The sequence below is a fragment of the Pristiophorus japonicus genome, chromosome 27 (genome assembly GCF_044704955.1).
Source record: "Pristiophorus japonicus isolate sPriJap1 chromosome 27, sPriJap1.hap1, whole genome shotgun sequence".
Lineage (NCBI taxonomy): Eukaryota > Metazoa > Chordata > Chondrichthyes > Pristiophoridae > Pristiophorus > Pristiophorus japonicus.
In genome coordinates this window covers 9,721,578-9,865,756 of record NC_092003.1, presented here as the reverse complement: position 1 = coordinate 9,865,756, position 144,179 = coordinate 9,721,578, and the positions used below count along the sequence as shown (strand labels likewise).

The 144,179-nt window shown below is 47.8% G+C and overlaps 3 protein-coding genes across 4 annotated transcripts in view; 2 read left to right on the top strand and 1 right to left on the bottom strand.

Moving 5' to 3' along the window:
• tm7sf2 (transmembrane 7 superfamily member 2) overlaps positions 1-18,364 on the top strand; it is a 23,147-nt gene extending 4,783 nt beyond the window's left edge. Inside the window, exons 4-11 of one of the 2 annotated variants that reach the window (XM_070868258.1) lie at positions 1,009-1,063; positions 3,924-4,118; positions 6,524-6,627; positions 9,929-10,048; positions 11,617-11,785; positions 15,411-15,491; positions 16,548-16,670; positions 17,979-18,364. In XM_070868258.1, the coding sequence (XP_070724359.1) occupies positions 1,009-1,063; positions 3,924-4,118; positions 6,524-6,627; positions 9,929-10,048; positions 11,617-11,785; positions 15,411-15,491; positions 16,548-16,670; positions 17,979-18,139 (1,008 nt within the window). In that variant the 3' untranslated portion in view covers positions 18,140-18,364. The remainder of the gene's footprint in view (positions 1-1,008; positions 1,064-3,923; positions 4,119-6,523; positions 6,628-9,928; positions 10,049-11,616; positions 11,786-15,410; positions 15,492-16,547; positions 16,671-17,978) is intronic. The other variant, XM_070868260.1, reaches the window with a different exon arrangement.
• A 6,288-nt stretch (positions 18,365-24,652) lies between these two features.
• Positions 24,653-33,235, top strand: mrpl49 (mitochondrial ribosomal protein L49). The gene is made up of 4 exons (XM_070868256.1): positions 24,653-24,783; positions 25,830-25,989; positions 30,735-30,859; positions 32,926-33,235. Exons 1-4 carry the CDS (start codon positions 24,706-24,708, stop codon positions 33,070-33,072), a joined length of 510 nt encoding a protein of 169 aa, XP_070724357.1. The 5' UTR covers positions 24,653-24,705; the 3' UTR covers positions 33,073-33,235.
• A 22,910-nt stretch (positions 33,236-56,145) lies between these two features.
• On the bottom strand, positions 56,146-123,582 carry LOC139239476 (solute carrier family 22 member 6-A-like). The gene is made up of 10 exons (XM_070868254.1): positions 123,181-123,582; positions 117,581-117,684; positions 105,771-105,925; positions 83,889-84,057; positions 80,928-81,051; positions 70,236-70,351; positions 68,978-69,192; positions 67,583-67,691; positions 62,175-62,378; positions 56,146-56,239 (listed from the first exon to the last, which is right to left on the bottom strand). Exons 1-10 carry the CDS (start codon positions 123,580-123,582, stop codon positions 56,146-56,148), a joined length of 1,692 nt encoding a protein of 563 aa, XP_070724355.1.
• Positions 123,583-144,179: the final 20,597 nt, after the last annotated feature.

Here is a 144,179-nt window from a genome sequence, read left to right as displayed (position 1 = left end):
AACCAGTCCCACCCTCCCTTGCCCTCAGCGACTATCTGCCCCACCTGTGACAGGGACTGTGGTTCTCGTATTTGACTGTTCAGTCACCTAAGGACTCATTTTAAGAGTGGAAGCAAGTCTTCCTCGATTCTGAGGGACTGCCTATCATGATGCTGAAGTGTGGTGCGGGTCATGACCGGACCATCAAGGTCCCCGGTACAATCCTCGGTTTACGCAGCGACAACTAGGGTAATTATCCTCCGTGTCACCAGGGTGGGGGAAAGGGGTTTAAATCAGCCGGGGTTCCAGCTCCTGATCACTATCTTGCGCGCTTGAGGGTGTCGTGCAGACATTGTGATACCAGACCCAAATGTTCACTGCCGTGACCTTGGGGTACAGCAGGATGTCGGGGGATGAAGTGATTAACCGTTTTAGAAAGAGTGTAGCCGCTCCCAAAGGACTCTGCCTGACACCAATATCTGGAAATCGGAGCAGGAGTCGGCCATTCGGCCCCTCGAGCCTGCTCCGCCATTCAATACGATCATGGCTGATCTTCGATCTCAACTCCACTTTCCCGCCCGATCCCCATATCCCTTGATTTCCCCTCGTGCCCAAAGATCTATCGATCTCCGCCTTGAATATACTCAACGACTGAGCCTCCACAGCCCTCAGACAGAGAATTCCAAAGATTCACCACCCTCTGAGTGAAGAAATTCCTCCTCATCTCAGTCCTAAATAGCCGACCCCTTATCCTGAGACTGTGTTACCCCTGGTTCTAGACTCCCCAGCCCGGGGGAAACATCCCCCCTGCATCTACCCTGTCAATCCCCCTCAGAATCTAGTGTGTTTCAGCGTGTTATTAGTTCCCTTCCATTTGGCCGCTCCCTCACCCGTTGTTGAACACTTGGTCTCATTGGGGATGTGCACAGTATTTACAGCATGGAAACAGGCCATTCGGCCCAGCGGGTGCTCCACACGAGCCTCCTCCACCCCTCTTCATCCCACCTTCTTCCTGTTTTGTCTCTGCAGGTTACGCAAGGCATGCCCCTTCGGGACGGCACCAGACTGTCCTACCGCATCAACGGTGCGTTTCCCATTTTACACCTGTGCTCTGGACGTTGTATGATTGTCTCTTGTGCCCGTCTGTCACTTGCCAGGTAGCTTGCTTTGCCGTGCATCTGTAACAACCTCGAGATAGAAAGCCAGGCAGGGACCTGAAGCTTGCACGTAAATGAATGATCTCTTGATTGACTTGAGCAATTCGCAAGCAATTGTGTTTACCCTGATTTCCGCTGACATTAACCGCGCACTGATCTTAAAGGGATGAACCAGGTTAGCAAATGATGATCACAACTAAGGTCCAGACCCTGGGCTACCTGGTGTGCTCGTTGCAAATATATTCCAGTTTGATTATTTAATTCCTATCTAAATTACTTTTAATCTGATCTGCAACGAGAGTGTTGGCTAATCCAACTGTAGGACAATGAATGTTCTCTACTGCACAAAGCTTAAGATGAACATGAGACTGATCGTCGGGTTTAATCTCCTTTTTGAGGGGGGTAAAACCTACCCCTTGAAGGTGAGGGTGCGTATTTGGAACTTGGGAGGGAGAGCTGAGGGAAGTTTGTGCCGATGACACAGAGAGGCGGTAGTGTAGGTGGAAGCAGAAAATGACAAAGGGATATCGATGGTTTAAGCGAATGGGCAAAAGTGTGGCAAGGATTTCAATGTAGGCAAATGTGAGGTCATCCACTTTGGACCTAAAAAGGATAGAGCAGGATACATGGTGAAAAGCTGAAACAGCGGAGGTCCAAAGAGACTTGGAGTTCCAGGTACACAGATCATTGAACTGTCAGGAACAGGTACAGAACACAATTAAAAGCTAATGGAATGCTGGCCTTTGTATCTTGACGACTAGAATACAAGGGGGTAGAAGTTATGCTGCAGCTGTACAAAGCCCTGGTTAGACCACAGCTGGAGCATTGTGAGCAGTTCTGGGCAGCACACCTTAGGAAGGATATAGATATATTGGCCTTGGAGGGAGTGCAGCGTAGGTTCACCAGAATGATACACCATTCCAAGGGTTCAGTTATGAGGAGAGATTACACAAACTAGGGACTTATTTCCTATAATTTAGATGGTTATGGGGCGATCTGATAGAAGTTTTCAGGATATTGAGGGGGACAGAGAGGGTAGGTAGACAGAAACTATTGCCTCTGGTTGGGGAGTCTAGGACAAGGGGCACAGTCTAAAGATTAGAGCCAGACCTTTCAGGAGTGAAGTTGGGAAACATTTCTACACACAGAGGGTGGGAGAGGTTTGGAACTCTCTTCCACAAACGGCAATCGATGCTGGGTCAATTGTTAATTGTAAATCGGAGATTGATAGGAGATTAATTTAGGGACATGGGCCAAAGACAGGGAGATGGAGTTAGGTCGCAGATCAGCCACGATCTCGTCGAATGGCGGAACAGGCTTGAGGGGCTCAATGGCCTCTACCTGTTCCTCTGTTGGAAGCACTGATCTTAGTGGTAGTGAAAATGTAAAGAAGGACATTGAAGGTTGTGATGAAGAGAGTAGTTGGGGGCTGGAGATTAGAGAAAGTCCGTCTTATCAGATCATTGCCTTATGTGTCCTGTGCAGAAGTGTTTGAATCCCTCCAATCCGGTTTCCACCCCCGCCATGGTACCAAAACGTCTCTTCTGATAATCACAAACTACATCCTTTATGACTGTGACAAAGGTAAACTATCCCTCCTCGTCCTTCTGGACCTGTCTGCTGCCTTTGACTACAAAATTCTGTTACAACGCCTCTCCACCGTCATCCAGCTGGGTGGGACTGCACTCACCTGGTTCCATTCTTCTCTATCTAATCGTAGCCAGAAAATCGCCTGCAATGGCTTCTCTTCCCTCTCCCGTATTGCTTCCTCTGATGTCCCCCAAGGATCGATCCTTGGTCCCCCTATTTCTCATCTATATGCTGCCCCTTGGCGACATCATCTGAAAACACGACGTTAGTTTCCACATGTACGGTGATGACACCCAGCTCTACCTCACCCCCATTTCTCTCGACCCCCTCCATGGTCTCTAAATTGTCAGACTGCCTGTCTGACATCTGGTACTGAACGAGCAGAAATTAACTCCAACTTAAAACCTACCTCTCTGACCAAGGGTCATGTACCCTAATATCTCCTTATGTGGCTCGGTGTCGAATTTTGTTTGATAATCGCCTTGGGACTGTTGCGGAGTATTAGAGATACTTAACACAAGTCTGTTTCGGAGAAAATAATCGTTTATTATAAAGAACTTGATTAAGGGAGAATTGGCTCTACACGAGTTCAGTAACTCGGTGCCCCAACTAGTTGTTCTCGCCGAGCAGCTTCGGGCTGCTATTTTTATACATTCAAAATCATGAAGTGTACACATGGAAGTTTTCCATTGGTTGTTTCCCCTAACGTGCCACAAGTCCCCGCCTACTTACAATTTCATTGGTACATACAATTGCATTATGTCATTTCCGTGCGCCTTCATATCTGATTAGTTATGTGCTACATCATTATTTTTTTATGGTTAAGCAATTTCTGTGACCTCCTTCCCAGACATATTTGTCTTGTGTGACTATCTCATCCATGATTATATTTTGTTAATTGGCAGACAAGCTGGAGTGTCTCAATCCTCCTTTGTATTCCGTTATCTTGTACCATGCACGCACTGTCTTGGTTTTCTATGATTAATGGCTCTACTAGCCAGTTTGCCTAGTTCCTCTAAGATAAGCTTTTATGCTGTCACATTTGCCAAATACTGTCTCCTTGAGAATTACAAGTTCAGCTACAAACCTTTTTAGAAAATTTTAATGATTTTTAACCCTTTAGGACGTTTCACAACGTTAAAGACGTGGTGTAAATGTGAATTGTTGTATCACCCCGAGCCACCTTTTGCCTTCCAGGATTGCAGGCGTTGGCAATCACCGCCCTCCTGCTTGGTGTCGGCGTCCTCGGCGGCCTGCGGTTGAGTTGCGTCCACGACCGGTGCGTGCAGCTGGCCGTCTCGGCCACCGTCGCCTCCTTCGCGCTGAGCGCCTTCCTGTACGCCCGCTCGCGGCGCGTGCCGGAGTCGGCGCTGGCGCCCGGCGGGAACTCAGGTGGGTCGACTCGTGGGCTCGCGCGGGGTGCTCCCGCGGCCAGTGTGTTGCGGCGGGGTGTTTGTTTAGCACAATGCGCGGGAGACGTTCTCTGCGCTGATCATTCGTTCCGCGTTCAGTCTCATCAACAAGGTGACTCCGTACGCGGAAGGCCATTCAGCCCATCTTGCTGCAATCATCTAGAGAGACCCGACCCTCCCCCACCCCCCCATTGCAGTGACCATTCATAGAAACGTAGAAATTTACAGGGCAGAAGGAGGCCATTTCAGCCCATCGTGTCCGCGCCAACCGACAAAGAGCCGCACTGCCCTCGGTCAGCAGCCCTGAAGGTTACATATAAACCTTTGACCAATGGCGGAAAGATAAAGATTACCCAACATTCCCTCCACTACTCACTTTCCATGTCGGTCCCAAATTTGTCTTTCACTAGTTTAGACCCCTGCCCTACACTTGCAATTTAATTTACTGTAACATTCTGATTGCACACCAGACTGATTCCTGGGATGGTGGGGTTGTCCTATGAGAAGAGATTGAGCAGACTAGGCCGATATTCTCTGTAGTTTAGAAAAATGAGAGGTGATTTCATTGAAACCTACGCAATTCTTACAGGGCTTGACAGGGTAGATGCAGGGAGGATGTTTCTCCTGGGCTGGGGAGTCTAGAATCAGGGGTCACACAGTCTCAGGATAAGGGGTCGGCCATTTAGGACTGAGATGAGGAGGAATTTCTTCACTCAGAGGGTGGTGAATCTTTGGAATTCTTTGCCCCTGTGGGCTGTGGAGGGTCAGTCGTTGAGTATATTCAAGGCTGAGATCGGTAGATTTTTGTCCACTAAGGGAATCGAGGGATATGGGGATTGGGTGGGGAAAGTTGTGATCGATGATCAACCGTGAGATAATTGAATGTCGGAGCAGGCTCGAGGCCTCCTCTTGCTCCTCGTTCTTACTTGCCGAGGGGGTGCGGGGGAGTAAAGTGGGTGACCATCGAAGAGATTGTCCAAATTTTCTATCCCAGAAAGCTGTGGAGGCTCAGTCTTTGAGTATATTCAAGACACAGGTCAATAGATTTTTGGACATTAAGAGAATCAAGGGTTATGGAGATCAGGCGGGAAAGTGGAGTTGAGGTCAAAGATCAGCCGTGATCTTATTGAATGGCGGAGCAGGCTCCAGGGGACGAATGGCCGACTCCTGCTCCTAATTCTTATGTTCTTATTCTGAACTCAGCATCTCCATACTGTTCACTATCCCTTCTACCTCTGAGATCGCCTCTCAGACATCTCCTTTTGTAGGTTGAAATGCCCACGTTTCGCCACTATTACCCCATAACTGACACTGGCGATCATAACGTTGGAGAAACTGAGGGAAGATGATTTTCGGAACAGGCTTAGCTCGGTGTTGTGAAGCTTTGGAGTTTTACTTTACCCAGAGCTGCACTTCTTTTCACCTCCCATCAAACACTCATCCCCACCCACCCTACTCCCAGCGGCTGCCCCTGATCAAGTCTGAGGCTTGGCTTCTGCCCCTACCCTCGCCAAAGGTGATGTGTACGCGTAAATAACTAACAAACTGAGCCAGGAGAAATGTAACTTAACTGTGGTTTTATCCAACCCAAAAATGGTGTCCCAAGCCGGCATGAACCAGAATGAATATAGCAACTGTGAATAGCTCCCGCAGGGTCCTAATGCCCGTCCTGTGAGCTGTAACCAACAAATGGAATATGAACACAACAACAGGCACTAGCGTACCCAGACTGCTTGGCAACCTGTAACGAGAATCCGGTCCTCCATTGTGGCCAAGTGCCGAAAGGCTTCTGGTCCTCCACAGATCCATTTATATGACCCTCGTGTTTGACTCCCTCTGCAATCTCCCCACGCGCACTCCTCCGACGTCTGTCGTCGCTTTCAGTCAGCCTGTTTTTCTCTCTCCCTCTCCTGTTTGGACTCCACCTTTTCTGCGAAGTGCTCCGGACGAGCTTTCTACCTCTGGAGAACGTGTTACGAGTGAAACTCGCGCGTGAGCAGAAACGTTTGGCGGTGCCCCCCCCCCCGGTGGCCTTGGTGTGTAAACGCGCCACCAGGTTCTGGGGCTGGATGCCTAGTCTATGCCGGCATAGCTGATCTCAGCCACGGTGGCAGTAAGGGAGTGTCACGTTGGGACTCCTGTAAGGGCCTGGGTTCCTGCTGCTCCTGGTCGCTATCCAGTGCCCCGCTGAAAAGTGTGCGGGTATTGGGACCAGGCTCAGGAATGATGTCCCCTTTCATGGTTGAATAGCCGGCTGGCTCTGCAGTCTGGGGTCGCGCGCCTGCAGTTTGGGCACTTGGGTGTGAGGTGTTGGCAGGCTGGAAATGTACCCAGCACTGAGTGAGCAGGAAAATAAACCCCTTTTCATCATCTTTCTCATCTCAGGTAACTCGATTTACGACTTCTTTATCGGCCACGAGCTGAACCCTCGAATCGGGAGCTTTGACCTCAAGTATTTCTGTGAGTTGCGACCGGGACTGATTGGCTGGGTAAGCACGCACGTACAATCGAAGAGTATGAGATGGCGAGCCCGGAACTATTTGTTATGATTTTATTCCCCCCCCTTAGCAGAAGAGTAATTAACTAAAGGCTCCTTAACAGAAGAATAATTAAATAAAATAGCTCCTTATAAAATACTACTGTCATGTAGTCTTTATGTTACTGGACTAATAACATTAAAACATAGAAGATTCTTACAGGACTTGACAGAGTAGATGCAGGGAGGGCGTTTCCCCCTAGGCTGGGGAGTCTAGAACCAGGGGTCTTACAGTCTCAGGATAAGGGGTCGGCCATTTAGGACTGAGATGAGGAGGAATTTCTTCACTCAGAGGGTGGAGAATCTTTGAAATTCTCTGCCCCAGAGGGCCGTGCAGGCTCAGTCGTTGAGTATATTCAAGGCTGGGATCGATAGATTTTTGGACTCTTAAGGGAATTGAGGGATCGGGCGTGAAAGTGTGGTTGAGGTTGAAGATCAGCTGTGATCTGACCATGGCGGAGCAGGCTCGAGGGGCCGAATGGCCGACTCCAGCTCCTAATTCTTATGTTCTTGAACGTGAGTTGAAATCCCATCCCGACAGTTTGAGAATTTGAGTTCAGTTTTTTAAAAATTGGGAAATAAAAAGCTAGTACAGTTCCCAGCACTATCACCATCCCCGTTTATTAGTCGCCTAACTCAGGCTAAATGGCGCTAACTGTTTGCCATCACCATAGGTGCCAGTGACAAAGTCACAGCTTCAAACGTAATGAGCAGAACAGGTATTATGGGCACTTGAAGTCTGTGTTCATAGTGTGATTACCTGTCATTAAAGTCCTTCCTTCTCTGTCCTTTCTTGCCTTCTTTCTCTCTCTCTCTCTTGCTGTGATTTATGCAGTGCAGTTAGGATGACTGTATATTTGCTTCCAGATTGTCACAGTCGTTAGATGTAGATGACTGTCAGAAATACGTGGGCCTGAAATGAGAAGGTCTCTGAAACGTGTTTGGCATTGAGGTGATTCTCAGCATCAGTGCAGCTCATTCAGAGAGGCTCCGCGTGGCTCCTAAAAGAGCCGTTGATGATCACGCCCCATAGCAAAGATCCCTGCTGGCACCTCCGCCACCCCAAATTATTAACACTACAAAACCAGGTGATCAAAAGAAAGAAAAGACTTGGATTTCTGTAGCGTCCTTCACGACCACTGGATGTCTCAAAGCGCTTTTCAGCCATTTTTGGAGTGTGATCACTGTTGTAATGTGGGAAACGCGGCAGCCAATTTACGCACAGCAAGCTCCCACAAACAGCAATGTGATAATGACCCAGATCATGTTTTTTTTGTTATGCTGATTGAGGGATAAATATTGGCCTCAGGACACCAGGGATAACTCTTCTGCTCTTCAAAATACTGCCATGACATCTTTTACGCCCACCCGAGGGAGCAAAGGGGACCTTGGTTTAATGTCTCATTCGACAGTGCGGCGGTCCCCAGGCCCTGCCCCTCCGACAGTGCGGCGCTCCCTCGGTACCGCCCCTCCGACAGTGCGGCGCTCCCTCGGTACCGCCCCTCCGACAGTGCGGCGCTCCCTCGGTACCGCCCCTCCGACAGTGCGGCGCTCCCTTGGTACCGCCCCTCCGACAGTGCGGCGCTCCCCTGGCGCTGAACTAGAGTGTCAGCCTAGGTTTTTTTTTGCGCTCCAGTCCCTGGAGTGGGACTTGAACCCCTCAACCTTTTGGCTCAGAGGCGCGAGTGCTGCCCACTGACACTCGAAGAAGGGAATGCAGTAAATGGTAACTTCAATTTTCCAATAATTTGTCGTGAAAAGTTACTCAATTCAGATACAAACATGTGGTGCAATTTGTGCAGATATTAATCTGGCAGCTTTTTGAAATTCATTCAAACAGTTGCTTAAGTCCCAGTTGCTGTTTATTACTCTGCCTTTTTCATATCCAATCCGGTGTCTGCAGAAGGGAGTTAATTGAGGTGAATAACTACCATCTTGTGAAGCGCCTTGGGACGTTTTACTACGTTAAAGCGCTATATAAATTCTATTGAATTCAACGTGATTCCACTGTGTCATATTTCAAGGCAAGCGTCAGTGTTTCAATAATTCCCTTTCCCCTTGGAGGGGGATTTAGTATACAAAGTGATTGCAGTTAGTATAAGCTGTAACCTGACTCTAAGTACACCTTAGCTGAACACCTGTTTTGCCCCGGAATAGCTGCCGCGCTCAACACCCTGTGAGCGCCAACTTTTCAATAGACAACTGCGGTAATGGCAAATGGTTTACACTATTCGCTCGATTATTAAACGTGGGCTGTCTAAGTGGTGGGGACTGTGTATTGTTTCAGTTATTTTCATTTACTATTTAAAACCTTTTTTCTTAAATAAAAAAACCTTAATAATATGTACAAAAGTGTGGAAGTTATGATGAACCTGTATAAAACACTGGTTCGGCCTCAACTGGAGTATTGTGTCCAATTCTGGGCCCCGCACTTTAGGAAGGATGTGAAGGCCTCCGAGAGGGTGCAGAGGAGATTGACCAGAATAGTTCCGGGGATGAGGGACTGTAGTTACGTGGAGGGACTGGAAAAGCTGGGGTTGTTCTCCTTGGAGCAGAGAAGGTTGAGAGGAGATGTGATCGAGGTGTTCAAAATTATGAGGGGTCTGGACAGAGTAGAGAGAGAAACTGTTCCCATTGGTGGAAGGGTGGAGAACCAGAGGACACAGAGTTAAGGTGATTGGCAAAAGAACCAAAGGCGACGGAAGGATAAAACTTTTTTTACGCAGCGAGTGGTTAGGATCTGGAATACGCTGCCTGAAAGGGTGGTGGAGGCAGACTCAATCACATCTTTCAAAAGGGAGCTCGATAAGTACCCGAGAGAAAAAAAAAATTGCAGGGCAACGGGGAAAGGGCAGGTGAACTGGTTGGGAAGTCTAGAACGAGGGTACACAGTTTCAGGGATAAAGGGGTCGGCCATTTAGGACTGAGATGAGGAGGAATTTCTTCACTCAGAGGGGGGTGAATCTTTGGAATTCTCTGCCCCAGAGGGCTGTGGAGGCTCAGTCGTTGAGTATATTCAAGGCTTGGGGTCGATAGATTTTTGGATATCAAGGGATATGGGGATCGGGCGGGAAAGTGGAGTTGAGGTCGAAGATCAGCCATGATCTTGTTGAATGGCAGAGCGGACTCGAGGGGCCGAATGGCCGACTCCTAATTCTTATGTTCCTGTTCAGTGTTCTGAGGGGAAACGGAAGAGAAGCCTGCATCAGTACCTCGAGGCGCTAAACCTGCTGACCTTTAACCTTTCCCTCTAGCTGGTTATCAACCTGGCGATGCTGATGAAGGAATCGGAGTTGCGAGGAAGCCCGTCCCTTGCGATGATTCTTGTAAACTCCTTCCAGCTCCTGTACGTCCTTGATGCTCTTTGGCACGAGGTGAGAAAAATTTAATCCTCTCCTCTGCATTGCAGTTCGTGACTGGCCAGTTCATTTTTGAGTAACATTGCTATTAATTTAGCTTTGCTTTTATTCTTCCTTCTGTCGATCCACCTCATCTAATCTATCTATTTTAGCTATCCATCTAATCTATCTATCTAATTTTTCTATCTCTCTCTCTCAGAAAAAATTTAATTGAATCACTAATATGTACCTGCTTTTCTATCCTGCTTGGTTGTAAGGTAGCTTCATATTTTTTAAGTGGGAAAAAATTAGATTCAGAACAGGTTTCAAGGATTAGTTTTTTTTTTCAGCCGATTTGCTTCTCAAAAGTAGCAAGATTACCATTGTCACAATAACTTGCATTTATATAGTGCCTTTAACGTAGTAAAACATCTCTCAGTGCTTTGCAGGAGCCTAATCAGACCAAAAATTGACACAGGGCCACAGAAGGAGATATTATGACAGGTGACCAACCACTCAGTCAAAGAGGTAGATTTTTAAAGGAGGCGGAGAGGTTTAGGGAGGGAATTCCAGAGCTTAGGGCCCTGAGGCAGCTGAAGGGGCCGCCAATGGTGGGGTGGAGGGGGAGTGGGACTTGCACGAGAGGCCCACACAGATTTTGGATAAATAAATCCTCTAAAACAAAAATAAAGGGGGAAAAAAAAAAGCAAAATTGCTGTAGTGGAAATCTGGAACACTGTTGAGGCTGGGGGTCAGTTGATAATTTCAAACCTGAAGACTTTTGTTGGGTAAGGTAAATAAGGGATATGGAACACAGGCAGATAAATGGAGTTCGGTCGCAGATCAACCATGATCTAATTGAACGGTGGAACAGGCTCGAGAGGCTGATTGGCCTCTTCCTGTTCCTAAAAGATTTGTACAAAGACTAAAATGAAAATTTCACTCAAAGGAATTGCCTGAGATGAAGGGGTTGTCGTATGACAAAAGATTGAGCAGGTTGGACCTAAACTCATTGGAGTTTAGAAGAATGAGAGGTGATCTTATTGAAACATATAAGATTTCTGAGGTGGCTTGACAGGTTAGATGCAGAGAGGATGTTTCCCCTCGTGGGGGAATCTAGAACTAGGGGGGCATAGTTTCAGAATAAGGGGTCATCCATTTAAAATGGAAATGAGGAGGAATTTCTTCTCTGAGGGTTGTGAATCTGTGGAATTCTCTGCCTCAGAGAGCTGTGGAGGCTGGGTCATTGAATATATTTAAGGTGGAGATAAACAGACAGATTTTTGAACGCTTAGGGTGTCAAGGGTTATGGGGAGCGGGCGGGGAAGTGGAGTTGAGGCCAAGATCAGATCAGCCATGATCTTACTGAATGGCGGAGCAGGCTCGAGGTGCCAGATGGCCTACTCCTGCTCCTATTTCTTATGTTCTTATCGAGACGAGGCCTTAATTCGGGTTGAAACTCGAGGTCAAGAGACAAACCTGAAACCAAAATAAGTTGTGGGGTTGACGTGCCCCTGACCTGGAACTCGCGATGAGAGGGGTGGGCGTACCTTATTTTGATTTCCCCGATGACACCTTTTGGTTTTCTCGGTGGTTCCCTGCAGGAAGCGGTCCTTACCACGATGGACATTGTGAACGACGGCTTCGGTTTCATGTTGGCGTTTGGCGACCTGACATGGGTTCCTTTCACCTACAGTCTGCAGGCACACTTCTTGGTCAGCCACCCCCAGGAGCTCGCTGTATCCACGGCGATAGCCATCGTCCTTCTCAATGGTAAGTGTGGCCGCTGGTTATTGTCGTCTTCCCCCTGCCGCCCCCCACCCTAACTTTCTTCTCTCAACTCCTGCGGGCGCTGGTGTTGTGTAGGGCTACAGTTCTATGAGCTCATGAGTACCATGTTGACGAGCATTTTGACTGTGGGCATGACAGTTGAGCCCAAATAACAGTTTGGGATACATTATACGAGTAATTTGAGACATGAGGTGGTGAGTGTAGCATGCTTGGGAGGAACAAGGTGACTTTGAACCCAAGCTCTCCACCACTGGAGTTTTCCTTGTTTCATGTCTGGGTCTGTTGTACATTATTTGGTAGAGATTGCTTGGTATTATCAGTCAGCAGCTCCATTATCGTTGTATCACGAGTCTATCAGTGGCTCAATGGGTCGCACCTTCGCCTCAAAGTCAGAAGGTTGTGGGTTCGAGTCCCACTCCAGAGACTTGAGCACAAAAAATCTAGGCTGATGCTCACAGTGCATGAGGGAGTGCCACACTGTCGGAGGTGTTGCCTTTCGGATGAGATGTTAAACCTCTCGGACGGATGTAAAAGAGCCCATGGCGCTCTTTCGAAGAAGAGCAGGGGAGTTATCCCCGGTATGCTGGGCAATATTTATCCCTCAACCAACGTCACTGAAACAGATGATCTGGTCTTTATTACATTGCTGTTTGTGGGAGCTTGCTGTGCACAAATTGGCTGCCGCGTTTCCTACATTACAACAGTGACTGCACTTCAAAAGTACTTGATTGGTTGTGAAGTGCTTTGAGACGTCCTGAGGTGGTGAAAGGCTCTATATAAATGCAAGTCTTTATTTTCTTTTTTTTTGTCTTGTCTTAGGCAGTCCCTCGTATCGAGGATGACTTGCTTCCACAACAAAAAGGGATGAGTTCACAATGTTTCAAAGAAGGGCCTGATATTCCAGATCCCGAACGACATGTTGAAGGGTGGAAGATGCCTATGGGTGGATTTTTTTTAACGTGTGGTGGCTGTTACACACCAGCCACTACACGGGCTTGATAGAGCTAGGTCTTGGTCCAGTGGCAAGGGTTAACCAGGACGACTGGAGACCAGCTCTGCTGCACGGAACTAGTGCGTACACATATCGCACAGTGTGGGCTGGGCCCGTGCTGCCCCTGGGCCCTCGGCTCTTCTGGGTCCCGAACTCACGCCTCTCCTGGGCCCCGATCACGTCCCTCTACAATCTCTCGCCGCCCCTTCGCCCCGACCTCGCCGCTCCTGCTGTACCTGCCCACGCTCCAATCAGCGACCTGGACCTTGGTGACGTCCAATCCAGTCACCCTCTTCACTGCCGTCGCCCTCTTGCACCGACCGGCTCGCGCTGCTCCCTGAAGTGGTATGCCGCCACGCTGTCCAGGGGCGGCTTCGGCAGCACCTCCCAAACCCGCGACCTCTACCGCCTAGAAGGACAAGGGAAGCAGGTGCATGGGAACACCACCACCTCCACGTTCCCCTCCGAGTCACACATACATACACCATCCCGACTTGGAAATATATCGGCCGTTCCTTCATCGTCGCTGGGTCACAATCCTGGAACTCCCTCCCTAACAGCACTGTGAGAGCACCTTCACCACATGGGACTGCAGCGATTCAAGAAGGCGGCTCACCACCACCTTCTCAAGGGGCAATTAGGGATGGGCAATAAATGTTGGGCCTTGCCAGTGATGCCCACATCCCGTGAACGAATAAAAAATATACAGAAAGGAAAATAGGGTTGAGTCTTCTTGGCTTGGTAGGTTGGTCAAAGCTCGAGGACTGTCGTTTGGACCCCCCTGAGGCATAACACAGGTAGGGGCAGGATAGAGCTCCCTTTACTCTGCCCCAGTAAAGTGCCTTGACCACAAAAGGAGAGAATCCCTGGTGCACTGCTGCAACATTTCCATCTCGTGTCTTCCTGTACTGAATGATGGGGTGGTTTTAATTGCATCGCAGTAGAAGTTGGGTCACAACCCATCTCATATAGGACTCCTGATTGGTCAGCAGATAGAGTGGGCTTTCACCTCATCAGCCGGCACTGAATTCAAACTCCGGGATAAATGGACACAGTGCATCACTCCGCTTTGCCCCTCCCTCCCCTGGGAATGGGTCCCAAGGGACTAAGGGGTTATGGGGAGCGGGCAGGGAAATGGACCTGAGTCCATGATCAGATCAGCCATGATCGTATTAAATCGCGGAGCAGACTCGAGGGGCCGTACGGCCTACTCCTGCTCCTATTTCTTATGTTCTTAGTGTCAGTTTAGCTCTCACCTAATGGTTCTGTAAGGATCCTGCTCCAGATCAGTCTCGAGCATCCCCTGCTGGAAAATGCATATGTGGGGGGCAGAATCGGGCTTGGCTGTTGCAATGTATGCACCGGTGAGTATGCTCACAGGTTTGTGGAGATGTTGCATTGTGCCAGTCACGTGATGTTCACAAGACTCAATAAAACCCCAGCCAGTTGGATCTAGCTCATCCATGATGAGGCATGCAGTTGTGAGCCTAGTGGATAAACTGGTAATGTGTAGTGTGATTGTTAAACCTTTGCTATTAAGTTGGTTTTATCAACAATGAATTTATATGCAAAGAACCTTTGAAGCAAATACATTCTTCTTCTTAGGCGGTCCCGCGAAGCGAGGATGACTTGCTTCCACCAAAAAGGGATGAGTTCACAGGTGTTTCAATGAAGGACCTAATATTCCAGATCCCGAACTACATCCTGAAGGGTGGAAGAGGCCTGTGCGTAGCCGTTGCACACCAGCCACCATACGGGCTTGACAGAGCGAGGTCTTGGTCCAGTGGCAAGGGTTAACCAGGACGACTGGAGACCAGCTCTGCTGCACGGACCTAGTACACACACATATTTCATCGAAACAGATCAGTCATGATCTTCCTGAATGGCGGAACAGGCTCGGGGGACTGGATGGTGGTCTCCTGTTTCTGTGCTCCGGGAGCAGATCACTGTTCTCGTCCTGCGATGTTCATGCTACGGCAATCCCTGACTCACACAACGAATAACCAGGCCACCACAGCTAAACAACAAAAGCCTGCATTTAGATAGTGCCTTTAGTGTAGTAAAACAGCCCAAGGTGCTTCACAGGAGTGTAATCAGACAAAATGTGACAGCGAGCTGCATAAAAAGGGATATTAGGACAGGTGACCAAAAGCTTCGTCAAAGAGAGAGGCTTTAAGGAACGTCTTAACGGAGGTATTACAGCTGTGAACAACAACTTGCATTTATATAACACCATGTAATATAATAAAACTGTTCCAAGGTGCTTAAACATAAAGCCAAAAATTGACACCGAGCCAAAGGAGATATTGGGAATGGTGACTAAAAGCTTGGCCAAAGAAGTAGCTTTTAAGGAGTATCTTAACTGAGTAGAGAGAGGCAGAAAGGTTTAGGGAGGGGTTTCCAGACCCAAGGGTCTCTGGTTGAACAAACTGCCAGCACTGATTGTCTAGGATGCTTGGGTGAGATGCCGGAGACCTCCGATATTTGTAGGGTTGTGCCCCAGCAAGAACGGAGGGACAAAAATTGATGCCCTTGGAGTGATTTTTTTTTCTCTCTCTCATCGATCTGGTTTTCTCTTGGTGTTCTGTAATACTGTTTGTTTCGTTTCTGTTACAGCTCTCGGGTATTTCATATTCCGCAGCGCAAATTCACAGAAAAACACTTTCCGCAGGAACCCCAGTGATCCTAAAGTCGCGGGTAGGTAACGTGCAGTTTAACTGTGTACCTCAAAGACCACCTGCCCTTGGCCAACAGGGAGGCATATAGAGGGAGTGTGGATTGCGCCAAGTAATCTGGACCAACAGCTCCTCCGGGTAAGACTTGAATCTGCAGCCTCTCGCCAGAGGATAGATTGGCTCCAACATTTCAAATGCTGAATGGCAGAGATCTTGGAGCATGTTGGCAGGCTATTTGATTTAGGCTCCCCAAATCCTTTCACACACCCCCTCCCCCCTTCCTATAGTAGAGTAGATTCTTGAGTATAAACTGTAGATTCGCTTCTTCGAAGTAACAAGTTGAGAAGGGGCAAGGTCACCGATTTTGTGGTTTTCATGCAAAGGTGGACAGAATGGCAGAATATGATCCCTAAAGCACTGACAAAACTCCTGCACTCCAATGTTGTTCAAACCCCCCCCCCCACAGTTATAGGGACAGACTGAAAGATTACATGCAACACAGGACATGATGGGTAGCGCGTTGCTGGGTGGGGTTTGGGTTATATTTGGAAGGCAGCAGGTTGGGTCCAATAGGGAGATGGAAGAATATCCTGGTGGCTTGCTTGATAATTCATGGCAATCAAAGAATATTGCTGCAGACTTTTCCTGTGTCAGATTAAATGGATGAGGTAGAGTCTGCCATGGGCTGTGGAAGATCAAATGGGTGGGATAAAGTCTATGATGAGGTAGATAACATGGGGGTTTGGACGGAGATTAAATGGGTGGGTCGAATCCATGATTGGGTAGAGTGTACATGGACTGTGGGAGGAAATGAAATGGGTGGGTAAAGTCTATGATCGGGGAGAGTGTACATCAAGGAAATTAAATAGATAGGTAGAGTTTATGGGAGGATATATATGTGAGTTGTGGAAGGAACTGGCTTAATGGTCCACAGGGCCTGATCTCATTCAGTGCTTTACGATGGTCTAACCTTGGGGAGGGGAAACGGGGTGTGGGTGATGGGGTGAACAGCTCAACTGCGATGGTGTGTACTGGGCTTCTGTGTCATTTTAATGTTTCCCACTGCAATATGTTCCAGAGCTGGAGACGATCCCCACAGCGACCGGGAGGCAGCTGTTGGTTTCAGGCTGGTGGGGCTTGGTGCGACACCCAAACTATCTCGGAGATCTGATCATGGCTCTGGCGTGGTCCCTGCCCTGTGGTGAGTCCTGGGTGAAGGGGTGTGTTGGAGAGGATAAGTTGAGCTCTCGATTGATTAGAATTGATCTGCCAAACCTTGGACCGTCCAGAGAGTTGTGAAGAAATTGAGGAGGGGATACATATGAACAGGTGTAAAGAAAGGTCTTAACATGCCCATCCTTGTTGATGGTGCAAGCTGCCATGCCAGCCCTCCCCCCACCTCCAGCACTGCTACCTAATCAGGCAAAACTGTGGGGTATAAGGTATAGATGTTCACATATTGAGCACTGGGGCGGGGACTTTGCAAACTGGCAGTAAGTAGCCTCCACTCATACAGCTAGTTAAAGTCTGGAGGCGTCAGTAACCTTGGAGTCCGTCATCTTCCCTTTTCCATGGGAATTGTGTTTGACAGCAGAGGTGTACACAGAGAGATGTTTGGAGTTTTCCTGATGGCTTAGGACGGATGCGTGAGGAAGCTGTGTGTGGAGAAGAGGGGGAGGGAGCAGTTTTGAGAAGAGTGGGTTATGCCCCTCTCACTGTCCTCTTGGTCCAAACTTCCCTCATGTTACCCCTCCCTCCCTTCCCCCACAGCTCATTATGCATGGTTGCACCTTTGAGTAAATGGCGTGGTAAAGAGCGATACATAAGAACATAAGAAATAGGAGCAGGAGTAGGCCATACGGCCCCTCGAGCCTGCTCCGCCATTCAGTAAGATCGTGGCTGATCTGATCATGGACTCAGCTCCACTTCCCCGCCCGCTCCCCATAACCCCTTATCGTTTAAGAAACTGTCTATTTCTGTCTTCAATTTATTCAATGACCCAGCTTCCACAGCTCTCTGAGGCAGCGAATTCCACAGATCTGCAACCCTTTGAGAGAAGAAATTCCTCATCTCAGTTTTAAATGGGCGGCCCCTTATTCTAAGACCATGCCCCCTAGTTCTAGTCTCCCCCATCAGTGGAAACATCCTCTCTGCATCCACCTTGTCAAGCCCCCTCATAATCTTATACATTTCGATAAGATCATCTCTCATTCTTCTGAATTCCAATGAGTAGAGGCCCAACCTTTCCTCATAAGTCAACCCCCTCATCCTTGGATACAGACAAGGTCCAATCCCTGGCCTGTATTGTTGGCTAACCTCAGCTAGACTAGTAATTGAGGTGCTATAATTAGCTTCAGTATTCCCAGTCTAAGGAGGGTGAAAATCAGTGAAAGTTGCCTCTTTTAATTGATATTCGGATTCTTCCGTATCTTGGCATAATTCAGGAGATGCTCCCCAAACAGATGTCCAAATCCTGACCCGTGTTTTTCCTCCTCTTCTTCTCCCTCAGGTTTGGCGCACATCCTCCCTTATTTCTACGTCATTTATTTCACTGTCTTGCTGATCCACCGCGAGGCGAGAGACGAGCACCAGTGTCGGAGGAAGTATGGGTCGGCCTGGAATGAATACTGCAAGCGTGTCCCGTACCGCATCTTCCCGTATATGTACTGACGGAGCACGGAGGCCGTGTGCGCTGCGGTTCGAACTTAGTTTTCTCCCCGTGAACCCACCAACATCTCCCCCCCCCCCCCCCCGCCTCCTCTCCCCCGGAATGTGACAGATCCTCCAGCATCTTGCCCGTGGCCTTTCTCGATGTTCGAGCCCAAGCAGTGTGGACGTTCTTGACTATTGGCTTTGCGTGGCGAGTCCAATCCTTCCCTCAACTGGTGCCCACATGCATACTCCAACAGGAAGCACTGGATAGTGATCAAGAGCAGGAACCCCAGGGAAGATGCCCCCACCTCCACTCTCAACATGATGCTCAGGGCAGCTGCACAACCAGTTTCCCTGCCCTGCATGTGAGGTCAGCTTAACTCGACATGGACCAAGAATTGAATTTGGAACATTGTGGTTTGTTTGGCTTGGTTTCCACACTTGGTGACTGAGCCACAAAGGGTGCTCACCGGACCAGTTTTAAAAACCCCTTACTCAAGCAAGACGACAAGTGAACTTGTGACGGATTCACAGCTGGTGTACGGCTATAGTATTGACGGTGACAAGTCGCAGGTGATTTCAAACCATGTAGATGTCAGAACTTGGATCACCGTTTGTAGATGCTGAGCTTGAAGTTGGGCTTCGGAGCAATTTAGACAAAATTAGCCCATTCATTTCCTACAGAGCAAACCAGTGTAACCAAACTGATGTGAGTCGTGGAAAAGTGAGATCAAATTAGCCAACGGGCTTTCTTTATCTGAATCCTGCTTGTGATATCCTGATATACCACAGCTGCCAGGAGTGTATGGTTTTTAGACTTTTTTAATTATTAATTCACGGGGGAGTTACTGTCCATCCATAATTGCCCTTGAGAAGGTGGTGGTGGTGAGCCGCTGCCTTGAACCACTGCAGTTTTTCGTAGTGGACTGAGTGACTTGAGGCCTAAGATGGGTTTTTCCAGTAGTTTCACAATCCCCATTACTGATACTAGCTTTTTTAAAATGTATTTAAATTCCACAACTGCCATGGTGGGATTTGATCTTGTGTCTCTGGATCATTAGTGCAGGCCTCTGGATTACTAGTCCAGTAACATAAACCACTGTACCCATTACTGTGACCTCCCTGATGGTCTCGGTGGGTCAGACTACGATAACATGACTCTAATGACCAGAATCATGATCTAAATCAGGAACTTCCAAGCTTTTTGCCTTTGTAGGTGCGTTGCGCTCGGACTCATGCGCCAAGTTTAAATTCATGTCCCCATTAAACTCCAGTTGCTGGTACAGGTGAAGCGACCGAAATCCGGAAACCTCGGCCGTTCCGGATTTCGGAATGTCTTTCCGACGTCCCGAATCCGGAAACGCCTGGGCCGAGGTGGTAGGGGAGGGGGAGAATTGGGCAGCGGCCAAGCGGGGGAGAGGTCCAGAGGCGGCCGAGGTAGGTCCAGAGGAGGTCCCGCGGTCGGACGAGGGAGGTCCCGCGGTCGGGCGAGGTCCAGCGAGGATTCCGGCTGACCCCGCCACGGATCGGCCCAGCGTCCGGATTCCGGAACATTCTGAATTTCGGGCTCTCAACCTGTACTAACAGATCCTGGTGTTCTGATTTATACACCGTGCTAAGACCAAATCTCCAAGGTCCTGGAAATTTACACAGGACAAGCCAATGAGTAAGAAATAAAAGGGCAAATGGGGCTGAGTTGCCTGTGCTTTGTGAGACAGATTGCCAGGACTTTAGAGAAGAGGGGTTGCTTGTGACCCATAGGCTGCAGTTTGGACAATCCCAGATATAAGTCACATTATCTGGACATGGTTTTTGCTCCCCCTAGGTGATGCATAATTCATCCTTTAATGTAGGACTTTTTCCCCAAACCCCTTACTGCATCCTTTTCCTCTGAGTGATAAGTCCTTCAGCCTTTTTTAGTTTTGTACTAATTGTATAATTACCCAAGCACTGGGTCCCTATCAACCGGATCGATACCAAACCTGCTTCTATCGTTCCAACTCAAAGGGGGTTACTTATTGTGATGAATTTTAGCTTTGATTGTAAGGTGTTTTTATTCCTCCTCCTCCTCTTCCTCCCCACAAGGTTCTTGCTGGGGTACAATTCCATGGGTTCTGGTAGCCTTTCAAAGAGACATGCATGCAGTGGAAAAGGTGCTGAGAAGAGTAACAAGACTGATCCCAAGTGTAAAGGGGATGAGTCACATGAAAACATTGGAGATGCTTATGTTCTACTGTCTAGAGAGAAGGTGGTTAGAGGGGGAGATATCTGATTAATGTATTTAAAGCATTAATTCGTATACATAGAGGTTACAACACAGAAACTGGCCCAACTGGTCCATGTTGGCATTTTCGCTCTGCACGAGCAAATAGTCCTAATCACATTTAGGTCTGTTCCCATATCCTGTCATTCCCTTTTTCTTATTCCACTTATCCAATTGAATCTTGAATGTTGACATCGTATCTTCTTCAACCACTAACCATGTAAGGGAATTCCAACCCCCCCCCCCCCCCCTCAGAGTTAAACCCACCCAGGCCAACAAGTCCTGGCTACAGGGACAAGAATTTGTTAGTGAATTCAAAACTGATCTTGGGATGACAAATATTTAGCATAATCTACTAAGTAAGGGAATGGAGTCGAAGCCATTGGGAGTGACGATCAGATTGGGATTGGCTGTAATGGACCACAGAGTCAAACCACCTGATCCTGTTGAGGTTGAAGTTCACGTGAAGAATGGGCACCAGGGCAAGGGGTGGTTGGGGTCGCCCACCAGCAAGGAGTCTATGTTTTGAGAGACCAGTAATTGGCAGGGACATCCTTGTTAATATTTAACCAGAAATCCAAATCCCCAAAATAAAGGAAGCAAGCAGGTTGGTCGATGGTAAATCCATTTTTCTTGCTGCACTGTTGTGCATTTCTAGCCTTTTCTCAGCACTCCCATTACTTCTCTTTATTTTGCCCACATCTAGAAGTGTTTAAATGAAAGCAATGCATTTTCTGCCTTTTTGAAATCATCAGGAAGTTTCGCATTGGTTTGAGTGCAGGTCAACATTGTTTTGTTACTATTTATGTGAAATTGTAAAGTTGCTGCACTGTAACTAGTCACTGTGTTCTGTGCTTTATTTCATGTTCATTTGCAATCATCCAAAGCTTCTTTCCTGAATGTGTTGACGACTTGCTTGGGTGCAGTTCCATGGTGCCAGTGGAATATGATCCCATGGGTGTCAGTTACCCTCTGAACTATGGATCCACAAGTGCCATCGCCCTCTGGTTTACAATCCCATGGGTGCCACTTGCCCTCGGCGGTGTGGCCCCATGGGTGCCAATCACACTCTCGGGTATATTCCCATGGGTGCCACTTGCCCTCTAGACCCGCAGGTGCCAGTCAGTGTGTGGTACCTTGCTGAAATGACTATTCATGTGTTGAACATGATGGCAGTGTAGTTTTCTATGGGGTGGGGCACAGTGAAGGAGGCTACACTGAGCCAAGCTGGTACTTGGAGAGTAAATGAGTGTCCCTGAGAGGGTAAATTTTACATGACCTCTATGGAAGAAGTGTCTTCTGTTCCATTCTGAAATAGGTAATCTGGAATTTGATCTGCTTAAAGGAGAGACTTTTTAGAACCTTTCTTCAGGAAATGAAATCATTGGGTAGAATCCATGATAGAGGAAACCATCAGCCTCGGGACTGTGAAGCGAGTATTATTGCAATAGTGGATAATCAAGGGGCTATAGGGAGGGAGGAACTTAATACAATCACTATCACTAATGAAGTAGTACTCGGTAAAATAATGGGACTAAAGGCGGACAAGTCCCCTGGACCTGATGGTTTACATCCTCGGGTCTTAAAAGAAGTGGATGCATTGGTTGTAATCTACCAAAATTCCCTGGATTCTAGGGCGGCCCCAGCGGATTGGAAAACCTAAAATGTAACTTCCCTATTTAAAAAAAGGAGGCAGACAAAAAGCAGTTAACTATAGATCAGTTAGCCTAACATCTGTCCATCTGTGCTGTCACCATTCTATGATTCTATAAAGCGTTTTGGAACGTCCTGAGGTGGGGAAATGGAAAGTCTATCTAGTCTCTCAGGTGAGGAACATTTGTTCAGAGTACAAATACACAAGTCACTTAAAAGTTGCGACGCAGGTTAGCAAGGCTATAAAAAAAGCAAACCAAGCGCTAGGGTTTATTTCTTAAGGTATTGAATTGAAAAGTAGGGAGGTTAGGCTAAACCTGTACTGAATCTTAGTTAGACCACACAGAGTACTGCCTACAATTCTGACTGTCATATTATAAAAAGGATATCGACGCACAGGAGAGGGTGCAGAGAAGATTTACAAGAATAATACCTGAAATGTGAGGGTATATCTATCAGGAAAGAATGAACAGGCTCGGACTCTTTACTCTTGGAGGGGAAAAAAGGCTGAGGGGTGACCTAATAGAGGTCTTTAAAATTATGAAAGGTTTTGATAGAGGGGATACAGAGAGAATGTTTCCACTTGTTCATTCTCAGGTGGATGTAAAAAATCCCATGGCCACTATTGGAAGAGCCAATATTGTCCTGAGGCCAATATTTATCTCTCAATCGACATCACTAAAACAGATGATCTGGGTCATTATCACATTGCTGTTTGTGGGAGCTTGCTGTGCATAAAGCGAATGCTTCCCACATTACAACACTGACCACACTCCAAAAGTACTCCATTGGCTGTAAAGTGCTTTGAGACCTCCAGTGGTCGTGAGAGGCGCTATATAAATGCAAGTCTTTCTTTCTTTGTGGGGAAGAGCATAACTAGAGGCCATCAAAATAAGATAGCAAGAAATCCATTTGGGAATTCAGGAGAAACTTCTTTACCCAGAGAGTGACGAGAATGTGGAACTCGCTACCACAGCGAACAGTATAGATGCATTACTTCTTCGGCAGTCCCCTGGAGTTGAGGATGAGGTTATCCACTTTGGTGGCAAAAACATGAAGGCAGAATATTATCTGAATGGCGGCAGATTAGGAAAAGGTGAGGTGCAGCGAGACCTGGGTGTCATGGTTCATCAGTCATTGAAAGTTGGCATGCAGGTACAGCAGGCGGTGAAGAAGGCAAATGGCATGTTGGCTTTCAGAGCTCGGGGATTTGAGTATAGGAGCAGGGAGGTCTTACTGCAGTTGTACAGGGCCTTGGTGAGTCCTCACCTGGAATATTGTGTTCAGTTTTGGTCTCCTAATCTGAGGAAGGACATTCTTGCTATTGAGGGAGTGCAGCGAAGGTTCACCAGACTGATTCCCGGGATGGCAGGACTGACATATGAGGAGAGACTGGATCGACTGGGCTTGTATTCACTGGAGTTTAGAAGAATGAGAGGGGATCTCATAGAAACACACAAAATTCTGACGGAATTGGACAGGTTAGATGCAGGAAGAATGTTCCCGATGTTGGGGGAAAAGTCCAGAACCAGGGGTCACAGTCTAAGGATAAGGGGTAAGCCATTTAGGACCGAGAAATTTCTTCACTCAGAGAATTGTGAACCTGTGGAATTCTCTACCACAGAAAGTTGTTAAGGCCAGTTTGTTAGATGTATTCAAAAGGGAGTTAGATGTGGCCCTTACGGCTAAAGGGATCACGGGGTACGGAGAGAAAGCAGGAATGGGGGTACTGAAGTTGAATGATCAGCCATGATCTTATCGAATGGCGGTGCAGGCTCGAAGGGCCGAATGGCCTGCTCCTGCACCTATTTTCGATGTTTCTGCACTAAACGGAGTTCTCCGGGTGACCGTCGAGACCCAATGTGGGACCGACAGTCTCGGTCACGGGTGGGGCAGAGGGTGGCTGGAGGGACGGGGTGGGCGAGGTGCTTGGGTTTGTCCTTCCGCCGTTTGCGCTCTGGCTTCCGCGCGCTCGCCCCGGGGGGGGGGGCGAAGAGACCCGAGGTGTTCGCCGCCTTCCCGGGTGGGTGGGTGCGTCCTCCTCCACTTTGGGTGGCCTTGGGCCGGGGATTCCCAGCTGCCAGTGGGGAATGTGCCATTTCCCACCCCCAAGAGGGTGACCGTGTAGCGTTTCCTCTGCCCACCTGAGGCTCGCTTGCCGTGTCGGAGCTCGGAGTTGAGTGCTTATTGCGGGAGTCGAGTATCGGGCATGCGGACGATGTGGCCCGGGCGTTTAAGTGGAGACAGGGCAAGGCCCCGAGGGAGAAGGGTTATGCTGATGGATTTAGATGAAGAAGGGGAGGAGGCTCGAGTCGAGCATAAACGCCGCCATTGGACTGGGATGGGTCGAACGGCCTGTTTCTGTGTTCTAAATAATATCTATGTCACGCTGTCGCCCAGCGCTGCTTTTCCTACCTTGCGTGGACTGACCGACAATCGCGTTTCCCTGAGCCGCACTCACGCATTTGGCGGGAAGGGGCTTCGAGCTGGAGAAGCACACAACAAAAAAGGATGCGAACCGTTACTGCGCAGGCGTAGAACATTCGAGACTGCGTCCCCGGCGCCTGACTGCGCTGTGACGTAGCCCCCCCCCCCGCGGCTCCGCGCGTGCGCACTTGGTAGTGGGGTGTGTGTGTGTGTGTGGGGGTGGGGGAAGAGCGCTCGCGCCATGGCGGTTGCTTGGCGCCGTTTGCTGAGGCTGTGCGCGCCGAGCCGGCGCCTGCCGTCCGCTTCTCCCCGCCTTCAGGTAACCCGGCCCGCGGCGCGCCTCTCTCTCTCTCTTGGGATAAGGGAGGAGAGGAGAGGAGGAAGGAAAGAAAGAAAGAAAGAAAGAAAGAAAGAAGGCGGCCGTTGCCGCATTTTCCTGACTGAAATTTGGAGAAGGAGGAGGAGGAGGAGGTTGGGAAGGTTGTCCCCGGGTCGTCAGCGGATAACGAGAGAACCCGGGATGGTTGGCGGGTGGGGGTGGAGGAAAGTCCTGGGTGTCCGTCGTCTGTCCCGTCCCCCGGTGAGGTGACGGGCGCCATGTCGGTAACTGTTGGACGGTCCCGAGGCCGGTGAAGCTGTGAGTGGCCATGCCGGTGTGAGGGGATCCACTGATACCATGCAGTGCCAGTGAGGGGTGCGGTGATGATCCAGTGAGGGGGTCCAGTGACGATGTCGGTGCCAGTGAGGGGGTCCAGTGACGATGTCTGTGCCAGTGAGGAGGTCCAGTGACGATGTCTGTGCCAGTGAGGGGGTCCAGTGACGATGTCGGTCCCTGTGAGGGGATCCAGTGGGGATGGCGGTGCCAGTGAAGGGTTAAATGCCGATGCCGGTGAGGGTTCCAGTGGCCATGTTAGTGCCAATGTGAGGCCAATTCACTAAATATATTCAAAAAGGAGTTAGATGAAGTCCTTACTACTAGGGGAATCAAGGGGTATGGTGAGAAAGCAGGAATGGGGTACTGAAGTTGCATGTTCAGCCATGAACTCATTGAATGGCGGTGCAGGCTAGAAGGGCCAAATGGCCTACTCCTGCACCTATTTTCTATGTTTCTATGTAGTGACCATGCTGTTGCCACTGAAGGGTTCAGTGGCGGTGCCATGGCACTGATTTTAATAGACAGAAGCGTAGAGTGCCCACAATTTTCCAATATGAACTGGTGGTAGCTGAAGTTTTCAGCCGGCGGTGCACACTCGGAGACAATTGCTCTCTCTGCTTAATCATAATGGCAAGCTCTGCATTATTTGTCCATGGCCCAGGTGCCCAGACCCCTTGGGTTCTGATCATGATGTTTTCATTCTTTCCTAGAACTACTCCAACTCTACAAGTTCTGATTCCAAATATCCAGAGATTGTGGAGTCGACAGAAGAATTTAAGTTTGTGGAGAGATTGATTCCACCCGCCACAGTGCCTGTTCCTCCGAAACATGACTGCTACCCAACTCCATCAGGATGGTGTCCACCTCGAGGTCCGTGTCATATCATAGCTGATCATCTCTCGCCACTTTCTGCATCACAGCCTTTCTATTTTTATTTTAACATTTACCACTATCATTGCTCTTCTGAACTTCATTTTGTATTCCTAACTGGCTCATGTCATCATCCCATGCATTCTTTCTGTACTCTGCATCATAGAAACATAGAAAATAGGTGCAGGAGTAGGCCATTCGGCCCTTCAAGCCTGCACCGCCATTCGATAAGATCATGGCTGATCATTCCTTCAGTACTCCTTTCCTGCTTTCTCTCCGTACCCCTTGATCCCCTTAACTGTAAGGGCCATATCTAACTCCCTCTTGAATATATCCAATGAACTGGCATCAACAACTCTCTGCGGCAGGGAATTCCACAGGTTAACAACTCTCGTGAGTGAAGAAGTTTCTCCTCATCTCAGTCCAAAACGGCCTGCCCCTTATCCTAAGACTGTGTCCCCTGGTTCTGAATTTCTCCAACATCGGGAACATTCTTCCCGCATCTAGCTAGTCTAGTCCAGTCAGAATCTTGTATGTTTCTATGAGCTCCCCTCTCATCCTTCTAAACTCAACTGAATAAAGGCCCAGTTGATCTAGTCTCTCCTCATATGTCAGTCCAGCCATCCCTGGAATCAGTCTGGTGAATCTTTGCTGCACTCCCTCAATAGCCAGAACGTCCTTCCTCAGATTAGAAGACCAAAACTGAACACAATATTCCAGGTGAGGCCTCACCAAGGCCCTGTACAACTGCAGCAAGACTTCCCTGCTCCTATACTCAAATCCCCTTGCTATGAAGGCCAACATACCATTTGCCTTCTTCACCGCCTGCTGTATCTGCATGCCAACTTTCAATGACTGATGAACTATGACACCCAGGTCTCGCTGTACTTCCCCATTTCCTAATCTGCCGCCATTCAGATAATATTCTGCCTTCGTGTTTTTGCCCCCAAAGTGGATAACCTCACATTTATCCACATTATACTGCATCTGCCATGTATTTGTCCACTCGCCTAACCTGTCCAAGTCGCCCTGCAGCCTCTTAGTGTCCTCCTCACAGATCACACCGCCACCAAGTTTAGTGTCATCTGCAAACTTGGAAATATTACACTCAATTCCATCATCTAAATCATTAATATATATTGTAAAGAGCTGGGGTCCGAGCACTGAGCCCTGCGGCACTCCACTAGTCACTGCCTGCCATTCTGAAAAGGACCCGTTAATCCCGACTCTGCTTCCTGTCTGCCAACCAGTTCTTTATCCACGTCAGTACATTACCCCCAATACCATGTGCTTTGATTTTGCACACCAATCTCTTGTGTGGGACCTTATCAAAAGCCTTTTGAAAGTCCAAATACACCACATCCACTGGTTCTCCCTTGTCCACCCTACTAGTTACAACCTCAAAAAATTCCAGAAGATTTGTCAAGCATGATTACCCTTTCATAAATCCATGCTGACTTGGACCAATCCTATCACTGCTCTCCAAATGCGCTGCTATTTCATCCTTAATGATCGATTCCAATATTTTCCCCACCACCGATGTCAGTCTAACTGGTCTATAATTACCCGTTTTCTCTCCCTCTTTTTTTAAAAAGTGGTGTTCCATTAGCAACCCTCCAGTCCATAGGAACTGATTCAGAGTCGATAGACTGTTCGAAAATTATCACCAATGCATCCACTATTTCTAGGGCCACTTCCTTAAGTATTCTGGGATGTAGACTATCAGGCCCTGGCGATTTATCGGCCTTCAACACTGTCAATTTCCCTAACATAATTTCCCGCCTAATAAGGATATCCTTCAGTTCCTCCTTCTCACTAGTCCTTCGGACCCCTAGTACATCGGGAAGGTTTATTTGTGTCTTCCTTTGTGAAGACAGAGCCAAAGTACTTGTTCAATTGATCTGCCATTTCTTTGTTCCCCATTATAAATTCACCCGAATCCGACGGCAAGGGACCCACGCTTGTCTTCAGTAATCTTTTTCTCTTCACATACCTATAGAAGCTTTTGCAGTCATTTTTTATGTTTCCGGCAAGCTTCCTCTCGTACTCTATTTTCCCCCTCTTAATTAAACCCTTTGTCCTCTGCTGTATTCTAAATTTCTCCCAGTCCTCTGGTTTGCTACTTTTTCTGGCAAATTTGTATGCCTCTTCCTTGGATTTAACACTATCCTTAATTTCCCTTGTTAGCCACGGTTGAGCCACCTTCCCCATTTTATTTTTACTCCAGACAGGGATGTACAATTGTTGAAGTTCATTCATATGATCTTTAAAGGTTTGCCATTGCCTATCTACCGTCAACCCTTTAAGTATCATTTGCCAGTCTGATCTAGCCAATTCGTGCCTCATACCATCAAAGTTACCTTTCCTTAAGTTCAGGACCCTAGTTTCTGAATTAACTTTGTCACTCTCCATCTTAATAAAGAATTCTACCATAGAATGGTCACTCTTTCCCAAGGGGCCTCGCACAACAAGATTGCTAATTAGTCCCTTCTCATTACACATTACACATCACCCAGTCTAGGATGGCCAGCTCTCGAGTTGGTTCCTCGACATATTGGTCTAGAAATCCATCCCTAATACACTCCAGGAAATCTTCCTCCACCGCATTGCTACCAGTTAGGTTAGCCCAATCAATATGTAGATTAAAGTCGCCCATGATTACTGCTGTACCTTTATTGCATACATCCCTTATTTGTTGTTTGATGCTGTCCCCAACCTTACTACTACTATGTGGTAGCCTGCACACAACTTCCACCAGCGTTTTCTGCCCTTTGGTATTCCGTAGCTCCACCCATACTGATTCCACATCATCCAAGCTAATGTCCTTCCTTACAATTGCACTAATTTCCTCTTTAACCAGCAACGCCACCCCTCCTCTTCCTTTCTGTCTATCCTTCCTAAATGTTGAATACCCCTGGATGTTGAGTTCCCAGCCTTGGTCACCCTGGAGCCATGTCTCCCTGATGCCAATCACATCATACTCGTTAACTGCTATCTGCGCAGTTAGTTCGTCCACCTTATTCCGAATACTCCTCGCATTGAGGCACAGAGCCTTTAGGCTTGACTTTTTAAACACACTTTGACCCTTTAGAATTCTGCTGTAAAGTGGCTATTTTTGTTTTTTGCCTTGGATTTCTCTGCCCTCCACTTTTACTATTCTCCTTTCTATCTTTTGCTTCTGTCTCTATTTTATTCCCCTCTGTCTCCCTGCATAGGTTCCCATCCCCATGGCATATTAGTTTAACTCCTCCCAAACAGCACTAGCAAACACTCCCCCTAGGACATTAGTTCCAGTCCTGCCCACCTCCCCCAGAACCGGTTCCAATGTCCCAGGAATGTTCCTATGTTGAAATTAAGACTCATCACACTGTTCCCACAGCTTCACCGTACCCTTTCTCAGTAATTTACTTCAGTACTATATCACTTTTCAATGCTCCTGTACACTGATGCAAGCCTTTCTGTACATCCTCTGCCATCCCTTCTCTGCTCCATTTTAGCAGTCTTCAATTGCCTCCCCCACTACTCTCTGGAATTGCCTCCCAAAATCCACCTGCCTCTCCACCTTTTAAAAACTTTCTCAAAATACTTCACTCCAACTAAGCTTTCTGTTGATCCTCATAACCTCTCCCTTCTTGGTTCACTGGCTGTTTTGAGAAGTGCCTTGCAATGTTTTCTACATTGGATCCCACATTAAACCATTCACTTTTCCTTCGCGCATAGTTTACAGACTTTTAAACCTCAAACTTGGCATCCCCTAACCATGGCCACTTGTTTTAGCTCATCTGCACCCCTTTACTGTTTCAGCCTTGTGGTTTCCTACACAGTGAGGTTTGGTCCTTCACTGAGATTTCGCAATCTTCCCCCCTCCATCCCTCTTTCTCCGCCCCCCTCCCCCCATCCCTCTCCCCCCCACCCCCCCCCATCCCTCTCCCCCCCACCCCCCCCATCCCTCTCCCCCCCACCCCCCCCATCCCTCTCCCCCCCACCCCCCCCATCCCTCTCCCCCCCACCCCCCCCATCCCTCTCCCCCCCCCCCCCCTTCCATTCCACCTCCCCCCCCCCCCCCTTCCAAACACCACCACCAACAAGAAACAGATGAATTATTGCTTTAGTAATAATGCTGAGAGGTACCAGGCTTGTGATAAAGACAATCAAGTTCAATCTGGGAGTTAAACAAAATGGCCGTGTTTCCATAGTGACTCCTTACATGGAGCTGGCCGGTCTGCTAGGGAACTCTGAGTGTCTCAAACAGTTAAATGTTTAGCTTCCTACTATGATTACTTATCAGTCTAACTCACTTGGCTTAAGTGAACTTTACCAGCTTTCTGTCTCCTCTACTTCTCTCCTGAAGACGTTGGGAGTATGGTTCTACAGTTCCTAATCCAAGCAGCAATTCTTCATGGGAGCAGTGAGTGTTGTAAGGCTGATCAACCATGGAGGACATTACAGCCGAGCCTGATCCTGTCCCCATCCGATGACCGCACACACGCACGCGCTCTCTAGTGGAGGTCACTAGATAGCATTCAGCAGTAGTAATGCTGGCTGATCTTCTCCCCTCCCAAGCCCAGGGACTGTTTTGAAAGGGCCAATTGTAGCACGCCGACTCTTGTCCCGGCTCAGATCCCTTGTCTAACTTAGCACAGACTTGCGACCTTCTGGTACCACACTGGGCAATGCCTAAACTCACTAAGTCTCTGGCGTTTACTCTAGCAAAAACATTGAATCAGTTTTTTAATTTTTCCCAGATCCACCTCCTGACTTGCCCTACATTGTCCGACGTTCCCGGATGTACAACCTCCCTGTTTATACAGATATCACCCATGGCAACAGGAAAATGACTGTCATACGAAAAATAGAAGGTGACATTTGGGTATGTGACCATTTTTGAGTTCTCTCATTAATTGTAACCTAGTAATATTAAAGCAACAATGCTGCTTGTGTAATTTGTAAAGATGTAAATGGTATCAAATATTCTAAAGATGAATCTATGTCTTTGTAAAACCCATGATGAATCCTCAGAGTCTCTATTTTCATTTGTTAGACAGCGCTGTCATTTTGTTAGATAGTGTAATCAGGATCTGAAATATTTCTGGTTCATTAAAAGCCCCAAATAGTGGGAATGTGTACAGTAGACTGATCAGCATTTGAAATAGTAAAGTAGGTTAATGTTTGAATATCACCCGTCATCAAAATTGGCCAGGTCAAGCTGGAGTGATGGGCCCCTGAGAGGAGAAAAGCTTACAGCTCAGGAGTTCAAGTTCAATAAATACTTTCTCAGATAATGGGGAATTATGGTCCATTAACACATCTTCAAATGATGGAAAGGGTTGTGATTTCAAAATGGTGGTGTTTAAGAGACAACAACAGGAAAGCCAAGGAGGTACCTCAAATTGTGGGTGCAGACTTGTGCAAAGTATTAAGGAAGCAGGACTCTGTTGCATTGCTCATGCACAGTTATCAGCAGATTCATACCTCCCATGCTTTGGGGAACGGCAGTGATTTTGGTGATGGCAGCATGTAGTGCAAAAAATGTCATTACAAATGTGGATAACCAGGCTGCCAGCCAAAAAAATTCTGACAATGAGCCAGCCTGCAGGAAAGACACTTGTTACATCTCAGTTTGCATTGCAATACTAACATTGAGGAGTTTCTCTTCCCCACCCCCACCCTAAACAAAAAGTCTGTTCCCGTGCTCCCTCCCACGATGTTATACTTTTGTTATCCCCATGTGACTGGGGTTGGTATTTGACAATATTTTTGGTCAAATTGGTTAAGTCTAATAACTTACCCAAGATAAGGAAAACGCAGTGTGGATTCTTCCATTTACCATGTTCACCTCCGACAGCTTCATATGAAGCCCAAATCGGTGTACAATACCACAACTGTGGCCTGATGTCTTGTTTAGATTCTTCTTCATAAACATTTCTTTGCTTTTGTATTCAATGTCCCTATAAATATAACCCAGCAGCCTTATTTGTTGTGCTTTTATGTTTTTCCATCTGCGATCCTGCTTCTAAAGGTCTGAGACCCTGCATTTCCATTCTTGTGTTCCAGTGAGAATGTTACAATTTAGAATATATTTCCATTCTCTATCCTTCCCCTTGTATTTACATTGAACTGTATTTGCTACCTATCTACCCGCCCATATCAACCTGCCTATATCCTTTTTCAGGCCCACAATTTTGTATTGTCAGCAAACTTTGATACAATTTCTTCTATGCCCATGTCCAGATCACCTATATACATGGAGAAAAGAGATCTTTATTGACCACCACTGGCTATATCTTGCTAATTTGAGAACCATCCATTTACACAATTCTCTGTCTGCATTTTGTTCCTCAGGCATCCCTTTATCTATGCTGCCACTTTATCTTTAATATCATGGACCTGAATCTTCCCAGCATGTGTCATTTTATCGAATTCTGTTTGAAAGTGGAATTGCACCGTCATTATTCCATTCCTTCTGTCTGTGCGGAGTAATTTCCTCAAAGAACCAGTAAATAGCACATGGTATTGCTGGCTATCTCTTGATAAATATGTTTTTATTTTTTGAGGTGTGTGTGTACATACATACATACATGACAGAGCGAGACTTTAGAAACGTGCTCTACAAAGCCGCATAGAGGCCTGATCCTGCAACTACATTGTGATAGCTGACGTAGCAAAATTGAATGGAAAATGTTGGCTTAGCAATTGAGAATGATAACCGGAAGTAAGGTCTGTGGACAAGAATTGCACACCAACACAGGATTTTTATAATATACAAATTGGAATAACTTAATCGAGCATGAATGTCCCATTTAAAAACTGTATTGACTGTTCCAGATGAGCCTTTTTTTAAAGTTCACTAATGTTATCCCTATGTTGCACAGCTAGCTGGTAAATGGTCTGGATTCTGCATTTTTAACCCCTGTGGTGCTCTCTTGCCCTCTTCAGATGTTCGAGAAGGACCTGAAAGAATTCCTCAGACAGATTGCAGGCAAGACGCCACTTACTCAGGTTAATGAGGTCACAATGAGCCTCCGGGTCAAAGGTTACTTCGACAAAGAACTGAAATCATGGCTGTTGGAGAAGGGGTTCTAAGTCTGTCACTGGATTCATCAGTCATGTCTAAAAGGTTTGATTCTGCTCACTAGAAGGTGCTTTCTTAAAAAACATTGTACCCGAACCATTGATAAATCTTCGCTGTGATGATGTGTATTGATCAAATTGCAGATCGGTCCATTAAAGTGCGAGCTTGTTCCGATCCCCTCCCCAGCATGTCATTTTTTGTTGCAACAAAAGGTACTTACTGGATAACTGATCATTGAGAAGCTACTCAGTGCAAGCTGGTCAAGTCCAGACTGGAGACATCGCCACAGTATGTGAGCAAAATGTCAGCCACCTCAACGTGAAACCATAGGATAGAAATCGGCTTCAACCCTTTTGAAGGTTGAAGGAAGTCAGTGAGTGGATATGGAGAACTTTTTGCTAATGCTGGAACTATGTAAACTGGAAGGTGAATTATCTGACACTTGTACCCCATTTATATTAGGGACCTGTGCTTGGTTGCAGGCCTATAATGTAACTGAGGCAAACCACGTGTTGGGAGGCAAAAAAACCACTATCTCTCAAAGTGGTCTCTATCCTTGTCTTCAGCAGACAGCTGGACATGACGACAACCATTTTATTTTGACCACAGACGGGGCTGAGCTGTCAGCCTGTCTACAGCTCTGCAGTGCAATATTCACACTAATTTCTTTCTCCTAGTCCTGGGAGTTGAGGCCAATTGTAGTGCTCCTAATGCTCCCCCGCCTGAGATTACTTAACGCAGCACAGACAGATTGAACCCAAGACCTCCTGGTCTGTATGGCTCATCTCCACACTGCCTTTACCAACTGAGCTTTTGGGGAAGCTTGCACTTGGAGGCCTGAGTGAAGAATTATTCATCCTAAATGGGGGTACTTGTGCATGAAACGCAAAAGGATAGTATGCAGGTACAGCAAGTGATCAGGAAGGCCAATGGTATCTTGGCCTTTATTGCAAAGGGGATGGAGTATAAAAGCAGGGAAGTCTTGCTACAGCTATATAAGGTATTGAGGCCACACCTGGCATATTGCCTGCAGTTTTGGTTTCCATATTTACGAAAGGATATACTTTGGAGGTAGTTCAGAGAAGGTTCACTAGTTTGATTCTGGGGATGAGGGGGTTGACTTATGAGGAAAGGTTGAGTAGGTTGGGCCTCTACTCATTGGAATTCAGAAGAATGAGAGGTGATCTTACCGAAACTTATAAGATTATGAGGGGGCTTGACAAGATGGATGCAGAGAGGATGTTTCCACTAATAGGGGAGACTAGAACTAGAGGGCACGATCTTAGAATAAGGGGCCGCCCATTTAAAACAGATGAGGAAAAATTTCTTCTGAGGGTTGTAAATCTGTGGAATTCGCTGCCTTAGAGAGCTGTGGAAGCTGGACCATTGAATGAATTTAAGACAGAAATAGACAGTTTCTTAAACCTTAAGGAGAGCGGGCAGGGACATGGAGCTGAGTCCATGATCAGATCAGCCATGATCTTATTAAATGGCGGAGCTGGCTCGAGGGGCCAAATATCCGACTCCTGCTCCGCCATCTTATGTTCTTCTGTAAATAGAGCAGAGTGAATCATATTTGTGAAAAATCTTTTACAAACAAGCGAAGAATCATTTTAACCTTTTTGTGAGCGTAATCCATAACTCCTTTAATGTGTAGTTAATGAAACAGACAATTGTTATACATCCACAAAACTAGTTCTTTAAATTGACACCTGTACATAACTGGGATCTTGCAAGAACACCCAGAGCTTTGTGAGCAAACCATTTTGGACGAAGACATAATTCTTATCGGACTGATGTTTGGTTCTGTTTTGTCATTGGGATTTCAGAAAATGGTGTGTGAAACTTTCATATCATCTGTTTTTACTATTAAAAATGCTCACTGCGATTATAAATCTTATACTTGGTTTTTCTCCCGTCCCGGAGACAAAGGTGGGATCAAGCCCACTCCAGGTCTCGGGCACATGTTCTAGGTCAAACTCCAGTTCAGTACTCCTGCAAAGTTGGAATACTGTCCTTTGGATGAGATGTTAAAACAAGGCACTATCTCGGGTTGAGGCGGACATAAAAGATCCTATAGCACTATTTGAAGCAGGAAGTACTCCCAGTGTCCCGGCCAACAGTCCCTCTCGACCAACACCGCCAGATTAATTGGTCATTTTATGGCTAATCATGTGATCTTGATATGTGCAAAATGTCTGCATATTTGCCTACCTAACAACAGCGACTGAACTTCGAAGTAACTAATTGTATGTGAAACACTGCGAGACATTTCAGTGTGGTAATCTGCTGTATAACCTCAAGTCTTTCATTTTGAACTATATAATGAAGGTGAAGTACTGGTGGTTACAAGTCTGCCACTGTTGGGAGCAATTTTACATGTCACAAGAGATGTACTGGCAGTGTTGAAATTTGAATATTTTCCTATATTGTATTGGTCCCAGTACATCAAATATAACCAGTGGCACTATTGTCTTTATTGTGAAACAATCGTAATGTTTGTTTATGCTAGACATAACTAATGAGCTGTATTAGTTGACCTTCTCATAGAATGTGGGAGTTTCTTTTGTCAGTTTTGTATCCTCTGTTGAAGCCATTGAAACCTGGGAAGATACAAGTCCCAATGTGCATCAACCTCAGAAAAGCATCTCTTTCTGCTTAAGGCTCTCTGAGTGAAGCTGGTGAGCAGGGTCATTTTTGTGCTGTGGGCCCATGAATACTATCAACTCAATTGGGACCGTCTAAGCATATTTCTTGTGCACTTGCTTTGTAATTGCAGCATTTGGAGTATCATTAGGCAGGCAAATGTGACAGCCACATATAGGGCCCAAGTTTCCACACGATAAAAAACAGGAGCCCCTCCGAGCTGGGCGCCCGTTTTTCGCGCCTAAAACGGCGCCTAAAAAAAAACCGCGCTATTCTCGAGCGCCCTGCAGCTCCTTGTCTGCCTGGCGCGGCGCCCAGGGGGGCGGAGCCTACACTCGCGCCGATTTTGTAAGTGGGAGGGGGCGGGTACCATTTAAATTAGTTTTTTTCCTGCCGGCAACGCTGTGCGTTGGAGCGTTCGCGCACGCGCAGTGTGAAGGAAACATTGGCACTCGGCCATTTTTGTAGTTCTTTGTAGCTGTTTAATTTTTGAACATTTTTTAATAAAAGCACATTGCCCTTCCATGATCAGCACTGAGGCTTCTTGCAGCAGTGAGAAGGTGCAGAAAGTTGAGGCAGACGTTTCCCTCCCCACCCCTGCCCGCCGTCGGGAACGAACGGAATGGCTCCCCCCCCCCCCCCCCGCAGGAACGAACGGAACGGCTCCCCCCGCGGGAACGAACGGAATGGCTCCCCCCCCGCAGGAACGAACGGAACGGCTCCCCCCGCGGGAACGAACGGAATGGCTCCCCCCCCCCTTGCGGGAACGAACGGACCGGCTTCCCCCCCACGGGAACGAACAATGGCTGAAGCACTTTCACACAGGTAGGAAGATGGTTCATTTAATCTTTTCTTTGCTTATAAATGTTTATTCAGATTGGATTTATTTGTAGAAGTATAAATAAGGATTTATCATAGAATTTAATGACTTCCCTTTCCCCCCCCCACCTCGTTCTGGATGCCTAATTTGTAACCTGCGCCTGATTTTTTAATGTGTAGAACAGGTTTTTTCAGTTCTACAAAAATCTTCACTTGCTCCATTCTAAGTTGGTTTGGAGTACGTTTTTACTGGAATCTTTGAAATCAGGCGTCAGTGGCTGGACACGCCCCCTTTTGAAGAAAAAATTCTGTTCCAAAGTGGAACTGTTCTACCTGCCTAGAACTGCAGAAAAAAAAATGTGGAGAATTGCGATTTCTAAGATAGTCCGTTCTCCACCGGTTGCTCCTAAAAAATCAGGCGCAAATCATGTGGAAACTTGGGCCCATAATGTCTAACATCAGCATTATTCCAGATTAACAATTTGTCATTGTATGAAAGGTGGATCTTTATAATAAAATATCAGTCATCACATAGCAGCTCAAAGGGCTGATGATGCGTTGAGAGCGAGTTGTGTGTGGTTAAACGGTCTGTTCCATCAGTGAATGTGTGTGTTTCTTGCAGTGGAATCTGATTCCTCTCTGATTTGTTTTCAGTTTGAGCACCTTTTCTTCCTCTGGAAATAAATAAATCACACAACAGCGTTGCTCAACAAATGTTTACATTTCATTTGTGTAGTTCACAATTTTCCCCCTCCGGTCCTTGAGGTGTATCTCACCCAAGTGATCATCTTTGCCTGTGAGCCCAGATGGTAGGCCATTGGCTCATTCGCACAAGAACCTTTTATTACTGGCCACATGCAAATGCACATGTGCACATGCACACACACACCCCTTTGACTGACTGACATTAACTATCTAAAGACCATTAATTCTGGGACCATTCCGGCATGCGTTGTTCAGTCTCACCCTTGAGAGTGCACCTCGCTACTGAATGACAGTCAAATGAAAAGGCATTGGACTCAGGCTGATTAACAACTGTATGTAGGAATGGAGGTGAAGAGGCAACTTTGAGAGGTGCCACCACTGAAGAATACTGCAGTAGGACCAGTTTATAAGTTCATGAATTTATACTATGTCAAGATCCCAATCAGAACACTTCTTCAATAGTGTCTGGTAAAGGAACGTTCAGTGTTTCCAATAGGAAAAAGGTTAAAACTCCAGATATTATTGCTATTCCACCATATATAACCATCGGTAAAAAAGGTATATATGATCACTAGTCAACTTGGTAACTGGTGCAACCATGGCTCCAACCCGGGCCATTGTATTCACAAGTCCCATTCCCATTTGTCTGCAAGGAAACAAGCCAGCAGAACAAGTCAGAAGCTGATGATGAAATATTCAATCTTTTAACAACATTTGGCTGTTTTCTTTGAGTAAATTTGTTGACCACTGCTGCGGTACTGTTCAATCTCCCTCACTAACATTAATATACCCTAGATATGTGGCTGCAGTGCTTTATGTCCCACCCTCCTCACTGTGACACACTGGTATACCACACAACCCTGTCTGTCTCTTGCTCTTTCTCCCCAGCCCAGTACCTGTCACTGCAACACACTGATCTTGTATATCACTGCACTCTGGTGATTTTAATACTCTTAATAAAAATGCAAGAATGTTTATTCTGGCTGTTTCACTGACTGAAATCCATAAAATACCCAGCGGGAAAAATTCGTCCCCTTAGCACCAGTAGATGGTGCCAATTGGGCGCTAGGTCGGTATTGCTGATGTGAGGTGAATTCCACCCCCACCCCCCCCCCCCCCCCCTGTAGGGTCGCTGGTAAGAGGTATCGCTGGGAACAGCAACGCCAGGGAGATCGTGACATCAGCCTTCAATGCTCACTGACCACCCAATTTGCAAAATTGATTCTCGCCACTTACCTCACTGCAGTAAACACCGACGGAGAGCTGGTGTGCAGTACCAGGAAGCTGTCTCCAGGAACGTTATTTAAAGGGATCATTGGTAATCACTTGCAGCTGTCAGGTTAGTGCAGTTTCAGTCGCATTTTTGTTAGTTTCACCCACTTCAACAGTTTTGTTTGGTTATTTCAAGGTTTTGTATCAGGAGTCTTCTGGTAATTAAAAATAAGTTACATTTAGTGTTCAAAGATTCAAACTGTTACACTTGGTAACATTAATGGCAGCTTTACTGGTAATTGACCTCGCCCTCCAGGATCTACGATGGAGGCAGCAAGAAAGACTGAAACGTGCACAGAGGGAGGAGAAGGGCCATCAGGCCTCTCAACAGGTAGCTTTGCCCTCCAAGAGCACATCTACCTCCAATTAAGCGAGGAGCAATGTATTAAAAGACTGTTTAACCAAGGAGGTGGTCACAGAACTCTGCCACACTTTGCAACCAGACCACCAGCCTCAGACCAGTGCGACCACGGCTCTCCCAGTGGCAGTCAAGATCACCCTCAATTTCTTCGCCAACTATCATTCCAGTCTGTAACAGGAGACATAGCTAACATCTCGTAGTTTGCCGTCCATTGCTGCATTCGTGAGGTCACAGAGGTTCTCCACAGTAGAAGGGACTACGTTTCCTTCCCGATCACAGAGAGAAGTAGGACCAGCGTGCATATAGCTTTGCCAGGATAGCAGGATTCCCCATGGTGCAGGGCACCATTTACTGCACCCGTGTGGTTTTGCGGGCACCGACCACATAACAGTTCTGAGATCTTCCGTAACCGCAAAGGCTACCACTCAATGTGCAGTTGGTGTGTAACCACGCACAGCGAATCCTTGCCATCAATGCCCGCTATCCTGGCAGCAGTCATGATGCCTTTAGCCTGCACCAGACCGATGTACTAGCACTGTTCCAGCCACCACATCAAGCTTGCGGCTGGTTGCTCGGAGACAAGGGCTATCCGCTCTCCAGCTGATTGGGCAGGGGAGTTATGAGCCAGCTGGAGAGTGGATAGTCCTTGTCGCCGAACGACCTTCTTTGCCTAAGAGAAGAAGGTTGCTCGGAGACGAGGGCTATCCACTCTCTAGCTGGCTCATAACTCCCCATCGCAATCCCATCGCTCCTGCCCAGCACTCATAATGAGAGCCATGCTGCCCACCAGGAACGTCATCAAGTGGACCATCAGTCTCCTGAAACAACGGTTCTGCCCCCTTGAATGAACGGGAGGAGCCCTTCAGTACTCGGCAGAGTGGGTGTCCCATTTTGTGGTCTTCTGTATGCTTCACAACTAACCATCATGTGGGCCCAGCCCTTGCCACTAGGGATTGTGGGACCACCTCTGAGGAAGGTGAGGAGGATGAACAGGAGTGAGGGTGGAGGCAGGCACTCAGTTGGCCTTTCGGAAGGGTTGTCTGTGACCGCCTCCTCAGACTGGTTTGAATGAGTGAAATCCCTGTTGCTCACCACTTCCCCATCATTCCGTCCCTGGGGCGGGCCATATCACAGCGCGAAGTTGAAATGAGGCACACCACAATAGAATCCAAACTGAATTAAATATCAAAAATCAGTGAACACATATTTACACCAAAAGTATTAACTTTACTCTCGTGCAATTCCTTAGTGCCTGTCGTTACTGTGCCTTTGCCTACTCTAGTATTCCAACGAAGTGTTGGTCCAGTGGCTGCAGCAGGGCTGGTGAAAGGCTGCAGAGTATCCATGCGGGAGACTTCAGATGGCCTTGCAGGATGCCCTTGACCAGCTCTGGACTGGGAAGGCCTGGCTGTAGACTGCACCACCTCAGCATAGGCAGCAACAAGGGCAATGGCATGTGGCATTGGGAGCAGTAATGCTGTCATCCTGAGAGAAGACAGCAAGTTCCTGTTCCACTGACCCACTGCCACTGCCCCAGGGCAGCACCCCAGCATCCTTAGCAATCTGTTGGATCATAGATTCCTTGCCTGCTGCGACACCGTGAAAGCCTCGGTCGATGGTGATAGACCCAGCTATGATGGCAGCAGTCTGAGATTGGATGCCACCAACCATAGACTGCATTACAGCACTAAGATGTTGCGTTGTTTCTTCCTGTGCTGCAATGGAAGTTGCCAGATCGGCCATCACACATGGCATTAGGTCTGGGTTGCCACGGTCTCTCAAGGTGTATACTATCCTTTACAGATTGGAAATTATGGGCTCCATGATGTGCGCAGAGCCTTGTGAAATGTTGGAAGTGGACTCCTCCATGCTCCTTATCATTGCTGTGAGGCACCGATCATCTCCATGTTCATGCACATCACCCTTCTAAAGGGCTCCTCATCTGAGTCCTGTGCAGCGGAACTCGCCTTCCAGGGAGCTGGCCCCTGAGCTCCATTCCGCCCCCCCCCCCCCCCCCCGGCCTTGCTGTAGCCCATTCATCCCCGGTGTCTCACCCTGTGCCGATCCCGTAGTAGCAGATACGCTACTATACTAGCCTCTAAAGAACACAAAGAACCAGTATCTGAGCTGGTGAGAGATGCAGTGATGTATGTTCTTCCTCTTCTCATGTCATGCTCTCAGCCACAGGCTGCTCAGGTGCTTGCTGATTATCTGAAAGCATAAAGGCCCAAGAGTTGGGTTAAGGTGAGGGGAGGGGAGCAGGAAAGGAGAAATACATGCATGCAGCATGAATAGTTGGAAAATGCAAAATGCTTGTGGGGTGAGGGAATTGGGAATGTGAGAAGAACATATGAGTGAGCATGTGAGTAGGGATGAACATAACGTTGTTGCCCCCAAGGGTCAATGTCGCTGTTGGCCACGACCCCACCACCTGGCGCCCAATGATTTCCAGAACTTGATTCTCCAGCACACACAGTGATTGTGTGTTGGCTTGTCCCCTGGCTGTATGCTCCTGCTCCCTCCTGTTGTGAGCCACCTTGCCTGCAAGAGAAAGGAAAGTGCGAGTGAGTGTGGAGCAATGTGTTTGGGTGATGTGCCTGCTGTCATGTATGTACTTTTGGGATCACCAGCCACTAGACCAAGAATAAAAGGTCAGCCATTTTGTATATTAGTCACTTTGGGCCATAATAAAGCAGAGCTAAAGTCATACCTCTTGGAGTTAAACAGTACTCAGTCCAACAGTTATTGCATACACAACATTTGGCGATGAGGCAACAAGAACCTTTGCATGCAAAAATGAGCACAATTAGATTGTTGGAATGATTTGTGGAAGGAGAAGATTGGGCAGACTTTGTGAGCCGTTTGAGCCAGTTCTTTGTGGCCAACAAAATGGAGGAGGTCGGCGACGCAGATCGGCGCCGGGCGGTGGGTCGGCGACACAGATCAGCGCCGGGCAGTGTTCCTCACTGTTTGCGGTCCAAAGATTTATGGTCTGATAAAGAATCTACCTCTGAGTCCAACAGAGAAGACGTATGAAGAATTGTGTACACTGGTACAAGACCACCTTAAGCCAGACGAAGGCATCATCATCTCGATGTACAGATTTTACCCGCACGTTCGCTCAGAGGGCCAGAATGTGACGGAATTCGTTGCCGACCTGAGACGTCTAGTAGGACCGTGTAAGTTCGAGGCTGTGTTGGTAGACATGCTGCGGGGACTTTGTAATCGGCATCAACCACGAGGTGATCCTGTGTAAACTACTGGCGGTGGAGATGTTGGACTTTGTCCTCCTCGGCTGAATTATACAATTCTCCCAGTCCTCAGGTTTGCTGCTTTTTCTAGCCAATTTATATGCCTCTTCCTTGGATTTAACACTATCCTTAATTTCCCTTGTTAGCCACGGTTGAGCCACCTTCCCCATTTTATTTTTACACGAGATAGGGATGTAAAAATTTTGAAGTTCATCCATGTGATCTTTCAATGTTTGCCATTACCTATCCACCGTCAACCCTTTAAGCACTATTTGCCAGTCTAATCTAGCCAATTCGTGCCTCATACCATCAAAGTTACCTTTCCTTAAGTTCAGGACCCTAGTTTCTGAATTAACTTTGTCACTCTCCATTTTAATAAAGCATTCTACCATATTATGGTCACTCTTCCCCAAGGGGTCTCGCACAACAAGATTGCTAATTAGTTCCTTCTCATTACACATCACCCAGTCTCTGGTTGGTTCCTCGACACATTGGTCTAGAAAACCATCCCTAATACACTCCAGGAAATCCTCCTCCACCGCATTGCTACCAATTAGGGTAGCCCAATCAATATGTAGATTAATGTCGCCCATGATTACTGCTGTACCTTTATTGCACACATCCCTTATTTGTTGTTTGATGCTGTCCCCAACCTCACTACTACTATTTGGTGGGCTGTACGCAACTCCCACTAGCGTTTTCTGCCCTTTGGTATTCCGTAGCTCCACCCATACCGATTCCACATCATCCAAGCTAATGTCCTTCCTTACAATTGCACTAATTTCCTCTTTAACCAGCAATGCCACCCCTCCTCTTCCTTTCTGTCTATCCTTCCTAAATGCTGAATACCCCTGGATGTTGAGTTCCCAGCCTTGGTCTCCCTGATGCCAATCGCATCATACCCGTTAACTGCTATCTGCGCAGTTAATTCGTCCACCTTATTCCGAATAATCCTCGCATTGAGGCACAGAGCCTTCAGGCTTGTCTTTTTAACACACTTTGACCCTTTAGAATTCTGCTGTAAAGTGGCCCTTTTTGTTTTTTGCCTTGGGTTTCTTTGCCCTCCACTTTTACTATTCTCCTTTCTATCTTTTGCTTCTGTCTTCATTTTATTCCCCTTTGTCTTCCTGCATGGGTTCCCCTGCCATATTAGTTTAACTCCTCCCAAACAACACTAGCAAACACTCCCCCTAGGACATTGGTTCCAGTCCTGCCCAGGTGCAGACCGTCCAGTTTGTACTGGTCCCATCTCCCCAGAACCGGTTCCAATGTCCCAGGAATTTGAATCCCTCCCTTGTGCACCACTGCTCAAGCCACGTATTCATCTGAGCTATCCTGCAATTCCTACTCTTACTGGCACTTGGCACTGGTAGCAATCCTGAGATTACTACTTTTGAGGTCCTACTTTTTAATTTAACTCCTAGCTCCCTAAATTCAGCCCGTAGGACCTCATCCCGTTTTTTTAACCTATATCGTTGGTACCTATATGCACCACGACAACTGGCTGTTCACCCTTCCTTTTCAGAATGTCCTGCACCCGTTCCGAGACATCCTTGATCCTTGCACCAGGGAGGCAACATACCATCCTGGAGTCTCGGTTACGGCCATAGAAACGCCTATCTATTCCCCTTACAATTGAATCCCCTATCACTATTGCTCTCCCACTCTTTTTTCTGCCCTCCTTGGCAGCAGAGCCAGCCACGGTGCCATGAACCTGGCTGCTGCTGCTCTCCCCTGATGAGTCATCCCCCTCAACAGTACCCAAAGCGGTGTATCTGTTTTGCAGGGGAATGACCACAGGGGACCCCTGCACTACCTTCCTTGCACTGCTCTTCCTGTTGGTCTTCCATGCCCTGTCTGGCTGTGTACTCCTAACCTGCGGTAAGACCAACTCACTAAATTTGCTATTCACATCATTCTCAGCATCGTGCATGCTCCAGAGTGAATCCACCCGCCGCTCCAGTTCCACAACGCGGTTCGTCAGGAGCTGGAGGCGGATACACTTCCCGCACAGGTGGTCGTCAGGGACACCGGAGGCTTCCCTGATTTCCCACATGGAACAGGAGGAGCAGAACATGTGTCCGAGCTCTCCTGCCATGACTTAACCCCTGGATTAACTTAATTTGCAACAACAATGCTAAAGGTTACTTACTGAAATAGAAAAGAAAAAGTAAAGCTACTTACCAAACACCAGCCAATCACTTACTCCCTTGGCTGTGACGTCACCTTTTGATTTCTTTCTACTTTTTTTCCTTCTCACCCCTCTGCAGCTGCACCAGCAACGCTCCTGGTCTCACTGGCCTTTATAGAAGTCTAAAGCAGATATCTAAGAGAAAAATCAAAACTCAGCACGTACTGTAAATATGATTGATTCGCCGTTTGGCAAAGCGGCACATGGCAGGGCCTACCCGACTGCAAAATCAAAACCTGTGGCTGCCCATAGTCCGCCAGCGAGATTGCATCCGATTTCTCCATGTTGGCGTTGCGGGGGAAACATAGAAAATAGGTGCAGGAGTAGGCCATTTGGCCCTTCGAGCCTGTACCGCCGTTCAATAAGATCATGGCTGATCATTCCCTCAGTACCCCTTTCCTGCTTTCTCTCCATACCCCTTGATTCCCTTAGCCATAAAGGCCCAGTTGATTCAATCTCTCCTCATATGTCAGACCAGCCATCTCTGGAATCAGTCTGGTGAACCTTCGCTGCACTCCCTCAATAGCAAGAACGACCTCAATGCGAGGAGTATTCGGAATAAGGGGGCCGAATTAACTGCGCAGACAGCAGTTAACAGATATGATGTAATTGGCATCACGGAGACATGGCTCCAGGTTGACCAAGGCTGGGAACTCAACACCCAGGGGTATTCAACATTTAGGAAGGATAGGCAGAGAGGAAAAGGAGGCGGGGTGGCGTTGCTGGTTAAAGAGGAAATTAATGCAATAGTAAGGAGGGACATTAGCCTGGATGATGTGGAATCGGTATGGGTGGAGCTGCGGAATACCAAAGGGCAGAAAATGCGGTGGGAGTTGTGTACAGCCCATCAAACAGTAGTAGTGAGGTTGGCGACAGCATCAAACAAGAAATAAGGGATGTGTGCAGTAGAGGTACAGCAGTTATCATGGGCAACTTTAATCTACATATTGATTGGGCTAACCAAACTGGTAGTAATGCGGTGGAGGAGGATTTCCTGGAGTGTATTAGGGATGGTTTTCTTGACCAGTATGTCGAGGAACCAACTAGAGAGCTGGCCATCCTAGACTGAGTGATGTGTAATGAGAAGGGACTAATTAGCAATCTTATTGTGCGAGGCCCCTTGGGGAAGAGTGACCATAATATATTAGAATTCTTTATTAAGATGGCGAGTGACACAGTTAATTCGGAAACTAGGGTCCTGAACTTAAGGAAAGGAAACTTTGATGCTATGAGGCGTGAATTGGCTAGAATAGACTGGCCAAGGATACTTAAAGAGTTGACAGTGGATAAGCAATGGCAAACATTTAAAGATCACATGGATGAACTTCAGCAATTGTACATCCTTTCTGGAGTAAAAATAAAACGGGGAAGGTGTCTCAACTGTGGCTAACAAGAGAAATTAAGGATAGTGTTAAAACCAAGGAACAGGCATATAAATTGGCTAGAAAAAGTAACAAACCTGAGGACTGGGAGAAATTTAGAATTCAACAGAGGAGGACTAAGGGTTTAATTAAGAGGGGGAAATAGAATATGAGAGGAAGCTTGCAGGGAACATAAAAACTGACTGCAAAAGCTTCTATAAATATGTGAAGAGAAAAAGATTAGTGAAGACAAATGTAGGTCCCTTGCAGTTGGATTCGGGTGAATTTATAATGGGGAACAAAGAAATGGCAGACCAATTGAACAAATACTTCGGTTCTGTCTTCATGAAGGCAGACACAAATAACCTTCCGAATGTACTAGGGGACAGTGGGTCAAGTGAGAAAGAGGAACTGAGGGATATCATTATTAGGCGGGAAATTGTGTTCGGGAAATTGATGGGATTGAAGGCTGATAAATCCCCGGGGCCTGATAGTCTGCATCCCAGAGTACTTAAGGAAGTGGCCCAAGAAATAGTGGATGCATTGGTGATCATTTTCCAACAGTCTATCGACTCTGGATCAGTTCCTATGGACTGGAGGGTAGCTAATTCACACCACTTTTTAAAAAACGAGGGAGAGAGAAAACGTGTAATTATAGACTGGTTAGCCTGACATCAGTAGTGGGGAAAATGTTGGAATCAATCATTAAGGATGAAATAGCAGGGCATTTGGAAAGCAGTGACAGGATCGGTCCGAGTCAGCATGGATTTATGAAAGGGAAAATCATGCTTGACGAATCTTTTGGAATTTTTTGAGGATGTAACTAGTAGAGTGGACAAGGGAGAACCAGTGGATGTGGTGTATTTGGACTTTCAAAAGGCTTTTGACAAGGTCCCGCACAAGAGATTGGTGTGCAAAGTAAAAGCACATGGTGTTGGGGGTAATGTACCGACGTGGATAGAGAACTGGTTGGCAGACAGGAAGCAGAGAGTCCGGATAAACGGGTCCTTTTCAGAATGGCAGGCAGTGACTAGTGGAATGCCGCAGGGCTCAGTGCTGGGACCCCAGCTCTTTGCAATATACATTAACGATTTGGATGAACGAATTGAGTGTAATATCTCCAAGTTTGCAGATGACACTAAACTGGGTGGCGGTGTGAGCTGTAAGGGGGACGCTAAGAGGCTGCAGGGTGACTTGGACAGGTTAGGTGAGTGGGCAAATGTATGGCAGATGCAGTATAATGTGGATAAATGTGAGGTTATCCTTTTTGGAGGCAAAAACACGAAGGCAGAATATTATCTGAATGGTGGCAGATTAGGAAAAAGGGAGGTGCAACGAGACCTGGGTGTCATGGTTCATCAGTCATTGAAGGTTGGCATGCAGGTACAACAGGCGGTGAAGAAGGCAAATGATATGTTGGCCTTCATAGCTAGGGGATTTGAGTATAGGAGCAGGGAGGTCCAGGGTGGTACAAGGCCTTAGTGAGGCCTCACCTGGAATATTGTGTTCAGTTTTGGTCTCCGAATCTGAGGAAGGACTTAGAAACATAGAACCATAGAAAATAGGTACAGGAGTAGGCCATTCGGCCCTTCGAGCCTGCACCGCCATTCAATAAGATCATGGCTGATCATATGAGCGCTATCACATGTCAATGAGGCCTCAAGTACCCAGGTTCTTAACAAATTTCCTTCCCTTTTTGAGCCAGGTATTGGAAACTTCCGGGACGAAGGTGTGGATCCACTTGGTCCCAGAGGCGACCCATTCACCACAAGGCGCGAGCGGTACCTCACATGATGAGGGAGAGAGTGGAAATCGAGCTGGTCAGGCTGCAACGCGAGGGTATCATCTCCCGAGTGGAATTCAGCGAGTGGCCCAGCCCGATTATTCCAGTACTCAAAAGTGAAGGCACGGTCAGGATTTGTGGCGATTATAAAGTAACTATTAATTGTTTCTTGCTACAGGACCAATACCCGCTACCTAAGGCAGACGACCTATTTGCGACACTGGCAGGAGGCAAGACGTTCACCAAGCTCGACCTGACTTCGGCCTACATGACGGAGGAGCTGGAGGAGTCTTCGAAGGGCCTCACCTGCATCAACACGCACAAGGGACTGTTCATCTACAACAGATGCCCGTTTGGAATTTGGTCTGCTGCAGCGATCTTCCAGAGAAACATAGAGAGCTTACTCAAGTCGGTACCATGCACGGTGGTTTTTCAGGACGACATATTGGTCACGGGTCGGGACACCGTTGAGCACGTACAAAACCTGGAGGAGGTCCTCCAGCGACTGGATCGCGTAGGGCTGTGGCTGAAGAGACCGAAATGTGTCTTCATGGCAACAGAAGTGGAGTTTTTGGGGAGAAAGATCATGGCGGACGGCATTCGGCCCACAGATGCCAAGACAGAGCCTATCAGGAACGCGCCCAGTCCACAGAATGTCACGGAGCTGCAGTCGTTCCTGGGACTCCTCAACTACTTTGGTAACTTCCTATCATGGTTAAGCACCCTCTTAGAGCCCCTACATGTGTTATTGTGTAAAGGTGAGAACTGGGTATGGGGAAAAAAACCAAGTAATTGCTTTTGAGAAAGCCAGAAACATTTTATGCTCCAATAAGCTGCTTGTATTGTATAACTCGTGTCAAAGACTTGTGCTAGCATGTGATGCAGCATCGTACGGAGTTGGGTGTGTATTACAACAAGCTAACGTTGCGGGGAAGGTGCAACCTGTCGACTATGCCTCCAGGAGCTTGTCTAAGGCCGAGAGGACATACAGCATGATTGAGAAAGAGGCATTAGCGTGTGTGTTCGGGGTAAAGAAAATGCATCAGTACCTGTTTGACCTCAAATTTGAGCTGGAAACCGATCACAAGCCCCTCATATCCCTGTTCGCTGAAAGTAAGGAGATAAATATTTTGGGCACTCGTGCTATCAGCGTATAACTATACCATCCGCCACAGGCCCAGCACCGAGAACTGTGCAGATGCTCTCAGTCGGCTACCATTGCCCACCACGGGGTGGAAATGGCGCAGCCTGCAAACTTGTTGATGGTGGCACAGCCCGCAGACTTGTTGATGGTCATGGAAATGTTTGAAAATGATAAATTATCTGTCACGGCCCGCCAGATTAGGACTTGGACCAACCAAGATCCTCTGCTGTCCCTAGTAAAAAACTAGGTGCTGCATGGGAGCTGGGCCAGCGTTCCCATTGAAATGGAAGAGCTAATCAAGCCGTTTCAGCGGCGAAAGGATGAGCTGTCCATTGAGGCAGACTGCTTGTTGTGGAGTAACCGCGTAGTGCTACCCAAAAAGGGCAGGGAGACGTTCATCTCGGATCTCCACAGCACACACCTGGGTATAGTAATGATGAAAGCGATAGCCAGATCCCTTGTGTGGTGGCCCGGTATCGACTCTGACTTAGAGTCCTTGTACAGCAATGCAGCATGTATTCTCAGTTGAGTAACATGCCCAGAGAGGCACCATTAAGTTTGTGGTCCTGGCCCTCCAGACCATGGTCGAGGATCCATGTCGACTATGCGGGCCCGTTTCTCGGTAAAATGTTCCTGGTGGTGGTGGATGCTTTTTCAAAATGGATTGAATGTGAAATAATGTCGGGAAGCACCGCCACCATTGAAAGCCTGAGGGCCATGTTTGGGACCCACGGCCTGCCTGACATACTGGTCAGTGACAACGGGCCATGTTTCACCAGTGCCGAATTTAAAGAATTCGTGACCCGCAATGGGATCAAACATGTCACCTCGACCCTGTTTAAACCAGCCTCCAATGGGCAGGCAGAGCTTGCAGTACAAACAATCAAACAGAGCCTTAAACGAGTCACAGAAGGCTCACTCCAAACCCGCCTGTCCCGAGTACTGCTCAGCTACCACACGAGACCCACTCGCTCACAGGGGTGTCCCCGGCTGAGCTTCTCATGAAAAGGACACTTAAAACCAGACTCTCGCTGGTTCACCCCAACCTACATGATCAGGTAGAGAGCAGGCGGCAGCAACAAAATGTAAACGATGGTCGCGCCACTGTGTCATGGGAAATTGATCTGAATGACCCTGTGTATGTGCTAAACTCTGGACATGGTCCCAAGTGGATCGCGGGCACGGTGATAGCTAAAGAAGGGAGTAGGGTGTTTGTAGTCAAACTAGACAATGGACAAATTTGTAGAAAGCACCTGGACCAAACGAGGCTGCAGTTCACAGACTGCCCTGAAAACCCCACAACAGACACCACCTTTTTCGAGCCCACAACACACACCCAAAGGATCAACAACATCACCCCGGACCAGGAAATTGAACCCATCAAGCCCAGCAGCCCTGCAGGGCCAACAACACGCCAGCCCAGCGAGGGCACAGCCAACACACCAGAACAGACATTTGTACCGAGGCGGTCCACCAGGGAAAGAAAGGCTCCCGATAGCCTCACCTTGTAAATAGTTTTCACTTTGACTTTGGGCGGGGGAGTGATGTTGTGTATCTGTAAAGCATGTACTCCCATGTTCCGCCACCAGGGAGCCGGACCCTAAGGCCTGTTCCTCACTCTGGAGTGTCTTAATAAAGACTGAGGTCACTGTTACTTTAACCTCCCTGTGTGCAGTCTCATCTGTGTTAGGAATATAATAGCACACATCCCTTATTTCTTGTTTGATGCTGTCCCCAACCTCACTACTACTGTTTGGTGGTCTGTACACAACTCCCACTAGCGTTTTCTGCCCTTTGGTATTCCGCAGCTCCACCCATACCGATTCCACATCAGCCAGGCTCATGTCCCTCCTTACTATTGCATTATTTTCCTCTTTAACCAGCAACACCACCCCGCCACCTTTTCCTCTCTGCCTATCCTTCCTAAATGTTGACTACCCCTGGGTGTTGAGTTCCCAGCCTTGGTCACCCTGGAGCCATGTCACCGTGATGCCAATTACATCATATCCGTTATCTGCTGTCTGCGCAGTTAATTCGTCCACCTTATTCCGAATACTCCTCGCATTGAGGCACAGAGCCTTCAGGCTTGTCTTTTTAACACACTTTGCCCCTTTGGAATTTTGCTGTAATGTGGCCCCTTTTGTTTTTTGCTTGCACCAGCAGTGTCGATTTAAGCAATATCATTGCAAAGGCTGTCTGAGAGTGCGGCATCTCCGCAGATGAGCAAGCATGCTGCGACACACCACGTGGAGGATGATGGTCAGACTAGCGCGGATCCAGATACGCAATCCAAGATACCAGAAGTGTATGGACCGTACTCATTCCTAACTAAGAGCAAACCGATAATGATCAACGTGAAATTTAATGGGGTGCTGGTATCGATGGAACTGGACATGGGGGCGAGTCAATCGATAATGAGCCAGAGGGCATTCGACAAGTTGTGGGATACTAAGGCTGTGAGGCCCAGGCTGAGTCCAGTCAATGCCAAGTTGCGCACATACACCAAAGAACTCATAATGGAGATTGGCAGTGCCACAATTAAAGTGTCATATGACGGTGCGGTTCACGAGTTAACGCTATGGATTGTCCCAGGCAATGGCCCAACGCTGATGGCAGGAACTGGCTTGAAAAAATCAGATGCGATTGGAACAACATCAAGGCGTTGTCGTCGGAGAAAGATACATGTGCCCAAGTACTGAGCAAGTTCCCCTTGCTGTCGAACCAGGCATCGGCAACTTCACGGGAGCCAAGGTACAGATCCACGTGGACTCGGATGCAAGACCCGTCCATCATAAAGCTCGGGCAGTTCCGTATATGATGAGGGAGAAGGTCGAAATCGAACTGGACAGACTCCAGCGTGAAGGGATCATATCACCAGTTCAATTTAATGAATGGACAAGCCCCATTGTTCCTGTGCTAAAAAAGTGATGGCACAGTCAGAATCTGTGGAGACTACAAGGCTACGATCAACAGGTTTTTGAAACAGGATTAGTACCCGTTACCGAAGGCTGATGACTTTTTTGCAATGCTAACCGTGGGGAAGTCGTTCACCAAACTTGACTTGATGTCAGCCTACGTGACACAGGAGCTGGTCGAGACGTCGAAGAGACTTGTGTGCATTAACACGCATAAAGGACTGTTTATTTATCACAGGTGCCCCTTTGGAATTCGCTCGGCTGCAGCAATATTTCAGAGGAACATGGAGAGTCTACTGAAGTCCGTTCCCAGAACCGTCGTGTTCCAAGATGACATCCTGATCACTGGTCGTGACTCTGAGGAACATCTGAACAGCCTGGAAGAGGTTCTACATCGTCTGGACAAAGTGGGACTCAGACTGACATGCTCGAAGTGCGTCTTCATGGCACCAGAGGTCGAATTCCTGGGGAGGAAGATTGCTGCTGACGGCATCAGGCCCGTGGACGAGAAAACCAAGGCCATAAAGAATGCACCCAAGCCACAGAATGTGATGGAGCTGCGTTCGTTCCTGTGTCTACTCAACTATTTCGGTAACTTCCTACCTAAATTGAGCACCTTATTAGAACCACTGCACATGCTGCTAAGAAAAGGTGACAACTGGGTGTGGGGTGCGTCTCAAGACAGAGCTTTTGAGAAAGCCACTAATCTGCTTTGCTCTAACAAGCTGCTGGTACATTATGACCCATGTAAATGTTTAGTATTGGCCTGTGATGCTTCGTCATATGGAATTGGTTGCGAACTCCAACAAGCTAATGAGTCGGGTAAACTTCAACCAGTATGTTTCAAAAAGTTTGTCTAAAGCGGAAAGAGCCTACAACATGGTAGAGAAAGAAGCGCTAGCCTGTTTGTATGGGGTTAAAAAGATATATCAGTACCTGTTTGGTCTTCGGTTTGAACTGGAGACAGATCACAAGCCGCCTATTTCACTGTTCTCTGAAAACAAAGGTATCAATACCAATGCCTCATCCCGCATCCAGAGGTGGGCACTGACATTATCCGCTTATGATTATGTCATTCGCCATAGACCTAGCACTGAGAATTGTGCCGATGCTTTGAGCCGTCTGCCGTTGCCCACACCGGAGGTGGAAACGCCACAACCAGCAGACCTATTGTTAGTTATGGATGCTTTTGAGAATGAAGGAACCCCTGTCACGGCTCAACAAGTTAAGACCTGGACCAGCCAGGACCCGATTTTATCAGTAGCGAAGAATTGCATCCTCAAAGGTGATTGGTTTGCCATACCCAAGCAAATGTGCAAGGAGACCAAACCTTACATTCGTCATGAAGACGTACTGTCTATTCAGATTGTATACTGTGGGGCAATCGTGTTGTTATGCCAAAGAAAGGGAGAGAGAAATTTGAACGTGAGCTACATAGCACACTTCCCTGCATTGTAATGATGAAAGCCAATGCTAGGTCTCTGAGCTGGAATCATATGTGCATCAGTGCAACACTTGCATGCAGCTCAGCAAAGCACCAGCGAAATCGCCGCTGAGTCTGTGGTCGTGGCCGTCCAAACCATGGTCCAGGATCCACATAGACTTTGCAGGTCCCTTCCTGGGGAAGATGTTTTTAGTTGTGGTGGATGCATATTCGAAGTGGATAGAGTGTATAATCATGTCATCCAGCACATCTACAGTTACCATTGAGAATCTTAGTGTCATGTTCGCGACACATGGTCTGCCTGACATCGTTGTTAGCGACAACTGATCGTGCTTCACCAGTCACGAGTTTCAAGAGTTCATAAAACTCAATGGTATCAAACATGTAAGGTCAGCACCGTTCAAACCTGTATCCAATGGGCAAGCAGAACATGGTGTCCAAATCATAAAGCAGAGTATGAAGTGAGTAACCCAAGGGTCGCTGCAGACCTGCCTGTCATGCATACTGCTTAGTTACAGGACAAGACCACACACGCTTACCGGGGTCTCGCCTGCTGAACTAATGATGAAGAGAGGTCTTAAGACCAAGCTATCCCTTGTACACCCTGACTTGAATAGTCATATTGAATATAGAAGACAAAGTCAGCAAGGGTATCACAATCGCGCAGCTGTGTCACGCGATATTTCTGTAAATTATCCTGTATATGTTCTGAATTATGGTCAGGCTCTCGAGTGGATCACTGGTACTGTCATGGCCAAGGAGGGCAACAGAGTATTTATTGTCAAGCTCAAAAATGGGCAAACATGCAGGAAATATATGGATCAGACAAAGCTGTGGCACACAGACGAACCGGAACACTTGGAGGAAGAGACAATCGACGACCAACCAACCTACCCCCAGTCATCAGAGGACTTAGTGGTCATCAGTCAATCGGGATTTTCAATCACTGACATGTTCAATGAAAATGGACTTTCAATCCTTGACATGGCCATTGCCACTCCCACCAGGTCAGCCACTCAGCCGCCAGTCACAACAGACTCTGAACACTTACCCAAGGCTGGAGTTGAACTGAGACAGTTAACCCGGGAGTGTAAAACACCAGACCGTCTCAATTTGTAAAAGACTGTGTTAAGGGGATTATTGTCATGTATGTACTTTTGGAATCACTAGCCACTAGATGGCGTCACTGTTGGAGGCCATTGGGCTTCAAGCACGTGTGTCCAGCCCAAGTATAATAGGCCAGTCATTTTGTACACCGTTCCAAAAATAGAAGGGGCAATTTTCAAAATGGCGGATCCTCTGCACCGACCGAGCGGTGAGTCCTTACTGACTCTTATAGAAAGGGGCAATTTCGGCCCCCGTGTCCGGCTGTACTGAAGATTAGTAGATACATTAAGTAATGTTTCATCTGGTGATAACAAAGTTAATTCTTCACTCTAAATTACTAAATTTGGCTTTAATGACAATAATTTTGTACCCAGAGTTTGAATTCCATGGAGGAAAGGCAATGGAAATGTTAGGACCACATGAACGCATCAGCCCTGTAGGCGGGCACCATTTTATCCTACAGCGTGCATCCTGGAATATATAAGAACATAAAAAATAGGAGCAGGAGTAGGCCATTTGACCCTTCGAGTCTGCTGCATCATTGAGTAAGCTCAAGGCTGATCTTTGACCTCAAATCCACTTTCCCACCCGATCCCCATATCCCTTAATTCCCTTAGATTCCAAAAATCTTATCGATCTCAGCCTTGAATATATCATGTTTTTATGCTTTTCGCTGTCAATGGGGGATTTAATCGATGTTTGACATTCAGTAAGCTCAAGGTTGATCTTTGACCTCAGCAATCTCGAGGAGCAGTTTGAATGTTTGTCTTGAAGTCACAATGAATTGGCACTCCATCCACCAGCTTAAACATTCACTCCCTGCACGACCAGCGCAGCGTGGCAGCAGTGTTTACCACCTACAAGATGCACTGCAGAATCTCATCAAGGCTGCTTCGACATCACCTCCTAAACCCGTGACCTCTACCACCTAGAAGGACAAAGGCAGTAGGTGCATAGGAACATCATCAATTCCAAGTTCCTCACCAAGTCACACAACATCTTGTCTTGGAAATATATCACCATTCCTTTATCGTCACTGGGTCAAAATCCTAGAACTCCCTCCCTAACAGCACTATGGGAGTACTTTCACTGTCACTTTCACTTCACTTTTAAAAGTCCTTAGAATATAGAACAACAACAACTTATATTTATATAGAGCTTCACAGGAGTATAATGACACAAAAAATTTAACACTGAGCCACAAAGGAGAAATTGTGGCAGGTGACCAAAAGCTTGGTCAAAGAGGTAGGTTTTAAGAAGTATCTTGAAGGAGGAAAGAGAGGTGACAGGCTTAGGCATAGCATTCCAGAGCTTAGGGCATAGGCAACAGAAGGCACGGCCACTAATGGTTGAGCGATTATAATCAGAGATGCTCAAGAGGGAAGAATATGAGGAGCACAGACATCTCGGGGCTGGGGGGGGTGGGGGGGGGGAGGGGTTGAAGGAAGGGAAACCTGAGGAAGGTGAGGAGTTCTACACTTCAAAGGTTTTCAATGGTCTAGAGTAGCAGATGCCATGAATCTTGATTAAAGTAAGGTTGCAGGGAAGATGGTATAATTGGAGAATAAGAATAAGAGAATACGAGAGGAAAGTTTAGGGCTGCAGTGAGCAGAGTAACATTGTTAAAATAGAGAGATTAAAAAGTTTGCAGGAAAGGTTGGAGGTGAGGGAAGGATTGCCTATCAGAGAGGCTTTTTCTTGCTTTCTGTGATAGGCAAGAGAAATTACATACAATAACAATGGAAATGTTCCTTTAACGTGCCGTCAATGAAATGAATAACCATTAAAAGAATGTACATTACTATTTATTAAAATTAACATCCGGAACACATACTGGGACCCCACAAGATTTTGGTGGTCACAGGATCATAGTGTTGGTAGTAGAAGCATTTTGAGGGGATAAATTAAGACTATCATGGAAGATGTTTACCGTACAACATTATATTATGGATTATCAGACATATTACACGTTAAGAATGTGTTATTGTACGGCCCGTTGAGAAAAGGTGAACATAGGTTAAAGAGGGTCATTCATCATGTAGTCACTCAGAGGCTGATGGTGTGTTGAGAGTGAGCTATGCCTTGTTAAACAGTCTGTTTCATCAGTGCTATGTGTGTTTCCTGCAGTGGAATCTCACCCCTCTTTTGCTCCTTTTCTTTTTCAGCACCTTTTTTTGCTCTGGAAATAAATAAATCAGAAAACAACCAGTGATTAGAATACATTTAACTTTTCTTTCATTGCCTAATTTTCTTCCCTCACCGAAGTGACCATTCTTCATGTGTGAGCCCAGATAAAGAATCAAGGCCAATGTCTCATCTAAGCAAAGACCTTTTCTCAGCAAACATCTAAAAAACCCCCACACTTTCCCGCAGGAGTTAGCTGGATTGCGATGTCAAGTGGGAACCCTTGGAATTGCTGAGGCCAATTGTAGCAGTTCTCTTACCACGCCAGTTGAGATTAGTTATCCCAAAAGTGACTGTGCATTGAATCCAGGTTCTTCCTGAATCATCATCATAGGCAATCCCTCAGAATTGAGGAAGACTTGTTTGCACTCTAAAAGTGAGTTCTCAGGTGGCCCTGCAGTCCAATGTGGAAATTACAGTCTCTGTCACAGGTGTGGCAGACCGTGGTTGAAGGAAAGGGTGGGTGGGACTGGTTTGCCGCATGCTCCTTCAGCTGTCTGCGCTTGATTTCTGCACGCTCTCGGCGACGACACTTGGATGCTCTTTCTCCATTTTGGGCGGTCTTGAACCAGGGATTTCCAGGTGCCGGTGGGGATGTTGCACTTTATCAAGGAGACTTTGAGGGTATCCTTGAAACGTTTCCTCTGCCCACCTGAGGCTCGCTTGCCGTGTAGGAGTTCCGAGTAGAGCGCTTGCTTAGGGAGTCTCGTGCTGGGCATGCGGACGATGTGCCCCGCCCAACGGAGCTGGTTGAGCGTGGTCAGTGCTTCGATGCTGGGGATGTTGGCCTGGTCGAGGACGCTAACTGTTATATATGTGGACTTGTATTTACTCTGTACAGCCACCAGAGGGCCCATCCCTTGGAGTTCCAAGGAATCCCATAATCCCTTGGGAGCACAGGTATTTAAGGAGGCCTCACAGGTTGGAGAGGCACACTGGAGACCTGAAATAAAGGACTAATGTCACACTTTACTTTGAGCTCATAGTGTTCAGTCTGACTCTCCATACACAACAACTGGCAACGAGATACGGATAGTGAACACAAAGATGCAGAGAACAATGGGCATACTGGAGAAATTCTCGGAGGGAGATGGTTGGGAAACTTTTGTGGAGCGACTCGACCAATACTTAGTGGCTAACGAGCTAGATGGGGAAGAGAGCGCTGCCAAATGAAGGGCGATCCTCCTCACCGTCTGTGGGGCACCAACGTATGGCCTCATGAAGAATCTGCTCTCTCCAGCGAAACTCACGGAAAAATCGTACGATGATTTGTGCGCACTGGTCAGAGAGCATTTGAACCCGAAGGAAAGCGTTTTGATGGCGAGGTTCCGGTTCTACATCTACAAAAGGTCTGAAGGCCAGGAAGTGATGAGTTATGTCGCTAAGCTAAGCCTTGCAGGACATTGCGAATTTGAAGGACATTTGGAGCACATGCCCAGAGACTTTTTCGTACTTGGCATTGGCCACAAAACCATACTTCGCAAACTTTTGACTGTAGAGACCCCAACCTTGAGTAAGGCCATAGCGATAGCCCAGGCGTTCATTGCCACCAGTGACAATACGAAGCAAATCTCTCAGCACACAAGTGCTGTTACAAGTACTGTGAACAAAGTGATGTTGTTTTCGAATCGTAATGTACAGGGCAGGTCACACATACCTGCAGCTGCACGTCCGCAGATGACTCAGGGTCCACCATCAAGGATGATGAATGTTGGCGCTGCGGGGTGATCATCGTTTCCATTCATGCCAATTCAAAGAATACATTTGCAAGGGCTGTGGAACAATGGGACACCTCCAACGAGTGTGCAGGCAAGCTGCAAAGCCTGTTAAACCTGCAAACCACTATGTTGCATAGGAGGACAGATCCACGGAGGATCACGATGAACGAGAGCCTCAGATCGAGGAGGCAGAGGTACATAGGGTGCACACATTCACCACGAATTGTCCCCCGATAATGCTGAATGTTGAACTAAATGGACTCCCGGTGTCAATGGAGCTGGACACAGGGGCGAGCCAGTCCATCATGGGCAAAAAGACTTTCGAAAGGTTGTGGTACAACAAGGCCTCAAGGCCAGTCTCAACTCCAGTTCACACAAAACTAAGAGCTTACACGAAAGAACTGATTCCTGTAATCGGCAGTGCTACCGTAAAGGTCTCCTATGATGGAGCGGTGCACAAGCTACCACTCTGGGTGGTACCGGGCGATGGTCCCACGCTGCTCAGCAGGAGCTGGCTGGGAAAGATACGCTGGAACTGGGACGATGTCCGAGCGCTATCACCCGCTGACAACACTTCGAGTGCCCAGGTCTTAAATAAATTTCCTTTGCTGTTCGAACCAGGCATTGGGAAATTCCATGGAGCAAAAGTGTAGATCCACCTAATTCCGGGGGCGCGACCCATCCATCACAAGGCGAGAGCAGTACCGTACATGATGAGAGAAAGGGTAGAGATTGAGCTAGACCAGCTGCAACGAGAGGGCATCATTTCACCGATTGAATTCAGCGAGTGGGCCAGTCCTATTGTCCTAGTCCTCAAGGGAGACGGCATCGTCCGAATCTGTGGCGATTACAAAGTAACTTTCAATCGTTTCTCCCTGCAGGACCAATATCCACTACCAAAAGCCGACGACTTCTTTGCAACGCTGGCGGGATGAAAGACATTCACAAAGCTGGATCTGACTTCAGCCTACATGACGCAGGAACTGGAGGAATCATCAAAGGCCCTCACCTGCATCAACATGCACAAAGGTCTCTTTGTTTATAACAGATGCTCACTTGGAATCCGATCAGTGGTGGCGATATTCCAGAGAAACATAGAAAGTTTACTGAAGTCGGTCTCACACACCGTGGTCTTCCAGGACGACATCTTGGTCACAGGTCGGAACACAGTTGAGCACCTGCAGAACCTGGAGGAGGTTCTTAGTCGACTCAACCGCGTGGGGCTCAGGTTAAAACGCTCGAAGTGCATTTTCCTGGCGCCTGAAGTGGAGTTCTTGGGAAGGAGGATTGCGGCGGACGGCATCAGGCCCACCAATGCGAAAACGGAGGCAATCGAGAACGCACCGAGGCCACAGAACGTGACGGAGCTGCGATCGTTTCTGGGACTCTTGAACTACTTTGGTAACTTCTTACCGGGTCTCAGCACACTGCGAGAACCCACTACATGTTTTACTATGAAAAGGGGGCGAATGGGTTTGGGGCAAAAGCCAAGAAAATGCCTTGTAAAAGCGAGAAAATTGTTATGCTCAAACAAATTGCTTGTGTTGTATGATCCATGTAAGCGTTTGGTACTAGCATGTGATGCGTCGTCATATGGCGTCGGGTGTGTATTGCAACAAGCTAATGGTTTCGGGAAACTGCAACCGGTTACTTATGCATCCAGGAGTCTGTCTAAGGCCGAGAGAGCCTACAGCATGATTGAAAAAGAAGCGTTAGCGTGTGTCTATGGAGTAAAGAAAATGCATCAATACCTGTTTGGGCTAAAATTCGAATTGGAAACTGATCATAAGCCACTTATATCACTGTTTTCAGAGAGTAAAGCGATAAATACCAACGCATTGGCCTGCATCCAGAGATGGGTGCTCACTTTGTCCGCATACAACTACGCCATCCGCCATAGGCCAGGCACAGAAAACTGCGCTGATGCTCTCAGTAGGCTGCCATTGCCCACCACTGGGGTGGAAATGGCGCAGCCCGCAGATCTAGCCATGGTTATGGAAGCATTTGAGAGTGAGCAATCACCCGTCACTGCCCGGCAGATCAAAACCTGGACAAGCCAGGACCCCTTATTATCTCTAGTCAAAAGCTGTGTGCTTCACGGGAGCTGGTCCAGTGTCCCAGTGGAAATGCAGGAAGAGATAAAGCCGTTCTAGTGGCGCAAAAATGAAATGTCTATACAGGCAGACTGCCTTCTTGGGGAAAACATGTAGTGGTCCCCAAGAAGGGTAGAGACCCTTTCATCAATGACCTCCACAGTACCCACCCAGGCATCGTAATGATGAAAGCGATAACCAGATCCCACGTGTTGTGGCCCGGTATCGATGCGGACTTAGATCTGCGTTCACAGATGTAATACATGCTTGCAGTTAAGCAGTGTACCCAGGGAGGCGCCACTAAGTTTGGCCCTCCAAACCGTGGTCTAGGGTATACGTCGACTATGCAGGCCCGTTCTTGGGTAAAATGTTCCTTGTGGTTGTAGACGCATACTCCAAGTGGATTGAATGTGAGATAATGTCGGCTAGCACGTCCGCTGCCAGTATGAAAGTCTGCAGGCCATGTTTGCCACACACGGCTCACCCGATGTCCTGGTGAGCGACAACGGGCCATGTTTTACCAGTGCTGAGTTCAAAGAATTCATGACCCGTAACAGGATCAAACATGTGACATCTGCCCCGTTTAAACCAGCGTTCAAGCAGAGAGAGCAGTGAAAACCATCAAACAAGACTTGAAGAGGGTAACTGAAGGCTCATTGCAGACTTGTCTATCCCAAGTCCTGTTTAGCTACCGCACGAGACCTGACTCGCTCACTGGGATCCCACCTGGTGAACTGCTCATGAAAAGAGCACTTAAGACAAGGCTCTCGTTAGTTCACCCTGATCTACATGAATACATGAACAGGTAGCGATTAGGCGGCTTCAACAAAGTGATAGCGCAAATGTGTCACGCGAGATTGAAATCAATGATCCTGTATTTGTATTAATTATGGACAAGGTCCAAAGTAGCTTCCCGGCACTCTCGTGGCCAAAGAGGGGAGCAGGGTGTTTCGGGTCAAACTTTCAAATGGACTCATTCACCGGAAACACTTCGACCAAATCAAACTCAGATTCATGGACTATCCTGAGCAACCCACCTTGGTTCCTACCTTTTTTGATCCCCCAACATACACACCAGTGGCAACCGGCACCACGGTTGACCACGAAGCAGAACCCATCATCCACAGCAGCCCTGCAGGGCCCAACACACCAGACAGCCCAGCAAGGCCAGCTGCACAGCAGCCCAGCGAGGGCCCAACAAATGATTCAACAACACCACCGAGACGATCAACCAGGGCAAGAAGGGCCCCAGATCGACTCACATTGTAAATAGTTACACTATTGACTTTGGGGGGAGTGTTGTTATATATGTGGACTTGTATTTACTCTGTACAGCCACCAGAGCGCTCATCCCCTGGAGTCCCAAGGGATCCCATAATCTCTTGTTCTCCTAGTATTTTGATCAATGTTCCTCCTTCAGCCAACACCATCAAAAAATAACTTTTTTATTTAATTCCAAGCACAGAATGGTTGTGAAATTTCCCTACATATCGACAGCAATAGCACTCCAAAAATAATGAATTGAATGGAGACTTGAGGCATTTCTATCTGATACGGTGTTACAATGCAAGTAGTTTATATTTACACTTCATCCCTGATGGTGTCCTGTACTGTAGATGGGCCTTTCTCTTTGGTTTCTCAATAAGAAAAGATGACCAATAATTGTTATGATGATACTTTGAGAAGATTTTATGTATGGCTGTATGTGCTGCAACCTGTAGTACTGTTACTAACAGTCCCAAACTCTGTCTTGCTTGAGGTCTGCTCTCAAGAGTGAACCAATATTCAGCCCCATGAAGTGACTGGATGCAAGCTGGACCGTACAATTTCCCACAGACTCTGCTTGATTGCTATCATGCTGCTGTGGTAAATTGCCTGTTGGAGACCAGGCACCTCCCTAAAGGAAGAGAAAGGAAAAGATTAAAGTGTTGGACCAATAGTTTTACTTCAATATGGCAACCCTGCCTCAAAATAGTTTTCCAAAGGCCACAAGTGCAGACGTGAACTGAAATGGCTCCAACACTACGTTGAGTAGCCATTATTTTCTAATATGTTGTAATCTTAGCTGTTGTTATTTAAATTGAGCCCTGAATCATCGTGAAGTTTTGACATTACAAACCTGCTTTCCACTTCCTCAATAGTGTCTGGTAAAGGAACGTTCAGTGTTTCCAGTAAGAAAAAGGCAGCAACTCCAGATATTATCGCCATTCCACCATATGTAGCCATTGGTAGAAATGGTATATAATCACCGGTCAGCCTTATAGCCGGTGCTACCATGGCTCCCGCCCGGGCCATCGTACTCACAAGTCCCAAACCTGTTTGTCTGCAAGGGGAAACAACCAAAGTGAGTCAGAAGTTGATGAAACATTTCACCTTCTAACCATTATTTTCTTTACTCCTCTAATGAAGCTACTGAATTTTGTTGGGGTATTGCACAGATTCCTTCAGTATGACACTCCCTAATATGGCCTATATCTGTAACTGTAATACTTTCATATACCCCGTCATTGTAACACTTTGATATAAACCATACCCCTGCCTATAATACAGATGTAACCCTCTAATGTTTGAGAGCTTTGACTATTTGACTTGAGAAGAATTTTGTGTATTTTTTAATTAAGATCTTGCTATTAAGTTAAATTAGGCTCACAAGGGATTAAATCCGCAACATCCAGCTTTTGAGAATGGGAACTAAAATTCAGTTGGGGTGTCTGTCTAGAATGATGGGTACTACATACCACTTCAGATTGAACTATGGAGGTTTGTTGTGGACATTCCAGTAAACACCTTGGAGTGTCTTCATTCATGTAACCTCAGATGGGGGTTGGTTAGCCACTCGTAGGAAGGCAGTAGCAGTTTTAATTGGAGGCTCGACTGGCCCAGCTGAGGTCAACTAACTGAGCACAGAAGAAGGAGGGAGGAAAATGAGTAAGATTGTCAAACAGACAGAGTGAGGGTTGAATTGTTTGTACATAAATTTACAAAGAGGCCGAAATTGCCCCACGTCCCATTTAGGGGTGGAAGTCGTGTCCCTGGTGTGTAATTGGGCTTTGCGCCCCTCAAACGGCGCTCCACCTCGTTGGAGGGGCACTCCAAGGAAATCAGCGTGGCGCTAAGTTCAGCGCCGCACTGAAGAGGTCAACACTATGCCGAAGCTCTGCATAGTGCTGACATGCTACAATGCTCCTCCCCTTCAGTTAAAGGAGAGGACTACTGCGCACTCTGCAAGCCTTTTGGTGGTTGTCAGTGAGCCACCAGGGATGCGCTCGACCGGGCCAGCGGCAGCTACCAAAGATACGGCCGATGAAATAAAATGGCAGCCTGAGACGCACACAGGATTGGACAAATGCAGGAAGAATGTTCCCGATGTTGGGGAAGTCCAGAACCAGGGGTCACACTCTAAAGATAAGTGGTAAACTATTACGGACCGAGATGAGGAGAAACTTTCTCTGCCATAGAAAGTTGTTGAGGCCAGTTCATTAGATATATTCAAAAGGGAGTTAGATGTGGCCCTTATGGCTAAAGGGATCAAGGGGTATGGAGGGAAAGCAGGAATGGGGTACTGAAGTTGCATGATCAGCCATGATCTTACTGAATAATGGTGCAGGCTCGAAGGGCCGAATGGCCTGCTCCTGCACATATTTTCTATGTTTAACGGGCGCCCAGGGTGGACGTCATCGCTCCGCGAAGCTGGCGCTGACATCGGCCTCGTGACCTGTGGGGCAATTTCCCCTGCGGGTCGCAAAGGGTTCGGCACAGTGTGCAAAAGGGTCGGCACGCACAGCGATGGTAACATCGTTGGTTGGGTGAAGGCCCAGGGCACCGCGCTACCAGCAGATCACTCCTAACATCTCTGGGGCAATTTCGCCCGAGGCGCTACCGCTGCCCGCCCAGGGGAAAAGGCCATTGTGCCTCCCGTAGGCGCTAACGGGGCGCAAAAAAGGGGCAATTTTGGCACCAAAGTGTTTGGTGAGATATAAAAATGTTAACAGAGAAATGTCTTAGGCTAGGTTAAGACTGGGAACTGAACATTGGTTACAAAATATTCAGGAGCGACAGAGCAAAAACAGAGAGGGGTCAGTTACTAGTTAAGGATTTTATTACAGGGCTAGATGTAAAGATATGTATGGGGTTTGAGTTAAGACGGAATCCATATAGAAAGAGTTAAAAAAATAGGAAGGGACATGGTAAATATCTTGGTGTGCATTATAGGCCACCAAGTCGTGGCGGTGAGATAGAGGGGGAATATCTGAAGACAGCTCATTGAGATATGCAAGAACCACAGTACAATAATATTGCATGATTTAACTATCCAAGAATAGACTGGACTAAAGGTAAAGGACGTGTGCGAAGTGGGGAATGCCTTTTAGAATGCAGCAAGAATTTGTTCCAAGGTCAGCTTGTTTCTAATCCAACGAAGAAAGAAGCATTGCCTGTTTTAGTTCTGGGAAATAAAATTGGGTAAATAACTGGTTTGAAAGTGGGGAAATAGCAATCACAATATAGTTAGGTTTAATGTAAAAGAAATAGAAAACGATAACGAAGGCTGAGATTTTATGAACCTTGGCGGATCTGTGGTGGGTGATGCCGCCGGCCCGCTAGTGTCTCCATTCCGCCGCTGGAATTCATTTCCCAAGATTGGGCTTGTTAAGCCCGCCTGGCGCGTTTCCCGGCTGAATAGAGGTGACGCCATTTGATGATGCCTCATTAGCCAGTTTCCTTAAAGAAACCATGTGCAAATTTATTTTGACATTTTTGCTGTCAGTGTTCTACAGCATTGAGGTGCTGCAAACACTGACAAGCATGCACAGAGGTGCAGAGCTGCACCCAGGCTCTCCCATGAATCCCTCCATAGGCTTATGAGGGTGTCACAGCATACAGGGAGGTTGTCTTCCCTTCGCATGGGCGGAAGACATCGCCCCAGGTGATCAACACAGCCTGGTTGCAAATTGCAGAGGAGGGCACATGCAGGGATGTGGTCAGGAAGACCTGGGTGCAGTGCCGCAAACCTTTTAATGATCTCAGTAGATCATGAAACATTAGTACAAAGCCACACTCAACCTCATTGTTCCGTGCCTCTCATCACATCCTCACCCTACTGCATATGCTTACTCACACAAACTTACCTTGTACCTCCACCCAACCCTCTCTATCGACATTATCACATCGCTAGCTCATTAGCCACCCCTCACACTCACCCAAGTGAAATCATACCAACTAAAAACACACAAGGGTAGACACTTGTTTTATGCAATTTTCTTGAAAAGTTTCTCTTAATGTGGTGTCATACATTGAAACCTTTATTTTGTGTTCTTGGACAGATTTGTATGCACCTTTGAAAGTGGCTTAGTGAGTTGCAGTGAATGGGGAGACATATCGGTACCCCCTGCAATAGTGATGAGTGTGAAAATAATGACCTGGGCATTGTAAGGATGCTTTATGGTGTGGGGTGATGTCAAACTGATGAAAGCCAGGGTGTACAGCGTCAAGTGAAGTAAATCTGGCCATGGTGAGACCACATGGTGAGAGCACATGGGATTGGGGGTAGTGTGCTGACAGGGATTGAGAACTGGTTGTCAGACAGGAAGCAAAGAGTAGGAGTAAATGGGGACTTTTCAGAATGGCAGGCAGTGACTAGTGGGGTACCGCAAGGTTCTGTGCTGGGGCCCCAGCTGTTTACACTGTACATTAATGATTTAGACGAGGGGATTAAATGTAATATCTCCAAATTTGCGGATGACACTAAGTTGGGTGGCAGTGTGAGCTGCGAGGAGGATGCTATGAGGCTGCAGAGCGACTTGGATAGGTTAGGTGAGTGGGCAAATGCATGGCAGATGAAGTATAATGTGGATAAATGTGAGGTTATCCACTTTGGTGGTAAAAACAGAGAGACAGACTATTATCTGAATGGTGACAGATTAGGAAAAGGGGAGGTGCAAAGAGACCTGGGTGTCATGGTACATCAGTCATTGAAGGTTGGCATGCAGGTACAGCAGGCGGTTAAGAAAGCAAATGGCATGTTGGCCTTCATAGCGAGGGGATTTGAGTACAGTGGCAGGGAGGTGTTGCTACAGTTGTACAGGGCCTTGGTGAGGCCACACCTGGAGTATTGTGTACAGTTTTGGTCTCCTAACCTGAGGAAGGACATTCTTGCTATTGAGGGAGTGCAGCGAAGGTTCACCAGACTGATTCCCGGGATGGCGGGACTGACCTATCAATAAAGACTGGATCAACTGGGCTTGTATTCACTGGAGTTCAGAAGAATGAGAGGGGACCTCATAGAAACGTTTAAAATTCTGATGGGGTTAGACAGGTTAGATGCAGGAAGAATGTTCCCAATGTTGGGGAAGTCCAGAACCAGGGGTCACAGTCTAAGGATAAGGGGTAAGCCATTTAGGACCGAGATGAGGAGGAATTTCTTCACCCAGAGAGTGGTGAACCTGTGGAATTCTCTACCACAGAAAGTTGTTGAGGCCAATTCACTAAATATATTCAAAAAGGAGTTAGATGAAGTCCTTACTACTAGGGGAATCAAGGGGTATGGTGAGAAAGCAGGAATGGGGTACTGAAGTTGCATGTTCAGCCATGAACTCATTGAATGGCGGTGCAGGCTAGAAGGGCTGAATGGCCTACTCCTGCACCTATTTTCTATGTTTCTATCCCTAGCTTCCTGGGCAGCAATGTAGTCAGGTGCTGATGCCCTGTGTCCGGTGGGTGTTGTAGTTGGTGCTGCTGGTGTGATTTGTATTGATGGTGGTGTTGGGGCTGATCGTGGGGCGATTCTGAGGATCAAGGTGAAAGTTTCAAGGGCATCCATGCTGATGGAATAGATGCCAGGTGAAGTAAAGATGACAGAAGCGATCTGTCAATGGTGGGAGAGGTAATGAGGTCAGGCTGAATGGAGACTTGTGTAAAGAATCCAAAAAGTTGAGAAAAAAACATTGATCCTTGGTTGTAAACAATCCAGAATGAGTTTAATTGCCTCTCTCATCGCTGCATTTCAGGTCTGTTCAGCGCCGACAGATCCGACATTTGGTAAAGGCACATGGCAGTGGGTTCACAGCGGTATACCGACCCGCTGGGGAAAGAAAAGACTTTCCGACCCGAACTGCCACTGATCATGCCCGCTGACTCCCCGCAAAATCCAGCTGGAAGAGTCACAGATCAGAATGCTGGACTGGAAAAAGGCAAAGTTCAGTCAAAGCATGAAACTACATATGCAATGCATCTTTTAAGGGAAAATTGGATATATATTTGGAGCAGAGGGAAATGTAGGGCTATAGGGAGAGGGTGGAACTGTGGGATTTGTTTTGGATTGCTCTAGGAAAGAGGCGACACAGATACAATGGACCAAACGGCCTTCTATGTGGTAAACTTGTATGGTTCTATTGAATCAAACCTGGTCTGAATCGCTGAGTGGAGCCTTTACTCACCAGTCTATTGTCGGAGCTCTATCCTGATGATTGTAAATGCTGTTACTGACCTTGTTCAAATGAATGAGTTGTAGAATGCAACAGGAGTACTCACCTGACCACAGTTGGGTAGAGTTCACCTGCGTGGAGATAGCAACAGCTGAATGCAGCAGCAAGACATCCCTTCCCAACAGCAGCAAATGCAGTTCGTGTGGCCTGCAATTCTGTAAGCGAGGTGGAGAGACAGAAATTTCACTGTCTGCTATTTTAATGAATTGATTAATACGTTTGGCTGAAATGTATCTTCTTGATATTTTAACATTTATTAATCGATTTTAATTAATCAAATCTGAAAATAGAATTTACAGGAATTCCAGCAGAAACATTAACCGACTGGTTAAAAATAGAGAGATTTCTATGCCTGATCCAATATGTGCACACAAGCACTTTCAGCAGGAATCATTGTTTAATGATGAGGAATGAGAATCCTGGTTGATTTTTCCTCTCGCTAACCAAGGTATGCTGAAACCAAGAGTAACACACTTACCACAACTCAGCACAGCTCAGGGATCAACCTGGGATTTTCTTGGCACATGGTGCATGAACACGTATGTCCTCTTCCTGCCATGGGACCTAACCTGTATTTCTCTAATCTGTCAACTAAAGAGTCCTGTCTATTTATTTTTTGAACGTTTGAACACAGCCTACATTCAATGCAAGTTATCATCTCTAATGATGAATTAATTACTCTGTAAATAATGTTCAGCTCATACCTAGCTTGTTATCTTCAGGTTCAGTAAAAAGATGTCCACTTGCATTTCACTGTATCTCAGTTTCATGTTCTTCCCTTCTCCAGTGTTTTATTTTTCCAATGAGCATAGATTGAGCTGTTCAGAATCTCTTGCTAGCATAACTTGCTGGTAGTTGGAATGAGATGGACAGTCACTAATCTTGATAGGTTAGTAAGTAGACAACTGTACAACAAAGAGGAAGAATGGGACCTGCAGTGGCTCTTGCATCTGTGTTCCTCTTTGGCCAGTGATAGATCACCGTTGTCAGTTGTTCTGGGCAGGTGGCATCTATTTTCCCCTCCAATGTTCTTGTTTCTCTGCTGCTTTCTTGATGAACTGACTTCTGCTTAGGTATGGTTGCAGAGATGGCAGCAACATCTTGTTCTCACAGACGAGCATCTTCTTGGGGAGGGGGAAGTGAAGATCATTGTGTAGGAATGAGGAGCAGGAACCCTGACTGATTCTTCCCACTCGTTAGTTCTAGGACACTTTGATCAATTGCAGCATGCCAACTGCTACCCCTGCTGAGTTTAGCTAACTTAGCATGTTGCAGAAATCAAATCCTGGACCTTCTGTTCTAAACAGCTTCATACACTCACTAGGCCATCAGAGGAACTGGACAATGGCATCTATGATTCTCAATCCTCCTGCATGACGAGAGTGACATGGATACATTTTCTTTTGTGGGGAAAGAAGGATATGTAACTATAAGAACTTGCCTTTTGGGATGAAGATATTTGCTATTATAATGCTCCCTGCCAGGATGAGGGAGGTGCCTTGTGTGAACCGTCTGCCTATATGACTCATGGTGTAAACACCAACAAGTTTTGCTGGAATGTCAACAACTCCAAAGATGACTTGGATGAGATAAATATCAACTCCAAACCCTTGCAGATCAATCGATAGCCCATAATATGAAAAACTTGTTGAAAACCTGTTGCAGGAAAAAGAAGAATCAGGTTTTTTTCATCATGTCCACGTTATTTCTGTGGATGGAAATGTTATTTGCAACTTCTCCATTCCAACTGCCTTATCAATCATCTATTTGGCTTCAGAGGAAACCAATCAACTTGTAACAATCCTATGGGGCGAAATTGCCCTCGCCCCGATTGGGGGTGGTAACCTTCTAGGGCTGGGTCGTTTAGCACCCAGCGCAGAAGTCCCACCTTCGATGCTAAATTGCGCCTACCACCTTTTAAAGGAAGCGGTGCGCTATCTCCGGTGCTCCACTTCCTTTGGCGGCAGATCCCGGGGCGCTACTGCAGCGCTGAGTTAAGTGCTACGCAGTGCTCCTCATAGCGCTGATGTGCTTCAACGCCCCTCCCCTTCGATTAAAGAGGAGGGCCACAGCGCACACTGCAGGCCCTTTGATGACTGCGACTGGGCCACCAGGGCAGTGTCAGACTGGGCCACCAGCCCGGTACCCAAGACCGAGTGCCAGTCGGCATGATGGCGGCCCAGGCCACGCTATGGCTGCCATCGTCGAGCTGACCCAAGAGTTAGCCAACAAATCAAAGATGATGGCCCCGGGGCGCTGGCGACCCCCCTGTTAATCAGCGCCCCAAGGGCGAATGTCTGCCATCGATGCGTGACACTGGCGTTGACATCCACTCACGGCCCCCCGGGGCATTGAGGTGTTGTCGTGGGGCGGTGAGGGTTTGTTGCGCACGGCGAAGGCATTATTGCCGGTTGTGTGGCGGCCAGGGCGATAACCGCTGGCAGCGTCTCCAAAACCTCCTGAGCAATTTCCCGCACGATGGTAGTGCCCCCGTCCCCCGGGCGAAAATTGCCTTGTGTGTCATTTGCACTTCCCGGAGGTGCTAACGGGGGCTTTTAAAAGGGGCAATTTCGCTCCCTTAGTTCTTTGCCTGGTTGTTCCTCTTCCTTTTCTTCCTGCTTTTTCTTTCTCACCGGCATTTTTTGTCTATGGCCACCACTTCACACCTAGTTACAAGAATGAATTATCTAATAACTTACCAAACAAGCATGGTACAACATGCTGTCTTGCACATTACGGGTGTGCGGAACAGATCTAAGACACTGTAGGAACCTTTGTTGTTTGACAGCTCTTTCTCCATACTCGATTTGAGGGTCTACGAAAAACACACACAATGAAATGGCACATCTGCACTGAGCATTGTGCTATTTTTTGGAATATTCAGCCTGTGATAGATTCATTACTTTAATTGGAGTAATTTTGGTCTTCGCATCCCGATTTGGACGAAAATTGGGTAGCGGCAGCTGAGAACTCTGAGAGAGATCAGTTCTGGAAGATTCCCTTTGGGTTTAGTTTCTGGCCCTGCTGTATCATCTGGACAGGCCAGGAATAGGTGTAGGAGCTTCGAGTGTGAAGGAGGTAGCAGTTTATTAGCATATTCAAAAGCGGATGGGTAAGAGTGTAACACTATTTCTTGGATCATGGGCATGCTGAATACTGAGTTCCCAGTACCTCCATGGAAACCAGGCAGAAGGCGTCCTCAGGAAAACCTGCAGGCGGGTGCTCCATAGATTTTAGAGAAATTGTTTCAGGAATTTAATTTATTTTCCCACTTGTGGCACTAAGTCTTTTTCGTGCTGTCATTAAGTATTGGGCACCAGAAAGTTTGCCAATAGGGATCCTCTGAGCTGATGTGTTTGGAGGAACACGAGGAGGTGGTTATGGATACCAGGCAAGCCAGGCTCCTTGGAAGGTACCTCATGCCCTTCCACCGGTACTCAATCCCCTGCATCTGCAGAGAGGTAACATACCTTGCTTCGGCAGACTTTCTGGGGTGGAAATTCGGTCGCACCTCTGTTGTGGCGTTAATCCAGGCGGAGCGGTAAATTTTGCACCGGCAAATCAGCTGGGCCCTAAGTCTGGAGCGGCGCGCTAAGCGAGGCATTGCACACCTCTTTTAAGGCGCTAGGCCGGCAGAGCAAGGGGAAATCCTCAGCTAAATAACCGGCCTCGGAGCGACTTAAAGAGGCCTTGGGGGGTGGGGGCCGGGGGGGAGGAATCTAAATTAAAAACAACAAAAACATTCATAATAAATAACTCACGCCACCATAACATAAATTGCAAAAAACAAATCAATCACATTTACCTCAGGTCGACATTACTTACTGCACTGCGGCTGCTACAGCTTGGAACGGCAAGCGTGCCACAGGCGTTCCCACCAGGCACTCTACGGTGCACTACAGGTCGGCCGCGATCCAACTATCGAGCCGGTGTCGCATCCAGAGGCATTGCACAATGGCTCGCCACTTCCGGGCAGTACTGCTCCGCGCCCCCTCAAAAGTGGCACCGAATGTCTTGGCAGGGTGCTGGTAGTTGGTCGCCCGGAAGTGCTTACCACCACCATTACCGCCCCTCTGGGGTGCTAACAGGGGTGGCAGGAGGCCGAAAACCCAGCCCAATGTTTTGGAGGTTCCTCTTCCCAAAGGACAGTGTGCCAGCATACCTCCTGGAGTGTGATCACTATGAGATGTGAATGCCTGATTAATCATTCTGCTGGAAAGTTCTTGAGAATCATAGCATAATATTGCATGAAAGAAGGCATCCTCAGGCAAACTTACAGGCAGGTGATCCATAAGGTCCAAAAGGTCAAGGTGATCAGGAGCCAGTGTCTATTTAGGCTCACCTGCCAAAATACCTTCAACCATTTCATTGAAACATAGAAAATAGGTGCAGGAGTAGGCCATTCGGCCCTTCGAGCCTGCACCACCATTCAATAAAATCATTGCTGATCATGCAACTTCAGTACCCCTTATCCTTAGACTGTGTCCATTGGTTCTGGACTTTCCCAACATCGGGAACATTCTTCCTGCATCTAACCTGTCCAGTCCAGTCAGAATTTTATGTGTTTCTATGAGATCCCCTCTCATCCTTCTAAACTCCAGTGAATACAGGCCCAGTCGATCCAGTCTCTCCTTATATGTCAGTTCTGCCATCCCAGGAATCAGTCTGGTGAACCTTTGCTGCATTCCCTCAATAGCAAGAATGTCCTTTCTGAGATTAGGAGAACAAAACTAAACACAATAGTCCAGGTGAGGCCTCACCAAGGCCCTGTACAACTGCAGTAAGACCTCCCTGCTCTTATACTCAAATCCCCTAGCTATGAAGGCCAACATACCATTTGCCTTCTTCATCGCCTGCTGTACCTGTATGCCAACTTTCAATGACTGATGTACCATGACACCCAGGTCTCGTTGCACCTCCCCTTTTCCTAATCTGCCGCCATTCAGATAATATTCTGCCTTTGTGTTTTTTCCCCCAAAGTGGATAACCTCACATTTATCCACACTATACTGCATCTGCCATTGCATTTGCCCACTCACCTAACCTGTCCAAATCACCCTGCAGCCTCTTAGCGTCCTCCTCACAGCTCACACCACCACCCAGCTTAGTTTTATCTGCAAACTTGGAGATATTACACTCAATTCCTTCATCTAAATCATTGATGTATATTGTAAAGAGCTGGGGTCCCAGCACTGAGCCCTGCGGCACTCCACTAGTCACTGCCTGCCATTCTGAAAAGGACCCGTTTATCCCAAATCTCTGCTTCCTGTCTGCCAACCAGTTCACTATCCACGTCAGTACATTCCCCCCAATACCATGTGCTTTGATTTTGCACACCAATCTCTTGTGTGGGACCTTGTCAAAAGCCTTTTGAAAGTCCAAATACACCACATCCACTGGTTCTCCATTGTCCACTCTACTAGTTACATCCTCAAAAAATTCTAGATTTGTCAAGCATGATTTCCCTTTCATAAATCCATGCTGACATAGAAACATAGAAAATAGGTGCAGGAGTAGGCCATTCGGCCCTTCGAGCCTGCACCACCATTCGATAAGATCATGGCTGATCATTTCCTCAGTACCCCTTTCCTGCTTTCTCTCCATACCCCTTGATCCCCTTAGCCATAAGGGCCATATCTAACACCCTCTTGAATATATCCACTGACCTGGCATCAACAACTCTCTACGGTAGGGAATTTCACATGTTAACAACTCTCTGAGTGAAGAAGTTTCTCCTCATTTCAGTCATAAATGGCCTACCCCTTATCCTCTGTCCCCTGGTTCTGGACTTCCCTAACATTGGGAACAATCTACCCGCATCTAACCTGTCCCGTCCCCTCAGAATCTTGTATGTTTCTATGAGATCCCCTCTCATCCTTCTAAACTCCAATGTATAAAGGCCCAGTTGATCCAGTCTCTCCTCATATGTCAGTTCAGCCATCCCGGGAATCAGTCTGGTGAACCTTCGCTGCACTCCCTCAATAGCAAGAACGTCCTTCCTCAGATTAGGAGACCAAAACTGAACACAATATTCCAGGTGAGGCCTCACCAAGGCCCTGTACAACTGCAGTAAGACTTCCCTACTCCTATACTCAAATCCCCTAGCTATGAAGGCCAACATACCATTTGCCTTCTTTACCGCCTGCTGTACCTGTATGCCAACTTTCAATGACTGATGAACCATGACACCCAGGTCTCGTTGCACCTCCCCTTTTCCTAATCTGTCACGATTCAGATAATATCCTGTCTTTGTGTTTTTGCCCCCAAAGTGGATAACCTCACATTTATCCACATTATACTGCATCTGCCATACATTTGCCCACTCACCTAACCTGTCTAAGTCACCCTGCAGCCTCTTAGCGTCCCCCTCAAAGTTTAGTGTCATCTGCAAACTTGGAGACATTACACTCAATTCCTTCATCCAAATCATTGATGCATACTGTAAAGAGCTGGGGTCCCAGCACTGAGCCCTGCGGCACTCCACTAGTCACTGCCTGCCATTCTGAAAAGGACCCGTTTATCCCGACTCTCTGCTTCCTGTCTGCTAACCAGTTCTCTATCCACGTCAGTACATTCCCCCCAATACCATGTGCTTTAATTTTGCACACCAATCTCTTGTGTGGGACCTTGTCAAAAGCTTTTTGAAGTCCAAATACACCACATCCACTGGTTCTCCCATGTCCACTCTACTAGTTACATCCTCAAAAAATTCTAGAAGATTTGTCAAGCATGATTTCCCTTTCATGAATCCATACTGACTTGGACCGATCCTGTCACTGCTTTCCAAATGCGCTGCTATTTCATCTTAATAATTGATTCCAACATTTTCCCCACTACTGATGTCAGGCTAACCGGTATAATTACCCGTTTTCTCTCTCCCTCCCTTTTTAAAAAGTGGTGTTACATTAGCTACCCTCCAGTCCATAGGAACTGATCCAGAGTCGATAGACTGTTGGAAAATGATCACCAATGCATCCAGTATTTCTTGGGCCACTTCCTTAAGTACTCTGGGATGCAGTCTATCAGGCCCCATGGATTTATCGGCCTTCAACCCCATCAATTTCCCTAACACAATTTCCCACCTAATAAGAATTTCCTTCAGTTCCTCCTTCTCACTAGACCCTCGGTCCCCTAGTATGTCCGGAAGGTTATTTATGTTTTCCTTCGTGAAGACTGAACCAAAGTATTTGTTCAACTGGTCTGCCATTTCTTTGTTCTCCATTATAAATTCACCTGAATCTGACTGCAAGGGACCTACGTTTGTCTTCACTAATCTTTTTCTCTTCACATATCTACAGAAGCTTTTGCAGTCAGTTTTTATGTTCCCTGCAAGCTTCCTCTCGTATTCTATTTCCCCCTCTTAATTAAACTCTGCTGAATTCTAAATTTCTCCCAGTCCTCAGGTTTGCTGCTTTTTCTAGCCAATTTATATGCCACTTCCGTGGATTTAACAATATCCTTAATTTCCCTTGTTAGCCACGGGTGAGCCACCCTCCCTGTGTTATTTTTACTCCAGACAGGGATGTACAATTGTTGAAGTTCATCCATGTGATCTTTAAATGTTTGCCATTGCCTATCCACCATCAACCCTTTAAGTATCATTCGCCAGTCTATACTAGCCCATTCACGTCTCATGCCATCGAAGTTACCTTTCCTTAAGTTCAGGACCCAAGTCTCTGAACTAACTGTGTCACTCTCCATCTTAATAAAGAATTCTACCATATTATGGTCACTCTTCCCCAAGGGGCCTCGCACAACAAGCTTGCTAATTTCTCATTACACATCACCCAGTCTAGCATGGCCAGCCCTCTCGTTGGTTCCTCGACATATTGGTCTAGAAAACCATCCCTAATACACTGCAGGAAATCCTGCTACCAGTTTGGTTAGCCCAATCTATATGTAGATTAAAGTCGCTCATGATAACTGCTGTACCTTTATTGCATGCATCCCTAATTTCTTGTTTGATGCTGTCTCCAATTTTACTACTACTATTTGGTGGTCTGTACACAAGTCGCACTAGTGTTTTCTGCTCTTTGGTATGCTGCAGCTCCACCCATACAGATTCCACATCCTCCAAGCTAATGTCCTTCCTTACTATTGTGTTAATTTCCTCTTTAACCAGCAATGCTACCCCACCTCCTTTTCCTTTCTGTCTATCCTTCCTGAATGTTGAATACCCCTGAATGTTGAGCTCCCAGCCTTGGTCACCCTGGAGCCATGTCTCCGTGATGCCAATTATATCATATTCATTAATTGCTGCCTGCGCAGTTAATTCGTCCACCTTATAACGAATACTCCTCGCATTGAGGCACAGAGCCTTCAGGCTTGTCTTTTTAACACACTTTTCTCCTTTAGAATTTTGCTGTAATGTGGCCCTTTTTGATTTTTGCCTTGGGTTTCTTTGACCTCCACTTTTACTTTTCTTCTTTCTATCTTTTGCATCTGCCCTCATTCTACTTCCCTCTGTCTCCCTGCATAGGTTCCCATCCCCCTGCCATATTAGTTTAACCCCTCTCCAACAGCACTAGCAAACACTCCCCCTAGGACATTGGTCAGTAGTTTCTGTCAAAACCACCTGGGAATGACTGTGGGAATCATTTTTCTCAGCGCCTGGGCCAGTAGCAGATGTCGAGCTGTGCCATCTGCTGTAATGAGACCTGAGGCTACCCTGCAACAAAAGATTTGCACTTGCATGGACAGTCCCAGTCAGCTGTAGTCTGAAATCTTGCTACCCATTCTTGCCAGTACAATACTGTGCTGATGTATGAGAAGCTCAGAGGGCATCCATCTTCACAAACACCACCTCAACTTAAGTAGCCTTTAAACAAAGGGCTGGACGCTGGGCCACCGTGTCACTTGTCTGCAGAACTTACCGTTCAGCCCTGGCAAAGATTGCTGATGGGTTGAGATATCCTTTAAGGCATTCCAAAAGCCTTCTGGTATTTGGACTCCTCATTCAGACACTCCCCTTTAACTGTTCCCATCTGTTTAAAAGTCACTAAAACACAGCTCCTGTCTCTAGTGCCACCCCTAGTCCTGTCTAAGTATGTACCTGGAGTTGTGAATAGAATCATAGAATGAGACAGCACCGAAGGAGGCCATTTGGCCCATTGTACTAGAGCAGGCTCTTTGAAAGAGCTATCCAATTAGTCCCACTGCCCTGCTCTTTTCTCACAGCTCTGTTATTTTTTTCCCTTCAAGTAATTATCCAATTCACTTTTGAAAGTTAGTATTGAATCTGCTTCCATCACCCATTCAGGCAGTGCATTCTAGATCACAGCAACTTGTTACATATAAAATAAATTCCTCATGTCAACTCTTGTTATTTTGCCGATCATCTTAACTCTGTGTCCTCTGGTTACTGACCCTTTCGCCACTGGAAACAGTTTCTCCATATTTACTCTATGGCTTTGAGTACCTCTATCAAATCTCCCCTTAACTTTCTCCGCTCTCAGCTTCTCCATGCTCTCCACATAACTGAAGTCCCTCATCCCTGGTACCATTCCAATAAATCTCTTCTGCACCCTCTCTAAGGCCTTGACATCCTTACTAAAATGTGGTGCCCAGATTGAATACAATACTCCAGCTGAAGCCTAACCAGTGTTTTATAAAGATTTAACGTAACTTCCTTGGTTTTGGGGCCAAAATTGCCCCTCTCAGAAAGGCCCATTAGAGCCTCTGGAATGTGCTAAAGGGTTTTCGCCCGGGCGCTGCGGCCAGAGCGCCCTCCCCCGGAATTGCTCTGCCGGTGAAAAGTAGTTTGCTCCCAGCGATTAGCACACTGGCCCCTTTGCTCCCCTCGGGGGAAATGCCATTGACAGCTTCTCTGTGCGAGGAGCTGTGGGGGCTGTGGTGCCCTGTCCGTCCTTAAAGGGGAGGTGGCAGGACGGCGGCCGGCATCTTTTTTCTGTCGGCCGACTTTTCAGACGGCTCAACAATGGCGGCTGCTGGTGTGGCTGGGCTGCCAACATGCAGACCGGCACCCCTTCTTGGATACCAGGCTGCTGGCCTGGCCGACACCCAACCTGGTGGCCCAGTGGGTGCCACTAAAGAGGCTGCAGAGTTCGCAGCGGCCCGCTCCTTTAAAAGAAGGAGGGGCCATTGTGACAGGTAAGCGTCACGTAGCACGACCGCGTCGTGCTGATGTCATCAGCGCCACGCTGCTGTGTTGAGCGCAGTGGGTAAGCGTCGCGCCTTGCAAATGCCACGTGAACAAACAAACAGACATCCATTAGCAAAAAAAACATCTAATTTAAATTGACTGCCCCAAACCCAACGCGGAGCAATTTCGGCCCCTATGCCTCTATTAATAAAGCCAAAGATCCCATATGCTTTTTTTTAACACTGTTGCAACTTATCCTGCCCCCTTCAAAGATTTGTATAGATACACCCCAAGTCTCTCTCTCCCTGCCCCCATTTAAAATTGTACCATGTAGTTTATATTGCCTCTCGTCATTCTTCCTACCAAAATGTAATACCTCACACATCTCTGTTAAATTTAATCTGCCATGTGTCTGCTCATTTCACCAGTCTATGTCTTCCTGAAGTCTGTTATAATCCTCCTCATTTTTTACTAAATTTCCAAGTTTCATGCAATTTGCAACTTGAAAATTATATCCTGTATACCCAAGTCCAGGTCATTAACATATATCAAAAAGAGCAGTGGTCCCTGAGGAATACCACTCTATACTTGCTTCCAGTCTATAAAACAACTGTTCACCGCTATTCTATGTTTCTATCCCTTAGCCAATTTCATATCCACGCTGCCATTATCCCTTTAATCCCATGGACTTTAATTTTTCTTAGAAGTCTATTATGTCTTCTTCTTCTTAGGCAGTCCCTCGTATCGCGGTGACTTGCTTCCACACCAAAAAGGGATGAGTTCACCGGTGTTTCAATGAGGGACCTGATATTCCAGATCCTGTATTAAGTGTTGAAGGGTGGAAGATGCCTGTGCGTGGATTTTTTTAACGTGGGGTGGCCGTTGCACACCAGCCATCACACGGGCTTGACAGAGCCAGGTCTTGGTCCAGTAGCAAGGATTAACCAAGACGACTGGAGACCAGCTCTGCTGCACGGACCTAGTGCGCACAGATATCGCAGTCTGGGCTGGGCCCGTGCTGCCCCTGGGCCCTTGGCTCTTCTGGGCCCCAAACCCACGCCTCTCCTGGCCCTGATCAAGTCGCTCCACGATCATTCGCCGCACCTTCACCCCGACCTCGCAGCTCTTGCTGTACCTGCCCATGTTCTAATCACCAACCTGGATTATGGTGGCGTCCAATCCAGTCGCCCTCTTCACTGCCGTCACCCTCCTGCACCAGCTCGCGCTGCTCTCTGAAGTGGTATGCCGCCACGCTACTCCCAGGGCCCTTTTATGGCCCCGACCTGCCACTGGTATTCTCATGCAGGTCGGGGAGCAGCGTGGTGGCCCCGACCTGCGTTTATTATGTGGCACTTTGTTAAATGCCTTTTTATAGTCTACCTACATGACATCAACCGCACTACCCTTAACAACCCTCCCTTATTGCATATGAGTTGATAATGGAGAATTGAGTACCAGCTTGCACTTAAAATTCAGGCAGCGCTAACCAAATTAGAACAGAGCTACACGTAACACGTAAAGATGGAAATTGGCTCAGTGTTTTTCCGAGATAATAAGAACTCAATGAGTTCTACATCAAGGTTTTTTTAAAGAATTTTTAAAGAAATTGAAGAATTTGGGTGAAAGTCCAAGGCCTATTGTGTAGGACACTGCCATGGTGGAATAAAATAAAAGAGATTAAATAAATCAGGAAACAGTGCTAGGCGACTCCGGACCTCAGTTTTAGAAACCTGAAGTAGGGTGGGGAAAAAAGAGTTTAGAAGTTCCACAGTAATGAGGCTCCAGAAAAGAATTAGTTACAATAGGAGACTTTTCAAAACAATGAGAGTGCGGCGAGGATGAAGAGTATGTAGGGTATCTTTCCAGCTTATAAGGAACAAGAGAGGGACGTTCAATGAAGCAATAAAATGGGGAGATAAGAGGAGGCAAGAGGTAAAGAATTTCATATCAAATGACAAGCTTTTTCTTGTATCATGTGGAGGAGGAGGATAGAGGTGTTCAGAGAACCGTCCTAATATGAGAATGGTATTCTAGCTTTAGAAGTATTTGGGCTTGATTGTTAGAATTGTTTAGGGAAAAGAGAAATGTTTGGCACAAAAGAGAATACACTGCTTCTTTGAGGAAGGTTTAGCAATGGAGGAGGTATGAGGTCAGAGGCGAGTGAGGCCAATAATGTTCATAAATGTAGAAGAACTAAGAGTGATGCCATCAACCGTAAGGGAAAAGCTGTTGGTCATACTTGTTACAGATGTCTTTGAAGGATTAAATGAAGCAAGATTTTCATTGTTTCCATCGAAGGATCTGGAGGAGATCAAGATGCAGTAATTGAGCTATTCCACTGAATGTGTGACAAAAAAAGTCATTTTTATCTAATTTTAACTTGGCAGCAGTCCCTTTAACACAGTCACCAAACATAAGGCGACGGAGTTTCCCCTTCAGTGCTTGTAAATTCCTGGCTCCCAGTCAGAAGAAACCAGTGTGAAATGACTGCCTCTCTTTCTCTCTAGTTAATATGTCTGACTTTAAAACTCTGATGGGCTGGATTTTCGGTTGTCTTAACACCTCAGTTAGCAGCTAGAGGGGGCATTAATGGGATGCCGACCAGGAGCGCAGCTTTTAGTACTCTGACCGAAAATCCAATAGAGGTTCACCGGGGGCGCAAACCAGTAGCGCCTGGCTGCTGATGATCGCTCCGATCATGACGTATTCCTGGTCACGGTTGCATCCAGGTCAGAAAATTAGGTGCGGCCAGCTTATTTAGCGGTAGCTACTTAAATGGATGCGGAATTGCTTCTGTCGGAGGTCACAGTCAGTGTAATGTTTACACACAGCACGGTGGTGAGCCTCCGAGTTTGCAGCGGCAGAAATAAAAGTTCAGCTTGTGAAAAAGTGATCTTGAAAACTTTAATAGGTGTATTACTATGCCACGCCTTGAAGACTCGGTTTTTCCCGGGATCTGAATCGGAGTTCGGCGTATACGCAATGTTTCGGCTAAATTTAGCGCGGCATTTTCGTTAGCCTCCCCCCAGCTCTGGTGGGCAACGTCAGATTTAGCGCCCCTTCGACCGATTCTGACGAATTTCTGGGCGGGAGGCGCAAACTTTTTCAAGGTACTAAAATTACCACTCCGCCTGGGTTACCGCCCCAAATGAGGCGTGGTGTCTTCAGAGGGGAAGCAAAGAAAGAAATGTGTCATACCTTCACTGTGTAAAGAGGTTAAAAATAGCAGTTCTATGGTGTACCAAGTGGGGAGAGTAAGTGAAAAACATTTTTTAACATCAGCACTTACTGCAATGGTGAGTTTTTCCCCTTCTGCCTCTTTGCCGTTCAGTTTTGCGACCCTCTTGAGCTGTTTCAGAGCTACATCAGCCTTGTCATTTAGAATAAGCCAACGAGCAGACTCTGGGAACCACCTGTGAGAATGATCACAATACTTAGCAATAAAAGCACTCCCAGGAAACCTTGGGATAATTCATCAGAACTTTTGCCAGTTCTGACAAAGGGTCATCGATCTGAAACGTTAACTCTGCTTCTCTCCACAGATGCTGACTGACCTGCTGATATTTCGAGCATTTTCTGTTTTTAATATCAGCAGAACAATATTGGGAGTGTGTTAATCCAGAATCAAACTTAATCTCTGTATTAATGTATAATCATTTTGATTGGTTCATTTTAATTTATTTTTTATTGTTTTTATTTTCGGTAGATTCGCAAGACTGGTCATTCAGGAAAGGTTGTTTCAGTAAGTCCTTCATAGTTTCTCATAAGTTTTCCAGCCACTGATTTGTACATTTCCTACCTCTTCGGTTCGGAATTACTGCTTCTTTACTCTGAACCAATTAACAATGTTGAAAGCAAAAGTGTGACTGAAAAATCATGGCACAGTAAGTAAGGTTATTGTGTGCAGGAAACATGCACTGTATGCAAGACTTTTAATATGGAAAATCACCCATTGGGATTGGTCACAGCAAGTGAGAGAAAACTAAATATTACCTGTGATGTCTGAAGTATGATTTAACTGAAACACTTTTCATATAGTGCCTTTTTTTAAAAATCCATTCCGGGACGTGAGCGTTGCTGACAAGGCCCAGCATTTATTGCCCATCCCTAATCGCCCCTTGAGAAGGTGGTGCTGAGCCGCCTTCTTGAACCGCTGCAGTCCGGGTGGTGAAGGTACTCCCACTGTTAGGGAGGGTGTTCCAGGATTTTGACCCAGCGACGATGAAGGAACGCCGATATATTTCCAGGTCAGGTTGGTGCGTGACTTGGAGGGGAACTTGCAAGTGATGTTGCTCCCATTCGCCTGCTGCCCTTGTCCTTCTAGATGGTAGAGATCGCGGATTTGGGGGATGCTGCTAAACGTGCCGTTGTGAATTGCTGCAGTACATCTTATAGATGGTACAGACTGCAGGCACAGTGCGCAGTGATGGAGGGAGTGAATGTTGAAGGTGGTGGATGGGATGCCAATCAAGCAAGCTGCTTTATCCTGGATGGTGCCGAGCTTCTTGAGTGTTGTTGGAGCTGTACTCATCCAAGTAAGTGGAAAGTATTCCATCACACTCCTGACTTATGCCTTGTAGATGGTGGAAAGGCTTTGGGGAGTCAGGAGGTGAGACACTCATCGCAGAATACACAGCCTCTTACCCACTTTTGTTGCCACAGAATTTATGTGGCTAGACCAATTAAGTTTCTGGTCAATGGTGACCTCCAGGATGTTGATGGTGTGGGATTCGGCAATGGTAATGCCGTTGAATATCATGGAGATGTCGTTAGACTCTCGCTTGTTGGAGATGGTCATTGCCTGGCACTTATGTGGCGCAAATGTAACTTGCAACGTATCAGCCCATGCCTGAATGTTGTCCAGGTCTTGCTGCAGGTGGGCATGGACTGCTTCATTTTCTCAGCAGTTGCGAATGGAGCTGAACACTGAAATCATTAGCGAACATCCCCATTTCTGACTTTATGATGGAGGGTAGGTCATTGATGAAGCAGTTGAAAATGATTGGGCCTGGGACACTGCCCTGAGTAACTCCTACAGTGTTGTCCTGGGGCTGGGATAATTGACATCCAACAACCACAACCATCTTCCTTTGTGCTAGGTATGACTGGGGTGCTACGTGGTGTGTCTCCTACCTGTATCTGTCACCATCTTATTTCTACTTCTACGTCTGTATCTCATCTCTGTATCCAGCATCTGTTCTCCACCACCAAACGTCATCTTAAATCCTTCTCCCCTGCCTTCTCCACCCTCACTTACAATTGCAAGTGCGAGGACTTCTTTGTCTCTAAGATTGAGATAATCCGTTCAGCTGCCTGTGCCGCATCTCTTCCTTCCCCTAGCCCACTGGGTCAAACTTCCCCGAGGATTGCCCCTGCCCTAGCCCAAACTCGCATCTTTGACCCCTCTGTACTTACAAACTACCATTTTATCTCCAACCTTCATTTCTTCTCCAAAGTCCTTGAACATCACCTCCCAAACCTTCTGCAACTCCTTGTTTGAAGCTCTCCAATCACATTTCCAAATGGCCCCAATCAGTTACAAATAACTGTGGTGCACTATCCTTCAGCATCTTTCTCAGCCTGTCTGCAACTTTTGACACGGTTGACCACACCGTCCTCCTCCAATGTCCCTCCTCTGTTGTCCAGCTGAGTGGAACTGCCCTCGCCTGGTTTCATTCTTATCTAGCCAGGGCTTCTTTTCCCACTCCCGCACCATTACCTTTGGAGTCTCTCAAGGAACTATCGTTCATCCCTTCCTATCTCACATCTACATGCTGCAACATGATCTGAAAACATAAAATCAGGTTCCACATGTACTCTGATGACACCCAGCTCTACCTCACAAGATAAATGTAATCATGCTATTGTGAAATAAATAGTTAATTTTAAAAATAAATGTTTAAAACTTTTTGGACATTATGAATTCCTGAGGAAAAGTGGAGGATAATAGTTTTTTGAAATTTTGAATGATTTGATTGGTTCCTTAACAAAGTTTTAATGTTAAAAGTTGATATTAAAGTGTGACCAAAAATCATGACAACAAGAAGTAAGAATTTTAGACAGGAAGAGCATGCACAAATGAGATTTTTAATCAGATATATATACATATGCAGATTGTGCGGAACATCTCATTTAAAACAACATATCTGTCAACTCACTATGAGCAAAATCACAAGAGATGCAGTTGTAATATAGATAGATAATTATTGCTACAATTCTGTATAAAGAGATAATTTATATCTGACTTTACCACGAGTAGAGGAAAATGATGAAAAATGGCGCAGATACTGCAAACTGAAGCCAACGCCAATCTCGAATTCCGTACGCTATGCCAGCCAGCACTAGTTGACCCACGGTATAAGAGTAATTCATAACAGTTACAACAGAGGTTCGGATTTTAGTTGGGATCCATTCAACAGCTGGGGGGAAATAAAAGAAAGATAAAGATACTAAAGGAAACTGTTGATATTGAGCCATGTTCTTTTAATGGAAACTATATAGAAACATAGAAAATAGGAGCAGTAGTAGGCCATTCGGCCCTTCAAGTCAGCACCGCCATTCAATATGATCATGGCTGATCCTCTATCTCAGCACCATATTCCCGCTTTTTCCCCATACCCCTTGATGCCATTTGTTTCTAGAAATCTATCTATCTCCCTCTTAAATATATTCAGTGACTTGGCCTCCACAACCTTCTGTGGTAGAGAATTCCACAGGTTCACCACCCTCTGAGTGAAATAATTTCTCCTCATCTCGATCCTAAATTTCCTACCCCGTATCCTGAGACTGTGGTCCCTTGTTCTACACTTCCCAGCCCGGGGAAACATTCTCCCCGCATCCAGTCTATCCAACCCAGTCAGAATTTTATACGTTTCAATGAGATCCCCTAAACTCTAGTGAATACAGGCCTAGTCGACCCAATCTCTCCTCATACAACAGTCCTGCCATCCCAGGAATCAGTCTGGTGAACCTTCGCTGCACTCCCTCTATGGCAAGTATATCCTTTCTTGGGTAAGGAGACCAAAACTGCACACAATACTCCAGGTGCGGTCTCACCAAGGCCCTGTATAACTGTAGTAAGACATCCTTGCTCCTGTACTCAAATCCTCTTGCAATGAAGGCCAACATACCATTTGCCTTCCTAACTGCTTGCTGCACCTGCATGTTTGCTTTCAATGACTGGTGTACAAGGACACCCAGGTCCCTCTGTACATCGACACTTCCCAAGCCATCACCATTTAAATAATATTTTGTCCTTATGTTTTTCCTACCAAAGTGGATAGCTTCACATTTATCCACGTTATACTTCATCTACCATGTGTTTGCCCACTCACTCAACCGATCTAAATCACCTTGCAGCGTCTTTGCATCCTCCTCACAACTCACAATCCCACCTAGTTTTGTGTCATCAGCAAACTTGGAAATGTTACATTTGGTTCCTTCATCCAAATCATTTATATATATTGTGAATAGCTGGGGCCCAAGCACTGATCCCTGTGGTACCCCACTAGTCATTGTCCTCCACCCCGAAAATGACCCGTTTATTCCTATTCTCTGTTTCCTGTCAGATAACCAATTTTCAATCGATGCCAATACGTTACCCCCAATCCTATGTGCTTTAATTTTGAACACTAACTCTTATGTGGGACTTTATCAAAGACCTTCTGAAAATCCAAATACACGACATCCATTGGTTCTCCCTTATCTATTCTATCAGGTGTTTCAGTGTGAATAAGAAACAGTAATAGCACAAGTTCTGTCCTGAAGGTGCTCACACATGCTGGGGAAACCCTCTGTTACTTCACCCAAATGGTCAATCTTTATGTGTGATCTTGACAGTGAACATTGGTAAGTTAGTTGATTTTGTGGGACATCATGTGTGAGCTTAATCCAGTCTTCATCTGATGCCCATGCACACACTCAGTCAGCCACTTTTTAGCGACCTTGGCTGATTTCTGCACTCCATGGCCCATTCTGCACCCACAACACTCACTTGTCTTTTTGTTTTTGTTTTTGTTCAGCTCATTTTTTCCCCTCTCATCCTTCACTTCTGAAGGAATTGATTCCTTCCTCAGTTATGGTACCCTGAGCTCCAGGTGCTCTTCAGAACCTGGTCATTCGACATGTGTGAAACCTGAATATAAATGGCAGGTTTTTAAGAGCAAACTAAAATGCATAGAAGCTATGTACGTCCCCAAAGTTGTTAGGCTTATGGTTAGAAAGAGGCAATGCAGCTGAATGGGCATTTGCAAAGACAAATAAAACGCAAACAAAAATGCTTTTTATAAATTAAAAGTATATACTACCCAGCAAAACAAAGATTAGTACTGTGAACAGTTAAAGCAAAATAAGACGGCTATTAAATCAGTTGAAAGGTTTGGACAACTGTAGTAGTAATGGGAAAAGCTATATCAGCTGCTCCAATAGTCAGAGGACCATCCAAGACTGTATTGGGCCATTGAAAGATGCTCAAGGACAGGTTAGAAAGGACTCTCAGTGTATGACAGAGTTGCTAATCGAATGCTTTGCACTGGTCTTTACTCTTGCAGATGATGCTCAACCAACATTAAGGAGGGAATTTCAACATGAGAGAGCACGTGAGATTACGTGGGGTACGGGTGAGGGGGTTAAACTGGGCAAAATTCTAGGATCATCGGCAATATAAATATTTTAATGAGGCTGCCTGCCCCTGATAACTTGCTTTGCAGGTTTTACAGTGGCCGTCCAGATTTCCCAGGCCTTGGGGATCAAACCCCCCCGATCAGGGATCGGACCTACTTGGTTCTGCGGCCTTCTCCGGAGTGCTCCCTGCCCAACTGCAAGCGAAGCCTGTCAATCAGGCTGACTTCCGGGATGGGAACCTGTCAGAGCCAAAATACACATGCTGTAACCCCATAGTATGCAGGGAAACCCAGACTTCCAGGTTTCTTGTCCAAAACTCCCCCACCACCACCCCACCTCGCCCCACCTACGTAACCCGCCCCTGTTACTATCCAGGCCTAAGTGTGGGGGAGTCCAAAACTAGGGACTGTTTAAAAAAAAAAAAAAAAATCCAATAAGGAATTCAGGAGAAACCTCTTTACTCAGATAGTGGCTGGAATGTGGAACCTACTGCCACATAGAGCAGTTGATATAGGTAAAAAACGGGATGAGGTCCTACAAGCTGAATTTAGGGAGCTAGGAGTTAAATTAAAAAGTTGGACCTCAAAGGTAGTAATCTCAGGATTGCTACTAGTGCCACATGCTAGTCAGAGTAGGAATTGCAGGATAGCTCAGATGAATACGTGGCTTGAGGAGTGGTGCAGAAAGGAGAGATTCAAATTCCTGGGACATTGGGTTCTGGGGGAGGTGGGACCAGTACAAACCGAACGGTCTGCACCTGGGCAGGACCGGAACCAATGTCCAAGGGGGAGTGTTTGCTAGTGCTGTTGAGGACGAGTTAAACTAATATGGCAGGGGGATGGGAACCTATGCAGGGAGACAGAGGGAAGTAGAATGTAGAATGGGGGCAGAAGCAAAAGATAGAAAGAAGAAAAGTAAAAGTGGAGGGCAGAGAAACCCAAGGCAAAAATCAAAAAGGGCCACATTACAGCAAACAAAGGGACAAAGTGTGTTAAAAAGACAAGCCTGAAGGCTCTGTGCCTCAATGCGAGGAGTATTCGTAATAAGGTGGACAAATTAACTGCGCAGGCAGCAGTTAACGAATATGATATTATTGGCATCACGGAGACATGGCTCCAGGGTGACCAAGGCTGGGAACTCAACATCCAGAGGTATTCAACATTCAGGAAGGATAGACAGAAAGGAAAAGGAGGAGGGGTAGCGTTGCTGGTTAAAGAGGAAATTAACGCAAGAGTAAGGAAGGACATTAGCTTGGAGGATGTGGAATCTGTATGGGTGGAGCTGCGGAATACCAAAGGGCAGAAAACGCTAATGGGAGTTGTGTACAGGCCACCAAACCGTAGTAGTAAAGTTGGGGACAGCATCAAACAAGAAATTAGGGATGCATGTAATAAAGGTACAGCAGTTATCATGGATGACTTTAAACGTGTAATTATAGACCGGTTAGCCTGACATCAGTAGTGGGGAAAATGTTGGAATCAATTATTAAAGATGAAATAGCAGCGCATTTGGAAAGCAGTGACAGGATCGGTCCAAGTCAGCATGGATTTATGAAAGGGAAATCATGCTTGACAAATCTTCTAGAATATTTTGAGGATGTAACTCGTCGAGTGGACAAGGGAGAACCAGTGGATGTGGTGTATTTGGACTTTCAAAAAGCTTTTGACAAGGTCCCACACAAGAGATTGGTGTGCAAAATTAAGGCACATGGTATTGGGGGGAATGTACTGACGTGGATAGAGAACTGGTTGGCAGACAAAAAGCAGAGAGTCGGAATAAAAGGGTCCTTTTCAGAATGGCAGGCAGTGACTAGTGGAGTGCCGCAGGGCTCAGTGCTGGGACCTCAGCTATTTACAATATACATCAATGATTTAGATGAAGGAATTGCGTGTAATATCTCCAAGTTTGCGGATGACACTAAGCTGGATGGCAGTGTGAACTGTGAGGAGGACGCTAAGAGGCTGCAGGGTGACTTGAACAGGTTAGGTGATGGGCAAATGCAGGGCAGATGCGGTATAATGTGGATAAATGTGAGATTATCCACTTTGGGGGCAAAAACACGAAGACAGAATATTATCTGAATGGTGGCAGATTAGGAAAAGGGGAAGTGCAACGAGACCTGGGTGTTATGGTACATCAGTCATTGAAAGTTGGCATGCAGGTACAGCAGGTGGTGAAGAAGGCAAATGGTATGTTAGAAACATAGAAACATAGAAAATAGGTGCAGGAGTAGGCCATTTGGCCCTTTGAGCCTGCACCGCCATTCAATGAGTTCATGGCTGAACATAACCATGCCCCCGACCTCCTCTAGACCGCAGGAAAGGGCCCGTGGTGGCTATATAGCTGCAAGACTCCTACGTCAGCAGCTCATAAATGATGGTTTGTTTGAAATAACGTTGGTCGTATTTACAAAGCTGCAACACTGCTGTGTCTGCAGCTCATACATGGATGCTGTGCATTACCTTGGTGAGAGTTAAAGTTGAAGTTGATTCAAGTTAAGTTTAATGATCCCCTTTCATGTTAAGGAATCACCAGTGTGTAACGGTGCAGCTATCTGAGACAATGCGCAAAAAGGTTATGTTAAATAAAAAAACATTTAATGAGAACATTTGTATGAAATCATAATTATAACTGTAAAAAACACCACACCCCACCCCCACCCCACCCCACAACAAATGTCTAACTTTTATATCATTCATTCAATGTTGAACATTTCCAACAACACTTCATAAACATAGAACACAAATGCAAAAAAACAAGGTACAGTGCTCCCCGCAAATCACCCAACAAAATAGCAGCAACAACATTAAAATACTGTGACTAAGACAACACCTGCGGCCATGCACCTCACTTTTCTTCCAACCCCCCCCACCCACACCGCCACCGCTTCTCCTCCCCACCTTTACCCCTTCCCCATCCCTTCCTGACTCCAAGCCACCAAGCCGAGGAACTCCTCAGGCGCTGCTTCATTGGGGGGAATGACGGCAGAACTGTTGTTTGGATGGATACAGGAGAGGACGGTCCCGAGGTGGGAACGTGCTCCGAGCCAGAAGCAAGATCTTCCTCTATGCTCTCATGTGTCGTTGGCAATGGGGTTGCGGCACCTTGGGGTCCAGTGCCGCACTCCAGGACCACTGGAAGGCCTCTGCCACCAGTGTTCCTGGCTATCAACTCCAGGGCCTCCGTCATCCGCGGCACGTACTCGCTCATGGTGGCAGACATGCTGGCCATCTGTTGGGATATGCCCCCCATTGTCTGTAGGATCTGCTGACCTATGGCAACACTCCTCCTGGACAAGTATACCATGTCGCTGCTCAGATCTGCCGCTCGTGGAGCAAACCTGCTGCGTCGAACCAACCTCCGCGTGGTCAGCGCCATCCTGGAGACACCTAGGGTACCCTGCGGCAAGGTGCTTGGACCCGGTACCTCTACCGTGGAGGAGAGAATGGCCGCAGAACCACTAGATGTCATGGGTGTCGACTGCATTATGGAGCTTGGTGATGCAGGCTCCTCGAAGTCCGCACCCTCATCTGTGGAGAAGGCACCCAGCAGCTCCACGGGCGAGAATCAGGGCTCCTCAGCACCAGATGCACAATCGTCCGGCGATTCTGGCCCTACACCCCCAGCTTCTGGGCTCGGTGGTCTTGCCTGGGGCCGTGCTGCTGGCTGAGGTGGCATCACATCACATGTTGGCCTTCATAGCTGGGGGATTTGAGTATAGGAGCAGGGAGGTCTTACTGCAGTTGTACAGGGCCTTGGTGAGACCTCACCTGGAATATTGTGTTCAGTTTTTTGTTATGTATGCACGCCTGTTTATTGTGTGATGTCTGTAACACTGTTATGCAATACTGAATGTACCCTTACACTGTACACACCTTACCTGTACACCAGAGGGTGCTGCTGCTGGACACCTAAGGGTTACCTGCACACTGCAGGTAACACAATATAAAAAGGAACTCCCAGCTTGTTGTCCTCACTCAGGAGCTGCAAATAAAGGACTACAGGTCTACACAGTTTAAGTATCATACCCTGCCTCGTGGAGTCATTACGAAAGGTGCCTACATACACTACAACTGGCGATGGGAATACGAGGTCACGAACCACAAGCTCAGCATGTCGAATCTCAGCATCTTTCAGCAATTTATCGAGGGGAAGATTGGGACGCTTTTGTAGAAAGATTGGAACACTCAAGGAGACTGGCTGCACCGTGCGACTTTGGCGACCACTTAAATGAAGCACTAAGGGACTCTAAACCGACGAGAGCAGTGCACTGCATTGCTACTTCCAAGGGCAGAAACGCTGCCCCGAGTCCCGCAACCCTGAGTTCGCTACATGGGGCAAACCGGCTAGCTCCGTGCTGGTGCTGTGGGGGAAACCACAGGGCCCAGCAGTGTCGCTACAAAGACTATGCATGCAGAGTGAAAAGGCACCTTCAAAGGATGTGGAGAAAAAGCTTTATTCACCGCGTCTCTGAAGAGTTGGCTGATCACCGGGGCTCCGACACAGAGGAAGGTGAAGTTGCTCAAACCTGGAAGAAGAGTATGGAACTCATACCTACTCCACCGAAAGTTCTCCGTGGACGATGAAAGTAGACGTCGACGGAGTCCCAGTTTCTATGGAGAGCGACACAGGGGCGAGCTAGTCTGCGATGAGCCAAGTGACATTTTGTCATCCAAGAACTTTGGATGAATCCCGCCAATCAACCACAACTGCATCTTGTCCAAGCGAAGCTGCTCTCAGGCCTCTGGGCTCCGTCAATCGACCTCGAACATGGATCCATCGCTGCATCCGGAGGGTCCACTGTCCAGCTCGACGGCGCAGCGATGACTCCACAGCACCACGGTGAAATTTCCAGGGCCGAGGATCCAAACTCCACTTTCCGGGCCGAGGCAGAACTCCAAGAGGTGAACATCGACGAAAGAAATGGATTCCCAACATCCAGGATCGAACCTGTGGGACAGGCTACCTCCAGCAAGGCCAGAAAATGGCTGCCGCACCACAAGCAGCAGAACCTAAAATCAAAATGGGCGCGGCCATACCATGAAGAGCATTGGAGGAGCCTCATGTGACACCGAGCAGCCAATCGGATTTGAAGGCTCCCTTAAAGAAGACTGGTGACCAAAAAAATTTAAAGGGGAAGTTTCAACTATTTGACTACAGGGACTTTAAAGCTAAAGATGCAATTAAATGGTGCAAGTATGAAAATGTATTCAATGTAACCATGAATTGTGATACTGGTTTAACTAATGTGACTAATGAGATGAATGAAGATGTCAGTAAGGTTTAGAGCAAGTTTATTATGCTTAACAATAATGCTAGAGAATGTGATGCCCCTTGCAGGACACACACACAGCCAGTGGGAGCACGCCCACTACAGGGACAGTGGTCAATGGGCAGCCCTGCCACCACCAATGGCAACCTGCACCAGACTAGCTCTACAACTCCTGGCCACCAGGGCCAACACCAGGAGCATGAGGCCAATACCCTCCAGGTTCCCTAGCAAACCCTGGGATGACCTGATCCTTATCCCAATTGGTGGACAAGGAGCCCACCCAGTTGTGGCCCTGCCCACCACCCCACAACAATGGTGGTCAAGGAGCCCACCCAGTATTGTGGTCCTGCCCACAACTACAGTGTATACACACCACCCACTGCTGCCGTGGCTACCCCCCCCTGAGGGATCCCACAACAGTGACACCCACATGATCTGTGTGTGAGGGAGGGGGGGTCCCCGATGGAGTGCACTCTACGCGGGAGTCCTCCTACTATTTATCGGGGACTTGGCCTGGAGGGTGGTGCACGGAGCAGTCCAGTGCAACAAATTTTTAAGGCGGTTCACGGGCTCCTCGGCCGCCTGCAATTTCTGCGGTCTGGAAGAGTCCGTGTTCCACGTTTTTACTGAATGTGTGAGGTTGCAGCCCCTGTTCCACTATTTAAAGGGGCTGCTCCTGAAATTCTGGTTGCACTTCAGTCCCACACTCCTGATCTTTGGGCACCCTGTGCGGAGGGGAGCGGGTAGGTCCGAGGGCCTCCTCGTAGGACTGCTCCTGGGTACGGCCAAGGGTGCCATCAGCCGGTCCAGGCAGCGTGCGGTCGAGGGAGTCATTCAGCCTGACTGCCTGCCTTTCTTCCGCGCCTACATCCGGGCCAGGGTGTCCTTAGAGATGGAGCACACGGTGTCCACCGGTACGCTCACGGCCTTCCGCGAGAGGTGGGCACCGGAGGGACTGGAGTGCATTATTACCCCCGGCAACCAAATTTTAATTTGATTTTATATGTTTTAAAGTTTAATTTGTTTTAAATGCCGGTTTTAGTGTCCCCCTCCCCTTTTATAGGGGGCACTTGTAAATTATGGTTTTAGAGCCCAAAAAAAACCACAAAAAAAACCTACAAAAATACAAAACCCCCCCCAAAAAATACAAAAAAGGACCTTGGGAAATGTTTGGAGTGTCCCCCAGATTGGGGGGCACGATTTAATGTTTCTGATTTAATGTTTATTGTTTACTCCAAAAGAGTTGTGAGGGAGGGGAAACGTAGGAGGCCAGCCTCAAGCACGGGTCACACCTGACAACCACACAACCCTCACCACAACCTCCTATAGCCCACCACTGATCACCTCCCCTGGGCATGACAGTAAGGATATGAAAAATGCTTAGGGGGGAGTGTTGTTGTGTATGCATGCCTGTTTACTGTGCGAAGTCTGTAACACTGTTATGCAACACTGAATGTACCCTTACACTGTACACACCTTACCTGTACACCAGAGGGTGCTGCTGCTGGAGACCTAGGGGTTGCCTGCACACTGCAGGTAACCCAGTATAAAAAGGAACTCCCAGCTTGTTGTCCTCACTCAGGAGCTGCAAGTAAAGGACTACGGGTCTACACAGTTTAAGTATCATACTCTGCCTCGTGGAGTCATTACTAAAGGTGCCTTCATACACTACTGTTTTGGTCTCCTAATCTGAGGAAGGACATTCTTGCTATTGAGGGAATGCAGCGAAGGCTCGCCAGACTGATTCCCGGGATGGCAGGACTGACATATGAGGAGAGACTAGATCAACTGGGTCTCTATTCACTAGTGTTTAGAAGGAGGAGGGGATTTCATAGAAATATATAAAATTCTGACAGAACTGGACAGGTTAGATGCAGGGAGAATGTTCCCGATGTTGGGGAAGTCCAGAACCAGGGGACACAGTCTAAGGATAAGGGGTAAGCCATTTAGGACTGAGATGAGGAGAAACTTCTTCACTCAGAGAGTTGTTAACCTGTGGAATTCTCTACTGCAGAGAGTTGTTGATGCTAGTTCGTTGGATATATTCAAGAGGGAGTTAGATGTGGCCCTTACGGCTAAAGGGATCAAGGGGTATGGAGAGAAAGCAGGAATGGGGTACTGAGGTGAATGATCAGCCATGATCTTATTGAATGGTGGTGCAGGCTTGAAGGGCTGAATGGCCTACTCCTGCAACTATTTTCTATGTTTGAGGCGAATAGCATAGATGTATTTAAGGCAAAACTAGATAAGTACATGATAGAGAAAGGAATAGAAGTTTATGTTAATGGGGTGAGATGAAGTAAGGTGGGAGGAGGCTTGTGTGGTATAGAAACACCGGCACAGACCTGTTAGGCCGAATGGCCTGTATCTGTGTTGTAAATTCTATGTAAAGTTGGGCTATTAACAGTAAAATTGTCAATTGCATGTTTGGGAGGAACAGATGACTTTGGATATGTTTCCAAAAGTTCTCTACCACCGGGGTTTCCCTCATGACATGTCTGGGTCTGTTGTAGACTAATTGATAGAAATTGATTGTTATGATTAGTCAGTAACTCCATTATCAGTGTATCATATTACTACCAAGGTACAATTGTGCTGATGGGAGGGCGGGAAAGCAAGAGGTACATGCCAGAAGGAGGATAACGCATGAGAATACCAGCATCTTGCATCCATTCAGCTCCATCGCTGGCCAAGGGCTCAACCATGTCCCTGCCAAGAATGGTCTCTACCGTCTCCTCAATGCAGGTGAGGTGAGGCTAGAAATGGGAGATGTGCCTTGTCATTGGTGCAGATTGTTGGTAGGTGAGTGATTGGGTGTCCTGCATTGAGAAATGTGTGAGGCTAGTGGTGCAGTTGGAAGGGGACGGCTTTTGAAGATGCATTCACTGACCTTGACAAGTGGTCTGAGGTCATGAAGCTTCTTTGAATTCTGGAGCCAGGTGGTGTGGGACGACACTACTAGCAGTGATAGTCTTAGTGATGTACTCACACATCATTCTTTCTGGAGGGTCTCCTGGCCTCTGTGGGTAGAGGGCTGTTCTTGCGGTGTTGACCCCCTGCACAAAGCTGGTGAGCTGCGTGTCAGACCTTCGGTGCCCCTTCCCTGGCTTGCTGAGCTATGTGTGTTAGTGCAGTTTTCCCATTTGTTTGAGGTTAGGAAGGAAATTCAGCTTTAACACCTGAATATTCACATTTGGAAATGTTCACTATTTGTTAAAAGGCAGAAAGGGCTGAAAAATGGATCGATTCACTGCATTTTATTTTGTATTGCTTCACTATGCACGGCCCCTTTAAATCTCAGACCTCTTCATTATCCTCAATTCCTTGAGAGCTCCACAGCTTCACTCACAGAGGTGGTCGGTATCTGCAATGCCACACCTGGACAGGAGCTTCGTCCCGGATCCATCCAGCAAAGCCTGCAGAACAGCAGTGCACGGAAGGTGAGCGCTGCACCACTTATCTTCATGCCCCCAAGACCAATTTCACTTGCTTAGCATTGTGCCCATTTCCAGCAACCATTAACTGCAGTTTGCTGGCGAACACGATTTCCCCCCCCCCCCCCCCCACCACATAGGCTCTAATTCAATTAGGTCGGAAAACAGCCGGTACCACAGCTAATGGCCGCCCACAAAATGAACGCAGGCAGCACTGGTACATGAACGGAGTGGAGAATCTCTTGTGCAACGTGTTCCCTCCAGCGCTAACCTCAGCAAGCAGCCGAAAGTCACGTCTGTAGGATCGGTGCGGTGTTCTCGGGCAATGTGTCAGATCATTTGGTGACGGCTCCTGGGTTTTGCTATCGAGTGCACCGATGGCCCCTGGAGTATTGTGTGTTGCGGCACATTACGCGGCATTTGTTTGTCCACGTCTTCCCTGTTGCTTTCACAAATATTTGTCTGGGTCTCAAGTGGGGTCCACAAATGGGTGCAAGACTGCCTGGTACTTCCATCTTTGCTGGCTGCCATTGGTCCACAGATCTTTTACCCACATGGTTGCTGTGTGATGGTTTGTGCTCCACCAGGGTGTTGGAGGTGGAGGGAGATGGGGATGCACTGTCTTGCACTAGCCTGCGTATCGCATGGGGGATTCTCTCCCTGTTGAGTGGCTCTTAAAGCACAGGCTCAGATCGGGAGGGACTGTGACTGGAAACACCACTTAACGACTGTGGCATTGATGTCCTTAAACTATTGTGTGAGACATCACTGGAAATAAATTAAAGGAAAGAGGGACATAAACCTTTTGGTGTAGAAGAGAGTTCAATTACATTTTTATCAACAGCAGGCTTTTGAAGAACTCTTGGTGAGAATACTTGCCTTTTAAAAACAGGTGTCCAAACTTTGCATGTTATTTTATCAGTTCCTAAACTAGAATGTATAAAATTTAAAGAAATGCAGCTTTGATTTTCCCCTCAAATTCTTACAACTGTAGTACAGAATAGTTTATTTTAAAAGTATTTACCTCTTATAATGTTTGACTGACCAGGGGGGAGATTTGGTGCATTGTATTTGTTATATATGTGGACTTGTATTTACTCTGTACAGCCACCAGAGGGCTCATTCCCCGGAGTCCCAAGGGATCCCATAATCCCTTGGGAGCACAAGTATTTAAGAAGGCTTCACAGGTTGGAGAGATACTCTGGAGACCTGCAATAAAAGACTAAGGTCACACTTCACTTTGAGCTCACAGTGTTCAGTCTGACTCTTTCTCCATACACGACAACTGGCGACGAGATACAGATAGCGAACCCAAAGATGCAGAGAACAGTGGGCATCCTGGAAAAATTTACGGAGGGAGATGATTGGGAAACTTTTGTGGAGCGACTCGACCAATACTTCGTGGCCAACGAGCTAGATGGGGAAGAGAGCACTGCCAAACGAAGGGTGATCCTCCTCACTGTCTGTGGGGCACCAACGTATGGCCTCATGAAGAATCTGCTCACTCCAGCGAAACCCACGGAGAAATCGTATGATGATTTGTGCACACTGGTCCGAGAGCATTTGAACCCAAAGGAAAGCGTTCTGATGGCGAGGTACCGGTTCTACACCTACAAAAGATCTGAAGGCCAGGAAGTGACGAATTATGTTGCCGAGCTAAGACGCCTTGCAGGACACTGCGAATTTGAAGGACATTTGGAGCACATGCTCAGAGACTTTTTCGTACTTGACATTGGCCACGAAACCATACTTCACAAACTTTTGACTGTAGAGACCCCAATCTTGAGTAAGGCCATAGCGATAGCCCAGGCGTTCATTGCCACCAATGACAATACGAAGCAAATCTCTCAGCACACAAGTGCTGCTACAAGTACTGTGAACAAAGTGATGTTGTTTTCCAATCGTAACGTACAAGGCAGGTGACACATACCTGCAGTTATACGTCCGCAGATGTCTCAGAGTCCACCATCAAGGGTGATGAATGCAAGGCCATTAACATTTGTTGGCGCTGTGGGGGTGATCATCGTTTCCATTCATGCCGATTCAAAGGATACGTTTGCAAGGGCTGTGGAACAATGGGACACCTCCAATGAGTGTGCAGGCGAGCTGGTAAGCCTGATAAATCTGCAAACCACCATGTTGCAGAGGAGGATCACGATGAACCAGAACCTCAGATAGAGGAGGCAGAGGTACATGAGGTACACACATTCACCACGAATTGTTCCCCGATAATGCTGAATGTTGAACTTGCTCTGTCCACTCAGTGTTTCCAGGAACGGTGCAGCTTCCGCTCTCGGCCTTTTGGCTAAGATCAAATGTAGTGGCGCAAAGTGATCTTTGGCGTTGGAGTTGATCTGACAAGAATGAACAAAAAAAAATGCTGAATGTTGAACTAAATGGACTCCCGGTGTCAATGGAGCTGGACACGGGCGCAAGCCAGTCCATCATGGGCAAAAAGACTTTCGAAAGGTTGTGCTGCAACAAGGCCTCAAGGCCAGTCTTAACACCAATTCGCACGAAACTAAGAACTTACACAAAAGAACTGATTCCTGTAATCGGCAGTGCTACTGTAAAGGGCTCCTACGATGGAGCGGTGCACAAGCTACCACTCTGGGTGGTACCGGGCGATGGTCCCACGCTGCTTAGCAGGAGCTGGCTGGGAAAGATACGCTGGAACTGGGACGTCATCTGAGCTCTATTGCCCGCTGACGACACTTCGTGTGCCCAGGTCTTAAACAAATTTCCTTTGCTGTTCGAACCAGGCATCAGGAAATTCCAAGGAGCAAAAGTGCAGATCCACCTAATTCCGGGGGCGCGACCCATCCATCACAAGGCGAGAGCAGTACCGTACATGATGAAATAAAGGGTAGAGATCGAGCTAGACTGGCTACAAAGAGAGGGCATCATCTCACCGATCAAGTTCAGCGAGTGGGCCAGTCCTCTTGTCCCAGTCCTCAAAGGAGACGGCATTGTCAGAATCTGTGGCGATTACAAAGTAATTTATCAATCATTTCTCCCTGCAGGACCAATACCCACTACCCAAAGCCGACGACCTCTTTGCAACGCTGGCGGGAGGAAAGATGTTCACGAAGCTGGATCTGACTTCAGCCTACATGACGCAGAAACTGGAGTAATCATCGAAGGCCCTCACTTGCATCAACACGCACAAAGGTCTTTTTGTTTATAACAGATGCCTGTTTGGAATCCAATGAGCGGCGGCAATATTCCAGAGAAACATGGAAAGTTTACTGAAGTCAGTCCCGCACACCGTGGTCTTCCAGGGCGACATCTTGGTCACAGGTCGGAACACAGTCGAGCACCTGCAAAACCTGGAGGAGATTCTTAGTCGACTCAATCGCGTGGGGCTCAGATTAAAACGCTCGAAGTGCGTTTTCCTGGCTCCTGAAGTGGAGTTCCTGGGAAGGAGGATTGCGGCGGACGGCATCAGGCCCACCAACGCGAAGACAGAGGCAATCAAGGATGCAATGAGGCCACAGAATGTGATGGAGCTGCGGTCGTTTTTGGGACTCTTGAATTACTTTGGTAACTTTTTACCGGGTCTCAGCACCCTGCTAGAACTACTACATGTCTTACTATGAAAAGGGGGGAATGGGTTTGGGGCAAAAGCCAAAGAAATGCCTTTGTAAAAGCGAGAAAATTGTTATGCTCAAACAAATTGCTTGTGTTGTATGATCCATGTAAGCGTTTGGTATTAGCATGTGATGCGTCGGGTGTGTATTGCAACAAGCTAATGATTTCGGGAAACTGCAACCGGTTGCTTATGCATCCAGGAGTCTGTCTAAGGCTGAGAGAGCCGACAGCATGATTGAAAAAGAAGCGTTAGTGTGTGTCTATGGGGTAAAGAAAATGCATCAATACCTGTTTGGGCTAAAATTCGAATTGGAAACTGACCATAAGCCATTTATATCCCCGTTTTCCGAGAGTAAAGGGATAAATACCAATGCATTGACCCGCATCCAGAGATGGGCGCTCACATTGTCCGCATACAACTACGCCATCCGTCACAGGCGAGGCACAGTAAACTGCGCCGATGCTCTCCGTAAGCTGCCATTGCCCACCACGGGGTGGAAATGGCGCAGCCCGCAGATCTAGCCATAGTTATGGAAGCATTTGAGAGTGAGCAATCACCCATCACTGCCCGGCAGATCAAAACCTGGACAAGCCAGGACCCCTTATTGGGCCCAAGTTTCCACATGATTTACGCCTGATTTTTAGGAGCAACTGGTGGAGAACGGACTATCTTAGAAATCGCAATTCTTCACATTTTTTTTTCTGCAGTTCTAGTCAGGTAGAACAGTTCTACTTTGGAACAGAATTTTTTCTTCAAAAGGGGGCGTGTCCGGCCACTGACGCCTGATTTCAAAGTTTCCACAGTGAAAACGTACTCCAAACTAACTTAGAATGGAGCAAGTGAAGATTTTTGTAGAACTGAAAAAACCTGTTCTACACATTAAAAAATCAGGTGCAGGTTACAAATTAGGCGTCCAGAACGAGGTGGGGGCGGGGGAGGGGGGGTGAAGGGAAGTCATTAAATTCTACAATAAATCCTTATTTATACTTCTAATATTATACAAATAAATCCAATCTGAATAAACATTTATAAGCAAAGAAAAGATTAAATAAACCATCTTCCTCCCTGTGTGAAGGCACGGAGAATGCTGCAGGGGAGGAGGCGCCCGTTCTTCCCGCGGGGGGGGGAGGAGGAGGTGCCCGTTCTTCCCGCGGTGGGGGGGGAGGAGGCGCCTGTTCTTCCTGCGGGGGGGGGGTGGAGGCGCCTGTTCTTCCCGCGGGGGGGGGGGGGGCGGGGGGGAGGTGCCCGTTCTTCCCGCGGGGGGGGGAGGAGGAGGTGCCCGTTCTTCCCGCGGTGGGGGGGGAGGAGGCACCTGTTCTTCCCGCGGGGGGGGGGGGGTAGGAGGCGCCCGTTCTTTCCCGCTGGGGGGGGGGGGGGGGGAAGGAGGCGCCTGTTCTTCCTGCCGGGGGGGGGGAGGCGCCTGTTCTTCCCGCGGGGGGGGGGGCGGGGAGGTGCCCGTTCTTCCCGCGGGGGGGGGGGGAGGAGGAGGCACCCGTTCTTCCCGCGGGGGGGGGGAGGAGGAGGAGCCCGTTCTTCCCGCGGGGGGGAGGAGGCGCCCATTCTTCCCGCGGGGGGGGGAAGGAGGCGCCCGTTCTTCCCGCGGGGGGGGGGAGGAGGAGGTGCCCGTTCTTCCCGCGGTGGGGGGGGGAGGAGGCGCCTGTTCTTCCCGTGGGGGGGGGGGGGTTAGGAGGCGCCCGTTCTTTCCCGCGGAGGGCGGGGGGGGGAGGAGACAGTGAGAAGGCTGCAAGTGCTGATGTGCTGATGGCAATGTGCTTTTATTAAAAAAAATGTTCAAAAATTAAACAGCTACAAAGAACTACAAAAATGGCCGAGTGCCAATGTTTCCTTCACACTGCGCGTGCGCGAACGCTCCAATGCGCACGCGCAGCGTTGCCGGCAAGAAAAAAACTAATTTAAATAGTACCCGCCCCCTCCCACTTACAAAATTGGCGCGAGTGTAGGCTCCGCCCCCCTGGGCGCCGCGCCAGGCAGACAAGGAGCTGCAGGGCGCTCCAGAATTGCGAGTTTTTTTTTAGGCGCCGTTTTAGGCGCGAAAAACGGGCGCCCAGCACGGAGGGGCGCCCGTTTTTTATCGTGTGGAAACTTGGGCCCATTATCTCTAGTCAAAAGCTGTGTGCTTCACGGGAGCTAGTCCAGTGTCCCAGTGGAAATGCAGGAAGAGATAAAGCCGTTCCAGTGACACAAAGATGAAATGTCTATCCAGGCAGACTGCCTTCTGTGTGGCAATCGAGTAGTGATCCCCAAGTAGGGCAGAGACACCTTCATCAGTGACCTCCACAGTACCCACACAGATCCCACATGTGGTGGCCCGGTATCGATGCGGACTTAGAGTCCTGCGTTCACAGATGTAATACATGCTCGCAGTTAAGCAATGTACCCAGGGAGGCACCACCAAGTTTATAGTCTTGACCCTCCAAACCGTAGTCTCGGGTACACGTCGACTATGCAGGCTCGTTCTTGGGTAAAATGTTCCTTGTGGTTGTAGATGCATACTCGAAGTGGATTGAATGTGAGATAATGTCCGCTGCCACTACTGAAAGCCTGCGGGCCATGTTTGCCAAACACGGCCTACCCGATGTCCTGGTGAGCGACAACTGGCTATGTTTTACCAGTGCTAAGTTCAAAGAATTCACAACCCGTAACGGGATCAAACATGTCACATCTGCTCCGTTTAAACCAGCGTCCAATGGTCAGGCAGAGAGAGCAGTGCAAACCATCAAGCAAGGCTTGAAGAGGGTAACTGAAGGCTCACTGCAGACTCGCCTATCCCGAGTCCTGTTTAGCTACCGCACGAGACCCCACTCACTCACTGGGATCCCATCTGCTAAACTGCTCATGAAAAGAGCACTTAAGACAAGGCTCTTGTTAGTTCACCCTGATCTACATGAACAGGCTTCAACAAAGTGCATACCATGATAGCGCAAATGTGTCATGCGAGATTGAAGTCAATGATCCTGTATTTGTATTAAACTATGGTAAGGTCCCAAGTGGCTTTCTGGCACTGTCGTGGCCAAAGAGAGGAGCAGGGTGTTTCGGGTCAAACTTTCAAATGGACTCATTCACCGGAAACACTTGGACCAAATCAAACTCAGAGTCACGGACTATCCTGAGCAACCCACCTTGGACCCTATCCTTTTTGATCCCCCAACATACACACCAGTGGCAACCGACACCACGGTTGACCACGAAGCAGAACCATCATCCACAGCAGCCCTGCAGGGCCCAACACACCAGGCAGCCCAGCAAGGCCAGCTGCACAGCAGCCCAGCGAGGGCCCAACAAATGATTTAACAACACCAGCTTTCACACCGAGATGATGAACCAGGGCAAGGCGGCCCCCAAATCAACTCACATTGTAAATAGTTACACTATTGACTTTGGGGGGGGGGAATGTTGTTATATCTATGGGCTTGTATTTACTTTGTACAGCCAACAGAGGGCTCATTCCCCGGAGTCACAAGGGATCCCATAATCACTTGGAGCACAGGTATTTAAGAAGGCTTCACAGGTTGGAGAGGCACTCTGGAGACCTGCAATAAAAGACTTAAGGTCACACTTTACTTTAAGCTCACAGTGTTCAGTCTGACTCTTTCTCCATACACTACAGTATTGGAAGCAGTTTTCACTCCAATTACATAGTCTGAGCTCTCCATAGTTACCAGTTATCCCAGTACAGGTTGAACCTCCCTTATCCAGCACCCTCGGTGTGGTGTATCTAGCACACAAATCACTGACTCCACATGGTCTGGTGTAAGTCTAACTGCTGTGACCTTCATCCTTTATTGTTCAGCTCCAGAGTGCCTCTCAGGTGTGGTGGTCAGCCTTATATAGTGCCTGTTCTAGGTACTTCCAGGTTTCCCACCACAGCGCCCTCTGTGGTGTGGCATAGTGCTTACATTACATTTAAGGTACCAGGACGATACACACATCATTACATAACATCACCTTCCCCCACCCCCCCCACCAGGACGCAGGATGACGATACATACATCAATACATAACATCACACTTGTCCAACAGAAGGCAGGTAGGCATAGACAGTGCGTTAGTATGGTACATATTATCTGGTATATTAATTAGTTATTGACTGGTAACGGATCCCTGATTTCCTTGTTAGCCCTGATCATTAATTGTACTTCATATCCATTATTTTACACACATACAGTGGCCATTCAGCATTAAAAAATTCATTCTTATTATAAATTCGCCAGCTCACATTAACATAGCTCATTTTAGACTCGCTCTGCCTTACAGAAGTCCTTTGTGGGGACCACCTCTTGGTAAGGCCCTTTTAAGACTCCCGGGTGCATTTCCGTTTTAAGGTGCCATCTTTGATGCAGGAGGATTCCACGAGGCTTCTCCTTGGGCGCCGCCATCTTTGATACTCTGCTGCTCTGAACACAATGCCGCCGCCATCTTGCTCTCCGCTGCTCCGGATGCCCTCCGCCGCCACCTGACTTGCCGCCTCCCCTGCGGCCGTCGTGGCCTCTCCAGCAGCCGCACTTGCCGCCTCCCCCACGGCCTCCCATGCGGCTGCCGTGGCCGCCGACCTCCAGTTGCTGCCGTCGCCCGACACTAACAGCTCCTCGGCGGGGCCCGCCCAACGGCACCTTCCTCTGCAGGGCCTGCCCGACGGCTACTTCCTTAGCGGGGCTCTTCCGATCCACCGGCCATTCTGGATCCCTCGCACCCCACTGGCTCACCCGCCCCCCCCCCAACTAGGCCCCTTTCTGCAGGGCTGCTTGCCTGTGGGGGCTGAGGCTGCAGGATCTCTGTGGCTTGAGGTCCGGGTCTGGGGCTTGCCTGTGGGTGGATTGAGGCTGCAGCTCCAGCTCGGTCGGCGCTGCTCTCTGGGAACCCGGGGCACGGCAGCACCCCGGGGAGTAGCAGTCTGTGGAGTGATGAAGTCTTCCCAGTTCCCACGGACCGTCCCTTCCACCTCTGGCTGAGGAGTGTCGGCCTGCAACGACCCACAAAGGTAAACTGTGCGTCTCGACCCCGTGGGATACCTGCACCATCGCTCTGCCAAGAACAGGTATTAGTTCCCTGGTGTAGGTACGCAGCTTCGCCGTGACCGGGACCAGCTTGGGTCGTGCAGCTGGGTTAGTCCACAGTTTATCAAAAGTTCTCCGACTCATCAATGACGGACCCGAGCCCCTGTCCACTTCCATACTCACAGGGACTCAGTTGATTTTTACTTCCCTTATCACTGGGGGCGAATCGTCAGTACACGTGTGCAGTCCAAACACCTCATCTTCTTCTACCTGCTCCTCGCTGAACAGTAGATCATCCCCCATCTCCTCAGCCATATGATGAGTCCGATTTCTTTTACACATACGCTGAAGGTGGCCTTTAACGTGGCAGGTATTGCACGTGTACTCCGCAAACCTGCACCGGTGAGCCTCATGGCTTCCTCCACAATGCCAGCATGGTGCTGCTTGATTGGCCCCCCTCAGCGGACTCTGAGTTCCAGGACCCCGAGGTCTATGCTCTCTGCCCTGGGCAGAGCCACGTTCTGCAGTTTTGTCCGTGGTGGGCGCTATCCTGTGGACAGTGCCTGCCGAGTTCGAGACTGTGTGGATTATTTGCTTGGTGCTGCAAGTCGAGGTCATATGTGCCCGGCTGATGGCGATGGCCTTTGTCAGAGTGACTGTGGGTTCCGTGGCCAGCAGCTTGTGAAGGAGACCCTCGTGGCCAATCCCCATAACAAAAACGTCCCGCAAAGCCTCATCAAGGTGTGCACCAAAATCGCACAGCCCCACGAGTCTCCTGAGGTCTGCAGCATATTTGATGATATCCTGGCCCTCAGGTCTGCAGTGATGGTAAAATTTGTATCTGGCTGTGAGGATGCTCTCCTTCAGTTTCAACTGGTCACGAATGCGTTCAGTCAGCTCCTCGTATGACTTGTCCCTGGCGCTCTCGGGTGCCAGCAAATCCCTGACGAGACAGTAAACCTCATCTCCACAACTGGAGAGCAATATCGCCTTACGCTATCTCTCATTGGGTCCGTGTCCTCCGTCAGGTTGTTTGCTGTGAAGTAGTACTCGAGCCTTTCCGTAAAGGCCTCCCAATCATTGCCCATGGTAAAATCCTTTAGCGAGCCCAGAGTAGCCATGGTTGCGTGGAGTTCGTCCGCTTCCTAGTCGCCAATGTGGTGTATCTAGCACACAAATCACTGACTCCACACGGTCTGGTGTAAGTCTAACTGCTGTGACCTTCGTCCTTTATTGTTCAGCTCCAGAGTGCCTCTCAGGTGTGGTGGTCAGCCTTATATAGTGCCTGTTCTAGGTACTTTCAGGTTTCCCACCACAGCGCCCTCTGTGGTGTGGCATAGTGCTTACATTACATTTAAGGTACCAGGACGAAACACACATCATTACATAACACTCGGGACTTGGCCTTTCCCAAACAAAATATTTTGCTGGATGCAGGGAGATCACGTGTTTGGGTAGATTGCATCTTTAAGTGCTGTTGCTGGGGTAAGTGTGTGTGTGTGCGCCGATTGGCTGGACCGACTGTCGGTCAGTCAGCCAATCAGTGTGCAGGGGGCCTTGAAGAACTGGCGGACCCAGAAGTGTCGGCGGGCCTCGGAAGAGTCGGCGGGCCCAGAAGAGTTGGTGAGCCGAGAACAGTCGATACACCCCCCCGGAGGGAGCACTGTGGGGAGGAGTGGCCAGCCTGAGGACTGTGGCTGCAGGTGTTCCAACAGGGCAACAAGGAATAGGCAGCCGATTGAGGAGAAAGATTATATTGGTGAGTAGGATTTTGACGGTTGTGTTCTGCGCATGTGCCACCCGGTGGCCAGGAATGGTCCCGGACGAGGGGTGGTACTGGATACGGGAGTCCTGGATAAGAGAGGTTTAACCAGTAACTGTTTTCTGTGCAGGTTATAGCTCACTGCCTCTTTCTCCTGCATCTCTGCACTGTCAATGGCTGCACACACATGCGCACTTTGGAGACGGCGGTAAGAAGAGTGGCGGACTCCAAAATGGATAAGTATGCGTCAATTCGGCTTTGCATGCTGATTGACGTCACACTCCTGCTAATTAGGTCACTTGCCGCGAGCTGCCGAAAATGGCAGCCAGTGCAGGACCTGCCGGAAGTGAGACGGCCACCATATTTTCACCAAAACAGGCGTTAACGGCCAGCGCTAAATCCTCCAAATTCTAGGCCATAAACTAATTCACTTACCAAAATTGTAAGTGTTGAATATGACCCCTGACAGTGCCACTCCGCATAGAAACCTCCAGAAGCAGAACAAGGGGAAGGAGGTGGAGAAAGCCCCGCATGTTCCAGAGACTGCTAGCTGGAAGCAGGACCAGAGCAGGAGAGTCCGCCGTCCGTACCTGACAATAATAAAGACAGGGTAAACATTAAGGAATAGATACCCTTCTATTACAGGTTTAACAGTGTTTCTTTACAATATTGGTAAGTGTCTGCTGTGACCCTGTCTGGTGACATGGACCCCAATATTTATGGTGAGGGTATTTGCGGGGGTGGCAATGTTGGCAACGAGGAGTTCCTGACGAATTTAGCGGCAGGACCTTGTTACAATTTTTTTACTCTATTTACCACCTGGCAGCCAGCAAGCTTGAAGGATGGCTGGCTGTCAGGCAGGAAAGCCTGCGGTAGAAGGTTTCAGCAGGGGACCCTTATAGATGGTCACCTGCGGCCAGAAAACATCGCAGGTTAATTGGGGGGAGGGGGAGGGGGGTGGTGGGGAGGCTGCGGTTGAATAAAATCGTCAGAAGTTTTCCTTGAGGGGCTTGGAGAAGCACTTCTCCTGGCCCATAAGCAGTGCTGCGAAAGCATTTACCTGCAGTAATCCGCAGCCAAGTTTTCCGAGCACTGGCCCGCAGCTGTTAATTTCAAATGGCTGTTGAAATCTCACTTTTTCCCATAGAATAGTGAGCCTGCCGAATAGGTTACCTGCTCGTGCGTTGAACACTGATTTGCTTAATTTCTTTATGTGAGAGCTAAACCTGTTTCTTGCTGGAGCGGAGATCACATTGTACAAAAGTCATAAGAACATAAGAACATAAGAAATAGGAGCAGGAGTAAGCCATATGGCCCCTCGAGCCTGCTCCGCTATTTAATATGATCGTGGCTGATCCGATCATGGACTCAGGTCTACTTCTCTGCCCGCTCTCCATAACCCCTTATTCCCTTATCGTTTAAGAAAATGTCTATTTCTGTCTTAAATTTATTCAATGTCCCAGCTTCCACAGCTCTCTGAGGCAGCGAATTCCACAGATCCACAACCCTCTGAGAGAAGAAATTTCTCCTCGTCTCAGTTTTAAATGGGCAGCCCCTTATTCTAAGATCATGCCCTCTAGTTCTAGTCTCCCTATCAGTGGAAACATCTTCCCTGCATCTACCCCATCAAGCCCCCTCATAATCTTATACGCTTCGATAAGATCACCTCTCATTCTTCTGAATTCCAATGAGTAGAGGCCCAACCTACTCAACCTTTCATCATAAGTCAACCCCCTCATCTCCGGAATCAACCTTGTGAACCTTCTCTGAACTGCCTCCAAATCAAGTATATCTTTTCGTAAATATGGAAACCAAAACTGCACGCAGTATTCCAGGTGTGGCCTCACCAATACCCTGTATAACTGTAGCAAGACTTCCCTGCTGTTATACTCCATCCCCTTTGCAATAAAGGCCAAGATTCCATTGGCCTTCCTGATCACTTGCTGAACCTACATACTAACTTTTTGTGTTTCATGCACAGGTACCCCCAGGTCCTGCTGTACTGCAGCACTTTGCAATCTTTCTCCATTTAAATAATAAATTGCTCTTTTTTCTGCCAAAGTGCATGACCTCACACTTTCCAACATTATAGTCCATTTGCCAAATTTTTGCCCACTCACTTAGCCTGTCTATGTTCTTTTGCAGATTTTTTGTGTCCTCCTCACATATTGCTTTCCCTCCCATCTTTGTACAGTCAGCAAACTTGACTACGTTACACTCGGTCCCTTCTTCCAAGTCGTTAACATAGATTGTAAATAGTTGGGGTCCCAGCACTGATCCCTGCGGCACCCCACTAGTTACTGATTGCCAGCCAGAGAATGAACCATTTATCCCGACTCTCTGTTTTCTGTTAGTTAGCCAATCCTCTATCCATGCTAATATATTACCCCCAACCTCGTGAACTTTTATCTGCTGTAATGTAAATCAGGGCCAGTGTGATCCCCTGGATTTGTTTCAACCGCCTAAGGAAGTCAGGGAATAATTTTCCAATTTATTCCCCTAACTGGCCTGGGTTTTTATTATCATTGTTCGTTTGGTGTGGACAGCATGATTTAGCGATTTCAAAAAGCACAGGGGCCGAAACTCAGGTCCCCAAAAAGGCCCAATATGCTGGAATGCGGCGGCCAGACGGCGGAGTTGAGTGGCCACCGACTTTTGGTCCAATGGCCGTCGCCAGCGAAATTTAGCTAAGTCATTTTTCCAGCAGTGATGACTTCCGCTCCGCTCCACCCACTTCCGCTGCAATACGGTGGTTGCGGCCGTGATGACGCAATCAGAGTGTGCGCCGCTCCGCTCCGCAACCGATATTCACTATAAAAAAAACTATCTGCTACCTGACAGTGCCCCCGACAGCTTTTTGTGTTGGAGCACTTTGCCGGGCTGCCAGCGGAGGAAAAAGGAGTTTTGGTGGGAGCGGGATTTTTGTGCGCTAAAATTTTGTGGAGTTCTAACAAATTGTTGGGAGTTCCAAAACCTGTTGCGGATTGTGAGAACTTTTGGCAATTTTTGAAAACTTTTTTACTCACCGTGATTATTAGTGGCCTCAGGGCATCATTCTGTACTCGACAGAGGCTTCCTAGTGAGGGTTGAGCCTACAGATGCAATGGGCTCATTGTTAGCAGGAGAACGTCTTGTCCACATTGTGAGAGGCAGGGAGGCACGCAGGGGAAGACGGCGCAGTCACCAACGGGTCCAGAGGCAGCGGGCAAGGGAGGCAGCAGGCATGCTGCCCAACATGGAGAAGGATCTGGAGATGGGCATATACCTCAAGGCAGAGAGGTTGTCCAGGAAGGAGCTGACATCAGAAGGAGGGTCAGGTACATTGACCCCCTGCACCAGATGCTTGCCAGCTTCAGCCTGCAGAGGTTGAGGACCATCAACAGGATGAAGGAGAAGGCAATCAACCAGCTGCCATCGGAGGGGATCAGCACACACCTGGGGGAAGGAGACTCTACGGTGCAAGGGTGTACCGACATCAGTTTTCCTTCCTGGAGTTGAGTGATGAGCAATGTCTGAGAAGGCTCCGATTTAGGAAGGACATCCTGAGGGAGCTGTGCAATCTCCTGTGGCCAGATCTGCAGCCTCAGACAAGGTTGAGGACAACTCTCAGCATTGAAACAAAAGTCACCATATCGCTGAACTTCTACGCAACTGGCTCTTTCCAGTCTGCAGCTGCAGACATTTCTAATACCTCACAGTTCTCTGCCCATCGCTCCATCCGACGAGACTGATGCTCTCTATAAGAGAAGTGTCCAATACATATTGTGCCCGATGACCAGGGAGATGCAGGTGCAGCGACAGGCTGGATTTGTCTGGATTGCAGGGTTCCCCGGGGTGCAGGGAGCCATCGACTGCACACACGTCGGTCTGAGGGCGCCATAAACCCATGCTGAGATTTTTATGAACGGAAAGGGATTCCACTCCCTGAATGTCCAGCTGGTGTGCGACCACCAGCGCAGGATCATGGCAGTTGATGCCCGGTATCCAGTCAGCAGCCACGATGCCGTCATCCTGCGCCAGAGCACTGTGCCCTCCGTCTTCTCGGGCCCAAACCAGGATTGTGGATGGATGCTTCGGGACGGGATATCCCCTGTCCACTTGGCTGCTGACTTCCCTTCGGAATCTCAGGACTGTTGCCGAATATTCCTACAACAATATGAATTCCGTCACCAGGTGAATAATTGACCACTGCATCGGGATCCTCAAACAGATGTTCCGTTGCCTGGGCCGCTCTGGTGGAGCATTGCAGTACTTGCCTGAATGGGTCTCTATCTTCATAGTCGTCTGCTGCATGCTTCATAACCTGGCAATCATGAGGGGCCAGCCGTTGGAGGTTGATCCAACAGTATCACCTCAGGATGAGGCACAGCAGCAGGAGGAGGAGGAGGACCAGGATGAGTGTCACCAGCCACACAGCAGGTGTCGTCGCCATCCCAACCCTGCAAGGGAATTGCAGACTCGTTTCATTGCTGCACGTTTCAGATGATCTAATGCCCACATGACCCTTCAACTTCGCTTTTCCATGGCCATCCCAATGAGTCCCTTCAAACCGTCAAATTATACACCTGGCCAGATATAGGGACACAAAATAAATATTTATTACGTCATAACAAGCAGTGCAAAAAACTAACAACATAATTTCTCACTCTTGTGCATTTCCTTATTACCCCTCTTATGCGTGCCTATCCTACTATTATGCCACAGTGTCTCCCCTGTGGCTGTTTCATGGGTCTGGGAAGGCTGCTGTGTTTCCTGTGAGGAAGCTACAGATGTCCTTCTCGACCAGCTCTGGCCCTGGAAGATCCAGCTGAAGACTGGTCAACACCCTCCTTGGAGGGTTCAGTCGGCCTTGGCTCGGGCGAGTCCATGGTCGGATGCAATGGCGTAGTGGCAGGTCTGGGGTCAGGAATGGTGTGATCCTGAGAGAGAACATCATCAGGATCCTGGTCTGAGGAGCCTGCATCACTCCCCGGGGGCGACACGTTACCACCACCACCAATCTGAAGGAGCTCAGGTCGGTGCTGTGGCGCCACACTGGAAGGTTCCCCCGTGGCCTGTGGTGGACCCAGCTATGAAGGCAACACTAAGGTGTTGGGTGGCATCGAGCTGAGACTGCGTGAGAGCAGCCACAGTCTCAAAGCCACTAGCGATGACAGCAGTTAGACGCTCCGTGGCATAAGAGCATTCTGAGCTTTCGGGGCCGTGGCCATCCTCTCCAGCACCGATATGCTCGTTCCCTTGCGGCTGTGCTGTAATAGCAGCTGCCACATCACCAAAGACTTGCAGCATCACAGCTTGATCCACACGATCTCTCTGGGAGTCCACCATCGCCTGCACACTTGGCAACGATATGCTCCATGGAGTGTGCAGAGCTGTCGAGAGACGGACTCCTCAAAACTCCTGACCACTTCCGACAGCCTGTCCAGCACCCTTGCCACTTTCCCCAAAATCTGGGAATGCATGGCCTCCACCCTGCTTTCATAAGTCCCAACAACGATGGGCTCGTCATGAGTTTTCAGCAGAACTCCAATGCAGACTCGCCCCCCGGAGAAATGGCACTTGCGGTTCCCTCTGCCCGTCACCATGTTGCAGCCTGCTAGGTCCTGGTGCAACACCCACTGCAGGCCCTTCTGCTATCTCCACTATATCTGACTGCGTACTGCCAGTATCTGAGCTGGCGCGTGTGAGTGGAAGCAGTGACGCGGTGCTGCCAGCAGTGACCCCTCGTCCTCTGCCTCATCTGAACGGATGGCGGGGGCTCCAGGTTGTCATCTAGGCTCGAGGCCCCAATGTCCTCTAGGGTTACCATGGCTTTCCATTCCCTCAAGGCTCTCATCCAGGCCTCACCTCCTGTCATGTATGTAACCTTTATGTAACTGTAACCATCATGTAACAACACCGTACACTGTATATACCTAAGAAATGCATACCTTGACCACAGGGGGTGAACTTGTGGGAGACACTCCTCACCTGGTCATGCAGGTATATAAAGGGAGGTTCCACGCAGGGTCATCACTTCTTGGTCCTGTGACTAAAGGTACAGGTCACAGGGTGACCTTGTCTCCAGTACGCGCCTCGTGTTGATTTACAGTAGAGTGCAAGGACACAACATTTGGCGACGAGAAATGGGAATCAACGACCCACCGATAGCACAGAGGAACGGTACTGGGACGATTTCGTCGAGAGGCTCCAGCAGAGCTTTGTCATGACGGACTGGCTGGGAGCGGCAGCGGCTGACAAGCGAAGGGCGCATCTACTAACCAGCTGTGGACCTAAGGCGTACGCGCTGATGAAAAACCTGCTCGCACCCGAGAAGCCGGCGGACAAGACCTTTGAGGAGCTCAGCAAACTGATCGGTGAGCACCTCAAACCGGCGAGCAGTATGCACATGGCCCGACACTGATTCTATACGCACCGACGTCGGGAAGGGCAGAACATACCGGACTTTGTTGCGGACCTTCGGCGCTTGGCCAGCCTCTGTAAGTTCACAGACACCTGCAGGGGGGAGATGTTACGAGATTTCTTCATTGAGGGCATTGGTCATGCCGGGATTTTTAGGAAGCTAATTGAGACCAAGGACTTGACCTTGGAAGCAGCGGCGTTGATGGCTCAAACCTTCATGGCGGGGGAGGAGGAAACCAAGATCATATACGCGTGCAACTCTGCTCCCAACGTGGCGATGGAGCAGGGAGTTAACATTGTAAACGCGACTCAGAACTCCGCAGGCAGGCAAGGGCAATTCGACACCAACCAGGCAGTAACAGACTCTAGGGTGGGTCCTCAACAGAAATAATGGAAGGTTGAACGGACATTTACACCATCACAAGGGACAATACGTCCCGGGATGGGGCCATTGACACCCACTAACAGAGTGCTCAAGAGTAATCAAAGAGACAATCAGAGAGGAATGCCTGGTAACAGCTCTTTTGTTCACAACAATCTCAGCTCCTGCTGGAGGTGCGGGGGCAGACATGCTGCGAAAACCTGCAGGTTTCAACAATTTTTCTGCAGAAATTGTAACTTCAGTGGACATTTAGCCAGAATGTGCAGGAAGCCCGCAGTGAGGCTGGTTTATGAAGCGGATGAACCACAAGAGGGGTCTGCAAGGCAGGGCTATGCTTGAGGCACAGCAATGGGCGCTGAAGTTCAGCGGATTCATGTGGCAAACATCCACAGCTCATACACAAATACGCCATCCATGATGATGAGAGAGTACTGTTAAACAGCATCCCGGTACGCATGGAGCTGGACACAGGAGTCAGCCAGTCACTTATGAGTGTCCAACACTCAGAGCTAGCGGACCCAAACTAGAACGCATTGACACGCAATTACGGACGTACACCAAAGAGATCATCCCAGTGCTAGGCAGTGCAATGTTGGTGGTCACACATAATGGATCAGAGAACCGGCTGCCACTCTGGATTGTCCCGGGAAATGGTTCCTCGCTTTTGGGGCGGAGCTGGCTAGCGAGATGAACTGGAAATGGGGGGATGTGCAATCCATTTAATCTGTGGAGCGAAGTTCATGCTCACAGGTTCTACAAAAGTTTGAGTCACTATTTCAAGTCGGGACTTTCAAAGGTACCAAAGTAGTGATAGGCATCACCCCGGACGCCACACCAGTGCACAATAAAGCCGGAGCTGTGCCGTATGTGATGCGGGAGAAAATTGAGAGTGAGTTGGACAGGTTGCTAAGAGAGGGCATAATTTCGCCTGTTGAATTCAGCGACTGGGCAAGCCCCATCGTCCCTGTCCTAAAAACGGATGGCTCGGTCAGGATCTGTGGCGACTACAAGCCACTATTAACCGAGTGTCACTATAAGACCAATACCCGCTTCCGAGAGTGGAGGATCTTTTTGCCACGCTGGCAGGCGGCATGCTGTTCACCAAGTTGGACCTCACTTTGGCCTACATGACCCAAGAACTGGCCGAAGAATCCAAGCTACTGACCACCATCGCCACGCACAAGGGGCTGTTTGTTTATAACAGGTGTCCGTTTGGCATTGGTTCAGCAGCCGCTATCTTTCAAAGGAACCTGGAAAGCCTGCTCAAATCCATCCCCGGAACAATCGTATTTCAGGATGGCATCCTTATCACGGGTTGAGACACTGAGGACCACCTCCACAACCTGGAGGAGGTGCTACGCCGACTGGACCGGGTAGGCCTGCGACTAAAGAAGTCCAAGTGTGTGTTTTTGGCCCCAGAGGTCGAGTTTTTGGGCAGGAGGGTTGCCGCAGACGGGATCCGGCCTACTGAATCCAAAACGGAGGCGATCCGTCGCGCGCCCTGACCCGGCAACACATCGGAGTTGCGTTCATTTCTGGACTATAGAACTATTTCGGGAACTTTCTGCCGAACTTAAGCACATTGTTGGAGCCGTTACACGTGCTCCGGCGTAAGGGTTGCAATTGGTTTTGGGGGGACTGTCAGGAACGGGCTTTCAATCGGGTGCGGAACCTGCTTTGTTCTAATAAGTTGTTGTCCCTGTAAAACCCCTGTACGAAATTGGTTTTGGCATGCAATGCATCATCCTATGGGGTTGGGTGCGTGTTGCAGCAGTGTAATGATGAGGGCCAACTCCAACCTGTGGCTTATGCTTCCAGGTCGCTCTCCCAAGCAGAAAGGGGATATGGGATGATTGAAAAGGAAGCACTTGTATGTGTCTACGGGGTGAAAAAGATGCACCTTTTTGGCAGAAGGTTCGAGTTAGAAACGGACCACAAGCCGATAACATCCCAATGTCAATGCCAATGCGTCAGCTCGCATACAGCGATGGGCTCTCGCGCTGGCTGGGTATGACTACACCATACGGCACCAGCCAGCACTGAAAATTGCGCTAACTCGCTCAGCAGGCTTCCACTGGCCACCACTGAGGGGGCAGCGGAGCAAAGTGCTGAGATGGTCATGGCTGTCGATGCTTTCGACAGCGCAGGCTCCCCCATCACAGTCCACCAGATCAAAACATGGACAAACAAAGATCCCCTCCTATCCTTGATTAAAAAATTTGTCCTGACTAGGGATTGGGCACCCGCACACGGAGCATGCCCTGAAGAGGTCAGACCGTTTCACAGACGGATGGATGAACTCTCCATCCAAGTCGACTGCCTACTATGGGGCAGCCGGGTAGTCATGCCCCAGAAGGGAAGGGAAGCATTCATCAGGGAATTCCATAGCGAGCACCCAGGCATCGTGCTAATGAAGGCCATTGCCCGGTCACATGTATGGTGGCCGGGAATTGATGCAGACCTGGAACAATGTGTTCGCAGGTGCACGACGTGTGCCCAGCTGGGCAATGCCCCCAGGGAGGTCCCACTCAGCCCATGGCCTTGGCCCACCAAGCCGTGGTCACATATTAACGTAGACTACGCGGGCCCGTTCATGTGGAAAATGTTCCTCATTGTTGATGCGTACTTGAAATGGATCGAGTGCATCATATTGAATTCGTGCACGACATCCACCACAGTGGAGAGTCTTCGTGCGATCTTTGCGACCCACGGCTTGCTGGACATCCTGGTTAGCGACAACGGCCCATGCTTCACCAGCTATGAATTCCGGGAGTTTATGTCGGGTAATGGCATCAAACATGTCAGGACAGCACCGTTCAAGCCGGCTTCCAATGGCCAGGCGGAATGTGCGGTCCAAATCATAAAATAAGGCATGCTCCGGATTCAAGGACTCTCCCTTCAATGCCGCCTATCGCGCCTCCTGCAGGCCTACAGGTCCCGACTGCATTCACTCACGGGAGTCCCGCCAGTGGAACTACTCATGAAACGCACACTTAAAACTCGGCTGTCCCTCATTCACCCAGTCCTGTCAGGCATTGTTGAGGGCAAGCGCCAGTCCCAAAATGAGTGCCATGACTGTAACTCAAAGGGGAGATGTATAGAAATCGATGACCCTGTGTTTGTTCTTAATCACGCTTTGGGGCCCAAGTGGCTTGAGGGTACTGAAATTGGTAAAGAGGGGAATAGGGTCATAGTGGTCAGACTTAACAATGGACAGATATGCCGCAAGCATCTGGACCAAGTAAAAAAAAAAGGTTCAGCATGGACATTGAGGAACCTGAGGAAAATCATGAGATGCTGCCCACACCACTGCCAGTGAACGAGCAACAAGAACCGTCAGCAGCATGCACTGTCCCTGCGGCCAGCCCGGACGAGCCGTAATCACTACAGGTGACAAAGACGCATGCCAAGGCTCAACAACCAGAGCCCCAACTGCGGCGCTCCACGAGAGAGCGTCGACTGCCTGAAGGACTCAATCTTTGACCCAAAGACGTTGGGGGGAGGTGATGTCATGTATGTAACCTTCATGTAACAACACTGTACACTGTATACACCTAAGAAATGCACACCTTGACCACAGGGGGTGAACTTGTGGGAGATACTCCTCACCTGGTCATACAGGTATATAAAGGGAGGTCCCACGCAGGGTCATCACTTCTTGGTCTTGTGAATAAAGGTACAGGTCACAGGGTGACCTTGTCTCCAGTATGTGCCTCGTGTTGATTTACAGTAGAGTGTAAGGGCACAACACCTCCCACTCTCTATCTCATCATCTGCCTGGTCTTGGTTTTCAGTCCCCTCAAGGCTGTCCTCCATTGCCCTCCCACTCGTACCAGTGCTGGGACCCACTTGTTGTGTCTCACGACCTCTCATCTGCAAGCATAAATGGCACAAGGGATGCCGTGAGGGGGAGGTAGGGGATTGACACATGGGGGCTGCAACCAGCACACTTTCAGAAGGAAAGGCACAGTAGACGCTGGCGCTTTCAGGAAGAGATAGCATTAAAGGTGGGCCTCACTTACCCATGCTGCCCGCAGGAGGATCGGCATCACCAGTACCGGTGGCCACAGGGAATGCAGCATGTCTGCCCACTAGCGCCTCAGCCTCTCTAAAGGTGTGAGGTGTTGAAGCTGGGGTTCGCCACCAGCAGTCCTCCTCTGTTCCATCCGGCTGTGCGCAACATTGGCCTGCAAAACAAAGAATGATTGCTGAATAGCAGTGTCATGAGGCCTCAGAAATGAGTGCACAACTGTGTGTCCCTGACATGCAGCTGTAACTGTGACATGAAAGGGAGCCTCCATTGCAAGAACACACACATATATATATATACAGGCCTCAACAGTGAAATGCTGCTTCAGTGATTATATAGTGAAGGTGGGAAATAAAAGAAGGAAGAAGGAGAGGCTCGCAGATGGAAGGTCAGCAGTTGGTGGAGCAGCTACTCACTTTCATCAGACGAATGATGTCGTTCAGCCTTTTTCGGCACTGGGTAGCCATCCGGTCATGAATGGAGGTCCCTGAGACCGCCACAGCTCTCTGCGCCAGGCATTGGTGAACACTTCCCGACTCGGTCTCCCTGCATCAGGGTACAGGGCTCGCCTCCTTCCCTCCACAGTCTGCATCCGTTTCTCCAGTTTTCTGTCTGAAAAACATCTCGCTACACCTCCAGCAGGTCCAGCAGCCATGCCCTCCAGTCAAACGCCTTCCCTCCTCAGGGCCTAGCTGCAAACCCTGGCCTTTAAGAAGGCCAGGGAGCAGCTGGCTCATTAAGAGCACGTGAACAGAAGGTGAATTTCCCCCGTGGAAATGCTGCTCCAATCTCCCTACCCACACCGCTGCAAAGTCCCGATTCCCGCCGGCCAATAACGCTGGGCGCCATTTTATCCCCTAAATCTCTGAACTTAGGTCGGATTGTCCGCTCAAAAATTGTGGCGGTTATGGAGGCCAAAAAGTAGTAGGTGCGCCCCATGTCGGGCGGACCTGAATTTCTGCTGTTTATCCTATGAGGGGGTTTTCCTAATTGGTTTGGGACAGGTCTGCAATTGCAATACCTGTTACGCCCCGTTACAAGTGTAGAGCAGAAGATGTAGGTAAGATGATCAGACCACGTAGAGGAGTGACTGACGCCACTGAACCCAAGAAGATGTCTATGACAAACCCAAATTTGTAATACAACAACAACGTGTATTTATATAGCGCCTTTAATGCAGTGAAGCGTCTCAAGGCTCTTCACAGGAGTATTTAGCACCCTAGCTCTTTGATGCCTTTACGTATGTAAATAGAACCCATAGTTATAACCCATGTTTACCAATTTAAACAGTGATTTTTTTTTTACTAAGAGTTTAGCTGGCACAATTTCCGCTTCACATCAGGTTGGTTCTTGCACTTTAGTTCGAGATAACCAGTTGGGAACTGAACCTCGAAAGAGAAAACTCTGTGTTATTCATCCTGCTTTTCTTACTTGTCAGAAAGCCTGCCCAGTACTAGGGCACCTGTCAGCAAACCAGCCATGTAGATAGATTGTGCGATCCGTTTCAGTGACTTCTGATTGCACACTAGGTCCCACTGTCAAAGCAAGAATGAAACTGATAGTAATTTAGGATAACAACAACCGCAACAACAACTTAATAATAATAACTTTTATTTATATAGCACCTTTAATGTAGTAAAACGTCCCAAGGCGCTTCACAACAGTGTAACAGACAAACAGATAAATATGACACCAAGCCACAGAAGAAATGAAGGCAGATGATCAAAAGCTTGTTTAAAGAGGTCGGTTTTAACGAGCGTCTTAAAGGAGGAAAGAGAGGTAGAGAGACGTAGAGGTTTAGGGAGGGAGGTCCAGAGCTTAAGGCCCAGGCAGCTGAAGGCACGTCCACTGATGGTTGGGCAGTTATAAAGAGGGATGTTCAAGAGGCCAGAATTTGAGGAGTGCAGACATCTTGTGGGATTGTGAGGCTGAAAAAGATTACAGAGATAGGGAGGAGCAAGTCGAAGGAGTGATTTGTAAACAAGGATGAGAATTTTGAAATCGAGGCATTGTTTAACTGGGAACTAATGTAGGTCAGAAAGCACAGGGGGTGATGGGTGATCTTGACTTGGTGTGGGTTAGTACACAGGCTGCTGAGTTTTGGATGACCTCAAGTTTACATAGTGTAGAATGTGTGAGGCCGGCCAGGAGTGAGTTAGAGTAGTCAAGTCTAGGGGTAACAAGGGCATGAATGAGGGTTTCAGCAGCAGAAGAGCTGAGGCAGGGGCGGAGACGGGCAATGTTATGGAGGTGGGAAAAGGCGGTTTTAGTTATGCCACGGATATGTGGCTGGAAACTCATTTCAGGGTCAAATATGACACCTAGGTTGCGAACAGTCTTGTTCACCCTCAGATTGATGCCAGGGAAAGGGATGGAGCCTGTGATTAGGGAACGCAGTTTGTAGCGGGGACCAAAGACAATGGCTTCGGTCTTCCCAATATTTAATTGGAGAAAATTTCTACTCATCCAGTACTGGATGTCGGACAAGGAATCTGACAATTTAGATATCAAGCAGGGATCGCCAGAAGTGGTGGAGAGGTAGAGCTGGGTGTCGTCTGCGTACATGTGGAAACTGACTCCGTGTTTTCGGATGATATCGCCAAGGGGCAGCATATAGATGAGAAATAAGAGGGGGCCAAGGACGGATCCTTGGGGCACACCAGAGGTAATGATGTGGGAGTGGGAAGAGAAGCCATTGCTGGAGATTTTCTGGCTACGATTAGATCGATAAGAATGGAACCAGATGAGTGCAGTCCTACCTAGCTGGACATTGGTGGCGAGGCATTGGAGGAGGAGGGATTGGTCAACTGTGTCAAAGGCTGCAGACAGGTCCAGAAGGACGAGGATTGATAGTTTACCTTTGTCACAGTCACAAAGGATGCCATTTGTGATTTGTGACTTTGATAAGATTTGTATAGAATTTTGTATTTATATAAAAATATAAACTTGTATTTATATAGCGCCTTTAATGTAGTAAAACGTCCCAAGGTGCTTCACAGGAGTATTATAAAACAATAAATTTGACATTGAGCCACAAAAGGAAAAATTAGGGTTGGGACCAAAAGCTTGACCAAAGAGCTAGGTTTGAAGGAGTGTCTTAAAGGAGGAAAGAGAGGCAGAGAGGTTTAGGCAGGGAATTACAGAAGTTAGGGCCTAGGCAACTAAAGGCATGGCGGAGAGATTATAATCCGGGATGCTCAAGAGGGCAGAATTAGAGGAGCGCATATATCTCAGGGATGGGTGGGTGGGGTGGGGAGGGGCTGGGTTATGGCACTGGAGGAGATTACAGAGATAGGGAAGGTTGAGGTCATGAATAGATTTGAAAACAAGAATGAGAATTTTGAAATTGAAGTGTTGCTTAACCAAGAACCAGTGTAGATCAGCGAGCACAGGGGTGATGGGTGAATGGGACTTGACGAGTTAGGACATGGGCAGCTGAGTTTTGAATGACCTCAAGTTTACGTAGAGTAGAATGTGGGAGGCCGCCAGGGGTGCGTTGGTATAGTCGAGTCTAGAAGTACCAGAGGTATGGATGAGGGTTTCTGCAGCGGATGAGCTGCGGCAAGGGCGGAGACGGGTGATATTACGGAGTTGGAAATAGGTGGTCTTAGTTATGGCGCGGATATGTGGTCATGAAGCTCATTTCAGCATCAAGTATGACACCAAGGTTGCGAACAGTGTGGTTCAGCGTCAGATAGATGTTAGGGAGAGGGATGGAGTCAGTGGCTAGGGAACGGCGTTTGTGGCGAGAACCAAAAACAATGGCTTTGGACCTCCAAATATTTAATTGGAGAAAATTTCTGCTCATCCAGAACTGGATGTCGGACAAGCAGTCTGACAATTTATATACTGTGGAGGGGGCGAGAGAAGTGGTGGTGAGGTAGAGCTTGGTGGTCATCAGCGTACATGTGGAAATTGATGCTGTGTTTTTGGATGATGTCGCTCAGGGGCAGCATATAGATGAGAAATAGGATGGGGCAAAGGTAACGATGCGGGAGCGGGAAGAGAAGTCGTTGCAGGTGATTCTCTGGCTGTGACTAGATAGATAAGAAAGGAACTGTGATTGCAATCCCACCCAGCTGGTTGATGGTTGAGATGAGGAGTGGTTATTTACCTTTGTCACAGTCACAAAGGATGTCAATTGTGACTTTGATGAGAGCCGTTTTGGTACTGTGGCAGGGGCGGAAACCTGTTTGGAGGGATTCAAACGTGGAGTTGCAGGAAAGATGGCCATGGATCTTGGAGGTGACAACATGTTCGAGGACTTTGGAGAGGATAGGGAGGTTGGAGATGAGGCGGTAGTTTGCAAGGATAGAGGGGCCAAGGGTTGCTTTTTTGAAGAGAAGGATGATGATGGCAGATTTGAGGGAGAGAGTGACAGTACTTGAGGAGAGAGAACCGTTAACAATGTCAGCTAATGTGGGAGCCAGAAAAGGAAGTTGGGTGGTCAGCAGTTTGATGGGAATAGGGTCGAGGGAGCAGAAATTGGGTCTCATGGACAAGATGAGTGCAGACAGGTGATTGGGGAGATGGGAGATAAACTGGAGAAAGATATGAGTTCAAGGCTAGGGCAGAAGGAAGCCTTAGAGGAGGTTTGGCCTGGTGGGCTAGGGGAAGGAAGGGAAGTGGCAGAGGCAGCTGACTACATCCCCATCATACCATCACTGTCTCGCACCATATCACAGCGTCCTCCTGGATGCAAGGCTGCTGAGTTTCTTTGCTGGAGACTTCAGATAACCTTGCAGGATGACCTCAAGCAGCTTTGGCCCTCGAAGGCCCGGTTGTAGACTGCACCACCTCGACATGTGCAGCAACAATCTGGGCTGGCTGGGTGACAGGCAGCTTGAAACACTTTGTCAAACTTTCACCAACACTCTTATCAACATATATTCTGGAAATTCTCTGAGGACCTGGGATGGCCTCACCATGGCAAGACTTCCTTCACTTGACATGATACCCTGGCTGCCACATGATACTCCAGGTTGGCACCACCCCACACCAACAACATAAAGCTTCCCTACAATGCCCAAGCCATTTCTTTCAAAGACATGACCATTGTGGGGCATACCATTATGTCTCACCATTCACTGCAACTCACTAAGCCACTTCCAAAGGTGCACACAAATCTGTGCAAGAATGCAAAGTGTTTCAATGTTTGACACCACATTAACAGAAACTTTACACGAACATTGCATAAAACAGCCAAATGCCTATGCTTGTGTGTTGATAGTTGGTATGATTGGACTAGGATGAGGGTGAGTGTGAAGGGTGGCAATTGAGATAGGGAAGTGATAATGTAGATAGAGAGGGATGGGTAGAGATGCAAGGTAAGTTGGTGTGAGTAAGAATGTGCAGGAGTAGTGTAAGGAAGGCAGAGTGATCGGGAGGTAATATTGGCAAAGCAGGATGAGGTTGTAGTAATGTTTCGTGATCTACTTAAATCAATGAAACGTTTGCGTCACTGCAGCCTGACGACATCCCTGCTTGTACTTTCCTGTGCAATGTGCAAGCAGGCTGCGTTGATTTCCTGGGAAGGTCTCTTCCGACCATTGGAAGAGAAGAGAACCTCCCTGCATGCTGTGACTCCCTCCATAAGCATACGGAGGGAGTCATGCGAGAGCCTTGGTGCAGCCGTATACCTCTGTGAAGTGCTCGTTGGTATTTGCAGCACCTCAATGCTGTTGAACACTGACAGCACAAATGTCAAAATAAATTTCCGCCAAATGACGTCATCAGACCCGCTTCCTTCAATTAGCTGGCAAATGCGCTGGGAGGGCTTAACAAACCCTATCAGGAGAAAATCATTTTAGATAGCGACAGAAGCCAGCAGAGTGTCCGGGACCCGCCTCTGAAGTCGCCTGCCATGGACCCGCTGAGGTTGGTAAAATCCGGCCTAATATGTTTCCCAATGGGAATCTCCCAATCTAAGGTATTTGAAGGACAACAAATGGATGCCAGACAGGTTAGACTGCACAAGAGGTGCTCTGTGCCCATCCACCAGCATCCACAGACCCACATCTGTAGTGAAAAACAAACAAAAAAACAAATGTTCAGCCATGAAGTCATTGAATGGCGGTGCAGGCTAGAAGGGCCGAATGGCCTACTCCTGCACCTATTTTCTATGTTTCTATATCTCGCTTTGAGCAGATGAGTAGTGCATATGGAGGTTCCTATTCCCAAAGAAAGCAGGTACAGCAGATCTGATACACCAGTGAGATATGGCTAATATTGGTGCTTCCTTGGTTTCCAGGTGATCTGATCGGCTGTGCCACCTGCCTGACAATAATTGTGGGAAAGTGCCTTAACAGGGTCTTCACCATCAGTTGCCTTCTTTTTAATTCATTCCCCATATTTAAATGTTGCTGGTAAGGCTGGCATTTTTGCCCATTTCTAGTTTCCCTGAGAGGGTGATAGTGGGCCTTCCTCTTGAACCACTTCAGTCCATATTCTTTGGAGTGGTTTGATATAACTGAATGGCTTGCAAGGCTCCTTCAGAGTTAACCATATTGCCGTTAAGGAAACCGGCTCATGACTCATCATCAAATGACATCATCAGACCTGCTTCCTTCAATTGACTGGCAAATGCGCTGGGAGAGCTTAACAAGCCCGATCAGGGGAAAATCATTTTAGATAGCGACTGAAGTCAGCAGAGTGTCCGGAACCTAACAAGTTCACTTATGTCCTTTAGGAAAGGAAACCTGCCAAACTTACCTGTACTGGCCTAAAGAACATGAGTAAACCTATTAGGTTCTTAAAACAATCATGCCCTGGTCAGGCAAAACATGTAGAGTAAAGTTTGCTCTACATTTCCCCAACATTGTGCTTCAATCTCAACCTTAGCAGAGCACTCCTCCTGTACCAGCGGGTCATTTTTCCGTTTTTGCACTCATACCCGAATGTTTGAATGGAACACTCCTCTTGGGTGTCAGATTAACCCAGTGCATACACATCCATTTATAGAACTTCTTTCAGTTCCACATTATACACAATGTTATTGAAAACTTAAGTAAAATAGACATTCTCAGTCGTACCTCTGTAACTACCGTAGCTTTAAACTTGGAGTCGTCATAAGTCCACCCGTCAGAGCACATCTGTGTGTCGTATTCAGTCCTATTTCCCTGCGTCTTGTTGAGATCCAGAAGGTGCCACTGAGGTGAGGAATACACACGGCATTTCTCCAGCTGGTGCTCCTGATCCAGAGGGATGAAAACCCGGAGAAGCTCCACTGTCTGCAGTTTGTCTGTAACTTTAACGTACCTCGAGCCATTTGTTTCCAAACGGATCCTACAGTGATGATCGGGTACAGCAGCCACAAAGTTCTGAAGCAGATTGTGGCTAGGCATCAATACAATTGGGAATATCATCAAAAATATCTGGATGATTTGGAATTTTCCTGTACTTCCAACAGTCTCCAGGATATCAGCAAAGCCCATGGCTGTGGACTACAGCTGGAGAGATCGTTAATTGCTGGGGTTGTTCACGTACTGTGTATCTTTGGCTGTACTGAACAATAGTATATAGGTTAACTGATGCCTCATCTGCTGATAGCACAGTTTTTCACTCTAACATGTAAATCTTTGAGTCAAAAGTATACTTGCAATTAATATTTAAGAGATCACAAGATACGAATGGATAACTAAGACTCTGTGATCCATATTAATTTATCCATGCAGAAAAACCCTACATTCCTCCCATTGCCGTCTCTAATTGTTTCTTAAATGATTACTGGGTTTTCGCCTTCACCACTCTGCCTACAAGTCCATTCTGCATGCAATAGAATATTTTGTTATCAGTCTTGTTACCTTTGACTAGTTTGAACCTGTGTCTCACTGTTTAATTTGAAGCAGTGAGACACAGATTAACCTTTTCAATACCATTTATTGTTTTAGATACCTTTATAAAATCACCTCCTTTCCAGGCTAAAAGGCTTGTCTGTGCAGTTTTTCCTCATATCTCAGACCCCCACCGTCCAACCCCCCTCCCCCCCCCCCAACACAAGGGACCGGCCTCACGGCTCTTCGCTGCACTACCTCCAGCAGTTAAAAGTCTTCCTTGTGTCTCAGTGGCCAGAATTGGACCCAGTGCTCAGGGTGCAGTCTGAACAGAACCCTGTACTCCTCTGCCTTGTATTCTACTAGTCAGACTATGTAATTCAATATTCTATTGGCTTTGTTGATTGCTACTCTGTATTAGTTGGACATGTGTATAAACTAAGTCTACTAAGACTCTGAGGGGGAGAAATTGGCCCCCTTAGTGCCTCCCGTTAGCTCTAGTAATTGGCGCTAATGGAGCGCGAGAGCAGTATCGACGGGTCGAGGCGATTCCAGCACTGCATGCCAAATCCATCCCCCGCCGTAGCGCCACTGGTAAGAGTTAACGCCAGACTATGACATCAGTGAGTCTACAACACACACTGACTGCCCGATTTGCAAATTTGATTGTCGACACCTGCCTCAGCGTCTGAAGTAAACACTGATCGGGAGAACTGGATAGCAGCACTAGGAAGCCAGCTCCAAGGACGTTATTTAAAGGGATCATCAGTAATCACTCCCAGCTGTCAGGTTAGTGCAGTTTCAGTGGCTTCTTGTCAGCTCACCCACTGCAACAGTTTCATTCATTAATTTGAATGTTTGTTTGTATCAGGAGTCTTCTAGCAATTAAAAAGTAGCTACATTTATTCTTCAAAGATTCAAACTGCTACACTTGGTAACATTAATGGGGGCTGTACTGGCATGCCACCTTACTTGCCAGGATGTAAGCATAGGCAAATAGAAATACGGAAATATGTGCACAGAAAGATGAAGAGTGATATCAGGGCTCTCAGCAGAAGGCCTTACCGTCCGAGGGTATTCAGAGAGCACATCTCTTATCTTCAATTAAGCGAGGAGCAGTGTATTAGACTGCTCTGCCTCACCAAGGAGATAGTCACAGAACTCTGCCACCTCTTCCAAACAGACCACCAACCTCGCACCAGGATGACTTAAAGCCCAGATCTCGTTTCTTCACCACAATCCCATCATTCAATCCCTCTCGCAGGCTGTATCACACTGCAAAGCTGAAATGACAGACACCACAGAAGAATGGTAAGTGAATTAATAAATTTATCAAAAGTCAGTGAACACATATTTACACCAAAAATATTAACAATTCATCCTTAGTTCCTGTCGTTACTGTGCCTTTGCCTACTCTAGTGATCCTACGAAGTGTTGGCCTAGTGGCTGCAGCACGGCTGGTGAAAGACTGCTGAATGTCCATGTGGGAGACTTCAGATGGCTTTACAGGACGCCTTCGACCAGATCTGAAACGGGAAGGCCTGGCTATAGACTGCACCACCTCAGCATGGACGGCAGCAGTCTGGGCTGGCTGGATGATGGGCAGCGACAAGGGCAATGGTGGAGTGACAGTGTTGAGAGCAGGAATGCTGTCACCCTGAGAGAGGACAGCAGGGTTCCTGCTCCACTGACCCAATACCACTCCCCTGGGGCAGCACCTCAGCATCCCTAGCAATCTGTTGGAGCACAAATTGCTGGCCAGCTGCGATACCGTGAAAGCATCGGTTGACGGTGGTAAACCCAGCCATGGTGGCAGCAGTCAGAGCTAACGTGGCATCAAGCTTAGACTTCATGAGAGCAGTCTGAGATTGATGCCAGCAAGCATAGACAGCATTACAGCACTAAGACGTTGCGTTGCTTCTGCCTATGCTGCAATGGAAGCTGCCAGATCGCCCACCACACGTGACATCAGGTCTGAGTTGCCACAGTGTCTCTGGGAGTCTACCATCCTTTACAGATGGGAAATGATGGGCTCCATGGTGTGTGCAGAGCCTTGTGGAATGTTGGAGGCGGACTCCTCCACGCTCCTTACCATTGTCGAGAGGTTCTCGGGCACCTTTGCCCTTGCACCTATCATCTCCGTGTGCATTGCCATAACCCTTCTAAACACCTCCCCATCGAGATCCTCAGCTGAGTCCCATACAGCAGGACTCGTCCTCCGCAGAACTGGCCCTCAAGCTACCCTTTCCCTGGCCTTTCTGCAGCCCATTCCTTCCCGGTTCCTCACCCTACGCTACTATACTAGCCTCTAAAGAACGCATAGTGCTAGTATCTGAGCTGGTGTCTGCGGGTGAGAGATGCAATGATGCGGTGTGTTCTTCCTCCTCCTCTTCTCATGCCTTGCTCTCTACGGTGCGCTTAGGGGCAGGCTGCTCAGGTGCTTGCCACAGTTTTGCCCATTCACCTAAACTATCAATATTTTAATTTAAGGTGTTAAGAGACCAGTGTATCATTGTAGATCAGCAATGGCAGTGGTGATGGCAAATAGGAACATAGGAACAGGAGTAGGCCACTTAGCCCTGCGAGCCTGTTCTGCCATTCAATTAGTTCATGGCTGATCTGTGACTTAACTCAATATTCTTGCCATTGGCCCATATCCCTTAATGCATTTGGTTAACGCCCAGCCACAGTGGCATCAGCAACTTTCACGACTTTCTAGGCCTATGGCTGTTGAGAATTATGGAGTTGGTGGCGTGTGTACAAAGTGTGTGGAAGGGACAGAAGACAACGGCTTTGGTTTTCGCAATCTTTAACTACTGGAAATTGGGGCTGACAGCAGAGGAGTTGGGAGAGGTAGTGCAGAATTAAAGCTGGGAAGCTGGGTAGCATCAGTGTACATGTGGAAACTGATCTCATATCTGCAGATGATGTCACCAAGAGGCAGCATTTAGAAGAGGAAGTGGAGGGGGACACTGATGGATTCTTGGGTACTCCTGAAGTGATGATGTGGGGGTGTGAAGCAAAGCTATTGGTAGAGATCCTGTGGCTATGATTGAACCAAGCAAATGCATTCCCAAGCTGGAAAATGTAGGGAAGGCACTGGAGGAGATGGTGTAGCTGCAGACAGGTCGAAATGAATTAAGGAGGGTTAATGCACCACGGTCACAGTCAGAGATAATGCCATTCATGGTTATTGCATTATTATGTTATATTAGGTTATAATGGTGTTGTGGGAGAGATTTAAACAGTTGTAAGAGAGCTGGGCATGGATCTGGGAGGCAAGAATATATCATCGGAGAAGAAAGGGAGGTTGGAGATGGAGTGGTAGTTTGCAAGGATGGAGGGTCGAGAGTTTGTTTTTTAGGAGGGTGTCGAGCTTCTTGAGTGTTGTTGGAGCTGCACGCGTCCAGGCAACAACAATTTGTATTTATATAGCAGCTTTAACGTAGTGAAAAGTCCCAAGGTGCTTCACAGGAGTATTATGAGATAAAAAGTTTGACACCGAGCCACATAAGGAGAAATCAAGGCAGGTGTCCAAAAGCTTGGTCAAAGAGATAGGTTTTAAGGAGTGTCTTAAAGGAGGAAAGAGAGGCGGAGAGGTTTAGGCAGACAATTCCAGAACTTAGGGCCTAGGCAACAGAAGGCACGGCCACCAATGGTTGAAAGATTAGAATCAGGGATTTAGAAGAGGGCAGAATTAGAGGAGCGCAGACATCTCGTTGGGGGGGGGGGGGGGGGGGAGGGGTTGTGAGGCTGGAGGAGATTACAGAGATAGGGAGGGGTGAGGCCATGGAGGGATTTGAAACCAAGGATGAGAATTTTGAAATCGAGGCGTTGCTTAACCGGGAACCAATGTAGGTCAACGACCACAGGGGTGATGGGTGTGTGGGACAAGGTGCGAGTTAGGACACGGACAGACGAGTTTTGGATCACCTCTAGTTTACATCGGTAGAATATTGGAGACCAGTCAGGAGTGCATTGGCATAGTCAAGTCTAGAGGTAAAAAAAGCATGGATGAGCTGAGGCAAGGGCGAAGACGGGCGATATTACGGAGGTGGAAATAGGCAGTTTTAGTTATGCTGCGGATATGTGATTGAAAGTTAATTTCAGGGTCAAATATGACACCAAGGTTGCGAACAGTCTGGTTCAGCCTCAGACAGAAGTTGGGGAGAGGGATTGAGTCAGTGGCTGGGGGCCGAAAACAGTGGCTTCGGTCTTCCCAATATTTAATTCGAGAAAATTTCTGCTCATCCAGAACTGGATGTCGGACAAGCAGTCCGACAATTTAGAGACCATGGAGGGATCGAGAGAAGTGGTAGAGAAGTAGAGTTGGGTGCTATCAGTGTACACGTGGAAACTGATGCTGTGAGTTGGAAGTATTCCATCACACTTGTGCCTTTGTAGATAGTGGACAGGCTTTGGGGAGTCAAGAGGTGAGACACTCGCCGCAGCATACTCAGCCTCTGACCCGCTCTTAGAAACATAGAAATTTACAGGGCAGAAGGAGGCCATTTCGGCCCATCGTGTCCACGCCAGCTGGCAAAGAGTCACACGGCCCTTGGTCAGCAGCCCTAAAGGTTACATATAAACCTATGAACAATGACAGAAAAGCAAAGAGCACCCTGCTCAACCAGTCCGCCTCACCACAACTGCGACATCCCTTATACTAAAACATTCTACACTCCACCCCAACTGGAACCATATGGTCTCCTAGGAGAGGCAAAAACCAGATTAAAAATCCAGGCCAATTTAGGGAGAAAAAATCTGGGAAAATTCCTCTCTGACCCATCCAGGCGATCGAAACTAGTCCAGGTGATCACCCTGGCCGTATTCTATTCCCTGCAGTACTTACCAATATATCTGCTCCAGCCAACAAAAAGTCTAATCCCAATTACCAACTCTGCAGGTTACTGCACTCTAAGTGCCCATCCAACCATCTCTTAAAAGTGGTGAGGGTTTATGCATCCACCACTCTTCCAGGCAGCGAGTTACAGATCCCCACAACCCGTAAAGAAGCCCCCCCCACCCTCTCAAATCCCCTCTAAACCTCCCACCAACCACCTTAAAACTATGCCCTCTCGTAATAGACCCTTCCACCAATGGAAATAGACCCTTACTATCCACTATGTCCAGGCCCCTCAATATTTTGTACACCTCAATGAGGTCTCCTCTCAACCTCCTCTGTTCCAATGAGAACAAACCCACCTTATCCAATCTGTCCTCATAACTAAGATTCTCCATTCCAGGCAGCATCCTAATAAATCTCCTCTGCACCCTCTCTAGCAATCACGCCCTTCCTATAATACGGTGACCAGAACTGCAAGCAATACTCCAGCTGTAGCCTAACCAAAGTATTATACAATTTCAGTATAACCTCCCTGCTCTTATATTCTATGCCTCGGCCAATAAAGGCAAGCATTCAGTATGCCGCCTTAACCACCTTATCCACCTGGCCTGCTACGTTCAGGGATCTGTGGACAAGCACTCCAAGGTCCCTTTGTTCATCTACACTATTAAATGGCCCACCGCTTAATGTGTATACCCTTTCCTTATTAACCCTCCCAAAGTGCATCACCTCACACTTCTCTGAATTAAACTCCATTTGCCACTGCTTTGCCCACCTGCCCATGACTTTACTCTTCATTATCAACCACAGCCAATTTTAGTGTTGTCTGCAAACTTCTTAATCATACTTCCTATATTCAAATTTAAATCGTTGATATATACCACAAAAAGCAAGGGTCCCAGTACTGAGCCCTGCGGAACCTCACTGGAAACATCCTTCCAGTCACAAAAACATCCATCAATCATTACCTTTTGCTTCCTACCTCCAAGCCAATTTTGGATCCAACTTGACACTTTGCCTTGAATCCCATGGGCTTTAACCTTCATGACCAGTCTACCATGTGGGACCTTATCAAAAGTTTTGCTAAAGTCCATATACACTACATCATACGCACTACCCTCATCGACCCTCTTGATTATCTCCTCAAAAAATTCATTCAGGTTAGTCAGACACGATCTTCCCATAACAAATCTGTGCTGACAATCCCTAATTAATCCTTGCCTTTCCAAATGCAGATTTATCCTATCTTTCAGAATTTTTTCCAATAATTTTCCCACCACTGAGGTTAGGCTGACAGGCCTGTAATTACTCGGCCTATCCCTTTCTCCCTCCGGGAGGCGCGGCAGGAGTTGGAGGAGGCGGCCTATAAAAGGCCTAACAGTCAGGGAGCGGCATGGTGAGTCGGGAGGCGCGGCGGGAGTCGGCGGAGGCGGCCTATAAAAGGCCCAACAGTCGGGGAGCAGCGTGGTAAGTCGGGAGGCGCGGCGGGAGTAGGAGGAGGCGGCCCATAAAAGGCCCATTAGTCGGGGAGCGGCGGCAGCGGTGAGTCGTCGGAGAGGCTAGCTGGTGCAGCTGCATGGATAAAAGGCAAAAAAGAAGTAGAAACAAATCGAAGGGTGACGTCACAGCCAAGGGGGTAATTGATTGGCTGGTGATTGGTGAGTAGTTTTTCTTTTTCTTTTCTTTTATCAATAGGTAACCTTTATCATTGTTGTTGCCAAATTAAGTTAATCTAGGGGTTAAGTGATGGCAGGAGAGCTCGGACATGTGTCATGCTCCTTCTGTGCTATGTGGGAACTCAGGGACGCTTCCACTGTCCCTGATGACTACATGTGTCCTGCTGCAGCTCCTGACAGACCGCATTGCGGCACTGGAGCTGCAGGTGGATTCACTCTGAAGCATCCGCGATGCTGAGGATACCGTGAATAACATGTTTAGTGAGTTGGTCATACCGCAGGTAAAGGTTACACAGACAGATAGAGAATGGGTGACCAACAGGGAGAGCAGTGGAAGGAAGGTAGTGCAGGGGTCTCCTGCGGTCATCCCCCTTCAAAACAGAAACACCGTTTTGGGTACTGTTGGTGGGGGGGGGGAATGACTCATCAGGGGAGGGCAGCAGCAGCCAAGTTCATGGCACCGTGTGTGGCTCTGCTGCACAGCAGGGCAGGAAAAAGAGTGGGAGAGCTATAGTGGTAGGGGATTCTATTGTAAAGGGAATAGATAGACATTTTTGCGGCAGCAATTGAGACTCCAGGAGGGTATGCTGCCTCCCTGTTGCAAGGGTCAAGGATATCTCGGAGCTGCTGCAGGACATTTTGGAGGGGGAGGGTGAACAGCCAGTTGTCGTGGTGCATATAGGTACCAACGATATAGGTAAAAAACGGGATGAGGTCCTAAAAGCTGAATTTAGGGAGCGAGGAATTAAATTAAAAAGTAGGACCTCAAAGGTAGTAATCTCAGGATTGCTACCAGTGCCAAGTGCTAGTCAGAGTACGAATTGCAGGATAGCTCAGATGAATATGTGGCTTGGGGAGTGGTACAGAAGGGAGGGATTCAAATTCCTGGGTCATTGGAACCGGTTCTGGGGGAGGTGGGATCAGTACAAATCGGACGGTCTGCACCTGGGCAGGACCGGAACCAATGTCCTAGGGGGAGTGTTTGCTAGTGCTGTTGGGGAGGGGTTAAACTAATATGGCAGGGGGATGGGAACCTATGCAGGGAGACAGAGGGAAGTAGAATGGGGGCAGAAGCAAAAGATAGAAAGAAGAAAAGTAAAAGTGGAGGGCAAAGAATCCCAAGGCAAAAATCAAAAAGGGCCACATTACAGCTGAATTCTTAAGGGGCAAAGTGTGTTAAAAAGACAAGCCTGAAGGCTCTGTGCCTCAATGCGAGGAATATTTGTAATAAGGTGGATGAATTAACTGCACAGGCAGCAGTTAACGAATATGATATAATTGGCATCACGGAGACATGGCTTTAGGGTGACCAAGGCTGGGAACTCAACATCCAGGGGTATTCAACATTCAGGAAGGATAGACAGAAAGGAAAAGGAGGTGGGGTAGCGTTGCTGGTTAAAGAGGAAATTAACACAATAGTAAGGAAGGACATTAGCTTAGATGATGTGGAATCTGTATGAGTGGAGCTGCGGAATACCAAAGGGCAGAAAACGCTAGTGGGAGTTGTGTACAGACCACCAAACAGTAGTAGTGAGGTTGGGGACAGCATCAAACAAGAAATTAGGGATGCGTGCAATAAAGGTACATGAGCGACTTTAATTTACATATAGATTTTCTAGACCAATTTGTCAAGGAACCAACTAAAGAGCTGGCCATCCCAGACTGGGTGATGTGTAATGAGAAAGGACTAATTAGCAATCTTGTTGTGCGAGGCCCCTTGGGGAAGAGTGACCATAATATGATAGAATTCTTTATTACGATGGAGAGTGACACAGTTAATTCAGAGACTAGGGTCCTGAACTTAAGGAAAGGTAACTTCGATGGTATGAGACTTGAATTGGCTAAAATAGACTGGCAAATGATACTTAAAGGGTTGACGGTGGATAGGCAATGGCAAACCTTTAAAGATCGCATGGATGAACTTCAACAATTGTACATCCCTGTCTGGAATAAAAATAAAACTGGAAAGGTGGCTCAACCGTTGCTAACAAGGGAAATTAAGGATAGTGTTAAATCCAAGGAAGAGGCATATAAATTGGCCAGAAAAAGCAGCAAACCTGAGGACTGGGAGAAATTTAGAATTCAGCAGAGGAGGACAAAGGGTTTAATTAGGAGGGGGAAAATAGAGTGAGCGGAAGCTTGCTGGGAACATAAAAACTGACTGCAAAAGCTTCTGTAGATATGTGAAGAGAAAAAGATTAGTGAAGACAAACGTAGGTCCCTTGCAGTCAGATTCAGGTGAATTTATAATGGGGAACAAAGAAATGGCAGACCAGTTGAACAAATACTTTGGCACGAAGGAAGACACAAATAGCCTTCCGGAAATACTAGGGGACCGAGGGTCTAGTGAGAAGGAGAAACTGAAGGAAATCCTTATTAGGCGGGAAATTGAGTTCGGGAAATTGATGGGATTGAAGGCCAATAAATTCCCGAGGCCTGATAGTCTGCATCCCAGAGTACCTAAGGAAATGGCCCTAGAAATAGTGGATGCATTGGTGATCATTTTCCAACAGTCTTATCGACTCTGGATCAGTTCCTATGGACTGGATGGTAGCTAATGTAACACCACTTTTTAAATAAGGAGGGAGAGAGAAAACGGGTAATTATACACCGGTTAGCCCCAACAAGAGCAGGCATTGATGATGAGATCCAACACCGCCTCCAGTGCGCCTGTGCAGCCTTCGACCGCCTGAGGAAAAGAATGTTTGAAGATCAGTCCCTCAAAACTGTCACCAAGCTCATGGTCTACAAGGCCGTAGTAATACCCGCCCTCTTGTATGGCTCAGAGATGTGGACCATGTACAGTAGACACCTCAAGTCATTGGAGAAATACCACCAACGATGTCTCCGCAAGATCCTGCAAATCCCCTGGGAGAACAGACGCACCAACATTAGCGTCCTCGTCCAGGCCAACATCCCCAGCATTGAAGCACTGACCACACATGATCAGCTCCGCTGGGCAAGCCACATAGTTCGCATGCCAGACACGAGACTCCCAAAGCAAGCGCTCTACTCGGAACTCGTCCACGGTAAACGAGCCAAAGGTGGGCAGAGGAAACATTACAAGGACACCCACAAAGCCTCACTGATAAAGTGCAACATCCCCACTGACACCTGGGAGTCCTTGGCCATAGACCGCCCTAAGTGGAGGAAGTGGATCCGGGAGGGCGCTGAGCTCCTCGAGTATCGTCGACGAGAGCATGCAGAAATCAAGTGCAGGCAGCGGAAGGAGCATGTTGCAAACCAGGCTCCCTGCCCACCCTTTCCCTCAATGACTATCTGTCTGACCTGTGACAGAGACTGTGGTTCTTGTATTGGACTGTGCAGCCACCTAAGAACTCATGGTAAGAGTGGAAGCAAGTCTTCCTCTATTCCGAGGGACTGCCTATGATGATGATGATGAGTGGGGAAAATGTTGGAATCAATTATTAAAGATGAAATCGCAGCGCATTTGGAAAACAGTGACAGGATTGGTCCAAGTCAGCATGGATTTATGAAAGGGAAATCATGCTTGACAAATCTTCTGCAATTTTTTGAGGATGTAACTCGTAGAGTGGACAATGGAGAACCAGTGGATGTGGTGTATTTGGATATTCAAGAGGCTTTTGACAAGGTCCCACATGAGATTGGTGTGCAAAATTAAAGCACATGGTATTGGGGGGAATGTACTGACGTGGATAGAGAACTGGTTGGCAGACAGAAAGCAGAGAGTCGGGATAAACGGGTCCTTTTCAGAATCGCAGGCAGTGACTAGTGGGGTGTCACAGGGCTCAGTGCTGGGACCCCAGATATTTACAATATACAGTCATCATTTAGATGACGGAATTGAGTGTAATATTGCAGATGACACGAAGCTGGGTGGCAGTGTAGCTGTGAGGAGGATGCTAAGAGGCTGCAGGGTGACTTGGACAGGTTAGGTGAGTAGGCAAATGCATGGCAGATGCAGTATAGTGTGGATAAATGTGAAGTTATCCACTTTGGTGGCAAAACACAAAGGCAGAATATTATCTGAATGGCGGCAGATTAGGAAAAGGGGAGGTGCAACGAGACCTGGATGTCATGGTTCATCAGTCATTGAAAGTTGGCATGCAGATGGTGAAGAAGGCAAATGGTATGTTGGCCTTCATAGCTGGGGGATTTGAGTATAGGAGCAGGGAGGTATTACTGCAGTTGTACAGGGCCTCATCTGGAATATTGTGTTCAGTTTTGGTCTCCTAATCTGAGGAAGGACGTTCTTGCTATTGATTCCCGGGATGGCAGGACTGACATATGAGGAGAGACTGGATCGACTGGGCCTGCATTCACTGGCATTTAGAAGGATGAGAGGGGATCTCATAGAAACATATAAAATTCTGATGGGACTGGACAGGTTAGATGCAGGAAGAATGTTCCCGATGTTGGGGAAGTCCAGAACCAGGGGACACAGTCTAAGGATAAGGGGTAAGCCATTTAGGACCGAGATGAGGAGAAACTTCTTCACTCAAAGAGTTGTTAACCTGTGGATTTCCCTACCGTAGAGAGTTGTTGATGTCAGTTCATTGGATATATTCAAGAGGGAGTTAGATATGGCCCTTACGGCTAAAGGGATCAAGGGGTATGGGGAGAAAGCAGGAAAGTGGTACTGAGGTGAATGATCAGCCGTGATCTTATTGAATGGTGGTGCAGGCTTGAAGGGCCGAATGGCCTCCTCCTGCATCTACTTTCTATGCTTCTATGTTTCTTAAACAAGGGTAATACATTTGCAGTCCTCCAATCCTCCGGCACCATGCCCAGATCCAAAGAGGACTGGAGAATGATGGTCAAGGCCTCTGCTATTTCCTCCTTTACTTCGCTCAACAGCCTGGGATGCATTTCATCCGGGCCTGGAGACTTATTTATTTTCAAAGCTGCTAAACCCCTAAGTACTTCCTCTCTCACTATATTTATTTTATCCAGAATATCACACTCCTCCTCGATAGCAGTATCTGCATTTCCCCTTTCCTTTGTGAAAACAGATGCAAATTATTTGTTAAGAACCCTCCCAATATCTTCCACCTCCACACAAAGATTACCCTCATGGTCTCTAATAGGCCCTACCCTTTCTTTAGTTATCCTCTTACTCTTAATATATTTATAGAACATCGAACATCTTAGGGTTTTCCTTAATTTTACTGGCCAAGAATTTCTCGTGCTCTCGCTTAGCATTCCTAATATCCTTTTTAATTTTGCCTCTTAACTTTCTATATTCCTCTAAAGATTCTACAGTGTTTAGCCGTTGATATACGACGTAAGCGTTCCTTTTTTTCTTAATCCTCCCCTGTAAGTTCCTAGACATCCAGGGGGCTCTAGAATTCTTTTTCCCAGCCTTTTTCTTTAAGGGCCTGAGCCTTCCGGATCTCCTCCTTAAATGCCTCCCACTGTTCCGACACTGATTTACCCACAAGTAGTTGTTTCCAGTCCACTATGACCAAATCATTCCTTAACTTAGCAAAATTAGTTTTTCCCCCATTCGGAAATTTTATTCCAGGCCTATTCTTGTCCTTAGCCATAACCAATTTGAACCTGACTGAATTATGGTCACTGGCACCCAAGTGCTCTCCCACTAATACCCCTGCAACCTGCCTAGCTTCATTCCCCAAAACTAAATCCAAGACCGCCCCCTCTCGTGTTAGGCTTGCTACATACTGACTAAAGAAGTTCTCTTGAACGCATTTCAAGAATTCCGCACCCTCTATACCCTTCACACTAAATTTGTCTCAATCAATATTTGGATAGTTAAAATCCCCTACTATTACTATCCTATGATTTTTAGACTTCACAGCAATTTGCCTACATATTTGCTCCTCTAACTCCCTTCCACTGTTTGGGGGTCTATAATACAAGCCCAGCAGTGTGATCGCCCTTTTTTATTTTTCAATTCGACCACAGTATTTATGTGGCTGGTCCAGTTAAGTTCCTGGTCAATGGTGACCCCCCAGGATGTTGATGGTGGGGAATTCACGATGGTAATGCTGTTGAATATCATGGAGAGGTGGTTAGACTCTCGCTTGTTGGAGATGGTCATTACCTGGTACTTGTGTGCCGCAAATGGTACTTGCCACTTATCAGCCCAAGCCTGAATATCGTCCAGGTCTTGCTGCATGGACTGCATTATCTGAAGAGTTGCCAATGGAACACAACACTGTGCAATCATCAGCGAACATTCCCACTTCTGACCAATATGATGGAGGAAAGGTCATTGATGAAGCAGCTGGAGATGGTTGGACCTAGGACACTGCCCTGTGGAACTCTTGCAGCAATGTCCTGGAGCTGGGATGATTGACCTCCAATAACCAAAACCATCTTCTAAGTACTAGGTATGACATCCAGCCAGTGGAGACTTTTCTCCCTGATTCCCATTGACTTCAATTTTACTAAGGCTCCTTGATGCCACACTCAGTCAAATGTCAGGTCTTTTGTCCATGTTTGGTCCAAGGCTGTAATGAGGTCTGGAGGCGAGTGGTTCTGGCGGAACCTAAACTGAGCATCAGTGAGCAGGTTATTGGTGAGTCATCATAGGCGGTCCCTCGATCGAGGATGACTTGCTTCCATATGAGTTCACAGATGTGAGTAAGTGCTGCTTGATAGCGCTGCTGACGAAACCTTCCATCATTTTGCTGATGAATGAGAGTAGACTGATGGGGCGGTAATTGGCCGGAATGGATTTGTCCTGCTTTTTGTGGACAGGACATACCTGGGCAGTTTTTCACTTTGTTGGGTGGATACCAGTGTTGTAGCTGTACTGGAACAGCTTGGCTAGAGGCGCGACTAGTTCTGGAGCACAAGTCTTCAGCACGACAGCCGGGATGTTGTCGGGGCCCATAGCTTTTGCTTTATCCAGTGCTCTCAGCCACATCTTGATATCACATGGAGTGAATCGAATTGGCTGAAGAATGGCTTCTGTGATGATGGGGTCCTCAGGAGGAGGCCGATATGGATCATCCACTTGGCATCTCTGGCTGAAGATGGTTGCAAATGCTTCAGCTTTGACTTATGCACTTGCCTGCTGGTCTCTGCCATCATTGAGGATGGGAATATTCAGGATGCCTCCTCGTCCTGTTCGTTGTTTAATTGTCCACCACCAATCACAACTGGATGTGGCAGGACAGCAGAGCTTTGATCTGATCTGTTGATTGTGAGATCACTTAACTCTGTTTATAGCAAGCTGCTTCCACTGCTTAGCATACATGTAGTCCTGTGTTGCAGCTTCCCTAGGTTGGTAGTGTAGTGTATGTAGGCACCTTTAGTAATGACTCCACGAGGCAGGGTATGATACTTAAACTGTGTAGACCTGTAGTCCTTTATTTGCAGCTCCTCAAGTGAGGACAACAAGCTGTGAGTTCCTTTTTATACTGGGTTACCTGCAGTGTGCAGGTAACCCTTAGGTCTCCAGCAGCAGCACCCTCTGGTGTACAGGTAAAGTGTGTACAGTGTAAGGGTACATTCAGTGTTGCTATGGGAGGTTGTGGGATCCCTCAGGGGGGGGCAGCAATGGGTGGTGTGTATACACTGTGATGTTGGTAGTTGTGGGGTGGTGGGCAGGGCCACAAGACTGGGTGGGCTCCTTGTCCACCAATTGGGATGAGGGTCAGGTCATCCCAGGGTTTGCCAGGGAAGCTGGAGGGTATTGGCCTCATGCTCCTGGTGTTGGCCCTGGTGGCCAGGGGTTGTAGGGCTGGTCTGGTGCAGGTTGCCATAGGTGGTGGCTGGGCTGCCCATTGGCCACTGTCCCTGTAGTGGGCGTGCTCCCACTGGCTGTATGTGTGTCCTGCAAGGGGCATCACATTCGTTCCAAAGGTCCAGACTACATGGTCAGGTTGCCTGCTGGACCTGGGGGGATTCCATTGGCATCAGCATGGTCCCTGTAGGACCCAATGTCCTTTGGCAGTTTCCTACCAGTATACATGACACCTTGGCTCTGATCACACATAGTCGAGTCTGTACTGTACATTCTATCATTTGCTTCACTTTTGGGTGTCCTGGTTTCAACAGACATAGTTACATTAGGTATTTCACATTCTCTATCATTACTGTTATGCATAATAAACTTGTTCTTAACCTTACTGACATCTGTATTCATCTCATCAGTCACATTAGTTAAACCAGCATCACAATTCATGGTTACATTGCATACATTTTCATACTTGCACCCTTTAATTGCATCTTTAGCTTTAAAGTTCGTGTACTGGATCAACTGGGCTTGTATTCACTGGAGTTCAGAAGAATGAGAGGGGACCTCATAGAAACGTTTAAAATTCTGATGGGTTTAGACAGGTTAGATGCAGGAAGAATGTTCCCAATGTTGGGGAAGTCCAGAACCAGGGGTCACAGTCTAAGGATAAGGGGTAAGCCATTTAGGACCGAGATGAGGAGAAACTTCTTCACCCAGAGAGTGGTGAACCTGTGGAATTCTCTACCACAGAAAGTTATTGAGGACAATTCACTAAATATATTCAAACAGGAGTTAGATGTAGTCCTTACTACTAGGGGGATTAAGGGGTATGGTGAGAAAGCAGGAATGGGGTACTGAGGTTGCATGTTCAGCCATGAACTCATTGAATGGTGGTGCAGGCTAGAAGGGCCGAATGGCCTACTCCTGCACCTATTTTCTATGTTTCTATGTACTCAAATAGTTGAAACTTCCCCTTTAAATTTATTTGGTTACCCGTCTCCTTTAAGGGAGCCTTCAAATTCGATTGGCCGCTCGGTGTCATGTGTCGCTCCTCCATGCTCACTCGTGGTATGGCTGCGGCCATTTTGATTTTAGGTTTTTCTCCTCGTGGTGCTGGTGCTATAGCCATTTTCTGTCTCTCCTGCAGGTAGGCTGTGGTGGTCTTTTCTTGCACCGGTTCAACCCTGGACATCGGGAATCCATTTCTTTCGACGCCGTTCACCTCTTGGAGTCCTGCCCCCGCTGGAAAGTGGAGTTTGGATCCTCGCTCTCGGAGATTGCGCCGGTGTGCTGTGGAGTCGTCGCCTCGCGGTCGAGCTGGACAGTGGAACCTCCAGATGTAGTGATGGATCCATGTTGAGGTCGATTGCTGGGGACCAGAGGCCGTCGCCACGTCGCCTGATGTGGACCGGGTTCATTCAATTTCTGCCCAGAAGCATGGGACTGTCGCCGGATACAATCCACAGGGGGAATTTGTTCATCATGCCACCCTGGGAGACCTGGACGTCCACGCTGCCAACAACCGGGATTTTACCTTTGGTATAGGTGAGGAGCTGTGCCTGGACCGGAGACAGTTTTGGTCGAGTGGCAAGATTTATCCAAAGTATTTCAAAGGTCGTTTGGCTCATCACAGACTGACTCGCCCCTGTGTCGATTTCCATGGAGACTGGGACCCCGTCGATGTCTACTTCCACGGAGAACTTTCGGTGGAGCAGGTATAAATTTCATACTCTTCTTCCAGGGTTTGAGCAACTTCCTCTTCACCTGTGTCGGAGTCCAGTTGATCAGCTAACTCATCAGAGATGCGGTGAGTAAAGCTTTTTCTGCACATTCTCTGAAGGTGCCCTTTCTCTTTGCATGCATAGTCTTTGTAGCGGCACTAGTGGGTCCTGTGGTTTCCTCTACAGCGCCAGCATGGGGCCATCCGGTTTGCCCCATGTGACAGACTCGGTTGCGGGACTCGGGGCAGCGTTTCTGCCCTTAGAAGTATCCATGCGGTGCACTGCGCTTGCCGGTTTAGAGTCCTGAGTCAGTATTCGCCTGGAGTCGCTGGCCGAAACCATGTAGGCCTGGCTCACTTGAATTGCTTTCTGCAGGGTGACTGTGATGTCAGCAGAGAGCAGCTTGTGCAGGAGGCCGATTCCAATGACGAATATGTCCCTTAGGGCTTCATTTAGGTGGTCTCCAAAATCACACTGAGCAGCTAGTCTTCTTAGGTGTGCAGCATACTAAGCAATTTCTTGGCCCTCAGGTCGCCGGTAAGTGTAGAACCGGTGCCTGGCTGTGAGGATGCTTTCTTTCGGTTTTAGTTGTAACTGTATAAGTGTTACAAGTTCCTCATAGCTTTTGCTGGTTGTCTTCGCTGGGACTAGCAAGTGCCTGACGAGACAATGGATGGAGGGTCCACAACTACTCAGCAGGATGGCCCTGCGCTTGTTCGGTTGTGTAGCCAGTTTATTCCCATCCAGGTCATTGGCTATAAAGAAATCTTCCAATCTTTCCACAAAAGCGGCCCAAGCTTCCCCCTCTGTAAATTGCTGAAAGTTGCTGAGGTTAGACATGTTGAGCGTTTGGTTCGTGATCTTGTATTCTCGTCGTCAGTTGTAGTGTATGTAGGCACCTTTAGAAATGACTCCACGAGGCAGGGTATGATACTTGAACTGTGTAGACCTGTAGTCCTTTATTTGCAGCTCCTCGAGTGAGGACAACAAGCTGTGAGTTCCTTTTTATACTGGGTTACCTGCATTGTGCAGGTAACCCTTAGGTCTCCAGCTGCAGCACCCTCTGGTGTATGTGTAAGATGTGTACAGTGCAAGGGTACATTCAATGTTGCATAACAGTGTTACAGACATCACACAGTAAACAGGCATGCATACACAACGGGTACCTCATTTTTAGGTACGCCTGGTGCTGCTCCTGACATGCTCTTCTGCACTCCTCATGGAACCAGGGTTGGTCTCCTGGCTTTATGGTAATGGTAGTGTGAGGGATATGTCAGGCCATGAGGTTAAAGATTGTGGTGGAATGCAATTCTGCTGCTGCTGATGGCCCTCAGCGCCTCATGGATGCCCAGTTTTGAGCTGCTAGATCTGTTCTGAATCTATCCAATTTAGCACGGTGGTAGTGCCACGCAACACGATGGAGGGTGTCTTCAGTGTGAAGATGGGACTTTGTCTGCCCAAGGACTGTGTGGTGATCACTGCTGCCAATGCTGTCATGGACAGCTGGATCTGCGACAGGTAGATTGGTGAGGACGAGGTCAAGTGGGTTTTTCCCTCGTGTTGGTTCTCTCGCCACCTGCCGTAGACTCGGTCTGGCAGCTATGTCCTTCAGGACTCGGCCAGCCCGGTCAGTAGTGGTGCTACCAAGCCGCTCTTGGTAATAGACATTGAAGTTCCCCACACAGAGCCCTTGCTACCCTCAGTGCTTCTTCGAATTAGTGTTCAACATGGAGGAGTACTGATTGATCAGTTGAGGGAGGGCGGTAGGTGGTAATCGGCAGTAGGTTTCCTTGCCCATGCTTGACCTGAAGCCATGTAAGTGGTTTTGCCCTTGGTAGTCTCGAATCACCCCCCTTACAACAGTTTTAGACACCGGAATTATAGTGGCGAACAGAAATATACAGTTACAGCCAGATCTTTCGGTCTCAACTGTCAGAATGCTTTTATTCAAGTTCAAGCACACACCTGCACCTAGTAAAACACAGCCTGGTAGTGTAAAACAAACAAATACAGTACAACACACCACCCGGACCCGTTCGAACAGGCCCCTAAAGCGAAGTACCCACATCGGATTCAAAAGTGCACCATCGAATCTGTCCAACAGAAAATTGTGCGTACACTTACGATCCTTACAAAAACATCCCCACTAAAACCCCTAAGGCTTGGTTGGGACACTCGGCACCCTTTCACACTATGCGGTGATCTTAAAGATGCGTAGGCTGGGATAAATGCTCACCAATTACCCCTCTGGCTTACTCGCTGCTTCTCCCAATGAGGCATATCTTCTGGTTCTGTACCAATCTGTGATATTCAAGTCCAGTCTCAAGGTCAGCTTTCCAGTCGAAATAGCATGGTTCTCTTTGCTTGTAGATGGTGTTTCTTCTCTCCATCCCAGATGGAGTGCTCAGTCCTTGTCCGTTGAACAACACAAGCAGGCGTAGAAGAGAGAGAGAGAGATGGCTGCAAACTGCCACTCTTATACCTGCAAAAATGCTTCTTGCGCCAAAAGTTCAACTGTCCTTTCGCCTGAGGCGGTACAACTGAAAGAGCAAAATCAATGTCCTCAGCCTGTTCCTTTGTTACTGGCTGTTTCCTCGATAAGGCTCCAACAAGTCTGTGTGGACGAATAGCTTCCTTTGTGTCCTGAGCACCGACCAATCTGCTTGATCGCTCACTGATTGCATGACAAAAGGGCCTGTCCATCAACCATCTTCCTGCCATTGATTCCTTGTCCACCTGATGTGTATTCCTGTGGGACATGTTTGGACCTGTCCCACGTCAGCTGTCTATCTTCCTGCAGTAACAGCCAAGTTCCAAAACTTAAAGTCCAAAAGTGTGACCTTTTGCTGTCGATGTTTTCGCGGAATTCTTGCAGCCATGAGACTTCATGGGGTCCGGAGTCCATGTTGAGGATTCTCAGGGCCACTGCCTCCCGACTGTATACCACTGCTGCCACCTTGGGTGGGTCTGTCCTGTCGGTGGGACAGAATATACTCAGGGATGGTGATGGAGATGTCCGGGACATTGGCTGAAAGGTATGATTCTGTGAGTGTGATTATGTCAGGCTGTTGTTTGACTAGTCTGTGGGATAGCTCTCCCAATTTTGGCACAAGCCCCTAAATGTTAGTGAGGAGGACGTTGCAGGATCGATTGGGTTGGTTGTGCCGTCGTCGTGTCCGAAGCCGGGGCTGAGGTCGATGCCGGGTGGTCGGTCTGGTTTTATTCTTTTTCTTTTTCGTATCTGTTACAACTAAGTGGCTCGCTAGGCCATTTCAGAGGGCAGTGGGTCTGGAGTCACATATAGGATACACCGGGCAAGGATGGCAGATTTCCTTCCCTAATGGGCATTAGTGAACCAGATGGATTTTTACGACAATCCGGTAGTTTGCCCCCACGCTTAGAAGGCGCGCCGACTTTTTAGAATAAAAATTGCGCCTAAAAGTTACCGTAGTATTCTCCCCGCAGCTGGAACGATATAGGCCCTTGGCGTAGTGCAGCAGAAGGAATGGGGGGGTGGAGCCAGGTCCCGGCGCTGAAAACAGTGCCGGGATCTCTGCACATGCGCGCTAGAGTGTGTACGCATGTGCAGTAGCTCCTCGCCCCCGAATCTCTGCAGGCTGTGTGGGAGGGGCCCGAAGCATGCCACCCCTAGCACTGGCCGAATGGGCTCCCTCACCGTGACCTGCGAGGGAACAGTGCCTGATGTAAAAGAACAGATTTACAAGCTGACAAAGAAGGGCTTAGCCCCATCGCAGATTGGTGTGATCCGAAGGGATTCCCATGGTATTGCCCAGGTGCATTTTGTTACTGGGAACAAGATTCTCAGGATACTGAAGTCCAAGGGACTGGCTCCAGACCTTCCAGCGGATTTGTACCATTTGATCAAGACTGCTGTGGCTGCCCGCAAGCATTTGGAGAGGAAGAGGAAGGATAAAGATGCCAAGTTCCATTTGATCCTTAGAGAGCAGAATCCACAGGCTGGCTCGTTATTACAAGTCCAAGAGGGTACTTCCACTTCCCTCCTCTCCCACCTTCCTCTCCGCCCATCCTCCCCCCCCCCCGCACCCCTCCACTCTCCCCCCCCCCCCCCCCCCCCTCCTCCCCCTTCACCGATGCCGCGTTGAGACTCCCGGTGTGTGTCTTACCGCCCCTAGCCCTGGCCGAATGGGCTCCCTCATCTGCGGCCTGTTGCCTTCCCTTCACATGAAGGTAGGACTTCTATTTTTTATTTGTTATTGATTGATTGATTGTTTATTACTTTGGTCTTGGTGCTTTAGGTGCAGGGTTCCTTCTATTTTTTATTTGTTAATTAATTGCTTATTGCT

What these genes read in the sequence shown, in the direction of transcription:
- mrpl49 (XM_070868256.1), top strand. Translation starts at nt 24,706, where the DNA reads ATGGCGGTTGCTTGGCGCCGTTTGCTGAGGCTGTGCGCGCCGAGCCGG. An exon ending in AGGATGGTGTCCACCTCGAG is followed by an intron (nt 25,990 to 30,734) that starts GTCCGTGTCATA and finishes AATTTTTCCCAG; the next exon opens with ATCCACCTCCTGACTTGCCC. An exon ending in AAATAGAAGGTGACATTTGG is followed by an intron (nt 30,860 to 32,925) that starts GTATGTGACCAT and finishes TGCCCTCTTCAG; the next exon opens with ATGTTCGAGAAGGACCTGAA.
- LOC139239476 (XM_070868254.1), bottom strand. Translation starts at nt 123,582, where the DNA reads ATGGGCTTTGCTGATATCCTGGAGACTGTTGGAAGTACAGGAAAATTC. An exon ending in AAGCTACGGTAGTTACAGAG is followed by an intron (nt 117,685 to 123,180) that starts GTACGACTGAGA and finishes TTGCTTTGACAG; the next exon opens with TGGGACCTAGTGTGCAATCA. An exon ending in ATCATTTTCCTCTACTCGTG is followed by an intron (nt 81,052 to 83,888) that starts GTAAAGTCAGAT and finishes TCATTCTCACAG; the next exon opens with GTGGTTCCCAGAGTCTGCTC.